This window comes from Scaptodrosophila lebanonensis, unplaced genomic scaffold (genome assembly GCF_003285725.1).
Source record: "Scaptodrosophila lebanonensis strain 11010-0011.00,11010-0021.00 unplaced genomic scaffold, SlebRS2 tig00000053-arrow-pilon, whole genome shotgun sequence".
In the NCBI taxonomy this organism is placed as follows: Eukaryota; Metazoa; Arthropoda; class Insecta; order Diptera; family Drosophilidae; genus Scaptodrosophila; species Scaptodrosophila lebanonensis.
This window is the reverse complement of record NW_022060548.1, coordinates 11,879,728-12,009,801: the sequence shown is the minus strand read 5'-3', so window position 1 is coordinate 12,009,801 and position 130,074 is coordinate 11,879,728. Positions and strand designations below refer to the sequence as shown.

Here is a 130,074-nt window from a genome sequence, read left to right as displayed (position 1 = left end):
AAACAAGCCAGAAATAGCTATAGAACAGAAGTTTTCATTGCCTTCGCTCAGAACTCTCCCGTTTCATTGTAATTAGAGTACATTTCTCATATTTACGTTGTTTTATTTTTAGCTCATAAGGCGCATTTTTTAATCTTTGTCATAATTTAATAATTTATTAGATTGTTGCATGAGAACTGTGTTTCGATCAGTTTCAGTAGTTCTTGAACGACTTCTCAATTATTGACAGAGATTGATTTTACGATCACAAAAGTATTTATTGTTTTATAACATGAAATTCCTTTTCCAAATATGAAAAACAAACCAAGAAATCAAATGAAACTAATACAGCGATGTCAGATGTCCGTAGTTCTTGAAGGACTTCTCAATTATTGACGGAGATTTATTTTACAATCCCAAACATTACAAAGTATTTATTTCCAAATCCAAGAAATCAAATGACATAATCATAATCATAGGATTAGTAAAAACTATAGATATGAATGCAGCGATGTTAGATTTTCGTTAAGACATTAATATTTGTAATAATATAGTATGTTAAAAAAGTCATATTTTTTTTGGAAGGAAAATCGTAAAAATTTAAAGTACAATTAAAATTTTAAAAAAGTTAATTTTTACATTAAATGGATTAAATGGAAATTTTTTGTAATATTCGAATATATGTAAGTATAAAAAAAAAAATACATAAATATTTACTATTCAATTAATGCTAATCAGGCGTCGTTTTTTAAAAACTATAAATAATTGGCCACTGAAATGGCTTTAATTTCAAAAAAATAGCCGACGATCTAGTCGTTTCACACCTTGCTAACTGTAGAATCAAGCTTTATTCCATAGTTCAAAACTCTCTCAAAATGACCATAAACACACTTTAACAGTTTTGCAACACTAGCGAACTAGAGTGAAAATGGCTAAATAGTCAACACTGATAGCGACAGCGTAAGCTCCGCTCATTGCTCGTCATTGTCGTTGTGGTCGTCGCTGTTGTCCTCGCTATTGTCGTCGCTGTCGGTGTCCTGGTCGGCTGCTGACTGCTGCCTGCGCCTGTCGTCTCGCTATCTGGGTTATTAGCACAACCTGCCTCAACGTGGCGGCGGTGGCAGCAGCAGCAACGGTGTTGAGTCAAAAAAAAAAAAGAAGAAACGTGAACAGAGTGTAAGGGAATATAGAGAGAGAGGCCGCATAATATCGCTCAATAGTCACGTACAAATGAATATTCGCAATACTTACGTATTACTCGTATTGCTCGCATTTCTCGTCGTCGTCGTCGCCGCCGCACACACAATGCCTCGGCGTTCGCATATTAATATAGTCTACATTTTGGGGCAACATGAATGATTTACGTTTGCCGCTGGCACACCGACCGATATGGATGTGTGTGTAATTTTTACCGCAATATGCATGAGACCATAGGTAGAGGGAATATGTATATGACAGCAACACACACACACACTCACACTCTCACACAAACACTCACATATTTACGCGCATAAAAACAATTGAACAGACAGTTATAGGCTAATTTGACTTTATGTGCGCCGCGCTGTGTTTTTCGTTCTTTTTTGCTAATGTGCCTGAATAAGATTTGTGGGATTTGCCGGGAAAGCACAACAACAAGTGACAGCAGCAACCCACACAAACACACACCCACCTATTGATGTACACTTATATACACAAATGTGTGTATTTGTACAGTAAAATCGTTTTACTTTTGACACATTTGATTGGACACCTCGGGGTACAGTTAATACAAAATACAAATTAGTTTACTACACCCGTGCTGTTCTGTTGTGAATTTTATAAATTAATAAATCATTTATGGAAACAATTGAAAATACTTATATACCACGCACTTCTCATACCTTGATTGTTATTTGAATAATTAATGCGCTTTTCAAACAGAAATTGTAACAAAGTTAGATTTAAACACTCTAGTGTTTGCCACAGAATCGTGGCAACAGGGAGAGAGATGTTCAGCATTTTAACTGCAATGGCGAGAGTTTAGGAAAAACTTAAAAGGGCAACCAAACTGCTCACAAAATAGAGTGTCATGGGCTTAGTGCCAAGGCACTTGAATATATTGCTCTCATCGACGCACAGTTTGCATTGCCAAGTTATTGGAAAAACTAGCGATGCGAATATTTTAGTATTTTTTTTTCAATTGCTGGGTCAAAAGAGTATTACAATATTGGCAAATTTATTATTAAATTCACGAAAATATAATATGAATTACAATTTTACTTACTTGGTATCTTTGTTATCTTTTGTTTCATTTATTAAATCTTTTGATTCCAATAAGTGTTTTCTTATTTATAAATTATATTCACATATGTTGTATTTATCTGCAAAGCTACAGTATTTGTTTTAAAACCATTTTACAAATCTGCTCGTACTTTACTTGTCACTCAAACAGTCTAACAGTCTAATTGTGAAATGTTTGATGCGGGTTGGATGTACAGCAGGCATTTACATTTGGAAAACTTGTATGCTTTACATGCATATAGAAAAGCATATTGGACATCTTTGTTGACAGCGAACACATTTGTGTGCTTTCATGGAAATCCACACCTGGCGATGGCAGGAAGGCGGGCGACTTTCAAAGTCTAAGCCGAAGCCAAAATTGGTTGTTATTATGCTATTATGCACCTTCTACAAAGCTAAGCCATTTAACGTCACGACGCTGCTAACTGCAACATAAATGCAAAGTGTTTTGGTTACAATGGCCCCCATATTGGGGCCAACATGTCGTGCGTCTTTTGATGAGTGTTTCCAACATATTGATGTTCGGATTTTGCACTTAGTTGGTGGCTAAGTTAGAGAATTTTGGGATCGCTTTTCGTTTGAGTCTGTTAAGCTGCTTTGACTTTGTAACAGACTTTTCTCTAAGGGTCGTTGACTTTGAAATTGAAATATTTAACCAAATGCTTAGGGTGAATAAAAAATACGATTTTTGACTGGCAGTAGACAAAATACTTAAAAAAGGCAATAAATACAGCTGAAAAACAATTAAGATTTTAATGTATTATCTTCATTATCGCACTGGCAATCCAAATTAATCACAGCTGGCAAACAATCAAGAATTTAATGCATTATCTTCATTACAGCAATGGCAATCTTATTGAAAAATGCATTTATATTCCTTTAATATTCATTATTTTTGTAACAAAAAGAGACCCACCCAAAAATAATTTTTAGTTTCTTAAGATATTCATTACAGTTGCTGATATTTATATTTGTATGCAAAACAAACAATTTTGAAGCTAGTATTATCCCAATGATTATATCACACATACATACACACATACATACAGAAAATAAGAAAGTCTGAATATGAAGATAAAATCGATATGTGACTGTCAATTCGTATGCTTAGCAAATATAATTTCTACCCTCTTCCTGCCGCCCAAGAAGAGGACTGTTCACACAGTATGATTGACGTTTTATCAAGACAAACTAACAATTTGGTTGCATTATACCTTTGCCCAATGAACAGCAGATTAATTATTTAAAGCGAAAATAAGTAGGCATTTCATTTCTGGAGCAGGAGGAGCAGGAAGAGGCGGAGGAAAGTGTGTGGAATGTAGAGAATTTTTACTGTAGTATTAAGAATATATGCGCAAGGCAAATGTTAGGGGGTCGTGTCAAATGTTGCGTGTTATGGCAGGGCCAAAAAACGTAGCCTATTTATAAGCGCCAGTGTGCCGCAAAACAACAATTGCAAAGCACATTTCAACACCCGACACACAAGCTCATAAATAAAATATATATCAACGCTTTGGTGCCGCTGTCGCTGCCGCTGTGGCTAGTCGCTCTGGTCGTTCCGGATGTCTTGGTCGTCGTTACCTTTGCCATTACCTTTCGTCTTTCTTCTATTTTCATTTTTTTTTCTCTTGGCTGTTCGCGAGCTCAGCCATTGAAGAAATCAAATTAGTGTTGAAATCTATAGCATGCTTTTGTGCGCGCACCACACTCCACCAGGGAGGGAGGGGATTGAGTGGAAGAGAGAGAGAGAGACAGCTTTAGCTAAAGCGATGCTATCTCGGGCACCTTTTTACAACGCAAATTTATTGTTGCCAATTAATTTGTTAAAATTAGTCGAGGGCGCCTTGCGGTAGTTTCCAATTGAGCCGAGCGTCTAGCAATCAAGCGAGCCGCTTATCGATGCCCCCGCCACATGCCAAGCTGTCTGTGTGTGTGTGTGTGCGTCTGTGAGTGTAAGTGTGGGTGTGTCTAGGTCTAAATGTATGCCACGTACACGTATTTATCCATTGCTTAGCCTAGCACAGCACTGCCATATATCGCCAGAGACGGCCCACTCCCTCGACTCTGTACTCTGTACTGTACGAATGCGTCGCACGCTGCCTTGAATGAATGCTAAATTAATTTCAAATGAATACAAATGGCTTTTCGCTTTTAAGACCAAAGCAGGCAGCGAGCCAACCAAAGTCAAGTCAAGTCAGCCAAGTCGGGCAAGTCAGGCCAGCCAGTTAGCCACATCGGTCTTTGCCGCCTACGCCTCTATCCTGTTTTACATTTGTTTTGTGCTGCTGCTGCTGCTGTTGGTGTTGCTGTTGGTGCTGCTGTCATTGTTGTTGTTGTTGTTGTTTCTTTTTTCACAGTTTCAAATAACTCTTCAGCTCTCGGTGTGTGTCTCTGTCTCTGTCTGTGTCTGTGTCTGACTGCTCACAGTTCAGCCTTTTACGGCCCGCATGTCGGCACGGCCACGTTTATCAGATGCACCATAGCGATTTACAGCGTTGCCCGTTAATTCAATTCAGTGTTACGCTTTCGGACGCTTTCCTACACGCGCCCCACACTCACAGAAAATCAACGCCGCTAAATTAGAAAAATGGGCTTCAAAATGGCCTGAAAAATAGACTCATTTGCTTTCGGTTGAGGGCACACTAAATCGAATTTCAAACAATTATTGCGAACTTTTTTTTTAAGCGAAAGTAATTAATTTTGTAAATAAATGATGCTCTCGATTCTATGTTGAAGATAATATCAATGCTCAACAATCGCACTCAATCATATTAAAGCTCTTCCAGCTAGCTTTCAACGAATCCTTTTTACCCTTCTGCAACTGTGACTACAAACTTGGCCTTTTAGAACATGCTTAGTGCTGACAAAATTCTGCAGCTCTGCATCGCTTTAAAATAAATATGTACTTCACAAAATGGGAAAAGAGCGGAAGTGGAAAGTGTAGCCCGAAGCATTCAAGAAAAACGACATTTGCAAAAAACAAACTCATCAGCTTTCTTTATGTGCCTTTATGTGTCCTTATGCGTTCCGTCCTATTTATTGGCTATATTTAATGTGTTTGCATTAGTTTAAAATTTCCTAAAAGTGTACTCAACTCTGCAAACATTCGGTACCTTTTTGTGCTTATTTTTAACAATTCTATGAAACTCTGTTGTTGTTAAGTGACTCCCATTAGATATTTTCCAATTGTAAAAAGTAACTTTGTTTATACCATTTGAAAATTCTGAAATATCTCCAAATTGATTTCAAATAAAGCTATAGATGGCAAAATAAATATAATATTTGCAAAACTTACAAATTATTAAATAACTATTTAATAGAACCACATTTTTCAAAGTACCTTTTACAAATAATTTAAAGGAGATACATATTGAAGAAACAATATTAAATGGATATTGGAAGACATTATTACCAGCGGTTGTTTAAAACCACAATTGTCACAATGTGAACTCCGTAAAATATTTGAATTTGTTCGTTTAATTAAAGGTGCAGGAGTGGAAGACTTGAATATTGATGATGTGCAAGAGTTGTTTGAAGAGAAAGGCATGGATAACAAATTTTTATTTGAAATTAAACTGCATGAAGAGAGCCATTCAAAATCAAATGGCAACAACTCTGAAGAAACTGAACCTATAATTCGTTTAACCATAGAAAAAATTCACAGAGGATTCCCATATGCTAGCAGCTTGGAAGGACCATGCCATATTTTTACTTTCTAATGTGTGCTGCAAATATCCGTTAAAAATCAATAAACATTCGCAAAACCCTTTCCTTTGCAAGCAAGAGGACCACCAAATGGTTCCTAATTTCTATGTTTTCCTTTTTAATAAGAATAATCTGGTTAATGTTAAATATTCAGCATGAGGAGTAACTTTTTGTTCATTTTGAAAATGTTTGGACCTTTGAAACAGAGGAACTTAAAACAGCAAAACTTGTTGGCTTGTCGAAATCTAGGAAGCACACCCATATTTTGTATAGCGTCCATATCTCATTTAAAAGTGACTGTATTCTAGAAAACCAACAAATGAAACTACAATTTGCTTCGTTTGAATCCCATATAACTAATGCTGTGCTCAGATCTTATATTCCATAAACTGTTTAAAAAAAATGTACTTAAGTACATGTTTGTTTAATTTCTAAATCAAAAATATTATACAACAAAAATTTTTATTAACATTCGTTAGATATTAAGCTTGTAGCTTGCATATATAATCATTTTATTCTGCCAGTGTAGACGCTGCTGCTAACGGCTTTCGTTTTAGCTTGTGCCGCTGCTGCTGCTGCTGCCTCCGCTGCTTCTGTCCCCGTAGTTGTAGTTAGTGGCTATTACCCAATAACTGAAACGCGGCTAATCGCGTGAATAGTTTGGCCAGCGTAATTGATGTTTACGGCTAAGCAGCGCCCAGTCACGCCGCCACCATGCCCGCCCTCTGCCACCGCCTGCAGCCATTCGCAAGTCGTCCTGGGCGTCGCCTCAAATTTTACGAATTTCCATTTCATGTTGCCTACTTTTTGGGGCTGTACCTGCTGATTGTGTAATTCTGTGTAATTGTATGTCTGTGACGCTTTGTGTGTGTGTGCGTGTGTGTGTGTGTACTTGAGTGTGTATATACACATCAAGCTTTCAACGATACTTTGATTTAATGAATTTCATTGAGCGTCAAACGATAGCCAAGTGCGAACGTGGCTTTCCTCGCCTTTTCAATGCTAGCTCATTTAAATGGCATTTGTTTGTGAAATGTTCAGATGAAGATAGACATACAAATACAAATATGTATGTGTGTGCTTGTCAGCACACTGAATGCGCAGTGAGGCATAAGGGCAGGAGAATGGGGGAAGAATTTGAGCAGAAACAATTCAATTTCAATTCATAATTAATATGTCGCTAGAAAAGCGTGTAATTTGGAAAATGTTTTGATGGAATTACAGCCAAGCATCCATAATTTTAATAATATTATGTCTATGCTCCATTGGCACATGAATTTAATCATGTATTTCGTAATATATTATACGCAATATTTCATGCCTCACTCAAACACGCCATGCAGCCTTATTGGAATATTAAGCATACGCCACACGGGCATTCGCACTGTAAAGCGTGCGCTAAGAGATTTAAATGTTGTCGCCATGGCCAGCCGGAAAGTTATGCGATGTTTTACAACCTTTTGGGTCACAAAACTAATCTGTTATGACTTCTGGTACGTCGCGAGGGCACACACATGCTATAAACTATGACTTAGAGATTTAAATGCCGCCAACAGGGCCAAATGGAACGTAACAGCTAATGCGTTTTTTTTATAACCTACTCAGCTATACGACGCTTAAGTGTGAGGATACAAAATTTGGGATGTCTATTGGTACAGCCGACAATTCCCAAAACACTCCGTCACAGACATCGTCCACAAACACAACAAGATTAATAACTAATTAAAATTTAATTCAACTGAAAAAAACATATCGTGCTAGAAAGGATTTTTGGTCCGATCGTTCAAGTAAAAACGAGGGGTTGTTAGAAACCTTTAAATACCAAATTTAGTTACGAAAGCTTAGGAAACATTGGCACCACATCTGGTTTGTTTAAAACTCCATCTGCACAGAGATAGGACAAAACTACATACAAAGTCTGACAACCTTAGCCTAAATGTTTCTAAACTAATCGAGGTTCATACAGACAGACAGGCGGACAGACAGACATACAAACGAACAAGCACACGGACATGTTTACATCAATTAGCCTTGCATGCTAATCATTTATGTATTTGTAACATGAAATTTGTCACGCCCTTCTCTACCCGTTTAATACATTTCGTTTACATTTTTAAGTCCAGCCTTTTTGCCTGCCGACAATGGTTAATTATAAAATAAAGCCGCTTAGAGAGAGACATTGCCTGACTGTCAGCTGCTACCATCGAGCACTTGATACGCATGGCATAAAGACAGACATGCATATTATAGGAGGTGCCAGGACTGAGCACCTCTGCTGTTAAAGCCAAGCTCAAAGGCGCAAACTTCCTTTCAAAAGCATGCTGAATGCGTTAAATTAAGAGGTTAGTCAGACTTTTAAGCTACCTAATAAGCTGCTTACAAAGTCAGCTAGTTCGACACATTTAAAACTGTAAAAGCAAAAGACAACTTCAACTAGTCTAGCTAGTCCCAAATGGAATCAGCCTAAAAGGAGTAGCTGCCCATTCCATGTTGTTTTATTTTTAATTAATAGGAATATTTCTGTTCATGTATTAGAAGTTTAGCAACTGCTTTGCTTCTGTCTCACTAGAACGAAGTTCTAGGAGCTGCCGTCTTCCAAGCTGGATCCGGAATCGGTTTCATCTTCTGTGGAACTAGTATTCGAGTCAGTTGAGTCTATATCGCTGCCATCCAAGAACAATTCTGTATCTAGGCTCCGTATTATGTGGCTGGACTCAGACTCGGTCTCGGACTCCAATTCGTCTTCACTTGAGCTGTTATCGGAGTCGTCGCTAGAGTCCGACTCTTCGTCGCTGGAGGACGGCAATAGTTCGTTTCTACCCGATGTTTGGGAGTCCTCGCCTTCACCAGGAGTCGCAATGTCCCGTTCAGCTCCGTCACCCACAACCACGGAAGCGTTCACCGCCTGCTGAAGTGGTTCTTGCTTAGGTTCCTTAGGAAAGGAGTCCCCGTTCACTGGAGCGTTCTCTTCCTGCTCAAGGGGTTCTTCCTTAGGTTCCATTGGCTCCTCCCTAACGTCCATCACTTCTTCCTCCAAACGTAATCGCTTGGGTAAGACACCCGCTGTCGGGGAGCTGGCATCAAAGCTCCTCTTGCGGTTTTCAAGCACCTTTTCCAACTCCCCATTGGACATCGTTTTGTTATTCGAAATGGACTGGAAGTTGTACCAATTCTTAATCGGAAAGGCATCTATATATCCATCCTTTTTCTCCATGAACAGGTACAAGTTTTGGGGCTCAGTTTCGCGAGTACCTTTCAACATCCGACCATCGTTGCCGCCTTCAGTCACTATCCACGGCTGATCGCCGTCGTTCTCATCACCCAACATTTCTGCATTACTTGTATTCTCGGGCTGCAAAGTCACATTTTCCCACTCGTCGAGGTTCAAACCGGCTACGAAGCAAATGTCTGCTTCAGACAAGCGAACTTTGTACTTCTTAGCCGATCCAGCACGTGAGGTCGTTGGCGATGAAGGTGGTGTTGAGGGTGTCTCCGCAGCTGCTGCTCCTTCTTCTGACATTCTTGGTTAAATTGTTGTCGACTTTTCAGGAACTGACTAGGCAAAATCACGCTGACAAGGTCTAAATGACAGATATGACAGACATTCAAACAAAAAAAGTTTATTAAAGATGGCCCTCAAACTAAAATACCGATATACTGCATGGCCGATTAATCGTCAATGCAAAGCTGGACCAAACAATCAACGAATAAGCTTATCAAATAAGTTGAAAACAAAGGAATAGTTTTGAATAATATTCGATTATTCAGTGAATGATTGACTCAAAAAATATCAGCAGTCGAATAAATGAGCAATTCTTTAATCAACAGGGCTTGCTTTAAGAAGCCTATTTAATGACCAATGCTTTGCAGAATATTTTTAAAATCACTTCTTTAAATTATCAGGTTTTTTGCACACCTGTTTACGCAGCATAGCTGACCAGACTGGCTATTAAATCTTCCGTTAATGGGTCGGAGATTAAGTAAATTAATCTTAATTTTTTCTTCCTTCCATTTATGCACTTTACCGTTTCCTTCGCAGGCATAATAACGCAAACTTGGCAGAGAATAAATAAAAAAAAAACACACTGAAACTAATTGGCAAAAGAATAAAGAAAAAACAAATAGGATTATTATTCCATTATTGTTCAACTAAAAAAAATTATTTCACAATGAAATAACGAAACATTGCAGAAGGAAAAAGTTTACTTTTGACAACTAATTTTTGTATTTGTTGATCTTAGCTCCACCTTTTCTTTATGAATACATTTTGTCCATAATTGGCTCTGAGTCGAATTTTGTTGAGCTTGTTCGCTTCAAGCTTGGCTTTTAAGGCTAGCATAAAACTAACTTTCAACGTAGGTAAGTCGACATAATAGCTGAAAATAATGACTAAACTGTTAAAGACGGCAAATATTTTGCTGAAGTAAGATGGAAGGGAAAAGTCTGAAGTCCAACTTGCAAACTCAATGAAGCTGCCAAAGCTTATATTGCAATACGAGTACATAAGCGTTCATTTACGTTTACGCCAATATCATATCCAAAAATAGCCCCTAGCACCACTTGAATGAATAAACTGGCCAATAGTTTTCTTGTTGTTGTTGAGGACGCCTTCTTACTTCCTGCTACTTTTCCTTTCCCTTTTCATGCGAAAAAGTAACACAATAAAGCGCCTATCCTTGCACGCAGCTCGTGTAATTGACTTACAAGCGCTTTCATATCGAAACAAAAATGCAACAAAGCAGCAATCCAAAGAGCATACACTATACAATGCTGGTAACCCACCCAGCAACCCAGCAACCGAACAAACCCCCCTCACCCCGCCACCATTGGCCAATGAATGACCAACGGCGAGTGGCGCTTTTATTTGACATAGCCCCTGAGACAATTTACATGCGACTTTGTCTTCATTGCTTTGTTTGTCTGTTTTTGTTTCGCTTCCAGCACATACACAAATACTTTATGTATGAGTCTGTGTTTGTGTGTTTGTGCCACAACGCAATGACAAGCATCGACTAAAGCATCTGATATGCATCAAATATAACTCAATTGCTTTGGGGGCTCTGGCTTTTAACAGCAAAAATAACCAGGAAATACTTTGACTCATGTTCAACTTTGCTTTCTTTATGCTCCGGCCACGCTTCAGCGCTACGGCAACAACACGGCAACGACTCCGGCTACAGCTATGGCTATGGACTGTGAGCAATGTGGACTATGGCCATGGTTATGTGGCTGCTGCCTGCTGCCTTTTTTCCTTTCATTTTCGCATGTGGCTTAGCCAAGACTTTTTATAAACCAACTGACTGTCCCACCGTCTGTCCGCTGGTCCATTTGTCTGTCTGCGTGCACAAACAACACCACATATATATATTTGTTTATTTACATATATGTATGCTGTGCGTACGATCTGAACCCTATATAATGAATATTCAGTTTTTCTTCACTGCATTCCGCCTATTAAATTGCAATGCAATTGTTTTTATGGAAATGTGCGAGTATTTATTTAAATAGCACTGTCGATGTACGAAGTATGGAAGAAAACAATTTTAAATGCTCTATATAATGTATGGCCACGAACAGTATTTTCACGAATGAAAGACAAATAAAGGCTTTAAACACATAAGAGAAACAAACGTAATTGAAAAGCTGTTTACATTACGAGTAGCTCTCATTTTCATTGCATACTTTCAGGCTGAAGAAAATATCGAAGAGCGACAAATTTTTAAATTAAATGAAATAATGGCAGTTTATGGTCACGCGTTTATTTCTAACATACTTCCTAACAAATATCAAATCGAAAACAATTGACCAAGTTAAAGTATGAATACTTTCCTAGATTACTGGAAGAATAGAGTACTAACTATCCAAAACGCTGGGTATGTAGTTGGACTATTAAGACATCTGAAAGATGTGAACAATTTAACGAATTTAAAAAAAAACTTTTTAAGATTACTTACTTATCAAAAACAAATAATCTATTAATTTTTTCATAACACTAGAAATGTGTAAAGCGTTCGGGAATCGGAAGAATAGAGTTCGAGTCATGTAAAGTGCTAAGAATATAATCCAGACTAAAGCATAAAAAAACTGCATTATCCGAAAAACTCCTTATAAATAATGTATTAAGATGGTAGAATGAATTTTCATAAATAAAAGGTTCTTATTGCTTGCAATACACGCATTTGTTTTACAGCAGAAGAAAAATATATAATATCATCAAAATTAAATCTTAAAGGGCCTGTGCTATTTCGTGAACTTTTAAGAAGCATGAAAACAAAAATCGTATTGCTGATTATAAGCATAATGCGTTCTTATTGCTGGCAATACATACACTTAGCTCTGAAGTGTTATCAAGGCTAAGAAAATCGCACTTGCCAGCCCTGGTATAGGCATATTATTATGGATACCCCGGGAATTCTCTTTCAAGAAGTTTCATGGTATTTCTACATACGACTATATGGCTGCCATATAAATATGCACAAGGCGCGTTGTGTATCGCTATATTTGTATTTCGGCATGTGTGTGCGTGTGTGTGTTTGTATGCCGGTGGTTGCTGTTATTTGTTATTGTTGCTTCTGCTTCTGTTGTTGTTGTTGTTGTGGCGGTCTGTCTCTTCAAGATATTTAGCTAAAGGCTTTTAGGGTCTGCCTCTTGCCTTTAGACGCTTTGCTTGCGTCGTTTGCGCTTCAAGCGAACATAAAAATGCCCTTAAATGTTATGCCAACAACAACAAAAGTATTACACACACGCACAACAACAACAACAAAGACGACGATGCCAAAAAAAAATTGTAGAAAAACACAAAACAGCAATATACAAAACTTATACCGAAAAGGGATTGACGGATATAAATGGTGATATGACCTTAGGTCATTTGTATAAAATTAAGTTTAACATCATAAAAATCCTAGGACCACATGAAGCTGAAAAAACATAGATATATAATGACTATAAGCCCAAATGGCCCGCAAGTTTTAAAACTAATGCGCAACAGCAATAACGAAACGGGAATGGCAACAAAAAAAATACGAGTGCCAATAAAAAGCCAAACTTTCAAATCAATACTTAAGCTCCGTGTAAGAACATACTATACTATATATCCGTAACCCTAACCACTACACATAGGAGTGTATATACATATGTAACTACCGCTAATGGGGGGTGGGGTAGAGGGGGGAGCCGGAGCTGAAAAGAGAAAGTCCAAAGCGCTTTTCATTTGGCGCCGCCACGCTTTTCATCTTTAATAAATTTTTATGCCTACTGCCGAATATGCTAATAAAGATTTTGCTGTCGTGCCTCGGGCCATTTGCCCAAAACGTCGACGCAGACGCCGCGCAGCTGAGGAGCTCAGAAACGACGCTCGAGACGCTGAGGATGATGACGACGCCAACAACCACGACGACGACGACGACTACGACGTCAACGAGCTCTCTCTTTTTATATTTTTAATATCCAGCCACGTATGTCATGGTAAAAAACCATTAAACACAAAAAAGGAAACAGCGCACAGTGGCCAGCCAGACTTGACGATATGTGTATATACTATATACCACAATGGATTTGTTACTGATTTTTGTTTTTTTCTCCATGCTTACAGTACTCATTTTTTAAAGATTTTAAAAGTACAGCTTAAAAGTTTGTTTTAGCTTGACATTTAAAGCTAAGGATGGAGAAATCTTTTCATAAATTTTAGATCAAAAGAGAAGATCTAATAAGCCATTTATTTGATTATACTTCCCATTTCTATAGTTTTATGCCTTTAAGCTACCTTTATTTCGATGAGAGATAATCTTTCATAATCTCGACAATCAATCCATTCTTGCAGCCTAACTATTTCTACCATTTTTGTAGGTTAATTGGAAAATCTGAATATTAGCCCTATACCTGTTTCTGATTTCGCTAACGTGTGGCGTTATGATAAAGCCAAAATGAACAAGAAAATTTCCTTTCTAATGTCAAATCATAATTAATAAATTCACAAACATTGCTCTTTTCAAAGATCAGCTTAAGTCAATCAGTGAATTTTTACATTAAAGGATTAAAAGGAGCGCTCGAAAGGCTTTTAATTATCAAAATAATACCTCCTTCTATTGAAGAAGCACAGGCTGAAAAATATTCTTATTACAACACATAGATTTTTAAACTAATGCATGCAATTAAAAAACTACAATTCCTCTATATAATTATTAGATATTTTGGTCATCTTTATAGGCTTTTTGATTTCTTTAGTTTCATTTAGTTTAAGTTCTCCATTGAATTGATTTTTTTTATGTACATATTTTACATCGACTGCATTGTTTGTCGATGAAATAAATAAATAAATAATATTTATTACATTTAGATTAAAAACCAATGCATTTTAGATATATAATATTCAAACAACTGTTCTACAAGAGAAAGAAAGTCAAGTTTATATTAACTTAAATTTAAAAAAAAAAAGTCTCAAATATTTTTTTTGAATTTTATTTACAAACCAAATTTTGTGCTTCTTGCTGAAGTTATTAATTAATCCGCACCGTATTGTTTCCTTCTACCACTGTGCAGCGTCGCAGCAAATAAAGGAGCTCCGAGGGGTGGGGAGGGAAAGAAAAGCAGCAAGTAAGCGAGCCAAAAAAAAAAAAAAAAATTATGCCCCAGACGCCGCTGAATTTTAAATGAGCCTTTATGGGCTTCATTTCAGCGTGTAAATTATCTCATTTGTCAGCAATTGCGTTGGTGTGTGTGCTTGTGTGTGTGTGTGTGTATGACACTGGCTTAAGTGCTTGCCATGACCGTCTAGCAAGCGCTGCTCTATTCATTCACACACACAGGCACACGCACCCATACACATATGCGTCAAGTACTCAAGCATTTTGTAAAATGATTCAATGGCGGCTTTGCATTTAATGAGATAAGCGCACGCTTTTGGCTCAGATAACACGGACAGAGAGCGCGACAAAGCTCTGGAATGCCAAGCAATGCGATAAATGTGTTGCACAGGACATGCAGGCACACACACACACACACACACACACACACACACACACACACACACACACACACATACACACGAAACATAAATATGTACATTCTACATGCCAACTAAAGAAAACATGAGCGTACATTAGCTCCAGAGTTTCTGCTAATTTCGTTACATTTCCTTTTTCGATTACAAAGTCATTTCCTCTTAGTACCGTCTCTTATTAAATATTTTTTAGGGAATAAATATTGCAAATTATTCAACAAATGCGCCCTTGTGATAGCTTTATGATAAAGCAATATGATTCGGGAAGCACAAACATCAGACCAAACAATATATATATTTGTTGGAAATGAACAATTCCACAGTTCCAATTTCTTAGTACCTATTAATTTATTAACGAAAACACATAAATTTTGCCTTAAATCTTAGGCAAGAAAAGCTTTGTTTTGTGCCACAAAATTAATGCCTTGGCACTAATCCAAGAACTTAAGCGGTTGGAGTTAGGCAGTTGGAGTTGTACGAATATTGTGAAATATTGTGGGATGTTATTAACCTCAACTTAGAGTTCCTGCCAACTGAATGCTTTACAATTTCCAATTTCCCGTTATAGTTCTCAAATATTGCGACACAAAATACAGCAAGACTTTCGTAACTATATAGCTGTCTGATAGTTTCTTCCAAATTAAATTTTATTAATATTAAAGCCTAATATTAAAGTCTATCATAACAGTTAAAGCACACATGCTACTTTACTCCTATATGCTTTTATAAGTCCTTCGTAATTTTTACCCATTTTCGTGCACGTGACATTTAAATTGGTTTACTGAATATATTTTGTTAACATGACACAATTTTTTCTCACGCTCACTGCTCTAATTAGGAGCAGAGAATATGTTCGCAACCCTATCAATCAATTCCAAGAACTTTCTGACATGTTTTTTGGATGCCTATGCATGCCAAAAAGAAGCCAACTCTTGGCCCAATTGTGTAATCCATATGACCGTTACATAAATATTATAAATGCAGAAACACATAACAGAAATTTTTTATTAATGCTGAAAAATATTTGAAATTTGTTACGTTTCTGGTATCTACGACAACATTCTTCCTATTATGTATTATAAATTGTAAGGACATACTTATGTATATGGGTTTATAAAGTGTTGCCCCCAATCCGCTTACCTGCTGGGGATTAAATTTCGTGCGCATTAAATTGCCAAAACAGTAGCTTCAAAAATTCAGCTGATAAGTGGGGGTAATTTTTTATTTCGGACTAAAGAAAGCAAGCCAACGGCCCTGACTATTCTATATTATTATTATTGCGAGGAAAGGAGTAACTAAGTAACTAGTTACTGGTAGTAGCGAGCCTTTTATGTATTGGTAAGGTGTAATGAAATAAATGATATACATGAAATAAAATGGAAAATGTCATGTAAAATAAATAGGAAAACCAATTTAAATACACCACAATTTTGAAGAAATGCAGTCAATTTCAAAAACATGCTTCCTCATTTTCTAAAGCAGTACGAATTGTTAAATGAACACTGCGAACAAAAAAAACATTGCCATTGCGCTTCAATTACTTGTAGCGTACATAAATATTAAAAGCATATCAAAAATAATTAATTAACATCAAAAAATCGTAACACAAGTTCTCTGAGTATTGTTACTAACAGAATAAAATAGGTTAATAATTGTGAGCGCAAGAAAATAATGAAAGAAGTATCAAGGTATATACTATATGTATATTATCTACATTTTAGACTCCCAAATGAACTGCGTCGAGATAGTCCACGAGTACAATGTTTTTGGAAGAAACTCAGTGTTGCTTTAAACAAAAAGTTTGTTATCGTTCAAAGAACTTTCCTGCTGCCGCAGCTTTTGTCACTCCTTTATATTGGTTTTGGGTATGGAATTCTTGGCTTTTTTCTATGGGTGTATCTTCTTCTTTTCATTTGCTATTTACATGCACGAGTATATATATTCACGTTCATGTGTATATATGTATAACAATTTATAAGTATTTGTATACGAGCGTATGGAAACAAAAAAGCGAGCCACCTTTTGACAAGGGCATAATTAAAGCATAACAGCGAGAATAACAACAAACATTTGCCCTCCACTCTACGACACCCCACCCCACCCCCCCCCCCTCCCACTACCCATCTCTCAGCGCAGCGCGGAGTCGAACAGTCGAGCAGTCGAGGAGCCTTCGTTATAGTCGGGGCCGCCTCGGAATTGTCGGAGTCCTCAAATCGAGTCGACTCGAGTCGAGTCGAGGCGCCCATAAAAACGCAAGCCACTACATGGGGTGAAAACAGGTTGTTACTTTGCTCGCAAACAAGGTTCCGTTACCGTTATGTATATGTGTGCGTGCGCGTGTGTGTGTGTGTGTGTGTGTGTGTGTGTATGTATGTTTGTATATAAACAGTGCTGGTTCGTTAAAAGTTTACTACATTTATATGAAGCCTAAAAATCGTAAACTTCAAGAGATAAACTCACGCAACAAAAAAAGGAAGGGAAAAACAAATGCCTTTCATAAGAATAAGCAATGCAGTCAAACATTAATACATACGCGTATAGATATATGTATGTGTGTGTGTTTGTGTAACGCACAGAATGGGAATTGCCAATTAAATGGCCAGATATAATGTGTTTAATGATTAAATATAAACGATGCTCGGGAAACAATTTGCGTACCACAGAGATGTTTATGTTGGCAATCGTCCGTGATTTTTAAATAAATATATTCACGAAGATACTTATATACTGCCTGCAATGCCGTCTACTTATCATTATTTTTCTTAAGTCGTCATTAATCATAAAGTTGACAGGTTAGGTGAGGTAATTAATGAGCTTTCTGGCAAATTTCAAGTCCTAGCACCTAGTTCTTTCTATTGCACAATTTTAATTAACAATTGATGAACAAAAAATTAGGTAGCAATTCTGTTTAAATGAAGCAAGCAACATATTATGAACACATCAAACGCGATTTTAATAATAAATATTTGATTCGATATTTTAGAAATATTTTCTTATCAGTTTTTTATATCATCTTTTTAAGATAATATTTTTTCAAACTACATTAGGGGAAATGAGATAATTACTAGTTCAGTAAAAATGTTGTTTCAATCATTTTTACTGATTCACTTTATTTATTTATTTAATGCTTAGCACACTGTTGCATTTCTTTCCATTAAGTGGGTGTAACACAAAAACTAAATAATATTATATCAAGATTTTTAAAATTGCAAAATGAGGTTAGACAATTTTTTGAATTTCCAAACAGATTCCTAAAAAATGTTATCTAGTATTATTCATTAGTCCTTTTCTAAATGTATGTCACCGTGATTTTTGATTGAGTCGTCCTTAGTACTGTTCCTTAGTGCTTCTGGATATTTAAAAGATCAGTTTGTGGAACGCTTTATTGTTTTTTTTTTTTTTTTTTTTGCCACCTCCTTCTGTGAAGCAAGTGCTATTTGTTGTGAGTGGTGGACAGTGGTGCAGGAGCTGTTGCAGCCTTTGAATTGCCTGCACCTGTCGCCTGGGAGTAAGCGGATTGCGAGACTGCATTGGGTGAGTTTTCTGTCTCTTCCCTTGCTCTTGGTTAGGGCTCAGCAGCCTTCGTTGAGACATTTTGCTCCCAACTACAGAGCTGTAAAGAGTTCTTAAGTTTTTTTGTTTTCAGAGCACACGCCATTGGCTAGGAATCCAAATATATGCATCGTTTTCTCAAAGATCCGTATCTATGTAGCTGTCTTTTGTAGTTGGAAGCCTTAGAGCTTTTTCCGCTGTACTCCTAAGGGCGAAGGAACTGCAAAATTCGGGCAACTTTTATCAAAGCTTGAGCTCAGCAGCCACGCAGTATTCTGCTTTACTTTCTTTTTTTTTTTGAGGGGTTTCCATAAAACCTTGTTTTTGCAGCAAAACTAAAGTACACTAATTAGATTTTTAATAAACCGTATTTAACTTAGTTTTGTTTAAACTTTTAATTTATTTCTTTTATTAATTTCCATAGCTTTCTTTGCACTTTAAATTAATAATTAATTAACTCGAGAACATTACTCAATAGCCCTCACAGCATGCCAACTTCTTTAAATAAATGGAGAGGTATGCATTTGCAACGTTGCGTATGCTTAATATTTTTATATATTTCCAAGCTCTTTATGGAACTTAGGACAAATAAAGAAGAGAATGTCCAAAGAATTGATTGTTTTTATGGGAAAACAACAAAAGCTCTTAAATAATTGCAAAAATAGTTCTTTACTAAATACTAGAAAAGGCAATAAATATATTGAGGTTGAGGGGAAAAAACCATTTTTTCACCATATTTTCAAATTTGATTTGTCTGAATTAGATGTCTCCGGTTTAGTTCAAAGACTTTTTGCCATCTAGTCTATAGCTTCTTAATTTCTATATCATAAAAGCACTGATCATTTCCTCACTAAATCCCTTTTGCCTTTCTACCCAGAAAATTTGGAAGGCAATATTCACTTGATGCCAGATCCAGACGTATAGTCCGTGAATGCATCCTCCCAACGAAGCTAAGCTGAGTTCCCAGATAGGTGGTAAGAATGTGTATACTATAGTATTGAAAAAACACCTTTACTATGGACCAATTCCGAACGCTTTATAATTGACGTTTATGAGTCAATTTCAAATGGTCTTATAGTTGAGAGTAGGGGTCCGAATTCAATGTTTGGCCAAATGAGGCATTCAACACATAATTCATTCAATTCAAAATTTCTTTCAATTAAATTGTTTTCATTTTGTGTTTATTTTTGTTGTTGAAATTATTTTTAAAGAAATATCAACCAGCCAAGCGACAAATCCGCGTTGAAAAGCTCATTAAAATAATGTAGTTTTATTCCTACCTCTGATAAAAAAAACAATTTAAATTTTGTTCGTAAACAACATTAATAATTGATATTTTATTTTAATTCATTAAAGAAAATTACAGCAAATGAATAAAGAGACTTTGTATAAAATACACACTCCATGTACCACAAATATTATTTTATTATTTCGTCATTTATCATGAATTTCGTTTCATTTTATCAATGTGGTCGACAAAGTCAATAAGGACATCAATAAAGTACGTTAAAGCCAAAAGGCGCTGGCAGTAATGCGGCTTAAGTTCGAGCTCACAAAAAAAAAGAAAAAAAAAGAAAAATAAAAAGAAAAATAACTGAAAAAATGAAAACAAATGAAAACTCGTGATTGCCAATGGAGGCGTCAGCAAATGCTGCCTGCTTGCAAATAATGTTTTTTATTTATTTCTACATTTTCACAATTTTAGACAAAACCAAATCCAATCAATACTGAAAATGTGGAATAAAGTAATTTGCTTTAAATTTACAAAATTTTGCCAAATTAAATGCCCATTGAAGCATGTCCATTTTATGTAAAGCCAATAAATGAATACAAATACTTATTTTTTGCTCATTTTTTATCATATATTTTAGCGAGCAATTGGGAAATGAAATTCATTTATTTATATATTTCTATGTTATTGTAAGTAATATTATCGAGGGACGAAAATAAAATTAAATTTTTCCCATTCATAAATTTTATAATATTTTTTAGGGTTGAATTCTAAAAATTCTCCTTAAAAAATGTTTATTTTAATTTTTATTTGTTGCTTCATTTAAAGGACTTCCTAATGCTAATTATATTAAATTTTTTATACAAACTATTTTTCTAATTTAAATGACTTCCAAGTAGTACAATAAACTAAGTAGATAAAAAGTCAATTAAATTAGAGTTCAAATATTGTCAAACTATTTAAAAAACGAATATATCTTTTTCTATTTTATAGGAGAGTTGCTTTCTGAACGAGGATTCTTTCTGTTGTACCAAAATGTTCTTAAAAATAATAATAGCTTCGTTAAATTCAGACTTAGATTGATAATTGTGATAATTGTGATTTTGTTTTTATATCCAAACAGCGATTATTTTAAGATGTCTAATTTGTTATAAAATCAAATGTGTACTTAAAATTCTTCTTTCATAATTAAGTGGAGAAGGGTTTTTTAGAAAGAAGATCCCACAAATATGTACAAACTTTTCTTGACTTGGAGAAATTCAGATATAGATACTATATTCATTTATCGAAGGCCATACCTTAAATCAAAATAATAATATGTTTTTTATTTGCAAAAAATTATAAAAATTTTATAAGACTTGGTATTTTTAATGAACAGAGAGGATCTTTTTGTAAAGATTCTTTTGCAAAAACTCTTATCCACTGCCCAAAAATCAGATTTTTATAATAACTGAAATATAGCTACTAATTGAAAACTTTTAATAAAACTTAGTACGCTATGGGCTATAGCTGAAGTTAAGCCGATTCGCTCTGTTTTGCCACAATTTCTCTTTGCGTGTCGACTGACTGAAGGATGACCCTTAGGGATGAGTGAAAAAAGGTATAGATTTTTACTTTCCCCGTATTCTACATTGAAACAACTATTTATCTATTTATCTAGAAGAACTGTCAATAAAGCACCAGGAATATTATATTATAGGAATATTATTCTCCTCTCTAACCTAAAGACACTAAGTAGAAGAGCGCTATACCAAATTTATCGGTAACCATAATTATAGTAGGCTTTTTTAATTTTCAAAAATTTTAGAAATTGTTCTTTACAGAAGCAATTTTTTTGTTTTCTAAAGTAGATTGTTTTTTGACTTTTTGGACTTGGTGACATCGTGAAGGCTGATCTTGTCACGATGTCTGCGAATTCTATTCACGCACGCCTTGCCGCACAGCTCTGATCTGAAGCGTAAGCTATTTACTGTGAATTTTCACTTTAGAGAATGTGTGTGAAAGCATTTCATTATTCTCAACGTGCACTGTATTTCCGTGTTTATACGTTTGTAGGTATGTGTGTAGGTATGTGAGTGAGTGAGTGTGTGTGTGTGTGTCTGCCTTATAAAAGAAAAGCACGTTATTGCCAATTTAACTTACATTGTGCATCGTGTCTTTAAACAAAGATTTATGTGCCCACTTGCATATACGCCTTCGTATTTGCGTTTATGTGGAGATGGGGGAGTGTGTGAGAGAGGTTATGGGTGTGTGGGTGGGGGTGGGGATGTGGTTGAGTGTGAGCTGAATATATTTATGCCGTTATGCCTGGGTCAGGTGTGTGGGTAATAACTTGCCACAGACACACACACACACAATGGTCTGCAATTGTGTTCCTTTTCATTGCTGTTGTTGTTGTTGCTGTTGTGTTCTCGCATACACTTAAATCAGCATAATGATATGCACTTATTTTTCGTCGAGCAAATTGCTAACGGAAATGCTGTGAAAAACCACACAACACGAAGCTACAACAACAGGAAGAGCAACCACAACAACAAGCCGCTGTCAATTTCTTCATTTGCCTAATACGACGACGGGCGCCATCATTAATATAAAATATAGCACGACATATGCACGCACGCAAAAGGGAAAGCAGAAAACAGAAGCAGAAACAGCAACAGAAACAGCAACAGAAACAGAAGCAGTTGGATAGGTAAGGAAAGGAAACAACATGAAAGGATGCGGAGGGGGGCGACGAGACGCGGGAAGGCAAGGCATGGCAAGGCTTGGCGTAGCGAAGCGAAGCAACATGCCTGTAATTATGCTCAGACAAAGCCACATAGCGAACCACACACACACACAGACACACATATGTGTGTGTGCGTGTGAACGACACTTGCCTGCCATTTACGCAAAGCCTTGTTAATCGTGACAAAAGCTTATTGCGGGTTATTTGGACTACTTGTTTCGCATTTGCCGGCAAACGAAAATCAGCACATCCGTGAGCATCGCATGACTACACACACACACACACACACACACACACACACACACACACTCGCAAACACACACATACGGTTTATATGGTATGTCAGGCCATCTGCAATTTATACACTCGCTGCTATTAGTATTTACATATGTATAGGCCAGAGTGTCATCATTTGAACGCCATACATATGTATATCTTATAAACTGCGTCATTATATTACCTCTTTAATAGGCCTCGTTAAAGAGCCCATCAAAGAAACTTCCTTAAACATATTAATTATAGTGCTGTCGCAGAGTATTGGGGGGAGTGTCTCAGCGAGAAAGTTTGGCAAGCATGTGAGTATTTACCATACCCGAGCAATTTCCGCGACAAATCAATAAAATTAAATTAAATTTGATCAACAAAATTAAAGGCGTGTTGAAGCTTCAAATTAAAGTATAAAAAGACATAAGAGTTCAGCTCATGTCTGAAATGCCAAAAATTTAATGTCAAACTATAATTGAAATTTTATTTATAATTTTCATGCAAACTCTTTTAGCTTAATGAACAAGTTTAAAAACGTCGCCACAAACCAACAAGTTGTGATTAAAATCATATATCAATGCAAATATAGCATCGCATTCCATCATGTCTAATTAGCAGCTACATTATTACATCCGGAAATATTTCTACACATACGACAACAAAATCAGTTTAGTTACCTGAGAGCGAAGAGGCATCATCAAGTTTATTTTGTGTGGCAGGTATTTCGTATGAGCAATTAAGATGGTTTATTTTTTGAATTTAAACATTTTGTGATTGATTAGCAAAAGTTTTCATTATAAAATAGTAGTAGAATTTTCAAGAATTTAAATTAATTTATTATCATTTTTATCTTTTGTTAGTGCTGCCTGTAGATTATATTTATATCTTTTAAGTCAACATGAAACAAATGCTCTGCGCACTTATTTTAAATATTAAAAGCAGCATTTCAAGCTAGAAAAGTCATTTTACATTTAATTATAGTGCACGATTTGTGGGCGTTTCTCAGCGGAAAAACAAATGCGTGGCTTAAAAGGGAAATTAAGTATAGTGCATGTGAACAATATGAGTTGCCCTACTTCTGATAAATCAATTAAATTCAATTACTAAACAAAATGAGCTGGAAATGGTTCAAGAAACTGTATTAGTAAAATGTTTACAAATAAATTTAAATGTCAAAAAGTATTTTCTTTTATTTTTGGGATCCAATGGGGTGTATATTCTTTGATAGAAGTAGCTAAGAAGTTAATTTCCCAAATAATTTAAAATCATATGTATTAGGAAAATGCTTTGTAGAGTTAAAAAAAAGTTATGGAAAAGAAAAACAACACGCTTCGAGTACTTCTTTGCATTTTTCGAAATGACTTCCATCTTTGCACAAAAAATAAATTGTTGTACTTAATTCTCAGTGTTATTATGAGCTTAAAATGATTAATAATATAATGGTGGTACAAAAAATAATAGATAGATGGAATTTATAATAAAATTTAAATTGAAAATAATGAAAAATTTGAAAGTATTGAAAGTAGAAAAATGCAACAACTTGTGAGTTAGCTGGCGAATCGATCGCAATTAACATACTTATCACATCTAATGTGCATTAGATTACGTATACGAGTACACATGTGTGTGCGTGCGTGTGTGTGTGTGTGTGTATGAGCAGAGCTCTTAGTTAGGGAGGGCTCTGTCATCTAAGCGCGCCCGTCACTTGCACACATAATAAACATTTTAAACATTATTCTCGTGTTTAGCAACTCCTTTCGTTCGTTTGTTTATACGCATGTTGTTGTTGTTGTTGTTGTTGTTCTTGTTCCTATTGCTCTTGCTGCTGTTGTTGTTTGTGTTGTTGTTATTGCTTGTGATGCTACTGCTACTGCTGCTGTGCGTCGTTCGTTTTCAGAAAATTTACGGGTTTTAACGAATAATGGCGCATGTGGGAAATGAACGTTTTGTGTTTCGCTTTTGCTTGTCATCGCATCACGCCGAACACTCGCATTCGTGGCCAGAAGCATTGCCAATGCCAGTGCCAGTGCCAGAGCCAGAGCCAGAATTAGAGCCAAAGAGCTTGCCGGCATTCCAAAACATTCGCCACTTTATCAGCATTTTACTTTAGCTGTTATTACCGCACTCACCCGCACTCGCACTTACACTCCCCCTCTGGCTATCTCTCTCACGCAAATACATTAACGCGCACACACACGCACACTCCCCTGTAGTACTTTAAGGATCAGTTGGCATTAGAACCGGCATTGCCGTCGGTCCCTACGGCTCAACCCATCGTCGACGCAAAGCAGTAGGGACATTGCCTGCGATCGATGAGACGCAAGCCGAAAAGCTTAGCAAAGCTGCTGAATTGGAAAATAAATAAAGCAAAAATTGTTCCTTGAATATATAAAATTCTATTAAATTTGTGATCAGGGACTTAGAATTTTAAGTTCTAATTCAATTAAAGCAGCCATAAACTTGGAATCGCTTTCAAAGCTAATTTTGAATCGTTTTCATTCCGATTCAATAAAAGCTGTTTTAAGTATTACGTTTTATTAAATTTGTATTCAAAGATCTATAGTTGTATGTTCTAATGAAGTTCGTGTAGTAAGGCAACTACCGAGTTTTCGGAAATACTGTTTTGAACCCGATCGTGTTTTGCTTTCGTTGGTTGTACAACCAAGAAGTTATAAACAAACAAACATTAAATTATACATAGATTGAAATATAACGAATTTCTGGAAAAAAGTCCCTGTTATGATGATCAAATTACGAACCACTTTATATTCCACTGATGCAAAATCAAAGCTTGTACAACGAAATAGTTATATATTAGCTAACCATTTTGTTTCGGAGTAAAAGAGTATAATACGAATATTCGGATTCGCCATCAGAAAAGAAAAATCAATTCCTTAGATTTGAACATTTTTAGGAAACATTTTTTGAAATAGTTACATAAAAAAATCACAAAAATAACGCCTCCTTCCACCAGCAACTGGTGGAGCCTTATCCAGTGACATGCCCATTAAAATACATTCGTTTGGGTTAACTACTGGGTCAACTACTGGCGAGGGGGGCTGACACCCGTTACTGCAGGGGTTGTTGACAACGTTTAAGTGTGGGTGCGTGAGTGCAGATGTGCGTTGCGCCTCCATTTCGGCTCTCCAAGGAAATTAAAAAACAACTAAAACAAATTAACAATGTAATGGTAAAATCTTATGTGCTTGCGCAGCTGAAAAGCACACGAAACACACAACCACACACACATACCTAACGGGTGGAGAACAACACAAGAGTAACAAACAAATGAGAGGCTGCGCCTCTACCTTCAGCATTAAATCCAAGCATTTATGGCTCACATGGCCAGAACGTGTTGGCCAGAACGTTTAGACCAACACTCACACATAAATAAGACCGCAGGCTTCATGTTAAGCTCATACACACACACACACAAACACACGACAATTTGCACTTGCAAACGTCTCTCTAATGTAAATGCTGATGATGATGATAGATTTTGGTAAACACTGAAATTTTCCCATTCAAATTTTATTGCTGCCAATCACAGTGCCTTCCTGTCCTTCTCTCAGTCTCTCAGTTTGCGTGTCGCCCTCATCGCCCTAGTATAAATACGTACATTGCTCAAATTGCATTAATATATCAAGGACGCGCCGCCTACTTGCTGTTGAGCCAAATTTGAATTGAAATCGATTGTTATTTGTATTGGGCATATACGGCTGCCGCACTTAAGCCATTTAAGTTGTGCGTGCCTTCATTTAATGCAAGCGCAGCTGAATATCGTTTGTTATCAAATTAAATCAATTCAAAAATTGGCCATTACCGCCCAACCACCCACTGCCAGATGCCACATGCCGCCCACACAAAATGGCCATTCAAAGCTTTCCATTTGGCGCCCCTGAATTTCAAAAACAGTGCTACCATACAGCAGCTTTAATACTACATTGGTTCTTTTTGCAGCATTTAAGCTGTGCTATGAAATTATTTGAATTTTTATGTAATTTAATAAAATTTATTTAGTAATTTCAAGAGATTTTTTTTACAAATATAATCTGGCCAAGCGGAGCTTTCAATTTAGCGCGCCACTTCATTTTAAAAACAGTGCTGCCATATCACCACTTTAATACCACATTTGATATTTTCTTGGGCCGCACTCAGCTGGCATTTAAGCTTTCTCCGTGCTACGGTCTCTCTACAAATAAAGAGCTGGCGAACCACACACAACAAACGCTTTTGACAACAACAACGAAATTTTGGACCAATTTCTTGAATTAGAACATAAACAGTGTGTGGTTACAATTATAATTGCCAAAATAAATAAAACTAAGCTATAAAACTACAATGTTTATAAGCGCAGCAAAGTTTGGCCAACAATAACAAAAAACTGCACTTTCTCTTGGCAAAAAAACAACACGAAACTAAAATAAATTATAACAACAAAAAGTTGTAGTGCGGCTTTTTTGACATCTATTCGAATCAATAGAAAGACTCTGAGTGCGTGTGTGTAAGTGTGTTGTTAGCCGACTGCCGACCAGGCATGCTACGAATTGTATGAGGTATGCCATTAGACTGAATCTTTTCGACTCTCACTGCGAAGATACGCACATACGTCACAATAAGCTTAGACGCGTAACCAGAATTTAAATATGATGTCGTTTGTATTTTGTCGATCAGTTGAGTTCAAAAATGTCACATTTTAATCTTGTTTAGAAGCAAGAAAAGCAATCAACTAGTCTTTTCGACACATTCACCAGGTAATTTCAGCTAGTGATTGGTAATGTCAACCGAAATAAAAGTGTGATCACTTCGTTTGTTATTGCTGTTTTGTCTGTCAGTTGTGAAATAAAGTTAACTTAATATCAAAGACAGTAGTTTCTTTGTCGAAATCACCAATCATTCATCGAAATTTCTGACATTAGAGCTCATGAGAGCAAACAAATTACATGCCAGTCAGAGGGAGAGAGACAGAGTGTGCCTAGCGAGTGCTGATTGTGACGTCATGCTCAAGAGAACAACGAATAACGAACCTGGGCAATGGCATACCTCATATGTTTGTATCGCGCTGAACACCTGTGTGTAAACAGCAACAACAAAAAGTTGATTGCCTGCATTGTTGTTGTCACCGTTGCTGCTGTTGTTGTTGTTGTTATTGTTATTGCTGTCTTATTGGCGCGACAGCTTACAATGGAAAAGCAGTCACATCTCAGCCACTCTTGCGCTCGGGTTTCCGTTTTCGCTAGCAACAAAACAAAAACAAATCGCTGACAACAACAACAAAAACGGCAAGGTGTAAAAAAAAAAACGATAACGCATAAAGAATTTGTAATTTGCATTTTCTTTAAACACACACACACAGACAAATATTAATCGACAATTATATTTATTTTGAAGTTAAATTGGCAACTCTTGGGCTCGCCAGCAAAATAAATAACCAAACAAATTTTTAAATCGCTAACGCTTAGGGAATTTGTAATTTGCATAAAGTAAATACACACACACACACACACCTACAAATATACATATGTATATAAAGCCCATGTATGTGTGTGCATAGCCGTCGAGCATGTTTATCACCAATTTAAGTTATTTGAACGCCATTTCACATACCAGACACAACGGAGGCGGACTTTTGTCTTAGAGCTGTAAGTGTAATTGGCATAGTTTTTGATTTGATTTATTTTTTTCATACAACTGTGTACGCACAATTCTGCTTTCACATTATTAGAGTGCGGTTGGCAATAAATGGGAGCAAGCTAATTATATGTATCGTCGCTGCATTTGGAAAACTGAAACATCATGTCTTCGATTGAGGAGAAAGTACGACGCATACTGAATAGTCAAGATCTGGGCGATATAACTACAGAACTGTGCGACTTTACGCTCAAAGAGCAAAACGCCACAGCCGAGGCGCAGGGAGTGCAGCCATCAGCTACATCTGATTTCTTACCCATATTGGGACAAAGTGTTACGTACATTGTGGCCTGTGTGCTCATCAATCAAGAGCATGAGGTTCTAATGATCGAGGAGGCCAAACAAAGCTGTGCAGGTAAGTACAATCCCATACATCTACACTGATGATCACATCAATAGGTGCGGCAGTATTTTATTTCATAATAAGAACACGCTAAAGATCTTCAATTCTAATGAGTTGAAGTATTTTGAAATTCTAAAACGGTCCACATGTTCATCACAAAACGAGTTCTTTAATGCAAATAAAACCTTAATCTGTTCATAAATAAAAAAAACCTCTAAAAAGTTAGTAGGGCTAGAGTTCCTATGGATGGGTAGGTCGTGTACCTATTGAAGTGATCGTCATTGTATGATTCATATGTGTACACACATAGTACATATGTTATTCTTCTGACAAATCTTGGCCACAACTTGTTCTCTTGGTTTACAGGCAAGTGGTATTTACCCGCTGGTCGGATGGAGCGGGGCGAGACGATATGCGAGGCCGCTGCACGCGAAGTGTTCGAAGAAACGGGTCTGAATGCCGAGATGACAACATTGCTGGCCGTCGAGACGGCTGGCGGCTCATGGTTTCGTTTCGTGCTCACCGGTCGCATAACGGGCGGGAGACTGAAGACGCCCGCCGATGCCGATGCCGAGTCCATACAGGCCCGTTGGGTGCGTAATCTGAACGAAGTGCCGTTGCGTGCCAACGACATACTGAACATCATCGATATCGGACGCGCCTACTACCAGAATGCGCTGGCCAGCGGCGAGGAGGCGGCCAAAAGACAGTTGTTGTGCCACGGGAATGTGCTGCCCACACGCTACCCACACAAACGCAACTATTTGCGGGTGCTGGCCGTGGTCCGGAAACGTGCCACCAACTCGATGAACATTTTAATAAGCGAGAAGAACGCCCACCACTTTCCCACAGTGGAGCTGCATCCGAATCGGAGTCTACACTCGACGCTGCGCAAGTTCATGATTGAGATTTTCGGTGCCGAGCTCCCACAGCACCGCCCACATGGAGTTCTTAGTCTGGAGCACAACACAACTGAACACGAGAGCACCGATGGTATTTGTCTCAATGTCCTCGTCGCCTTTCGACCGCCCCTCGAGGAGGTCTCCATAATTGGTAAATGTATTTGGCATGAGCTGTCGGCGCCACTCGAGGAGACGCTCGGACGCATATTGAGCAGCAAAAATGCCACAATACCCTTGAATGTGGTGCGTTAGTTCCCCCCGTCCCCCTTCCCTCTTAGGTTTAGTTCAATCTCACAATGGTGCAAGCATTATACAAATTTGTAGTTACAATTGGATAACGAGTGACCGAGTTAAATAAAATACGGACACCTTAAAATATACTACATCGTTGTTGTCGAATCGTTCGTTGATCATTATTTATCAATGTGAAGGGTAAGTTAAGCAATCATCAACAAGTTTCAAACCATTTCTAATATTTAAAAATTGATCGCATCTTTGATATTCTTTTGATCTCATTGAAATGTGTTCCACTACCATTTAAACTCATAGAAAAGAAAGAAAACCTTAAAGATTGAGCGCTGATTGAACTTCAGCGATCTTCGATATTCTTCGAGTATATTGATTATTCGAGTTTTCCAGACACTTTCTATTAAGAACTAGTAGTAGAGTAGATAATCCCAAAAAGAATAAAAACCTTATAGGCCACTTTTTTGTGCGTTCTTTTATATTAGACTACTATTTGTAAATATAATTAGCCAGATCAGCAGTTTAAATTCTATTTATAAAAATTAAATAAAACCCCAAGCACTGTTCCTTCAGTGATCTTTAAAGCTTTTCTATTTGTCTTCTGAATGCAGTGGATCTTTAATTATAATCCAAATATTACTGATCTTCATGTATAAATATATACTGTAACTTAGCTTTACTTACTAATTTCTTTTAATTATTTTTACTTACTAAAAAATATTCACAATTTCCCACTTTTTGTTTGAGATAATAGTAGTAGTTGTAGCATTGAATATTGCTAACATCGACATTCGATTCGAATAACTTAACAATGATAAATCAAATGGAAAAGAAACCTTAGACTAGAAAATCTGAACTCACTGATCAATGATAGAAGATTCTCATATCCAAGGTCATTTAATTGTTAAAAAATTACCAAGTTTTCTCAAGTAATTATGAAAATATATAAAAGTTTTTAAATTGCAGACAAAATTACTTACCTGATTTTCACTCGAAGTACTGAATTGTATTTATCGAATTCAATTTTGAAAGCAATTGATTTAATTCTCTGAATGATCGCCGAAAAATAATGAAACAAATAATGGCAAGGAGAGATCTCGTTTTCAAATGATAATGTATGTTGATGGAATCCTAAAAATTGTGGAAAATAGAATTACTATTTAATTTAAATTATGGACAGACACCAATAAGGTATGAGTGAAGCTTCAGAGAAGCTTGATGGTCTAATGAATAGGAGCTGATATTAATCATAATTATATTTGGATACCAACATTTCTTTTGATTTTCAAGTAGGCAACCAAATACAATATTGGTGTTTTTGAAAATGTTTGATTTCAGCTTAAAACGGAAATTAAACCTTTTCTAGTTTAAGAATAAATTCCAGGAAAATTACAGAAATTCAATTTTCGTAGAAACACATTTAAATTCGTTCATTAGTTGTACAATTATGAAAAACTATTAAGAATAAAAAGAAAATCGGATATGCGAATGGATTATATAAAAAAGTAATGAAATGTTTAAATCAATGGGCATATTTCGGAATCAAATGTGCCCATCGATTACGACAAATACAATCCACAATCCACCAATAGAACTTACGTTTGTGGATTTCAATTCATATATCTATGGAGATGCAAGACTCATTTGTAAATTCGTAAAATGTTTACAAGTTTTATTTATGGGATTTATCGAAATCTCGAATCCGTTATTTACAATTCGGTCTGTCCAAGCAATTACTCGTAAATGCAACCAAATGCTCTATAAGTTTACGTTCGTACTCAATTAACGTAACTAACAAAATGCTAAGTGGAATATTATGGTAGTACCGCGATCATCGATCTTAACACGTGACTAGGTCAGCTAAAGAATTAACATGCATGTAGTTAGGATTACATACTAGATTGCTAGATCTGTGGTCTCTCACAGCCTCTCCTAGTCCTTCCACAACTTGTTAAAGAGATCCATGAACGAGTCGTAGATCATGAAGGTGATCGCCACATCGAGACAAACGCGTCCCAGACGCGGCACAGTGCCCTTGTAGAAGGCACCGAGTCCTTCGTTGCGCAATATTTGGAGCGCACAGTCGGCAGTATTCTTATATTTGGCAGCCTCGAGACCCTGCATGCGGGTCTTCACCACATCCAATGGGGTGTTGCCGAAGACTGAGGCCGCACCGGCAATGGCACCAAAGGCACCCACCACCAGCTTGGGCACCTGCTTGTTGCGATCATCGCCCTTGTAGAGATCCTTCAAGGACTCCATGACGAAGAAGCGTATGGCCTGATTAGAGCCCTGCTTCAATATGGTCGGCGTCAGACCCTTATAGATGCCACCAATACCCTCGGCCTTGATAATTTGGCCGACACCGTGAGCGAAACCCTTGAATTTTGGATTCGCACTGCGCTGATCGTTGATGAACTTCACCTTAATCGTCTCCATGGGAGTGACGGCCAAAATAGCCTCACAGACGCCTGCGCCTAGACCGCACAACAGCTTGCCGGCATTGCTCAGCTGGCCCCTCTCGTCCACGGCGTGCACGCGCAGATATTCAAAGGCGCCGAATCTGTCAAAAAAAATGGCATTAGATCAGCTTAGTTTATGGGCTATGCTTGGTGGGGACTTACCTGGCAGCCGACTTGGGTATGCTGCCATAAAGCAAGACGCTCAAGCCTCTATATAGTCCGAAGAAGCCACGTTGCTGCACCGTCTTCTTTACACAATCGGCAATGCCGTTATAGCGCTTATTGGCACCCTTCTCATCCAGCTGGAGCTGTGTCTTCACATACTCGGTGGGATATGTAATGCAGATTTCTATGCCGCCCGTTATGCCGCCCGCAATAATACCCTTCACACCCTTGCCACCCCCGCTAGGTGCAGCCGCACCGCTGCTTGTCATCCAGGGGCGGCATTTGTAGGGACTCACGAATGTGGCTAAGCTCTGACGATCCATGCTCGGCATAAGCTAAACTATATACTTGTATGAAAACTGAAAGAACGAAATGAAGAAATCATTAAAGAACAGGGCATTATACTATATGTTTATAGTATTAATTATAAGTAGCTTCTTATTTTCAGATTCTGAACAAATATATTCCTAACAATAACACAAGAAATTTGAATAATACAAAAAGATTGACTAAATCTGCGCCCAGACAGCCAAATCATTTGCTCACTTATAGAGACTTATAGAGTCTCGCAAGTAGCAGGTCATGAATAAAATGTTACTTCATTAAAAACCATTAAGGTTTCTATACTTGCATATGTATTGTTTTGTGCAACAATAAACTTCTTCGAAGCTTACATATCAAAGCCTACTAAAAAGATAATTCAAATTTGCATGAAAACTATTTGCAAGTCTGACCGCAAGGCAAGTACCTCGACAGATGAAAATATTAAAGATAATGAGTGACTAAAACAGACTGATTTAGGTGATAAAAACTGGAACTGTCAAAAAAATGATTGAAATTTGTATTTCATTAACCTTAAAAAGCGCTTATCCCATTTGAATTGTGTAAGATCTAATTGCAATATAATATTAGTATAATAGTGATCTCAAGCAGTTGCTTCGATATTTAAATATTATAGACAATTAATGACTCAAACAAACAGTTGTTATTCAATAGTTGATCGTTTATAAAACATGTGAAGATCCAATTGTTAATCACAAAATGTCATTTCATGATCAAAAGTCGTGCAAAGACACTTGATACTGAACGATAGCATTCGAAGTTGCTTCGATAGATTTTCATTTAAAAGCTCAATGGTGATGGATTAGAGATAAACTCAAGTGAAATGCTGTGAAAATATTCAAAATCTCATTCAATGAATGAACTAAACTGAAATGTCCATTCTAGCTATAGATGTTTGTTGCTACCGATACGAACATTTCACCTTGAATCCAAAGTTCACGGCATATTGTCTGGCCAACAACATGTATGTACATAAGTACAAATGTACATATGTGTGTCTATATATTTAGTGAGTGCTTTTAAACTAACGAAAGATCGCATGATAATGAGCATTTAAGTTTTGTCACGCTGCCTTGTCTGGCAAGCATTTGTGAAAAACTGTCATTATCAGTGACATATTATGCATTATCTGTAGAAACTGAACTATTCTTCATAATTTCACAAGGTGTTCAGATAAAGGTACCTGAGGTTATGCATATTTGAGTCCAAAACCTCATTAGAGTCTAATACAAGAGCTGCATATTATCAGTATTTGCTCTTTGCACTTGAAAAGAATTGCGATTTGAAACGATTATATAACATTTATTTTTTCATGGTCTACAATTTATTTATATTTATTGTAAAGTTTTGACAAAATTCGTGATATCGAATATGATTTGGATAAACACAACATAAACAAAACTACGATAAATTGGCGCTGGAAGTGTGCAAATACATACAAACATAGATATGTATGTATGTAGTATATGTAAAATACTATAAACATATATATTCTACAAGTATATACCACTTTTTAGCACCCGTACGCTTTCTATAATCGGTCTACCTTCTTTTCAACAATATTTACTGTTGAAATTAATGTAAATATTTAACTGGAGCAATGTTACTCACGTTATAAACGCAAAAATAAATGTTTAAAGTGCCGTATCTCTTGAAATGAATTAATTGGAATGCGACAACAGCGAACGCGCGACGGTCGGTTTGGGGACGGGCGATCGTGGCCAAGGCAGCGGCTCAACTAGTGGATCGGTCGCAGCACCATAAAAAATTCCAATTTCCAATCAAGCAACAACAAACAAGCTGCAAAAATATGAGCAAACTTGTAAACAACTCACTGCCCGCTCCGTTCTCTCTAGACAAATGGTTAGAAAAGCTAACCAATGCGCGTCATAAATGAGTGTCAAAAAAATTTGCCGGCAAAAGCCACAGAGAGTCTCTCCCCTCCCAACCGTCCAACTTGCTCTATTGTAGGAATTTATGCCGCAATACTGGAATTACTGCTAAGGCAGCAACAAATACTGGCAAATGATCGGACCAGCCAGCCGGCCCTGCGGTCGTTGCTCTCCGCTCTCTCACAAGCCAAACCAGTTTGACATTGGAAAGCTTTGGCTGGAAAAAGCTTAACCAAACTTACAAATTCAAAAATTTGAAGCTTTGCGTAAAATACGTTACTGCTGAGCCTAAAATTAGACTAGCATTTCGAAAAAAAAAGACAAATCGAAGGCATAGAATTATTATTGTTATGCTTTTTTTTTAGACAATACAAAGAACAACTTTTGAACATACATATCGAAAAAATATATATGACATAATACATATCTGTAAACACTACCTGTTGCTTGTAGGCTTACAAATGTATCGTTCTGGGTTCTTAAATGGAGTTTAAGAAATCGGTTTTTCAGTTTCGGGACATTTCTTTCTTCTTTTTCTATTAAAAAACCCCCCATAATTATGCGATTCTTCAATATTGGATCATTAATTAAGGTTGAAAATCACCCCCCTAGCAACATTCCCCCTCCTAACGCTTCTCTTTTAAGACCCAAAATCTCATCTAAAAGGTCAAATGAACTGTCAAGGTCTTAAAGCAATCTTACGAATAGGAATACGACGAAAAGCTATAAATAATAATCCTAATTAAACTTCCTTGAGCGACGGAATAATTTCAGGCAGACGAGCTCATAGTTTATGACTCATTTACAGTGTGGAAATATACTTCCTAGATATCAGAAAACAATTGTACGTCATTTTAAATCTCTGTTGAGAAGAGAATTCGTGAAATACGCCTCAAAAGAGTTTTTGGGTACAATTTGCAATATATAGTCCCGAACAAATCTAAAATTTAACAGCTAAGTAAATATTTAGAAGGAATGTATGAGGATCTGCTCGTTGGACTGCCAACTTGTTTTAATTAACAAACATGCGTTACATAACACTATCGTTCTTTTGATGAAAAGTGAATGTTATACCTTTAAGGTTTGGCCTTCCACATTTCAATGCCCATCACTGTACTATTATATGAGAATGTGTTTTTATATAAATGCTATATTTGTGTGCGTGTAGCAAAAATCAGACTATTTTTCTGGCCCACTACACCACTTAACACTCAGCACTCAACCGAATCGATATTGTCAACATTTATAATACAGCAGCATGCCGAAGAAATTAACAATTTACTAACTTTTCAATCAGCAGTTATGGGAATTTTAACACTCGGACCGGCAAAGCACGAATGCCAACTAACCAGCCAAATGCCCTTCACTGAGCAAATGCTGCCTTCCCACCTTGTTTGTGGAAAAGGGAGGTAAGGAAGGTGTCCTCTGTTGTCAGCTGAGTTTCAAGTGCGCATGCCCCGGCCTTACCACCCACTATACACCCACACGAATGGTTTATTGAGTCACCTATTTATGTGCAGACATGTGTCAAGAATCGTAGCTACACTCAGAAAAATAGAATATAAATAAAAGATACAAAAATACAAAGTAAAGCATATATAGCGTGAATATAGTACCAATGTTTATAGCACGAAATTATAAAAAAAAAAAATATGCTTAAAATCTACAATTTTCAATTGAAAAGAAAAGTGAACCCAAGATTTTAACATCTCAAGACCTTTTTACTTGTACCCCAAAACCTTTTTGAGATACTTGCATCTCAAGACCTTTTTGTGTAACAACAAATTACTTGTACCCCAAAACCTTTTTGCAATAACAGAACCCAACTATTTAACGGCGAAGGTACTTGATTTAGGTCTAAGTGTACGCATAAATACGTATTATCGAGAAGTAAGTAATTGAAACATGCTGGCTGGTTGGTAGTTCTAAATTTTAGTTTTATTCAAAGGCATTTTGAAAAAGTTTCATTGTTAAATTAACATTAAGAGTTAAAGTGCGTTTTTGTTTGTTTGTTAATCAATAACAATAATAGTTGTAGAACAACTTAGTTTGTTTGTTTGTTTAATGCAAAGTTAATATATTGAACTAAATTCATGTTCAGTCGTGTGTGTGGATGTGCGATTGGAGTGGAGTGGAGTCTCGCGTTGGCCCTAAACCGATTTGTAGACGCGCACGGACTTCACGTTGCCAATGGTAAGGGTCTGCGGAGAGAAGGGGGACGTGTAGAGCGTTAATTATATCACACATATTCGTACTGATTGTGGCAATCAGAAACCACTTACAGTTATCAGCTCGCTGTCGTTGAACTCGCGTACAATGGTCGACGGCTTATCGCCCTTCTGCTCCTGCGTCAGTTTGTTGCCATCGAGCGTAATGATGCTCTTCACCTTGCGACCATCCAGGGTCTCCTCGTCGAACTCCTCGCCCAGCTTGAACGAAATGGCGGACGTCTTGAAGGTTGAGGTTGTGGTGAAGGTATAAGTATCACCATCCTGGGTCAGCTCCACAGTGGGACTGACACTGTTACCCATTTTGCGCAGCACCATGCCAACGCCTGTAAATCAATGTGACAAATAATACGTACACTTGAGGTCAGAAAGTTCAAATATTAGTCTGAATTGAGGCTTGCTTGCTGGAATCGTACTGCAGATAGGCACCATAATGAGAGCATTCATGAATATGAGAGGAACTTTTAACACAAAGTCTTTCCTATTAAACTCGATTTATCAATTGATTATTTTCTTTGGAAAGATTGAATATATGTAATGGTAATCGCGATTTTCCCTCACTAGCGGATCGAATTTCTCGCACAACGTACAACTTTTAGACGCATTTCATTTTCCTAGTGCGTTGATTACCAATCAGCCAGTCAGTCAGTCAGTTAGTCGGTCAGTTAAGTCAAAGGTTAGGTAGTTATAGTCCTTCTTTCTCTTTAAATCAGGATTGCCACAGATTTGTATTGTCTCGATTCGCTGCAACAATAAACTCAATTAGTTTTGCTGGTTGGCTAAAGTTGAAGACCTCCTCCGTCACAATGCAAATCATATTGTATTTAATTAAAAATAATAAAGCTAAATTATGAAGTTCCCGACAAGTCGCATTCTCACCATGCAGGCCGTGGCCCCTCAGCTTCAGCTTCGGCTCAAGGTTAAATGATCATCACACACACTCGCACAATAGGGGCCCAATCGCGTGCGTTTTGTGCAGGCGGGCAAGCAGACGGGCGAACCGACATCCGAGCTATCAATTGGTCAGCCTAAATATAGCGACCCCAGTGTTATCTGACCGTCTTTATTCATTTATAGCCCCCCCATATGGGGTGAGTGCAATCATACAGACAAACCTACATATGTATACAGCTGTGGGAACACGCCACGATCGAACGGACAAATCAATTATGATAATGCCCAATTATGAAAAGAAAAACGTTACTTTTGAGTGCCAACTATAAATCGATAACGGTTTTATACTCCCTCCTCTATACCTCTTTACTTAGAGAACAGTACTCGTAAGTCATAAGTCCGCATTAGTTTACGTAAATTGTTCATGATGATTCATTAGCTTATATTTTGTTTGAACAAAAGTAAAAGGAGATAAAGCAGTTTTTTATAATATAATTGAAATGCTTTAATGACATAATTTGGCAATTAAAATAAAGATTATGAGTTCCTAAGTATTACGTATTTAAATTTTATATATTTGTTATAGGTTGATTAAATGATTTCCGAAATAAAGCAAGGCTAAGTCTAAATTAGAGTACAAGAACCAGTATCAAGTTTTAAAGATATTTCCTACAAGCTGTGGAGCTTCTTTTGCCTTTTTTGGAGTTCAAATTTTCCAAAATCGTTTAGGTATATTATGTAAATTGAATAAAAATGTTATCTTGGTTATCCAAATATTGTATTTATTCATTAATAGCCTTTATTTTATTACTTTAAATATTGTTTTGTTCTTATCACCACATCTATATATTTGAATACTATTAAGATTATCTTGGAGTAAGCAAAGCATACCCTCTGCGCCTTACTTCCCAAAAGCTAGATGTTATAAAATATATAATCATCAAAGGACGCCGAACCCTTCCCAAAATAGACCAATAAAAATATGGCTTGGTGGGTTACACACCTGCATACATTGTTTATAACTTCGCACAAAAAACATTATTTTCAAGGGCGCTACGCTATATTGGGCGAAATATGTATATATATATATGAATATTTCTGATTGACATCATAATTCTATGAACTTGTCATGCGTTTTTTATGACAATTGATAAGGAAGCGAAATTTGCAGAAGTTTGATTCTCGCCAGCAACGAAATATCAAAATTCAATCGCTATGAAAATTTATCATATTTGCAATCAGAATCCAAAAAATCACCTAGGCCTGATAACAAATGACGAGCTTGCCGGTACCGAAAAAAACACAACCGCTAGAGTAAATAGTTGAATTGTTTATAGAAATCGCCATTGCGTCGCCTAATCAGCAGAACGGCGCCGCCAACACACACTTCGAATGGGGTCCGAGTACTTTGGAGTCGAAAGTGCAGGCTTGTAAAAACATTTGTAGTATATATTTACATGATTATTCATATACATACGTATGTGTGTGCTATATACCAATGGCAAAGCTTGTGTTTAGTTTGAAAACTGATACGCACACACATGTCGAGACGCAATCGCTATTCGCGATTCTGGGCAGTGGTTGCATCTGAACCGAAAACCACAATAAGAGGCAATAAATAAAACCCTGCCATATCCCACACACCTAACTGCTCGAATTACCCACAGGCCGGGCGCGCCGCCCTGCTAACGGCCGCCTGTGTGGGGTCTGTGGGGTCTAGACTTTGCGCCGTGCCCGACGCAAGGGCAAAAGTTTGACTAGTAGATCAGATTTTGTAACAGACGCTAAACAAAGTTCATAACTTTCTAAAACTTTCATAATCAAGACTGGCTGGTCCGCCCCATTGCCCATTGGTGTCTCTTCTAACTAGAAGAAATATTTAAAGCAATTACGGTCATGCATATTGCCTGATAAAATTATACACTTTCCAAATTTGTTGTCAATTAACAACTTTGTTCCAAAGTACACGTCTCATTTTAATTAGTTTTTTAAGTTTATTGCCTCAGTCCCCCAAAACTGTGATAAGCTTTCGTTTTATATTTATGTGTGCATGTATATTGTTACCTGTACTTTTTTTCGTACCCTATACCGGAGGGGCGGGAGGTTTAAGCGATATACTAGAAAGTTGAAACACAAAATGTAACACGTATTATAGGTGATCAGCCTTTATCCCTCGGTTCTACTCTATAACCCTTGAAAACTTATGAATCATAACAGCGAGGACACGTAGTTAGAATATACCCCCATTACTTTTTAGAGCAACCAAATGAGCAATCGATTGAAAAATCACATTTAGTGGAATAATTTTCTTATTTATTAAGATTGTTCAGCCAATTTTGTTCTCTAGAATTATCTAAGTTTCGTCAAAAACTGTACACTATATGATGCAGCTACTATAGTATATGAACGACCGCTGCAAAAATCAACTATACAACCAAACACATTATTATAAAAGATTTCTGCCTAATTTTGTAAAGAAAATTAAATTGCCCTACTATTTTCTGAAGTTTCATCGAAATCGGGTCACTTTATAGCAGCGATAGAAGCGATTGAGCAAGAACAATTATTGGTTGAAGGACTGCGCTAAAAGAGAGGGGCGAAGCGAGCGAAATATACTGGAGTCATGGCTTAAGCGTTCCACAAAATTTGGCAAACACGTTTTTCGTCGCTTTCTTCTCTTCTTAAGTTTATTGATTTCGCATCTCTCACACGCACACGCACACACACATACATACACACTATTGCAGTTATTTGCCGGCCGGCCTCTTTTTTAGGTGGCGTGTTTTCCTTCTCTACTTCTTACTCCATTGCAGACGTAAGCTACCACGTGTGCCACCAAAATCGAAAAGTCGGGTGCAAGCAACAACAAAATTAACACCCTGATAACCAACTTACCAAGTTCCTTCATGTATTCATCAAAACCCTCGGATTTGTCCAGTTTGTACTTCTTGCCAACGAACGCGGACATTTTGATTTGCTACTTGAATTTATCGAATCTGACGGGAAGGAGAAACAAACGACGACTAGCACCGGGCAACGCTCTTAGACCAACTCAATGAAAGCTTTTCGAGCGTTGCACTTTTATACGTTTGCAAGGCGTTGCCAGTCGTTAAAAAAATGTACAAAAGTTCACAAACTCTGCAGATTTGCCGCTTGGTACAAAGAAGCTAGAGGCCATGACATTGCGCGGGTCCATTAATCGCTGCTCCCTCTGGATGACGTCGCATGCTGTGTAGAATTAAACATGAAATGTTTCTTATTTTTATTTACAATAAATGTATTTCAAAAATAATTACCCAAGTTGTTCATTGACACTTTTTTTAGCACAAAGTTTGTAATATTTTCCGATAATATAGAATTGTTTGAATTTTAGTCCACAGTGGGCGGGATATAACACGTCGATTTCGTACGCACTCACTCATTCGTATGATGCGAAGTTCCAGCATGTTATGACGTATGTTTGTATCGGCGCAGTGAGCGTAAAAGGGTTGCAGCCATCAATGCCATAACTTTTTCTTTTTGCCATGAGATTTGCATCAGTGGCTGGCGCTTCTGGTGTGTTTACATTGCATTTTGAAATATAACCACTGATAAGGATATGGCCGCATTATAGTAGACAACAACAATTTCTGTCCATTACTGCAATAGTCTGTGTGAGTCCAAATTTCAAATGTGTTTTTGCGTGTTCTATTTATGTATCGTGTATCTTATATAAAGAGCTTTCTCGCGCTCTCCAGCATGCCATGTAGCTGCCGAAAAAGCTTCGCAAATTTAACATATGTACATATGTATGTACTTATACACATACATATGTATGTATGTAGGTGTGTGTTGTTTATCACCATTTTATGACGCGTCTGCTTCAATGATGCTGTCTGCTGACATTCTCCCTCCTCTCTCTCTCTCTCTCTCTCTCTCTCTCTCTCACTTACAATCACTAACAATCAACGCACGATCAATTGCTTGCACTTTAATTGATTCAAAGGGGGCCGGCCGAACGGTTTTTCACTTTTTATTCAACTTTTTTTATGGGCACGTCAACGGATCATGCAACAGAGGTGGATGCTGTGAGAACTCTCAACCAGGGCTGGTAGCTGCATTTTCGCTCTGTTTGTTGATGGCCTTGAGTGTGTTGATGTGCATTTGCCAGCCCTGAAGTGAAGCACACCCGAAAATAAAACTGAATTTATCCAAAAGACTTGCCCAGACTGCTTCTGCATATCTTTTGATTGCCATTACCGACAATGTGTATTGTAATCTAATCGAGCGTTTCCTTCGACCCCAAAACTGCTCGTATCGCACTATAAAGTGCACCGTTTCACAACTTTTTATGACACTGTCCGGTTGCCAGACGCACCTACCATTCTTCTTGTTATCTTGTTAATTCAATTAACGCCTTCGCAATCGCCATCGCCCATGCAGTAGTCGTCATATCTTAAATGATTAAAAAGCAGAACTACCACTCCCAACACATATGTATGTATAGTATGTATTATTGAACTTTGAATTAAACAATGCTCTGCTCAGCCAGGCACGTGTATAGTGGGAGGAGTCATTCTTTCTTCAACCCTATAAGCAATTCTATATGGTAGATTCACTAATAATAACGCTGATTTCACTCCGAAATTTTTACAGTTAAACCCCTATTTTTATAGCTGAAACGTGTTATTGTTCGTACATACATATACCTTCATTTGTTGATAGATTGATAGATACAAAACATATCAATCAAAAAGTAACCCAAAAATATAACAAGCTTCTACAATAGTGAAAAGCCCAGTTTTCTTATTAAAACGTCCTAAAGGCGGCTTTTTGTATTGGTTTTAAAGTTCGAAGCATGTTGGAAGCAAAAAATGTTTTAATATATTCTTTAAAAACTTCAAATTTGTTATCATAACGTATTATAAATATTTTTCGCCAAATTGTAGCACAACCAAACATTTTAATCGAAACAATTCTGATAATTCAAATAAAATAAACAAATCGTTAGCTATTTGCAACACAGATTTTCTGCTCCATCCAATACTTTCTCAAATAAGACATTTTTATTCGCATCGCTCGCTTTGTCTTTGTCAAAATCAACCTTGAAAATATATACATATATGCGAATAAATATTCTACATAAATAAGATGTGCGAGAAAATCTTAATGTTAGTGTTTGGCAAACAGAAGCCATGACTTTTCATTTCACATTTTGTGGGAATTTTGCAGCTGATTCTATTTCATGGCAAAATCTCAACAAAAAAACTCGCCCCAAAATCCGCTATTCCCATCCTGGAAATGAGGATTAGTCTACCCTTTTCAATTTTTGTTTTGCACTTCAAATAATAACGTTTTTGACAGCTTCAGCCAAAGCTTGCTAAAAAGCTTTTCTAGAAGCTCCATTAAGCCAAGACAGCAACCATTTCAAATTGGAAACATTATCAGTAATACGTTAAAACTACATCAAGCCCTTAAATTATTGTCACAAAAAGATATTGTATTTATTAAAAAAAGGGAAACTATTTAGAATTATTTTCACAATATATTAAATGTGGGAATTACTTCAGCGGCATATCTTTATAAACAATTCCATATACATCATTTATATATAGTATTGTATCCCATATTTTCATCTTCAACATGATGTACTAAGGTTTACGACTGATTATATAGACTTGATTGCCAACTGTCTATCAAGGAAAACCGCAACGCTGCCAGCTGACTGATATAAAGCCTGTAAATATTAAGGCCAAAGTCAACAATACAACAATGCTGATAAAGCTAATTTAGTCACAAAATAAATACAAAGAAGTGGCTAGAGAAAAATGCATGAGTGAGAGCGCAAATGCTGCACAATTAATTGCCAGAGCATCTGATCATAGCTCCAAGCAACGGGAAAAAGTTCTCATTATTAAAGTAGGAGAAGATGCACCGACTAGCTCTATCGTATCGTGTGATGTCATAGTTTGCGAGAGCGTGTGAACTAAAAGACATTTATTTTCGTAATGTGTGAGGCTATGGAAACAAATGTTTCAAATTTGAAAGAAGAATTTATAAATGGCGAAATATGTTTAATTACTTTGAAAACATAAAAAGTAAAGAAATAATAATAAATAAATAAAACTCGCCTTGTCAATACGAGTAGTTTCTGAAAGAAAGAGGCAAAAATTGCATCCGCGATCGCGTCACCTACTTATACTTAATATGAGAATGAGATGTGAGCGCTCTCCGAGCACGACCGGCGGCTAAGAGAGCGAAAGGCTTTTGTTACAAACACTATCTGTTGTCTATAACAGTCACAGCTGACAAAGTGGGAGCAATAGAACGAGTTCGGCGGTCGTGGCGCAAACAACGAGAATCGGGGGCGCGATATCAACAATAAGAAACAAAATAGTGGACATAGTATACATAGTATATATGTGTGTGTTTGTGCACATTAATATAATTTTTGCGGCAAACTAAAAACAAAAACACAAATAATAATAAGTCATGCATGTGAATCCACGCACGTTCTGTTTCTCTTTTTAATTGTGTGATGAAATTTGACAGTGGCAGTGATATTGCTGGGACTAGCGCCACATGTGACGTTTGCCCTTCCAGCTCCAGTTATATGCAGAGCCGATTCAGTGTGAATCTAATACACATTTGTGCACAATAAAGATATGGCTAAGACACAGACTCTTAAATAATAATGACCGGCAGTGCGCTTATCTAATACCCAGAGAATAAACGAAAAAACGAGTCAGCCTGAGTGGAAAGTTTGCAGAGTGACGAGCAAAAAAATGTTGAGGCTCTTGTTTCTTACATATTAGGTAGTAGTATCTATCGACCCAAATGATAATGCCAAACCAATGACACAAATGATAAAAAGTTGTGTGTCAATACGGACGTGCAAAGTGCTAAATACGAGTATACACCTAGAAGGGCTCCCATGTTCATGGTGCTAATGAAAACAAAAATCTCACAATTACCACGAAAACAAATAACGAAACAAAAACAAATAGGAAGAAAAACCTAAACTACTTATAATTAACTATAAAAAATTAGAAGAAATTAGAAATGCAATCCGTGAAGGCCGATGAGTTGCCGGAGAATCCGCGCGAGCGCGCCAATCCCCTGTCAGCTCTAATGTTCTGGTGAGTGCCCGACTTATTCCGCGAATATATATGGACATACATACATGTATGTTTGTTTTCATTCATGTGTCTAGTATTTACATATGTATGTAGAGTTGGGAGCGTCATGACAAGTGTGACGAGTTGATTATTTCATTCAATGGGTCGTTTAATTTACAGCTACAGCCATAAACATATAAATAGCGCCAATAAACTAAATCACACACTTTCCATTTCAAGCTGAAAACCTATTTATAGCCAGATAAGGACCAAAAGAATAATTTTATAATATCTATGTATATTAAATATGTATTTTATTTAAATAACTGATATTTTATTGCTGATATCTGAAATGCTTGAAATATTCGTATTTTTCTTTTTATTTATTTGTATTTCTTTTAAAACTACAATTAAACAACTAATTTTGATTTTATTTTCAATTTTTAAGCAGTTGTGAAAATTATATTTTTTTTAATGAAGAAATACTATTTTTTATAAAGCTGTGCTTATATCCAGGACTTTTAATTAAAGTCCTACATTTGCAATTTAACGGCATCGAAGATATAGCCGAGCATCTTGTAATCTTATAGATAGTTTAAAAAGGTAACAAAAATGTGTGTGTTCGAAATTATGGAAGATCTTTCTTGCTGAAGTCAAGAATTGAAAAGTATTTTTCGGATGCTAGTTTAAAGTTTAAGAAATTTTGTTCAATATAAGGATCCTTTTTCATTGTGAGGTCGGTCTTGAAGTTTTGCTTGAAATCTGTTTTCAAAACTGTGCCTTGGACTTAATGATAGGTATAATTTAATAATTCATGAAAATCAATAATAATGGAGCTCTATCAAGAAAACAACTCTCTTATTATACTGTTAAAACCATACAACTTTATAGAAATAGCATCAATATGATGAGTTTTTAAATGAAATTTAACAGATGATATTTATTTAAACTAAAAAAAAAACGATTATATTGTTTATGCCAATTTGTGGAATATAGACTTGCATTATCTCTATGAAAATTGAGTTTATAAAATATCATATTTCGTCTCAATAATTCATATAGCCCTATTTGTGTATCCACGACTGTATCGTCTAGAAGCGTGAAACGTTTTGCATTTAGTGTCTTGATTGGACAAATGGATATTTGTATCTCCATGTGGAGGGATAACTGAACTATTTGTGCTCGGTATTTCACATAATTCAATTGGCTGTCAATTAAAGACGACGTGCATTGTGCAGTTCATTGCCCGCACTGTGTTAAAATATTTGAATAACATAAATAATAATGTGCAATAAGGAAAGGAAACTAATGGTATGTGACTAGACGCCAGAAAAGACCCTCAAGCAATTCAGAGAATCACACGTGAACCCATGACTCAAGTTTTAAAGGTCTAACCAAATCTCAAACATACTATAAACCTATACATACATGCATACTATTCGTACACAGATAGGCGCACTTTGATAAGGCCTTAATTTATGAGAATTTAATTAGTAATGGCTTCAAATAAAACATGACATTTATCTTTCCACAACCTAAAACAGCTTCGCACTCCCCGTATTGTTTAAAGGGCGAAAGAAGACGTTGGAACAGTCAGATCTATTTAAGGCACTCAATGAACACAAATCAGGTAAGTGGAAGACAATATCATTTTATGATCAGTGTTGTTATGTAAATTAATAGCAATATCGTGATTATTGTGGTTATTACTGCTATGATTAATATTAATATAGAAATTTCATAAAACAAGAAAAGTATACAATGGTATACTAATTAAGAGCGAATGTTTATAACAAGACGAATCGATATAGCCATGTGCGGCTGTCCGAGCGTCTGTCTGTATGAACGCAAAAATCTCCGAAATTTTAAGAGCTAGAATAGGAAAACTTGGTATAAATATTCACCTAAGCCTTAGGCAAGTCAAGCTCGTGTTTTTGTTTTGATGCACCACCACTGCTTCACCATTTAGTGATTAAACCAAAACTCTCGTAATTGCAATTGCATCCGGTTAGTGATTAAGAGTTCTCATGTCAAGTTCTCGGCGCCCACATTACTTTTTTAATAGGTGTTTGCTTAATGTATTTAATATCCTATATCAACACTTTCTACTCATACAAAAAGAGCAACAAATAACAGCAATTAATATAATTTCAAAAATTGTTTGCACTTATTTCATTAATTTGTATTTGGATGATCCAGATCCTTGGTCGAATTGTGTTGTAAATAAAATGTTGCTATTTATGCCAGGATAGTTCATCGCAAATTAACTGACTCGATCAAAAAATTAGGCACTCCTTATTGGTTTAACTCCAGTAACTTTATATTTCAATTGAGTTCACATCTAATCCGTATATCTGTATATATACTTGTAGTATGCTTGTCGGCCTTGCCTTATTTTTGTCAAATACTTTCATGTGGCTTCGCACCTTTTTTTTCGATCACGCGATAAAGCCGCTGAACCAGTATTTTGATAGAAAGCATAGCAGTCGATTTGATAACTCAATTAAAGCGACAAACACATGTTTATTTAATCAATAGAGGCAAATAATAGTTCTATATAGACAAGAAGTTCTTTATCCACTCACCCATGCTTTATAATCTCGAAGAAAAATAGTACTTTGAAGATAAACCAACATATTTTCCTGTATGATTATTTATAAAGAGCGCTTATGGCCCTGTTTCGATCTACATGTAGACCATTCGGTTTGCAGGAGTAAATTCGTATCTGAAAATGGAAAATTGGCCTTTTATCTTACAAGTTTATTTTCAAATTTCAAGATTATTATTAATGATAATATTCATTTAATTTATTTTATTAATAAATGTTGGAGCGTCGCGGGAATTTAATGTAAATTTAATTCATATTTTAGGAGTTAGTTTGTATCTGTAATAGGGCCTTAAATGTTATATTCATATTTTCTCATTTTAAGATGAAAATAAAAAGGAAATGAAATGAAGTTTTTCTAATCTGAAAGAAAAGCATGGTCAGGCTGATATGGTAAGGGATTCTATTTTAGTGATCTTTAATATTTGAATTAGACGTTTAAAGCTATTAACTATCTGAATAAGTTAAGCTATATAGTATAACTTAATCACTTCTTATTCTATCAGATACGCTTGGAGAACGCCTATGCAAAGCCTGGGATGAGGAGGTTAGGGTGAAATCCGCTCAGAATCTACAACCGAGCTTACTGCGCGCCCTAAAGCAGGTCTTCGGCTGGGAATTGGCAATAAAGGGGCTGTTGCTGGCAGCCCTAGAAATCATTACCAGGTGAGCCAGCAAATAACTTTATTTCTTAGTCCCACAAGCTAATGCCCTTACATTTTAGAGTATCACAGCCCATCTGCTTGTTCGGGTTCATGGCTTACTTTGGCGGCGATGAACCCAGTCTGACGAAAGCCGAGTTATACGCCGCTGGCCTCATTGCGTCCACAGTCGCCAACACGATGCTAACCCATCCTCATATGCTGGGTGTCCTGCACTTGGGCATGAAGATGCGCATTGCTCTGTGCAGTTTGGTTTATCGCAAGGCCCTGCGTCTGAGTCGTACAGCACTGGGCGACACCACAGTTGGACAGATCGTGAATTTACTTTCCAATGACGTGGGTAGATTTGATACGGTGCTCATTAATGTGCACTACTTATGGATAGCGCCATTGGAGCTGATTATCGTCACGTGGGTTATGTACCAGCAGGTGAGTACTGAGGGAAAGAATTTGTATGTAGCAGCTGAGTCGACAAGTGTCCGTCTGTATGAACGCTTAGATTTCGCAAAGTATTGGACCTAGAGCCACCAAACTTGGTAGGCACATTCTGTCGGTTATTTCCTTTCAGTAATTTAGGGGAAGGATGAAGAAAGAACGTTCAAAACAAATTTCAAGTATATATGAAGTATATTTGAAGACTGTTTAAATGCCAAACTGCCTCAAAAAAGCGTTAATCAGATAAATTAGAATTAGCGCAGATCTACAACTATTGATTAAAAAACATTAGTAGACCTAGGGCCTTCACAAATTATAGTCAAGATCTGCTTATCAGGAGAAACCATCTCTCCTAGTAACTAACGAAGAAACAAAGATATTTTAAGATGTCACTTAAAGTTCGGCTGATATTTTATTTCAACTCAGGAAATAGTGCTAATTGTTAATTTATGTATATATGTATAACAAAAAATGTTATTTTAGATCATATGTTTGGTCTGAGAAAAGTTAGCACCATTAGTTGAGTTCATTCAAAATTAGACACAAATATTCTTCACAAAATGTATGCACATGTATGTTGCTGGCTGAACTTTATAATTAATCTCTTCTGTTTATAGATCGGCATATCCTCGATCTTTGGCGTGAGTGCGATGCTTCTGTTTTTACCCCTGCAAACGTATTTGGGAAAAAGGACGAGCGTTTTGCGGCTGCGCACTGCATTGCGCACAGATGAGCGAGTCCGGATGATGAACGAGATTATTTCGGGCATACAGGTGATCAAAATGTATGCTTGGGAGAGGCCTTTCGGGAAGCTGATTGAATTGACGCGACGCAAGGAAATGAACTGCATTAAGAAGGTCAACTATATACGTGGCGTGCTGTTATCCTTTGCCATATTCTTGGCCCGCGTCTCCATCTTCGTCAGTCTGGTGGGATATGTGCTGCTTGGACAGATTCTTACCGCAGAGAAGGCGTTCTTTATAACAGCGTATTACAACATCTTGCGACGATCTCTTACAATGTTCTTTCCACAAGGCATCGCCCAGTTTGCCGAGATGCTGGTGTCCATAAAGCGTCTCGAGACATTTATGCTGTCCGCGGAAACGGAGGTCAAGGATAAGTCTCTGACTACTGACGACACCGCCTCCGAAAAAGCAAAGGATCTGGGCACACCCCTGATCGTTAGAAATGGTGCTAAAGCTAATGGCAATACTGTGCGTACCGAAGAACACCCCGTGGAACTTACCAACTTCAGTGCCATGTGGGTGGAGAAGTCTCCGGACTACACGTTGCAGGACATTAACTTGCGACTACGACGCACCCAGCTGGTCGCTGTCATTGGACCCGTGGGTGCGGGCAAGTCCAGTCTCATACAAGCAATCCTTGGTGAGCTGCCAGCCGAGTCCGGCAGCCTCAAGCTAAACGGCAGCTACTCCTATGCCTCACAGGAACCCTGGCTGTTTACGGGCAGCGTGCGTCAGAACATACTTTTTGGCCTGCCTATGGATAAGGACCGCTATCGTAGTGTGGTCAAGAAATGCGCACTGGAACGCGACTTCGAGCTGCTGCCGCATGGTGACAAGACGATTGTAGGTGAGCGCGGTGCCTCCTTGTCCGGTGGCCAGAAGGCAAGAATTAGCTTGGCGCGTGCTGTCTACCGCAGAGCGGACGTTTATCTGCTGGACGATCCACTCAGTGCCGTGGATACCCATGTGGGTCGCCATCTATTCGATCAATGCATACGCGGCCTGCTGCGTCGACATCTCGTCGTGCTTGTTACCCATCAACTGCAGTTCCTAGAGCGCGCCGATCTCGTTGTGATCATGGAAAAGGGCAAAATCAGTGCCATGGGCACCTACACAACAATGAAACGCAGTGGCTTGGACTTTGCGGAACTGCTAACCGATCCGAACAAGGTCGACGAGGATGAAGACAAGGAAGCCCAGGGAGACATTTGGGATCGGTTGAGCTTGCCGCGAAGTCGCCGCGGCAGTCGCAGTCGTAGCCCCCGGGGCAGTCGTTTCAGTTCCCGCAGCAGCAGCATTACCTCATTGAACTCCATGGCCGAATCATTGATGTACGATGCACCCATGCAGGTGCAGGAGACGAGACTGCAAGGACAGATTGGACTAGGACTGTACAGAGAATACTTTGCAGCGGGCAGTGGCTGCTTCATGATTATACTCATGATTTTTCTCTGTCTGGGCACACAATTACTTGGCTCTGGTGCAGATGTTTTTCTGTCGTATTGGTGAGCTTTTCAAATACTATATATCTTTGGAGACTTATTGATTTGTGTATTGTTTCTAGGGTGGATAAGAACAACAATGCTGCCGACTTTTCCTCGGATCCAGTAGACATCTATTATTTTACGGCCCTCAACTTGGGCGTTATCGTCTTCACCCTAACCCGAACGCAGCTGTTCTACAAGCTAGCCATGCGCTCATCCACCAAGTTGCACAACGCTATGTTCCTTGGCATCACGCGGGCTGCCATGTACTTCTTCAACACGAATCCGTCCGGACGTATATTGAATCGCTTTTCTAAGGACTTGGGCCAGGTCGACGAAATCTTGCCCAGCGTTATGCTTGATGTGGCTCAAGTCTTTCTTAGTCTAAGCGGCATCATTGTGGTTATATGCATAACAAACCCCTGGTTTTTAACGCTAACCCTTGTCTTGGGTATCATATTTTACTACATACGTGAGTTTTATCTGAAAACTTCACGCAATGTTAAGCGTTTGGAGGCGGTCGCGCGTTCCCCCATTTACTCGCATCTGAGCGCCACTCTTAATGGGTTGCCCACCATTCGTGCGTTGGGAGCGCAAAAGGCCCTTATCGCCGAGTTCGACAACATTCAGGATCTACACAGTTCCGGTTACTACACATTCCTGACAACCAATCGGGCCTTTGGCTACTACCTAGATCTCTTTTGCATGCTCTACGTTGTGGTCATAGTTTTGAACTACTTCATAAATCCACCCGTGAACGCAGGCGAAGTGGGTCTGGCCATCACCCAAGCCTTGGGCCTAACAGGCATGGTGCAATGGGGCATGCGTCAGTCGGCGGAACTCGAGAACACTATGACTGCCGTAGAGCGCATCATTGAGTATGAAGATCTTGAGCCGGAGGGCGAATTTGAATCTCAGCCAGCACAGAAGCCACCAGAAACTTGGCCAGAAATGGGAAAAATTGTCGCTGATGATCTAAGCTTACGCTACTTCCCGGATCCCCAAGCCGAGTACGTCCTGAAGTCGCTCAACTTTGAGATTCAGCCAACGGAGAAAGTTGGAATTGTAGGTCGGACTGGTGCTGGCAAATCATCCCTCATCAATGCACTGTTTCGGCTGTCCTACATCGATGGCTCGATTCAAATCGACGAACGCGATACCAGTTCGCTGGGTCTGCATGATCTGCGCAGCAAAATATCAATTATACCGCAGGAACCTGTTCTGTTCTCGGGAACCATGCGCTACAACCTCGATCCCTTCGACGAATACAATGATGCCAAGCTCTGGTCCGCTCTGGAAGAAGTCAAAATGAAGGCAGCCATTGCCGAGCTTCCCAATGGACTACAGAGCAAAATCTCCGAGGGTGGCACCAACTTCAGCGTCGGACAGCGTCAATTGGTGTGTCTAGCGCGCGCTATTTTGCGCGAGAATCGCATTCTGGTGATGGACGAGGCTACGGCCAATGTAGATCCGCAAACAGACGCACTCATCCAGGTCACCATTAGGGATAAGTTCAGGGATTGTACAGTGCTTACCATTGCACATCGCTTGCACACCATCATGGACTCAGACAAGTTAATTGTCATGGATGCCGGCCAGTTGGTCGAATTTGGTTCACCCTATGAATTGCTGACCCAATGCGAGTCCCGAATCTTCCACGACATGCTCATGCAAACGGGCCAGAGCACATTCGATAGCTTGCTTAAGGTAGCGGAAAAGGTACGTGAAACATCAACTAATACCAACAATGAGTATTACGAATACTTTCTTTACTTGCAGACACATTTGGCCAAACAACAGACAAAAGCAGCCTAACCGTACACCTACTATAATGTCCAACATTCTAAGGGTTCTGCTTCAAATTGGCCAGTATTTGTATCGAACCAACACATCCAGAGTATTTTTGCTAACTCGTTTAGGAAATTGTAATTATGTATTTGAAGGAATATTAGAATCGTCAGATTTTTTCATCAGATTCTTGTCATGCTGTAAGAACACAAAATTAGCCTAATGACCCACCTATATTACTTATTATTGATTGGATTGATTGATACTTTTGATATCTCATTAACAACTCGAAATTCGTAGGGTTTAGCAAATGTTTTAAACTGATAATTACTTGCCAGTTTGCATTTAAAATTTATTCTGTTACTTAAAGTATCATCGATACGAACACTAGTGTATATATGTATGTGTATGCAACAATAAATTTAATTTCCTTATGCCTGAGTAGTACCAATATTATCTGGGATCGCCGCCTCCCACTTGATTAATGAGCTTAGGGGTTTGACGCTCAACAGCCACTTGGCCACATAGAACATCATAATCAACAACAGCGGATTGGAGTGTAATATTTTCAGGTTATTGACAGATCGAAGTATCGTAAGCAACGGTCCCTGATTCTCCACCGTGAAGAACATATATATGATTATCACATCACTGATCAGTAACATGGAAATGAGAACCAATTTAGAATATTGACGAGCATAAGCGCTGAATGCTTGAATGCAGGCCAACAATATGATGATGGGTATGAAGAGCTTAAGGATGATCAGAAAAATACTGGAGTGCAACGTAAAATCCCTGAGAAACATTCGTGCTGATTTCGGCTCAAAAGAGCTCATCGAGAACAAATTTCCGGTGCCGTAAAATGAGAAGAACACGTAGATAAGTACTGTTGAGGCATGGCGATAGGCGATCCGTATATGATCTTTAGCCGTCAGTTTCGCCAGCTTGTTCCCTTCTCTCTCCTCTTCCAACTCGTCATCCACGACTTGCTTGCCCTCCTTACTATCGGCGTGCAGACTAAGACCCACCAAATACTCCGTGACGAGCAGTTGCAGAAATATCAGTTCGCTGGAAAGGCAGAGAAGCGAGTAAAGCGTGCTTAAGCTGAAGAAAATCAAATCAACACGAGATCCGGGTCCACTTGAGTTGGAATATGGAATGCACAGGAAGACAAAGCATAGATAGGTCCAGGCAATGACATGCATGCCATAGTAAATGGTCTCATTATGGGAGTGCAGGTACACTCCATAAGCCCCCATGAGCAGCACGGCGGTGTTTATGAGCCAAACGTACCAATCATGACGCTGACCCAGGACCAGTGGACGCAGCAGGACCAACAGCATGCCAAAATACAGCAGACGATCATCAGCAGTGCCCAACGAAGAGATCAGAACCGGAAACATGGACAAGATGCCAACCAGGAGCAGCCAGGTTAATAGCTTAATCGACGGGCGTCGAAAACTTTTCATATTCGGAACACACACAACCAACACATACCACAATGAGATGAGCCGACTTTCGTAGATGGTGGATACTATCATGGCAGCAGAGCCCCCAATCCACAGCATCTGCAGGAAGGGAGCCACACAGACTCCAGTATGAGAGCCCCGTTCTCGCAATGCCAGTATCCAAACGATGAACGGCAACAGCAAATATAAGGCAGTCAAGTAGGGTATACGTGCCAGAAATATGAAACCCGCAACTATCAGAGAACCGATACTAAGCAATAGAATGGGCAAGGACTTGAACCCTCGCTTCTTAATGCCAACGCAGACGCGCGCCTGCATCGCCAGCAGATGGTAGAACCAGCCCAGGTAGCTACAAACAATGGCCACAATGAGAGGGCGTCGGTAGAAATTGTAGTAGTATTTCAAACAATCGACGGCTACGCGTGCCATCGTCTGACTTTTGGCCATGGTTTCGACATAGCAACCAGTTTTGAGCGATTGCTCGCTCAGCTCCCGATAGCGCTTAATTCGTTTGGCATCCAGATGCGGGAAAGTACTCAATAGATCGTTGAAAATGCCCCCATGATGATTATCCATTATGCGCTCAACTTGCGACAAAAGCTGCAACGCATTTAAATAGGCTGCATACGCCTCGTATTTCAGACTGACGTTCATATATCCCAGGGGCAGCACTGCCTGATTATTCATCGGTGGAGGCAGACCGATCAGTGCCGACATCAACGGGGCCAGCTCTCTCTGATCCAAAAAATGCAGTGGTAGCTCTAAGCCATCGCTGTTGGCCACAAACTTTTGGCCAACGTTGTGGGCCTCACGTTTAATGCCAGAGCCCCAGAAAAAAAATGGCACTTGTGCCTCATCTGGACTGGAGTCCTCATGCGAACCTTCAAAAGCGTCAAAAATGACAATAGTCTGATCTCATCCAGTTATTCGCTTTGTCGTACTAACCCCAATCCGTCATGCCATGATCCGAGGTCATCAGATAGCTGGTGCGACCATCAGGAAACATTCTCTCAAATATTTCATAAATGTCACTGATACCCGTATCCGTCATGCCTAGGACCTCTAAAAAGGATTCATTATGGTGATGACCAGCCATATCGGTATCCCCAAAGTATGCATAGAATACCACCGATTTCTCATTCTGCAACTGCTTCACTTTTTCGATATTATTAAAGAATGATCGCACCTTAGTAACCGTCCAGTTAGTCCGTCCGCCTAACTGAAATTCCCAGAAATTATGGGATTCAAAGTTCAACGGCGATCCGCCATTTAGCGAATTCGATAAGAAATTAGTAACGAAATCACAAGACCAGCCGTAGGCTGAGTGGCTACGATTGAAAACAGTGTCAAAACTGCCAGGAGCTTCTTTGAATTTGATCAAAACCTGTGAATGGTCTTCGTAGAAACCGCCAAACAATGCCAGATGACCTGGACGTGTTCGAGGTGGCAAAGCGACGTGCGCTACTCCCACTAAGCCCTGCTCCACAAATAGCTTCTGCAAGTGGGGGAAATAGGTGCAGTTCTTGGCAAAAAAGGATTTAGCCCGTAATCCATCGACGAGAAAAACAACTATCCGATCCGCAGGCGGCTCTAACCCCTGCTCTCTCAATGTCAACTGTGGGTGTAAGCCGGACACCAGAGTAGAATTGAAGTATACCTTTAGGATGGAGCCAAACAACAGTAGGTGTAAACAAAAGGTGTAAATTTTCCACATTTTTGAAACAAATATGTTTTATAGTGTAATAATTTAAAACTTATGGCATACTTGTAATATGTTTTTTAAATAAAAATTCAAATGTTCAATAATTTCAAAAAATGAATTCTTTAAAACTAGTTTACCCAAAAAATATAATTTAAATATTCTAATATTGACAGAGATACCTTCAGATAACAAAGAATGGTAGTAGATGCCACCATATTTAAATTTTAACGTTTGACAATATGAAACAAAAAATCCATCTCTGGCAAGCTCTTTTTGTGCTGCCAAAAGTCTAAAAAGCTTAAGTTGCGGAGTTTTCATTACGCAGCCACAAAAATTATGTGGCAGCACTGCATTTGTTTTGATGTCCTACGGGTGTTTTACAGCACTGTTCAACCGCAGTGGCTGCTAAAAATTGTTTCAAGTTTGTTTTTGCACACAGGCACATATTTTCAGTTTATTCGCACCATAAACGCACAATTTATTTATTTTTGTTCCGGGCGCGTACTGCATTTAATCCATTTTGTTTTTTTTTTTTTTGGAACGAGAGACTAGTGGAAAGAATAACAGTGTGAAGTATTTTTCAAATTGCTGAGAAAGTCTCCTCTGCTCAGCATGCATGTTCATATCTGTTTGTGTGTAGAAAGATGCACGTAAATAATGTGGCGCAATAGAATGTTGTGGTAAGCAGAAATGTGTTGGCGTTTGTTTATAGATTTATTTTGAAGTGTTTAAGTGATGGTTTGTTTGGCCCAAGCGCGCCTTCGTCGTACGCGCATGAAAATTCAATAAAAATTGAAAAGCAGCAGCTGAAGCTTTCAGAAGTGGCTGTTGTCGCAGCTGCTTTTGATAAGAGCGTGTGTTATGGGTGAAGAGAGTGTGGAGAGAGGCGACACTCTCCGTTCATGCGAGTTGCTGCAGGAGCCGTCTCGCTGAGTCGCCCGGTTTGTTTAAGCTAGAGACAGATATGGGTCCTGCTTGTCCACACGCGTGTTCGTGTTCGGTCGTGTTAAATCAAAACTGCAGGAAAAACACAAAAATAAACCTAATCTCTAACAATTATTCGATAAAGCATTCTAATCTCTAACAATTATTCGATAAAGCATTCTCGACAGATGTCTCTTTTCGAAAAATTTACGTTCTGGTTGGAACTCAGATGATATGTAAATTTACATTTATTAATAATTGGAAACAAATTATTTCCATAAAATGTTATTAATTATGTGGCTTGAAAACTTATTTATTGGAACTAGTGAATACTAGTGGAATCACTAATCTAATATTAGCTTTTTTGCATATCGGAACATTTCCCAATTTGGAATCCGCATATTTTTGTCTAAATCGGAAACGGGAACAGCCATGATAAACTTTCCATAACTTACCTTAATGATGCAATTAAAAAAAAAACTTATTAACAATATAAACAAAAATGTATTGCACTGTGTTACGAAAAAATACGAGTCGTGCGTGCGCTTCCACGTTCTTAAAGCTCCATGCCGACCCATGCTGCCCTCTCTAGTCGCAGCGCGTCCGAGAGAGAGAGAGACTTGTTGCTTCTTGTTTTTATCACGCTCTTTACACGTTTGATCGCGCAACAGTCTGATAAGAGCAAGCACAGAATTCCACTCTGCTGCCTATAAATGGAGCACTACATCGGCCAAGAGCTAAGTTGTTGCCCATTGGTTAAACGCGGCAGACGGCAGCATTGTTTTCGCGGATAGTTCGTATTGGTGCACGTTTTTTTGTCCGTTTTTGGGGCTTTTCCCTGACAAGTGAAATTATTGGTAAAGTTGACGGCAATATCTATCGAGTGCCTTCCCAGTGAGTGGAAATTAAATACAATTTATGGAACCAATTGAAATGTTTTCGAGCTATAAAAATATTTGCTCAAATCGTACAAAATTACGAATATAACGTGCTTCTGAATTTAAGGCTAAAAAATACTTTGCAACGAATAACAAAAATCCTATTACACTTTAAACAATTTTTAGAATCAAATGCTGCTATCCTTTTAGGCAATTTAATGTTCATCAAACTAATAACTATTCAATAACATTTGTGAAATCGTTAACTTCTATCAAGAAAAAAAATCTTAATTAATTCATAGTAAATTCATAATTCATAATTAAGGACCCAGAAAGTGCTTTAAAATTAGTTATAATCATATCTTGTATTCAAATATTAATCAATTATGAACATAAAGTGCGTTCAAGTCCTTTCAAGAAAAAAAAAAAGAATGAGTTATAAATTATAAAAATTGGTTATGGAAATAATGTGGTTTTTATAATCAAACATTACAATTTCTTCAACAACAAAAAATAAATACTTAAATATGTTTTCGATGAGTGTTTGGAAATTCGTAAAAATTATGAAAAAAAAATCATGAATTACAATTGTTTTGAATTATAAAAAACAATTGTGAAAATAAAGTCTTGTGTATTTATTTTTTGAAAAGTATGTAGAACTAAATTTTTAATTTAAAAATTCTCAAAAGAAAATTAAAAATATATTTCAAAAGTCAATTTAAAGAAAATCGAAAACCACACGGTTGCTAAGGTATTTATATTGATGGCGAAATTGTCTTACGCTTTCGCATAAAACTGCTAATCACCATGAGTACAATTCTGGCCTAATCTCGCAAGTACTTGACTATTTAGGGTCTATCATTTAATGATAGCGATATGCTGTGGAAAATCGAGCTTACTTTAATATAATTGTGGGGCCTTCAGCAAATGTCAAATATAAACAATCCTAATTGTGTTATAAAAGCGCTTATCACTGGATGAGTTGTGTGTTTGTTTGAAATTATGGAATGGGGAAAATGCAGATAAAAGTAGATGTGAGGTTGAAGAGTTGACCCCCAAGAGAACTAAAAACGCTACTCAAGTTCTGATAACACGTAGCTAATCAGTTTGTTTATCTGTCTCTCTAACCCAATTCCAGAGGCTGCCGTTAAACTAAATGTGATCGCACCATAGTATATAAACAAATCGAAACCAGAAACCTTAATTGCAACTGAAACGAGCTCCATAAATAGAATTCACCAAAATGCAGTCAATGAAAGCCGATGAGTTGCCGCAAAATCCGCGCGAGCGCTCAAATCCGTTGTCAACGTTGATGTTCTGGTACGTATACCCCATAAGCTCTAATCTTTCAGCAAAACAGCTTATCTGATGAGTAACTACCGTTTTAGCTTTGCCATGCCCACATTTTTTAAAGGCCGCAAGAAAACTCTCAATGAAAATGATCTCTACCGTGCATTGGATGAACATAAATCGGGTGAGTTCATATATTTCTATTCCAGATTAGTATACCCTGATACGATGTTATGCACTCCATTTATAATTCTGTCTCTACATAGTATGCTTTTAGAACCTGATTTTCAAAATTTAGAGCTTTATAGAGTCTAGTCGAACTTATAATTCAAATGTTAGGAATTTAAAAAAATTATTTTTCGAAAAAAATATAATAATATTTTATATAATATAATTATTGTTATCAGTTCTAAATAAAGTTCTAAGTTAGTGAAACTTTTTTTAGTGAACAAATTTCGACTGCTTTTATTTCTTTAACAAATAAAACAAATTACAAATGTGACCTTCAAATTATACAAAACAAACATTAATGTTCTAATGTTCCAATAGCTAATGGTTCGAAATCGTTTTATTTGATTTTTATTTCCCCATTATATGAGAGACCTGGTTTGAATATCTCAACACATTTTGTTAAAAAAAAAAAAACATTGCATTTTTTAATGTAGGACCCTCCATTTGATGCTCTAAAGTTTGAATCGTCTTTTGTTATAAAATCATTTCCAGTTCTCGAATTTTTAGCAAATAATTCCAATGTTAAAACAAACTGTTAACTGTAATTATATATTTGTCAAATATAGTTTGAATTTTTGTTTATCAAACCGCTGTTTCGGTTAGCTTGCGTGTTTTTTTATATTTATCTTCCATTTGAGAATGCCTTTTGTTTTCAAAACTTTTCGCTGATGCTCGGATATATCTAAAGCTGTACGAAAACAGTGCTATGTCAGCATTGTAAAATATAATTGGCATATCCATATAACCATAAAGTCAGGCGAACGTGCCCAACTCCAAATAGTTGATGTTGTTGTTATTGTTGCTTAGAAAACATATACATATATTGTAAACATATCTTTGGCGGCTGCTTATTTTTTTTTTGCGACGTCAGCCCAAAATGCTGATTAATTACATTTTCCCCGAATGTGGCACAAAACGACGCCAGAGTCATGACCAGAAACGATGCGCACTGCGTTCTGCATACGAAATGAGCGCAATTTCTTGGATAATTGAATGGGACGGCCTCCCAACCCTAGAGATACTTTATGGGCGAGCAGCGGCTGCTTATAAGGCCCATCATACTCGTAATTCACCTGTACGCGCGTTTATTGTTAATAAATTTTGATTAAATTATTAAATTAACATTGTTGATAAGCATTACGTCGTCCGCCCCCTTTCTCCTCCTCCCTGGGCTTATCAGCGATAGCTGAGTACGTGACGTCATGCATGCTTAGCTGCTTAATGAGTAATAATAAAAGAAAAGTGTCTAACTGGCACTCGAGTGTTAAGTAAAACCCAATAAGTTGTTCGTTTAACACACACCCCAACCGAGCTTATTATAAGCAATTAACACCATTACACTGCACTTCTGCACCCAGACTTGTGCCCATTCTCTCTCTCATATTTCATTATAGTACTCGTACACTATAGCCAGGTATATGCAAAGTTTGGAATGTCTGTTGCAGGCAGCAGAAGACTTGGCAGATAGCTCGAAGCGGTAGAATTACATACAAGTACACCCGTCTGTCTGTATGAACATCGTGTGTCTTCAAACTATTATAACTAGGGACACCAAACATGGCATATAGACTGCTCTCATATATATGCACATTAAGTTTTTTGCAAATCATATATAGCTTCATTATTTGCAGCTCGAGGACTGCTGGGTCGATTCGAAGATAATACAATAGTCTACTAGTTTTTAACCCACTCATCGATAGTCTGTCTTTTTTATTGTGCACTTTGTACCAGATACTTGGGCATTACCAGGCTCGTGTTTGGAGAGGCAATACTCGTGCGCAACTAATCCCGATAGGGCCCCGAACACTTCCTTAACTTAAACAGCAGACAGGCACGTAACACATACATATCTGTACATCTGTACGAGTATATTGTCATATTCAGCAAATTACAAACACACTTCAGACCTGCTGTGTGTGTGAACTGAAGTGCTTGGCATTGAAAAATGTAACTCTTCTCGACAAATTTGTACCTACACGTATCCCCGATTAGATAAAGCAGAACGCTAAACTGTGGTGGGTATGAATGAAGAATGAATTTCACTAGGAAATTGGCAATAATTTATGGGAACAGGTGTAGAAAAATATCGGATCGCCTAATCTCTACAAATTTCGTAGAAGATACGAGTCTTTTACGAAAGTTGCTTGCCAACGCAAAGGTGCAAAGGCCTTTAAGGAGTTGCAGTTTCACAAATCAAGTCAGTTTTAGAAAGCGATTGATGTTATCACTTAATGGATCTAGGTTTTCAGTACTTCTTCGATTAACTAGATTAGCTTATGTTTAATTGCAATCTATGTTTATTTGCAAGTAATTAGAATAAGCTTGCTTAGTCTTTTCATTGGCTGTATATTTTAAAAACGGATATTTCCAGGACAGATATACAGAAGAGGCATACTAATTTTTCTAAATCTAATATTAATGATCACTTTTTTTTTAATTTTATGAAATGAAGCCATAAAGTTTGAAAATAAATGCTGACCTGCTTCCGGAATCCATTTATTATCCAGCTCTATGGCTGTGTTATCATTGTAAAAGGCTTTTTTCAGATAGATTAGAGCTTAAATTTACAATGAGCCATTAAATAATATATACGAGTATATATACATATTATACTCGTAGATTATCAACTTTTGTTAGCCTTCTGTTGCAAACCCTGTGGTTAAAAAAATCAACTTTTGATTTCTTCGTGCGAGTCTCAAGTGGCTGACAAAAATATGAGGTATTACGAATTATGACAAGCCAATGATACCAACATTTTGATTTGTGTCATTCAAGCTGATAATTCTGACAACGTCATAAGGTTTGACTTTTAAATATTACCTCCCCGAAACAGCTATATCATATGTATGTAGATACCCACTCGCATATCATTCGCATAATTGCCATAAAACAGATCCTATAACGAGTTCACAGCTCTTCCCCTGTTTTTGCAATTCACGTAATTTTTGTTGTTGTGGTCATTTTTTGTTTGTTTGAACAATAGTGTGGAATACTCGTATCTTATCGGCTTTTGAACAAATATTTATATAAGTAAACAATAAGTAATATTTAAGTATTGATTTAGAAGGCACTTAAGTTAGCGGCGAAGCTAATGTCACATTCGTAGAGGAAGTTCTTTGGACATGTGAAAAGCTTTGGGGATTAAAATAACAGCTGGTGGCTTGGTTAGCTGATAGATAAGTACGAATAGTCGCCGCTTAAGATATTGGGTCTTTTGTTCTATTACGGAGCCATAACTCATGCGAATTAGCGATGTGTGATTTCTACCTTGAACTTTGAATCGAATCATTATCAAGTTAACTGTAATCAGTGGTTAATAACTAGATTGATCCCATGATATATTGACATCCGATCTGTGGTCATTGCTTTCAATTTCGCAAGATATTAAAGGAATTGGAGATTTCTTTTCATGTCGGAATTTATCAAACACCCCATTGATAGCAAAAAATATTTATTTTGAGAACTCAGTATATTATTCCATAACTACTATAAATCAATAGTGCTCCATAATGAAGAACATTTTTATCTAAAGCAGACAGACAAAGGAAAAATTCATTTCCACACAAAATTTAAATGACAAAAACTATAGCACTGTAGACATGTTTTCCTTGAGAATTCGGCCCTAGATATGGGAAGAAAAAACCACATTATAGGAAGATTAAAAATATAGTATACCTGTATTGAACCCAAAATAATGGCATTCTTATTATAATGAATTTCTTGAATATCCAGAATATCTCTCTACTATTTGAAATTGCAGAGCATGTTCAATACACTGTTAAATCTAACGCTTTAATTGTGTTGTTTTTGTACAGATTATCTGGGCAGTCGTCTGAGTGCGGCCTGGGAGAACGAATTGGAGCAGAAGCGGAAAAAGAAGAAGAATCCCAGCCTGTTGCGCGCCTCGATGAGCGTTTTCGGCTGGCGCTTTGCCTGGCTGGGATTTGTGCTTTTTGTAGTGGAAATTGGATTCCGGTAAGGTGGACACGCCCTCTTCGTCGTGCCCATAAATATTCATTTATCAATATTATTTATTTGCAGAGTCACACAACCGCTCTTTCTGGGCGGTCTCGTCTCCTACTATGCGGACTCGAGCAACCAGAACGACGACAATCAGACCAAGGCCTATCTGTACGCCTTGGGCGTAATTTTGTGCAGTGCCCTCAATGTCCTCTTCATGCACCCCTATATGATGGGCATACTCCACACGGGCATGAAGATGCGCATTGCGATGTGCAGCATGATTTATCGGAAGGCGTTGCGTTTGAGTCGCACAGCATTGGGGGATACGACTATCGGACAGGTTGTAAATCTCATATCAAACGATGTTGGACGCTTGGATGTTTCCGTAATTCATATGAATTATTTATGGTTGGGACCACTCGAAATTGGAATTATTACATGGCTGATGTACCGTGAGGTAAGTGAAGCGCATGTTTAGACAAATAAACTAATTTTTCAAATATTGCTTGTCTTTATATAAAATGTGAGTGAAGCTAAAGGGCTGACATTTGTTCTAAAAGAATGTAGAGAAATTTAACCCTAATGTTGGGGAAAATTTAGTTCAATGGTCAAATAGGGGAAATGTTTTTATTCAGTTTTCATGTCTGATCTGATTGGATTCAATAAAAAATAGTTAAGATTTGTGGACAATTTTCATGGCATTTAGTAAAACGTTTTACCCCAAAAAAGGGTGCAACTGTTATGTCTCACTACATAAGAAGTTTTTTTTTTGTTTTCACTACATAAGAAATATTTGGTGGGGGGCGTACTTATACTACAATATAAATGAGTTCGTTGAATTTAAAATAAATGAAATCACTGGCACTTACGTGGGCTTTAATCATTTTTTCTTGTAGTTTGTAGAATTAGTTTCGCTGTCTAGACAGTCCTTAGGATTACCGGTTTGTTTATCTTAAGCTCCCCTTCTCTTTTTCTTATTGGTTCTCGTTTTCGTTTTGTTTTCCATTCTGGCAGATTGGCATTGCGGCGTTCTTTGGAGTCGCTGTCATGTTGCTCTTCATACCACTACAGGCGTTTTTGGGAAAGAAGACATCGGTGCTGCGCCTGCGCACCGCCCTGCGTACAGATGAGCGCGTCCGAATGATGAATGAGATCATTTCTGGTATACAGGTTATAAAGATGTACGCCTGGGAGATACCCTTCAGCAAAATGATTAATTTTACGCGTCGCAAGGAAATGAATGCGATCCGCCATGTCAACTATATACGAGGCACACTTCAGAGTTTCATAATGTTTGTCACACGCATCTCTGTGTTTGTCAGTCTCGTGGGTTTCGTGCTGCTCGGCCAGCTGCTGACAGCGGAGAGAGCTTTTGTGATCACTGCCTACTATAATATATTGCGAAATACGATGACCATCTACTTTCCCATGGGCATCTCACAATTCGCGGAGCTGTTGGTCTCCATTGGCCGCATTCAGAAGTTCATGTTGCATGAGGAGACAAAGGTGCGCGATAAGTCTCTGGATGCTGAGATCAATAATCAGAAACTGGGCAAGGGCGCTGGCTCTCTAGCCTTGGAACAACAGAATCCCGGCAATAATGGCGTTCTGCAGCCCTCCAATCCGAGCAGTCGTCGACAGAGTCAAGCGGATCATGGCATACATATCAGCAAACTGAAGGCCAAATGGGATTCCAAGGCCACGGAATACACTTTAGATAATATTAATTTGAAATTTAAGCCCAGGCAGCTGGTGGCGGTTATCGGACCAGTGGGTTCCGGCAAATCCAGTCTCATTCAAACAATTCTAGGGGAACTGCCCGCCGAGTCCGGCTCGGTGAAAGTCAATGGTACGTTCTCCTACGCCTCCCAGGAACCCTGGCTCTTCACAGGCACTGTGCGTCAAAACATCTTATTCGGGCTGCCCATGGACAAGCATCGTTATCGGACAGTGATCAAGAAGTGTGCCCTGGAACGTGACTTTGAACTCCTTCCCTATGCCGATAAGACTATTGTGGGAGAGCGTGGAGCGTCTTTGTCGGGCGGACAAAAAGCTCGAATTAGTTTGGCACGCGCTGTTTATCGCAAGGCGGACATCTACTTGCTAGACGATCCCTTGAGTGCTGTGGATACCCATGTGGGTCGGCATCTATTCGATCAGTGTATGCGCGACTTTCTGCGTGAGGAAATCGTGCTGCTAGTCACACATCAACTGCAGTTCCTAGAGCAAGCAGATCTCATTGTCATCATGGATAAGGGCAAGGTTAGTGCCATGGGTACGTATGAGTCGATGTCCAAGAGCGGTTTGGACTTCGCCCAACTGCTGACCGATCCCAGCAAGAAGGATGAGGGCGGTGGCGATGCATCCAACAAGAAGAACCTGTCCCGCCAAAATAGCAAATTGCGTGAGCGTCAGAATAGTGTGTCCTCCATGGAATCGGCCGCAGAATCCCTGGCCATGGAATCACCCATGCAGGTGCAGGAGTCACGTGAGGAGGGCAAGATAAGCTTTGGCCTCTATAAGAAGTACTTTGGCGCCCAGGGCATAACGCTCTTCCTGATCTTTGTGTTCTTCCTAATTGGCGCGCAGGTGCTGGCCTCTGGTGGAGATATCTTTCTCTCCTACTGGTAAGTTAGCTAAACTTTAAGGATAAACGCTGAGCTTAGCTTTAAATTGATGCTTGCAGGGTCAACAAATCCGGCGATAGTGCTGCAGAGACGTTAATGTCGCGCTTGCGCCGCGCTTTTAGATCTCAGATGCGAATTAATAGTGACACCGATCCCAAGGATATTTACTACTTCACTGCCATCAATGTGTCTGTGATTATATTTGCTTTGGTGCGTAGCTGGCTGTTCTTCTTTATGGCCGGCCGATCCTCCACAACACTGCATAACTCCATGTTCCATGGTGTGACCCGTGCGGCGATGCATTTCTTCAATGTGAATCCTTCGGGCCGTATATTAAATCGTTTCTCAAAGGATTTGGGTCAGCTGGATGAGATACTGCCCTCGGTCATGATGGATGTAATGCAAATCTTTCTGGCCCTTCTCGGCATTGTTGTCGTTCTCTGCATCGTTAATCCCTGGTATATTCTCTTTACGGCTATACTGGTTGTCATTTTCTACTTCTTGCGCACCTTCTATTTGAAAACGTCGCGTGATGTCAAGCGCCTGGAGGCCATAAGTAAGCTAACCACCATTGATCAACTTCTTGTCCAATAATAATTATATTCCCTGGCTTTTCCCAGCCCGCTCACCCATCTATTCGCATTTGGGCGCCTCCCTCACCGGACTCTCCACCATACGTGCTTTTGGCGCACAGCGAGAACTCATCGCGGAGTTCGACAACTATCAGGACATGCACAGTTCCGGCTATTATATGTTTCTGGCCACCAGTCGCGCCTTCGGCTACTGGTTGGACTGTGTGTGTGTCATCTATATAGCGATGATCACGCTGAGTTTCTTCCTCTTCTCGCCCGAAAACGGAGGCGATGTGGGTCTGGCCATCACCCAAGCCATGGGCATGACTGGCATGGTCCAATGGGGCATGCGCCAATCGGCCGAGCTAGAGAACACCATGACGTCGGTAGAACGTGTCACAGAGTACGAGGATCTGGAGCCCGAGGGCGAGTTTGAGTCGCGACCAGCGAAGAAGCCACCAAAGACCTGGCCCGAGCAAGGCAAGATCGTGTTCGATGATCTCAGTCTGCGCTATTTCCCAGATCCCAAGGCCGACTATGTGCTCAGATCGCTGAATATTGACATCAAGGAACGCGAAAAAGTTGGCATTGTGGGACGTACGGGTGCTGGCAAATCATCGCTCATCAATGCCCTCTTCCGGCTGTCCTACAACGAGGGTTCCGTCATCATTGACAGCCGCAACACCAGCGAACTGGGTCTGCACGATCTGCGCAGCAAAATCTCGATTATACCTCAGGAACCAGTGCTCTTTTCCGGTACCATGCGCTACAACCTCGACCCATTCGACGAGTACTCCGATAATAAGCTCTGGGAGTCTCTGGAAGAGGTCAAGCTGAAGGAGGTGGTCGCCGAGCTGCACGGCGGTCTGCAAGCCAAAATCTCCGAGGGTGGTACCAACTTCAGTGTCGGACAGCGCCAATTGGTGTGCCTGGCACGCGCCATTCTCCGTGAGAATCGCATTCTGGTGATGGACGAGGCTACGGCGAACGTGGATCCACAAACCGATGCGTTAATCCAAACCACAATTCGAAATAAATTCAAGGACTGCACAGTGCTGACCATCGCCCATCGTTTGCACACCGTAATGGACTCCGACAAGGTGTTGGTGATGGACGCGGGTCGGGCGGTGGAATTCGGTTCGCCATTCGAACTGTTAACGGTGAGCGAGAAGAAAGTCTTTCATGGCATGGTTAAGCAAACCGGCGATGCGACTTTCGATGCGCTGCTCAAGGTGGCTCAGAAGGTAAGTTCCAGTCCGGTTGATAGTCAAACTATGCTCAATCCCAAACTCTCTTCACAGGCACATGAGGATAATTTGCGCGCCAAAAAGGATTCTTGACATTTCGCCGTTCCGAAGGCATTCAAAGACTACATACTCAAAATACTGGAACCAATCACAAACCACCCGGCGGCTAATGCACGCATTCAGAAGACCTTTCTCTTTGCCGAGGCATCCAAACAGAAACTGTTGGGATAACATTAACGCATGCGAATGCTGTCCGACAGGCCGCACGCAGACCTCTAATAGAATCAAACAAAAGAATTTTATATATATACATATATAAATGTACAAATCATACAATTAATGTTCAGATTAGAAACTAAACTTAAAGAGATGGACAATAAGAAAGAGAGAGAGAGAGAGATAGAGAGCGCGGTTTAAAGAAAATCAAATCAATGCCAGTGCATGGAATGAAACCTGTTTTTTACCTGAAAAAAAGAATTATAAATAATAATATTGTGCAATAAACTAATTTTAGCTAAGCGCATGTCTGGTCTTCAAAAGACCTAATCGGCGCGGATATGTGTTCCAGTAATGACAATAAAAATATAAAAAAAAAACCTTGAATGGAAGAAAAACTATAAACTGTTACGCCTAGTATTAACGTATGTGTGTTTTTATAGTAATTTATATGATAATGTATACAATAAATGTAACATTTTATTAAATATGCTTTCATTTTTATTTTGTTTAATTTCATTTCCAACGATTTCGATTTCTATTTCGAATTAATGTACAATTAGACTTGCATTTCTTTTACAAAGAAAATTTATGCATTTAAATGTAAACAAATGAAACACAAGTATCTTCCATTAGCGACAAAGTTCACTTTTAAAAGCAAATCAGATATTTTCCATTAGCGCGTGTGTGATGTTCGCCAACAGCTGCTGCCGTGGCATTAAACAAATTAAAAAAAAAAAAAAGATAAGTCTAAAAACTGCTAATATAAATATTTATAATTATATGTATTATTAACACATTAAGGACGCATTAATTTAGCGGCTTGTAAACTAATGCAACTTTTACTTAGCTTAGCTTAAGTTATCTGCATCTTAATGGTTTACCTTTGCATAAATATTACTCTCATGCAGCTGAGAAGTGTAGACCTGTAATTCGAACTAAAAGACCAAGGACATCCAGGCGGCAATCAGGAAGAAGCCACCAATGGTGGCATAATGCTGCAATTTCTTATCACCCGTCAAGGCGCGATAATACATGCAGCCGCTGAAGAGGACCGTGCCCGTGGCCATAAGTACGCCGGTCTACAAAAAGAAACATCAAATCAATAATTAGTATGAGTTATAAATACAATTAGTGGGTAGTACCGTCAATTACTTTAAGCTCTGTGCATTTACTTGAGTGTTAGTGTTAGGACAATAATATTGTGCGCGCAAACAATATATAGTATTTGATGTTAGCTTTAGATGTTGTTGTTTATTTTAGTTTTTCAGGTAAGAAACACAAACAAAAAGAAAAGAAAACGCTCAAAAAATACATTTTACTTATTATATAAGGCTGATGAATACTTAAAAATGAGAACAACAAATTGAAATTCAATGATGGCATTACCATAAATATTTAAGCTGTCTTTTGGTACGTTTTTTGTAAACAAATACAAATATAATTATACTAAATAAATGTGTATAGAGCCCCGATTCCATATCATCTAAGAAACAAATGCCCATATCAGCCGAATATTTCAAACTGAAAAATTACTTTTAAGCTGCAATTAGTGGTTGTTGAACACTTAGCTTTAGCTTTTCAGAAATGCATTATATACATATATATATATATATACACACATATATAGATCGTTTGAAGGGGAATGAGTCAATTTTCAAAAACGCTTAGCAAATCAATGTTCGTACATACATATGTATATGTTTCAAATTTTTTGTAAGTGAAACCAATCAGCACTTAGAGAGATGGTCAATTAAATAGAATCAATGTTGAAAACTAAAGAAAAAACACAGCATGCTATCATAAATAATAACTGAACAATTATGTCAATACAGAAATACAAAAGTAACGCGAGTTGTTGTAAATTCCGTTCAAAGATTTAACTTTACAAATTTAAATGGTTTGTAAACAAATACCGAAAAGCTTTACAAGAAGAGTCAATAAAAAGTAAATAAATGTGCAAAAAATAAACTGAATTGTCTTTTGCTTTCAAATATAACTGCGATGCCCAATTGCGCTTCTTTGTCGAAATTGTCCTTAGAAGATTACAAAATTAATGAAAAATAAAAATTATTTTTGTTTGAAAAAATCATTTCTCTATGCGAAAAATATGTTTAATGTTTGCGATCCTTCAACTTAAACTCAAATATTCATTTAAATTCAATCCTAATTGCATTTTTAAGAAAATAAATATCACCATATAATATTATTATATTTAATGGTTTTTGTTTCAAAAATATTGAATTCGATTTTCAATTGATTTTTTTTACAAAAATAAATTTATAAAAAAAATTTCAACACAAATTAATAAAATATATATGCAATGTTCAATTTTTTTGTTTATAACTAAATAGAAAATAAATATTATTTTTAAATCTACTTTAAAGATGAAAAGCTTCATAGTGGATCAAAGCCCCTTTTTTTACTTTTGCATTTAAATAATTTAGTTGAAGTAAAAAAATTGCATTCTCAAGTGCTAATAATCTACAAAATTGTTGGGATTAAGATCGATCATTGGGAAAAAACCATTATTCCCTGTACCCGATGGTTAATTAAATCTTTATTTTTTTTACCCTGGTGTTTTTATTATTTTAATTTAGTTTAAATAATAATAAGCATATTTTTAATTTTTTAAATTCAAAAGGTTAGATTTTTCTGTACTTGCTGGACTTTTTCTAACATGTTGAAAGTCGAAATGGAATATTCCAAAATGAATGATCCTGTATTCAAGAATTAAGTTATTAAGGACTTAAAGAGAAATACATATATCGGACTACTGAGAATAGAATTCTATACAACAAAGTCAAAAAAAGAATAACATAAACGGTAACACCGTTTTTTATATTTTATACATATATATTTTTATACATATGTATGTATGTATGTAAGAAGGTAAGGTATTTTGATAAATGTAAGAATAAATTGATTTACTTACAAATATGGGGTAATGAGCCAGCGGCATTGCCATTAAGGCAAAGGAATGCAGGAAATGTATGCGATTAGCCACATCGCCGAATGATTGACTCTCCAGCTGCTCCTTTGGGTCGCTAATGTCCTTGAGAAAATATTTGCAATAAGCGCCCATAAAAATGGCCGACGCGCCGCTCAAGCCGGCGAGCCGCACAAAATGGTAGTTGCGACCGGCATAGGTGTACAAAGAGCTCTGAGCCACCACAATTTGTTGATAGGCCTCCTTAATTGGCGGTGCTTCGGGTGGGGGCAGCGTCTTGGGACGCAGACCCTGAAATTGCACAAAATTCCAAGATGTTGACGAAGATTTTTTTGTTTTGCAGTAATCTGATACTTACGAAGCTGCGAAATATTGCGCTTGTAGACGATATGACGGCGCGACTCAACGGGTTTCCCAGTGTTATATAGTCGAGCGTATCACCAAGTGCCATTATTGTGCGGTTTATTTCAGTTTATTTAAATTGGTAATCACAAAACTCACTTGCCGCTGGACCAGCTGTGGCCACCTACGATATAAATTTTTGTGTATGTGTGCTTGTGTGCGTTGACATGGAATGTACGGCGTTGCCACCGTGCCAGCAAGCCACAACTTTTACGTTATTCAGCTATACGGACTGTATATATATAAAAGTTGGCAAAGAAATGCATGTGATGTTGATATATGTATATTCGTTTTTGTGGAGCTATTTTTATGTTTTTCTGTGGCCGAGTAACCGATTTTTGTTTGAAAATGTCACAGCCAAATAGCCTGGCAGCATCATAGATGGCCTGTCAGGCAACGCTGACATTCTGCTTTTAAATACTTAGTTGACAGTGCAGTTTTGCCATTTAGAATTTGCCGGCACAGCGAGCGCTTTTAATTGTGTAAACAGGAGGCAATTTATAAAGTTGTTGTTGGTGATAGCAAGTTGCTGCGCTTATCTGCATATCGGTGAGTAGTTCAGTGATCCAAAGGCGTCTGTGAGTCAATTCCATATGCACATCTCATTAACAGGGGCTGAACAATGAAATATTACGTATGTTTCATCGTCGTTGCGGCGGCAATTTGCGCCGCGAATGCGATTCTAGGTCCACAGCCTCGCCGTCGTTCCTTTATTAATCCCTATCCACGACTCAAGTTGTTCACAGACAACGTTGATCCTGGCGAGCCGCTCTTCCTGACGTCCTTCATCCGTAATGCCTCGTTGCCAAGGCAAGACGTACAACAGATGGCTCAGGTTGTGGGCACACAGTTTCATGGCGTTGAGAGCTATGCGGGCTATCTAACCGTTGATCCCAACTACAACTCAAACATGTTCTTTTGGTATTTCCCCGCTGAGCAGGATCCGGACAATGCGCCCGTAATTTTGTGGCTGCAAGGTGGTCCCGGTGCCTCTTCCCTTTTCGGGTTGTTTACTGAGAACGGCCCACTGGAGGTGGATGCGCATGGCAAGCCGCAAAAGCGCAAATACTCGTGGAGCACAACGCACAATCTAATCTACATCGACAATCCTGTGGGCACCGGCTTCAGTTTTACCGATCAGGATGCAGGTTATGCCCGCAATGAACGCGATGTGGGCCGCAATTTGCACGAAGCCGTCATGCAGCTGTACGAGCTGTTTCAATGGAGCAATTCTACGGGCTTTTGGGTCACAGGTGAATCATATGCCGGCAAATATGTGCCAGCATTGGCATACCACATCCACAAAGTGCAAAGCGCCATTGAGCAGCGTGTCTATATTCCACTGAAGGGAATGGCTATTGGAAATGGGCTTTCGGATCCGTTGCATCAGCTGAAGTATGGCGATTATCTCTATCAGTTGGGACTAATCGATGACAACGCCCTGATTCAGTTCCATGACGCTGAAGCTAAGGGTGCGGCCTGCATCAAGAGACACGACATGGACTGCGCTTTCGAAGTCTTCGATACCCTTATACTGGGTGATCTCACTAATGGCTCGCTCTTTTCCAATCTAACCGGGTATACTTGGTACTATAATTACCTAAAAACTGAAGACGACGGCTCCGGTATAAAGATGGGCGAATTTCTGCAGTCGGGCGTTACACGTCGGGCCATCCATGTGGGCAACAAGACCTTCCACGATCTAGACAAGGAGAACAAAGTCGAGGAGTTCTTGAAACGCGATGTCATGGACACGGTGGCCCCTTGGGTGGCGGAGCTCCTGCAGCATTACACCACCTGCATCTACAATGGCCAATTGGACATAATTGTCGCCTATCCACTGACGCGCAATTATCTGAATCACTTAAAGTTTCCCGGCTCCGATCGCTATAAGGTGGCTCCCCGAGAGATTTGGCGTGTTGATGGCGAAATCGCTGGCTTTGTGAAGCACGCCGGACATCTGGTCGAGATAATGGTCCGTAACGCTGGGCATATGGCGCCCCACGATCAGCCTAAATGGATGTATGAGATGATCAATCATCTCACACACTACAAGCACTAGATTATAAATTGCAATGGGCCCGCGAGCTTTAAACAATATTACACACTTTGTTATCTGATCAAATTTTATAACATGGGTTATGCAATAAAATATAAATGTAATTTTTAAAAGAAATGTTAACTGATCAAAAATTTTGAGCAGATAATTGATTTTAAATAAAAAAATAATATATTTTTTAATCAGTTGTGTAACTATTCTTTCAGTTCTTTTAGAAAGGTGCTGCGAACTTTTCAAAGTAACGCGAATGACTCGAAAATCGTGAATCGGAAAACTACAAGATCAAAAAGAATTAACTAGCTACGTACTGCTTTCTTTTTGTGTACCCTTAAAGCTACGCGCTACTAGGAAGTGTTCGGCTGAATCGCTGCGACTCGCTCTTGGCTTGACGCGCTTCACCTTCTCGTAGAAGCGTAGGATATCCCGCTCTAGCTTGGGCACATCTCCATTATCCCAGACCTTGACCACCAAGTTGGCATGCGGCGCCGACATGGATATGGCAAAGCGCAGCACTACATAGCACAGATTGATGATGTTTTCTTGGTCGAGCATGCGAATCCCCGTGGCATTCGGCGCCATGTCGGACAATACACAATTAACGGGCCGATCGCCCAGCGCCTCCCGTAATCTTTGCTGCGAGGCGGGTTTGGTAAAGTCCATGCCACCGAAAATTGTGGCGCCCTACCAAAGCATTATTAAACGACTTACATGTGTAAATATATTTAAACTGCACTCACCGGCACGGCATGAAAATGCAGCCGATCGATGCTGAAAACAGCGCCGACGGGCGCCTTTTCTATGTTTCCGGTGGCATTGGTGCGTTCGACGGCCACTTGGCTCCAACTGCCTGGTGCTGCTCCACAATCCAGAACCGCATCGCCGGGTTTCAGAATTTTGTATTTGTCGTCGATTTCCAGCAACTTAAAGGCGCTGCGGCAACGAAAATTCAACATTCGCGCCTTCTCCACATACGGATCCGCCAATTGGCGTGTCAGCCAATCCTGGGAGCTCTTGCTCTTCCCCTTCAGATTGTGGGGCTGTTGCTTAGCATATTGTAGGCTGGTGTGTGTCTGCAGCAGTCGTTTAATTAAAAAATTCCTCATAATTGTGCCTCATCGCCTAGAATTCGGTTCCCAAACAATGCCAGCTGTTACACTATGCAACAAAATTTGACTTCCAATTGTAGATTTCATTAACAAAGTCTGCCAGTTACATTCGGTTAGTGGATGTGTTTAGGCTTAGTTTAAAGGCAGTTATATCCATTTTCATTCTTAATTTATTATTTCGCTGCGGCTCCTTCATCAATTACTATGGCGCGTAACTGTGTCCGCTAGATGGCATTTTCTGAGATTTGTTCCCAGCTGTTGACGGGTTTTTCTTACCACGCCGGACGTTGGCGTTGCCACTCCGCCTTTTTTTTTTAAATAAATTAACAACCAATTTGAGTAACTGTTTTGTTTATACACAGTAATCAGCTATAGTCCCAATCCTAAACCACTTATGTACTAATAATTATGCTCATTCTAGTACCCAGTGAAAAAGTGAGTGGTATCAACAAATATTCTCAATTGATTGACTGTCTTATACTATAAATTGGGCCTAAATTATTTTTACGAAATTTTAGATTAAAGCTATAGACAGCCATGCAAACAATAAGCACCTCAATTTATCGAATATTTTATAGTTATTGTGCCATCAAACCCAATCAAATTTCTGAACTAAACAGTTTTTTGTTAGTTTTCTGCTATTTGGCATTTGCTTCTTAGGGTCTACTTGTAAATTTTGTGTGAATTCTTTGCACGCATATTACCCTGATTTATCTTCAATCTAGACAAATAACTTCTTAAGTTCCATACCAAAAGAGGTAATTAAATTAAGAACAGAACTCTACTTATAAAGCATTTGTCACAATCGCATTCTTGTGGCTTATAGATTTTTAAATGCTTCGCTATATCGGACTTAAGCTGTTCCTTCAATAAAAAACCTTATACACTTTTATAAGCTATTTTTATTGATGCGAAAATTATCGCAGAGCCCATGAATGTACATTTATTTATTTCAAAATAAAATTCAATCAAAGTCTTTCACTCTAGTGGTACGGAAATAAATATTTATGTCTGGCTGTGATTCGTGTTTTTGGATTTTAAATGATTAGTTTGCAGAACAAATCGGACACACAAATTCAAGCGAGTATATGCGGCTCAGAATTTCATATACTTGTGACTAAAACTTTGATCCCATTAGTAGTAGTTGTATTAAAGCGCTATAAGACTTTATGAACACGAAAAAACAAATAGTAGGCCGTTATTTTGCAATACAATTTATTACTCTTGCTCAGAAAAAGTTTATAAAATGGCAGCGCCAGACCCGTATAAAATAGTGATCGTCGGCGATGGATATGTAGGCAAGACCTGCTTGCTACTCTCCCATATTACGAATGAGTTTCCCGGCGGATACGCGCCTACAATTTTTGAGAATTATTCATGCCAAATCGAGGTGGACTTCAAAGAATACACTCTATTGTTGTGGGATACGTCTGGGCAGGAGATATATTCTTGCATAAGAACCCTATGCTATCCGAATGTAAGTAAGCTTATCATGTTTCTAAAAGGACTACACTATTTCCTTACCGCAGACGAAATGCTTCATAGTATGCTATGCGATCGATAATCGGCGTTCCTTTGAAAATGTTAGACATAAATGGGTGCCAGAAATACGCGAACTCACACAATCTAATAACGTCTCCATCTTGGTAGTGGCTGCCAAGTCCGATTTGCGCGCAAACAATGCAACCGAGTGTGTTACCACAATGGAAGGCATATCTCTATGCAAGGAAATAAAAGCTGATTGCTTTGTCGAGTGTTCGGCACGGAGCAAAAGGAGTAACAGTGTGTTTGTTCAGGCTATACGCATTATAAAGCGAAAAGAGTGCCGCAAGTCGTCTAGGTGCCAAATACTCTAACAATAATACATCGTTTGCGAGCTGCTATGAAACAAAGGAATGGTTTTACATGTCCGTTTTAAGTTTTTTTTCGAATGGTACCATTAAATTTCGTTATATTTTACAAACATAAAGTTATTTTTTTTTAAATAGCATTTAATATTTTTTTTTAAATAGCATTTAATTAAATTCTATGAATGGCCGTTTTATCTGTTGAAAATAAATGTATTAATCAAAGTGTATTGAACGTTTATTCGTAAATTTTTATAAATGAAAGTTACAGTTGGAGCTAACAAATTAAAACCAGTTGCAGGAATCCCACTAAAAAGGTGCATTACTGGTTTATTATAAACCGTTGGTCATCGTTCGAATAAAACAGATGGGTAGCACTGTATGGCTATCTTTTTACCTTTGCAGCCCTGCACAAATATCGAAAAGGGGCAGCTTTTCACATCACTAGTGTCGGACGAAAGAAGTAAACCGCTAGTTGACAAGTTATTAAAAATGAGCGGGGAAAAGGCTGAAAAAGCCAAAATATCTACACAAATTAAACATGTGCCAAAGGATGCACAAGTTATAATGTCCATATTGAAGGAAATGAACATACAGGAGTACGAACCAAGGGTAGTAAATCAGCTGCTGGAATTCACATTTCGTAAGTTACCATAAAAACATAACAAACCACAATTATCATGACACTCTCGTATGCCCTGCAGGTTATGTGACCTGCATATTGGACGATGCCAAAGTCTATGCGAACCATGCGCGCAAAAAGACCATTGATCTGGAGGATGTAAAACTAGCCACAGAAATGGCGCTGGACAAGAGCTTCACAGGTCCACCATCGCGACATGTTCTGGCAAAGGTGGCCGAGCAGCGCAATTCGATGCCCTTGCCACCGATCAAGCCGCATTGTGGCTTACGTTTGCCACCAGACCGTTACTGCCTAACCGGCGTCAACTACAAGCTGCGCGCCACAAATCAACCGAAGAAAATGACCAAATCGGCGCTGGAGGGGCGCACTATAAAGACTGTGGTTAAGCCCGTCTCTAGCGCCAATGGACCCAAACGCGCACATCCGATAGTGGGCAAACAGCAAGTCGTTACCATTCCCAAGCCAGTCATTAAGTTTACAACAACAACCAAAACCGTCTCCGCCGTAGAGGTGAAAAATGAACCGGCTGGAGGGGACATGAAAATGGAGGTGGACACAGACGCCGCAGCTGTGGGCAGCATTGCTAGTAGCAGCGTGGCCGTAAAACGGGAGCGTGATGAGGACGATTTCGAGTTTGTAGGCAATTAGATGAACATTCGCATACAAATATATATATTCGAATAAATTCAATGTGCTTACGAACTAAACAAATACAGGAATGTGAATGTGTTATTCATTTGAGTGCCAACATTATTTGACAGCCGAGATCCATGATTTGCAGATACTCGGAGCCGCCATCCTGCAACCTGAAAGCGCACTCCTGCAAAAAAAAACTTTATTAGAGAGGGAATTGTTTCAAACGGCTATCGGCCACTTACACCCAACTTGTCACATATGATGGCCTTTTCCTTGTCGGTGAGCGTTTCAGCGCGCACTATGAACTCCACAAGCTGCTCCATCATTTGACCCACGCTATATGCCGAGTACCCGATTTCAGCCACAAATTCCTCCAATTTCTCATATTTGCCCGAACGGCAAACTTCCAAATAGTCGTGAAGATAACTCTCCGGTATAATACCCGACATCTCGAGAAGATCGGCTGAACTTACGCAATGCTCAGCACCCTTTAGGCGATAGCAGGACTGCAATGTGGTTATGGCGCGCCGCATATCGCCGCCAGATATCTGCACAATGGACTTGTAGGCGTCCGGCTCGATCTTGACGCCCTCCAGCTCACAAATGTGCTGCAATCGTGCAATGATTTTCTCCTCCCCGAGTGGCTTGAAGCGAAACTTGGTGCAACGTGAAGTTATGGGCACAATAATTCGCGATACATAATTACAGACCAGACAGAAGCGTGTGCTGCGACTCTCCTTTTCCATGGTGCGACGTAAAGCCGCTTGTGCCGCATGCGTCATGGAATCGGCCTCATCCAACACAATTATCTTGAAGGGCGGACATGGACGACCATCGGGACGCACACCGCTCGCTGTTAGTTGCGCGAAATTCTTGATTTTGGTGCGCACCACATTAATGCCACGCTCATCGGAGGCATTCAGCTCCAGTATACGATCGCAGTACATATCGCCAAAAATTTGACGAGCTGCGGCCAGAATGGTGCTCGTCTTTCCCGTACCTGGAGGACCGTAGAGAAGCATATTGGGCAAATCGGCTCCTTCGACACATTTACGCAGCACAGCCACAACTTCTGCCTGCTCGACCACATCTTCCACGCTCCGGGGCCGGCTATTAGGAAGCAAAACAATTATAACCACAACAACAAAAAGCTTAAATGCTCTTACTATTTCTCCACCCAGGGTGCCGGGGGCTTGCGACGTTCCGTAACGGTTGGTTTCTCCTTCTCTGAAGCGCTGGCAGTGGCTACAGCGGTTTTACTGTTTTTTAGAAATGCCTGCATTTTGTATAAAATATTTGCACTTGCATCAAAATTTTGGCGCGAGCTGCAACAGCTGTTTCTAGCCCTGTTGTTTTGCGTCGCCAGATGGGTAGCACTGTATCGCAGGCTAGTGCTGGTTAAGGCCTGTTGTTGCTGACACTACGATGATGTGGAACTAATAGCGAACAAATTCAAGTTTAAGAAAGGGAATAATGGAGGAACAGGCATAAAAGATAGGACTTTATAATGGATATAACGCAACAGTTCAAGGCCAGCGTCATGACGGTGCGTCTGCATCGCAAATCCGAAATGACATCAAATAAAACGCAAGACAAGCAACAGCAGCAACAACAAAAACGAATCAAGTCTGGAGGATCTGGAGCGTCAGGTCTACGCGATGACTTTGCCAAACAGGCCAAAGATGTGTGCAACAAAATAAGCACACTGCGCAACGTGCTCATTGAGAATCGTACCGCCTATATGCGTATAGGGCAGCATTTGAAGAGCGCAGCACATATGACCGACAGTCAGCGAGATTTGATTGATCGGGAATCGGAGAAATTCGTCACGTACTACACACAGCACCTGGCAAAGATGCGCAGCGACTGGAAGAGTGCTAAGCGAAAGCCACAGGAGCGTCAGCACATCGAGGCGGTGCTAGACCTGCTGGTCAGCTATTTGCACAGCGTCGAACAGATCTATCTGGATCAGAAGAAGTATCGGGTGCAGCACGAGCTGGAGACCTATAGGCTGCTGAAGCTGGCCGCCGACAAAAAGAAAATACCAGTGCGTCCAGCAGGCGCCAAAAGTGGAAAGTTGAAGAAGCGTCAGCTAAGCAATGCCAGTGCCACAGCTAGCGACGAGGAGCAGCCTGATGCGACGCAACAGGTGGAAGCGGAGGATCATGGCGAGGACAACGACTGGAACAATGACAGTTGGGCCGAGTGGGATGACAACGACAATGAAAACGACGAGAAGTTGGTCAACGGAAGTCCACTAAAGGGTGGCCATAAGCCACGCCTGCGCAAACGTAGTCAGGCCAGCAAGCAGATCGATTCCTCGGCGAAGGTGGCTCTCGATGAGGAGCTGCAAAAGTCTGCACAACAGCAGGCCGACGATGAGGATGTCTTGAGTGCAGAGGATATGCAACTGTTTGAGGCGGAGAATGTGCATATCTATAATATGCTGCAGGGAGTCTCCGAGGAAGTCGAGCAGATTGAAAAGAACGTGGTGGACATAGCACAGCTGCAGGATATATTCACTGAAAAGGTGCGCACACACACAAGCAATGTCCGAGCTGAAAACCCACTAATGTCTAATAATTTCAGGTGGCGATACAGCAACACAATATCGAGCGTATTGCCAGTGCCGTTGTGGGCACCACGGAGAATGTGAAGGATGCGAATGAACAGATACGCCAGGCTACCCAGAGAAATGCTGGCTTGCGTGTTTGGTCCTTGTTCTTCTTGCTGGTCATGTCGTTCTCCTTGTTGTTCCTGGACTGGTACTACGATTAGATGCTCTTGCGAAACTTCTTTTGTATACACACCCCGAAAATCATTTGATTAAAATAAAACTAATTTCCTATAGCGTATCGCTTTTCTATATAATGGATATAATGGTTCCACAGTTTGCCATTTCTTCAACGTTGGTTTTATTTATAATTCTTAGCCTATACATATATAGTAATTGTTTTGATATGATAATATGATACATTTTAATGTTTAAAAAGTGATCCCGTGGTCGCATCGTTCCAAAGTTGTCAACCAAATCGAAAGCCTTTATTATGTAATAAGAAAACAAATCTCCAGAGCTGCCGATTTATGTAAAACATAAAATTTAGAATATCAATATATATCCTAGCGGTTCTTTCTTATGATTTTCTTATGTCAAGTGCCAAGTTCTGTAATTTTATTTTCAAGCCCAATAGTCAACTGTTTATAAAACAAAATATAATTGTTTCTGAAACCTTTTAATTTCATGTACCTTTTACTAAATGGAAATTCGAAAACAATTTGTTTTTCAATGGGAAAGTTATTTGTTTTAAAAAAATCGCTAAAATCACATTTGCGCTTTAAGCAAACCACTTATTTTGTATAACAATTCGAAACAATCTTGTTTTTATTTACTTGAAATATTAAAAACTGAACCACAAGGCAAACTTCGAACTTTTCAACAATTTTTCCTCCATCTTTAACGAAACATCACTTTAATATTTAATCCCCAAAATCGGAAAAAGTGCTCGAAGGAAAAGAAATCTACATTTGACTGCCAAGAGCTTCTTCTTACTATTAATTATTATCATAAGTTTTTGAAAAAGTGATTAAACCAACAAAAAAAATCCAATTGATATTATCGCTGTTAGTTGTGAAAATAAAATGTGGAATAAATGAAAGACTATTTTTTGGAAGTCTCTAATTTGAAATAATAACTGTAAACTGCAGTGTTTTATTCTATAAATACATTTTCAGTATATTCTAGATACTTTTATTGTTTTACAAGTATTGTATTTATATTGCTACTTAAACATGTGTTGAAACAATTCTATATCATTGCAGTAGCATTACAAAATGTGTAAATTAAGCTAACACTAATTTTGTTTAGAGTGCTCTATTCAATGATCAAACTAAAACGAACTTATAGCGTCCAGATCGTATGATTTGGAAGCGTATAATAATACAAATTTCGTATTACTATATTTTTGTGTTTGCGAATCTCAAGTAACGTTCATTCATTTAATGAATACATAATTATGTAATATAGGTATGTGTTTTATTTATATATAGAAACTAGCTTACACATTAAGTTATACATATAGTTAGGGTTACTATAGTTCTGGTTCATATACGTGTATATAACCATTATTGTTATTGTTATATCATATCAAACGCAAGGTCGTGCCACACCTCTGTTGCATTCAAGGCAGTCTATTTGATTTTCGTATACCCTGTCCCGAAGCGCAAAACGAGTGCGAGAGAACGACGAGAGAACTCGATCTGTCGATCTAGTTTGCTTGGAGAGTACAGGGTATTTCCGTGTCGAGCTGGCTCTATTGTAGCATTCATTCTATCAATACTTTTATCTCTAGTTGCAATCATTCTGACAATGGAAGCGCAGTGTACATAAACTCGCTCCTTGGGAAAACATTTCGTCGCACTTGCACTTAAAAATAACAATAGTAGTACGAAGAAGGCCCATTGGCGTTCGAATACTGACGGCTGCCTGGTCCAGTTGTTTGTTGATTGTAGACAATATAATTATTATAAACTAAATAATAATGAGGCCCCATTGGTTATGGAGGCAGAACGTCCGCTTCTACTGTAATACTTGGAGGGCCAGTCGGCGACATGATGTTGCTCACATGACCATCATCGCTGCTCAGCGGCGTCAGGACGGTCTGCTCCACAGCATCGGCTACGACTATGGTGCCGGGTGATCCAACTCTATCTGATCCTACTGCTCCTGACTTGGCGGCTGGCAGCATGGACTGATCGTCGTTCAGAAACACGCCCAGCGGCAAATGCGAGTTCATGTGCGCTGCACAAAAATTAAAAAACACAATATTAATTATCGTATTAATATTAATGAAATATTTAAGGATAAATTACTGTGAGAAAAGGTTTTTCTAGCGCCAATTGGTGAAGAGCAGGCGGGGCAGGGGAGCGAGCTTTAGTCTAACTTTGTTACTACTTTCTAGTTAATATTATTCATAAGCATTTTGTACACAGAAAATCGAAAATTTACCACGAAAGCTCGTATAATGTAAAAAGGAGCGAGGACAGCGATCGCATTTGTAAAATAGCTCGCTGTTGTGTGTGCGTCGATGTTTTCGTAAATCTTTTACATACGTAAATGTGCAATCGCATTGATCGCACGGATAACCCAATTCTGGAATAAACAATGTATGGCTTTGTAGCTCGTCGTTCAGTTCTCAATCATAAAAGTACATTCTACACATTTTCCAGGGGGGTTTTCGGGCAACACGTACATACATACGATTTAACATTGAATAACATATTCGACTCTAACAGTCGGTATATCTGTGTGTCTAAGGTGCCCTTAACAGCAAGTTAACAGTGATTGTGTGTGTTTACATGATTCTGGTATTAACAGACACACATGTGAAGGGGAACGGATTGGAATGGAATGTAAAGGTTGTACGCATTTGTATTGAAATTGTGTTGGCAACGCTGTTTAGAAATAACAGCTTCACATTTTAGGTTAATAATGTTTTATTTACTTGCAAAGTACTATTAATAGCGAACAGATTCGGTTAGTGGAAATTCCATTTACTTTACGGGATAATAAATGAAGTTATGGTTTTCATTGGATTTTGAAACAAAAAGGCGTTAGAGGCTCTTCTGTTAGACCATTTGCGAATGCTTTCCCTAATGTGTTGCATTTCATTACAAATCTAATAAGTCTTGGTAAGCATGTCGATTTGAAGCTTAATTCTCTGCCTGATATTTTATAAAGCGAAATAGCAAGAGCGATTCAGCGTATTCACTTATCTCCTGACTGTTATTCGTTTTGGTAATCATCCAAATCATCCAGCCTTGAAGCCTTGATAAGATAATTAAGCAGCAAATTGACTTTAATTTAAAAACAGCTGTACATGCAATGGTAAATAGGAAGCTGGCGAAATATAATTCCACCATCGTGGGGGCGTTAATATACATGATTCTACATTTATTTTTGAGGCTTTCTCATCTTTCAAGTGCAAATTACAATTATATCTGTATCGACAGCCCATATTTGTTGATGCAATAGTAATAAAATGTAATATTTGAAATGAATATTTGTTGTCTAACGATTGAACTTTTGCAATATCGATAACAATTGGTTAGCTATCGAGAATTAAAAAGTGTAATCGCGGAATGAATTCGTTGGGAATCAACTACATGTAACGCTTATCAAGTGCCATCGATAGTGTTATTATTTTATAAAACTTTATTTGCTGAATGACTAATTTATTTCCTTCCTGATTGTTTAGAAAATCTAGGGTAGACAACACTTTTTTCTGCTTTATAAAAAGTGTTATATGTAGTACGCCTAAGTAATTATTAAATTGTTTAAAAACAAATAAAGTTCATGCAGTGCGCATTTATCGGGAGTGTTGCAAAGCTATATCTCTCGAGATTTCCAACTTAGCTTGTTAGTGATTAGTTTTTTAAAACTAGCGTTTATTTGTTGTGCACAAAAGCTGAGTTAGTTCTAGGCTAAGCATAATTTGTTTCCACTGTGCTCTTTCTTTCTAATTGTCATGGCAATGATTAGGGAGTTAGGCTTATTACCTCTGCTAGGGCGGATAATCACGGTCGAAAAAACTGTTATAGTGTAGAAATTACAACAACAATAATAACAATGGTTTGAGTTAGTAAAGGAAATACATTGCAAGCGAGTACATAGAGAAATATGTATTTCTCTATATTTCGTTTATGTATTAGACTGGACACTATAGTATTTTTAGAGCACTTGTGGGTAGGACTACCATTGGAAGCTACTACACCGATCTCCTCCGATACCACCACATGCGTGTGCGCATCCCAAACTTACCACCGTGAAACTTAATGTGCGTCTTCAAGGCGCTCTCCGTACCAAATTGTTTGCCGCACTCGTCGCATGTGTGCGGCTTCGAGAGCAGATGGACGGTGATCTTGTGGAGCGTGAGTTGTGACGGTCTCGGGAAGCGCACCCTACACAGATTGCACTCGTAGGGTCTGCCCTCGGCATCGTGAGATTCCATATGCCGTTGCAGGGCGGTGCGCATCCGGTAACCTCGCTTGCAAATGGAGCACACAAACGGCATAGTGGTCTGAGCACCGTGGGCCAACTGGTGATGCTTCCTCAGTGCAATATCGTTGGTGAAGCGCTCCTCGCAATAGATGCACTGATGGCCGGCACGCAGCTCGCTCTGCTGCAGTGTTGCGCCGCCATCGGTGGTTGACGACGATGGCGAGGAGGAGGGCGAGGGTGCCGGCGTGGTCTGTATGAGGGGCATTGGAGTGCCGGGTGCCGAAATCGACGTCGCCGGTGAAGGGACGCAAGGCGAGCTGCGACGCTTCCGAAACTGACGCAATGTGGTCGTGGAATCTGGCTCCGATTGCTCCGGACTGGGGAGCGTTATGTGTGGCGATGGTGTGGGTGATGGCAACGAGGCAATTGTTGTGGGTGGTGTTAAGACTGTGGGCGGTGCGGCCAGCTCATCATAGTGATGTTGATGGCCCTGACCATCGGCCGAGGTGCCTGACAGAGAAAGAGATTTTATAGATATATATATAGTATATAATTGGGTTTACAAATTGGTTCACAATCAACTACTTAATAAGTGATCTATTGTGAACTCGGGCTTCCCATTTCCAAACCCAAGCAACGTAACAAACATTGCAATTATCTAGAACTTTGGACTCTTTTTGACTCTTCTTACAAAAATAAGCTTAAAAGAAATCATGATATTTTAAATGGATGGATGCTCGCAAACACACATTTCGCACAGGAGGCTCTAAAATAAGACCTTTCCGAACATTATAGTATTTTAATTTGTATCGTTTCTAATAATAACAAAGAAATGTTGAATTTAGTTTCAAATATTCTGCATGCTTATAAAAATTCCGTTTCCTCTAATGCGGAATTGAATTTATGTATTTTCATCAATACGAGTACACTTTAACAAATTATTGAAATTATTGAAAATCACTAATGGCAGAGAAATGGGGGAAAAATATAATGAAAGGTCAAAGTTGTACTTTCTCGGACATAGGAGAATCTGCATACCAGGTTTGGTTATTCAAGATCTTATACTTTCTGAGATGCTTGCTTTCATACAGACGGACGGACGAACAGACGGACACCACTATATCACAAAACTTTTCATTATAAGGCTTTACATTCTTAAGAATTCGTCAACATTTTTGAGTTTTGCAAAGGAAAGACGCCATAACACGGCATGAAGTCGAAAGGTATGCAATTAATCAGAGCTAAGTATGTATGAAACATTTTCTTAAAAAGTAGACTTTATTTAAATTTACACTTGAAACCGATTGGTTTGCTGTATTTTTCTTGATTCCACTAACTTAAAGGCAAAGCTTTAAAAATGAAAATAAAATGGAAAAATTGGAAATGGGAACAGTGCGAATAATTTTACATTTTGTTACTTACAATCCTCGCAGTCGGGACAGCAAAGTATGCGCGACTTGCGTGGCAATCCGCTGCTTCCTAAGCCGCAAGCGACCATTCCTCCTCCTCCTCCGGCAGCTCCTCCACTGCTGCTGCTGCTGCTGCTGGTTCTCTCACAATGCATCGGTGTTAGCTCCACAGCTGAGAATACAATTGGAATTATGCACATGTTAAGGGTTAAGTGTGAATTTAAAAATAAGGCGAGTCGAGTCGAGGCGAGTCAAGTCGAGCCGCCAGCCACACACTCACTTGGTTCGGCCAATTGTAGTTGCACCTCCTCCACCCGCACAGCACCGTTGCCATGCGACGCTGACTGTGGTTGCGACTGCGACTGTGCCTGTGCCTGTGTCTGCGTCTGTGCCTGCCCCTGGGATGTGGTGGCAGCCTCTGGCAGTGCATGATAACGTTGCAAATGCAAGTCGAGAGCACGCTGGGCCGGAAACTCTTGTGCGCACTGACCACACTGGAAACGCTGGATAAAATGATGGGTGAGAATGTGCTGCGAGCGTTTGTTGCGTCCCGCAAACGACAGCGGACAGTGCGGACAATTGAATGGCGCTACGGCCGGATGCAGCTCGATAATGTGTTTGCTATACTCCAGGCTGCTGGTGAAACGTGGTCCATTATGGCAGAAGCGACACTTTAGCGAGATCATCCGATCCCGGCCGTTGGCCAACATTTCCAATTGCTGTTGTCGATACTGCTGTAGCTGTTGTATGCTTAATACTGTTTGATTTTGTACTTGAAGTTGTGATTGCTGTTGATGTTGCTGGTGCTGCTGTTGATGTTGCTGCTGCTGTTGTTGTTGTTGTTGTTGGTGGTGTTGTTGTTGTTGGTGTTGATGATGCAGCTCATTGCTAAAGGGCGGGCCATAGATTTGCAAAGGCGCCTGCTGCGGATTACTGGCCGATGCGACTGGCTGTTGCAGCTCTGGCTGCTGTATGAGTATCATAATTGGTTGATTTCCATGCTCCATATAACTTTCATTGGCTTCTAGCTGTTGCTGCTGCTGTTGTTGCTGCTGCAGTTGTTGTTGTAGATGTTGCGGCTGGAGCGTTGCATAGCTGGGCAATGTTTGATGCGTTTCTATTTGCTGAGTAATTGACTGTTGTTGCTGCTGCTGCTGCTGTTGGTGTTGCTGGTGATGGTGGGAAGCATAGAGATCGCTGGCGCTTATATAGTAAGTGGTTGTAGTTGTTGTTGCTGCGTTATTGTTGCCACTGTGCGTCAAAATATTGTCGACTTGTGTTGAGGTATTTATGGCCTCCAAACCGCCCACTGTAGACCATTGTAGTTGTGTTTGCTGCGGCACAAGTTGCTGCTGCTGCTGATGCTGCTGATGTTGGTGCTGATGTTGTTGCGTATAGAGATTTATTTGGGGCTCAGCGGGCACATTAATAAGCTGCAATTTGGCATTAGCCGTGTGAGTGGGCGTTGCTTGGTAAAGCGTTGTTGTTGCTGTTGCTGATGCTGCTGCTGCTGCGGCGGCTTCTACTGCTGTTGTGGCATAATTTACGTTCGCTGATTGCTCATAGGATGCAGTAGCAGTAGCAACGTGTTGCTGTGGCTCGTATAAATGCGAGGATTGTTGTTGTTGTTGCTCTGATGCTGCTGTTGTTGTTGCTGCTGTTGTTGTTGGTGGTGGTGGTGCTGCTGCTGCCGCCGTTGTCGTCGTCGTTGTGGGCTGCAGTTCATTGAGCAACTGCGTCAGCTCCATTTGCAAACTGCTCTGTGCCGCAGACTCAGTTCTTGCATTGCTATTGTTGCTAACCTGAATTGTCTCAAAACATGGTATGTCGTTCTGGAAACCAATTAATTCGGACTGGGCGCTACTGCCGCCATTGTGGACGGGCGTAAAGACTTCATAGCCAGCGAATGAGGTCTCAAAGGGATCACTAGAGGTATTATTGGTCTTCTCATTGCCAGCCGGCTGTGCGTAATGGCTCTGATTCATGTCGATGATTGTGGAGAGCTCTTCGTTGGATCCATTTGTGGTCGTTGTCTTATTGTCAGTGCTGGCCGCAGTTCCAGACGAGTCCTGCTCTGTGAGTGGCGCATAGTCTGCAGGCGTCAGAAACTCATCCACATGCGGACAAACGGGCGTATAAATGTGCTGGTCCTGCATCTCATTCAATATGCCATTTAGCGTTGTCTCCACATCGTTCATTTCCACCTCCAGTTGCCGCTTCGCTTCGCTGAGCGGTGGCGGAGTGGTGTTAAGCGTTTTATTGCAATGCTCCTGAAATTGAGCAAAAAAGTCGGAGTCGGCGGCCCCATCCGCATTGGGCGCACAGCGCGGTGCCTGAATCTCCATTTCGAAGTCGGTGTCGGACAGAGTTTCTTCTGCCGCCTGGGCGTCTTCTTGTGGCTGTGCCGATGGCGGCGGTGTCTCTGCCACTTGTAATGGGATTGCGGCCAGTTCTTTGTCGTTGTTTGCTTCAATTTGTGCATTTCTGAGTGCTGCAGCAGAATTGAAGCTATCTGCTGTAGCACTCTGGCAAAAATTTTCAGCGTTCTCGTTATTATTAACATCGTCGACATCGACGCCAACATTATCCTTCGGCACGTTGTTAACTCCTTCGGTTGGATGCGCACACAAAGCCCGTTGCTGCTGCTGAGTGAGCGCCTCCAGCGGAATACTGACCATCATCTGATAAGGCTCTTTAAGGCTCTGATCTGGGGCCGACGCCGGCTCTGGCAGTTGTTCCTGTACCTCTGAGACGTTCTCAGCCAACTGCTGTGCTTGCTCGGAGGTGTGAACCTGTGGTTGCTCCTCTGCCTGCTTAGGTTGCTCCTTTAACGTTTCAGGATCATCTAAGGGTTGATTTTGTCCCTGGGGTTGCTCTGAATCCGGGGCAGATTCCTGCAGCTCTGTGACTACCTTTTGTTCTGTTTTTTCATTCGTTGAGGTAACATCCTGCTGCGGCGCCTGAGACTCCTCGGATTGCTGTGGCTCTTGAGGTTGCTTTGTTGGCTGTTGTTGCTCTGTCTGCTCATGCGTGGAGGACACATCCGGTTCCTCCACCGGCACACATGATTGCGCAGAGCTTTGCACATCAACCTCCACCTTAGCCTCCTGCTGGCTGCTTGGTTCTGTCGAAGAGGTGAGCTCCTCGAATTGCAGCTTCGGCTCTAGCCCGGCAGTAGTATCTGTCTGCACTTTAGACTCCTGCAGCGCCTTTCTTTTTAGTAGCATAGCGCGACGGGCATGTTTCGCCGGCATCAATACAGAAGTAGAGCGTCGACGACGGCCGCGCCCCTGCAGTGTTTTGTTAACCAATGCTTTCGGCTTGCTCTTGGGAAATTTGAGGCTGTCCGTTTCGGATGTCGTTGATTTCGAATTGGGCGAGTTGGCATCGCTATCGAAACCTTCGCACTGCTCCACAGACAAGTCGCTTAGGTGCTCGGACGAATTGTTCTCGATCTGGGATCCAACAACTGGCGATGATGAGGTGGACGATGAGCAGGAATCAAAGATCTCCTTGCGAGCCGCTTTTGTCTTCCACGGCACTTTTGAAAATTCACTTTCCATGGGCTCCTCGGACTGCTGTTGTTTCTGCTGCAACCTTGTCGTCGCTTCAGTCTTTGCGGCATTGAGTCGAGTCGGCATTGTGCGCACTTTTCGCAGCTGCAGCTTCATTTTGCGCAATTTGGCCGGCTTCGGCGATGCTGCTGCATCAACATTATCGGCCGAATCTTCAGTCTTGGCATCAGCAACATGGACATCAGCAGGCTCTTGTTGTTGTTGTTGTTGTTGTGCCTGCTTCGCTTCTTCTTCCTGTTGCATGCGACGCTTGCGCTCCATAAGAGTCTCCGGTAAATGCATATAGTCCACACAGTTGTCGAGGGTCAGAGTCGAGTCTTTCTTAGCTGGCGTTAGTTTTGGATTCTTTTGCGTGGGCGGTGTGGCCATTAATTTTTCGGGCAGCTCGGCTGTCACTTCCATATCTTCCTTATAATTTAGCACAATTTTTTGGGTAGCTGGTGGCGGGAATATAAGCCTCATTTCTTTGGCCTCATCGGAAGCTACTGTTGTTGCTTCTGGCGTTTCCATTTTCAATTTCTTGTGCTGCAACTGCTGCTCCTCCTCATCCACAACCTTCGCATCTGCCTGCTCTGGAGTTGACTTCTTGGCTGACATCTTTTGTCGTGCCTTGCGCTCCAAGATATCCTTGGCATAGTCCTTTAGACGCTGCTGCATGCGCACGCAACGCCTTCGAAATTTGGCAACCATCAGGAATTGAGCTTTGCACTGACGACAAATTTCCTGCGGCAATCCGTCGTCACGTTGGATCTGCCCAAAAAAAAAAAAGGAGAAAATATTTCAATAAGAGATGATGAACTCGGAAGACTGTTCTTAAGTATATTTTGTTATCGAAAACATCACTTTTGAAGCGGAAGAAGTGGACTTCCATTCCTTATCAATGGAAAGCAATTCCAAAAGTGAAAGGTAGAGAGAAGAGTAGATCGTTCTCTAAAAGAAGGCGCTTTAGAAACAAAACTTGGCCAAATATGTATATTAATGAAAATATTATAACAATTTAATTGTCTGTATTACTATCTGGATTATGGCTACATTTTGAATATTTCGTCCCAAATCTAGCTCCCAGAATTGTCTTCATATTCAAAGTTTTTGTGTCTATTGTTGTTGCTACTTAAATCGCTCGTTTGGAAAACTACAACTAAATCACATTGTTCGAATCGTTTATATAGCTCTTACCACCTGAATGCGGTGGCGCTCATTGGCCGCATAATTGGCCGTTTGCTTTGCATTTGCATTAATTAAGCGCGGCATTTTGTTAACCGACCATAAAATACATATGCATATACTTATGTACATACAAACCCATGGCACATACATAAATAAATAAGGTGTTTTCTAGACTTGTGCGAATGTACAAATTTTATTCACTTTCGAAATTTGCAACGCCTCTAAGCGTTTTCAATGTCAATTTATATGTGTACATACTTGTATGTATCTAAATACTCGTATGTACATAGATACTTAGGTACGTATGTACGTATGTTATCGAATGAGGAGCTCGTTTTGCGTGTAAAAGTAAAGAAAATCAGTAGTGGGTGACTGGCATGTAAAGCGAACTGCAAATATTTGCAGAGCAATGTTAACTAACAGCAAACGATGTGTGGGCGCTGTTAAGTGCACAGCAGACAGAAGTGTTTGTTTGTATGGGAGGAAGTGTACTTTTGGATCGCATATCAAGGCATGTGGGAAATGAATAAAGAGTAGTACCTGTACCCACGCTCCTCTCTGCAAACAAATATAATGTTTATAAAGTAAAAAGAAACTTCATAAACAATCATTTTACAATTTGATTTCGTTATCTGATATAAAGAGTTAGTTATCTGTGTAACGATGGTTCCTAAAGATATGAATTGTAGTTTATGCATTTATTTGTTTGAAATGAGCTGTCAGTATAGGTATAGGTTGTCATATTAATTGATATACGAAAAAGACAAATTACATTATTATTATCAAAAGATAGCTACGATATGTTGGAGCCAAATTAAAGTTTAAGAAACTACTTAAACAATCAGTAAATAATATGCGAACTTTAATGCATTAATTCCTTATTAAATGTTTAAAGAAAAACGGAAAAAACTCCGACCGGTGGAGAGAGATTTATTACCCAGTGCGAATAACTCTAACGAACAGTCATGTGTGGAGAAAAGTTTTTTTGAGCTGAAAGTTTATTATATTCGGAGCACAAAAATAACAAAAATATTGAGACAAGTTACTATTAAAGGATATCAAGGCTCTTCCATATGGAATTATAAAAAGTTGTTTGGATTTTAAAGAAGTATGTAGAAACAAAATGTATGTCTATTGCAAATAAAGAAACAGACAAACCTTGGTATGTTGGAAAATCTATGAAAGCCCCAAACACTATTGCGTTCCATAATTGTTCAATGAAAAGTCCTTCAACCAAAACTTGTCTGCCGTTTAGGTTGCTGTTTAAATTTAATTTTGTTTATTTCTGAGATTTGAAAAGCTAGAGTTTTGTTTGTTTCTAATTCAAATATTTTACAAGTTGCAAAAAGTTTTCGCAACAATTTGCTGTGTTCTGCTATCTAATCTCACTTTTTTACACAAGTCCACAAGTTAGTCGAAGCTGGCAGAAAATTAAACAGAAGAGCGCAACAGATTTACTTTGAGAAATTGTGTAAATTCAATTATTATTTACACTTTTCTCAGAAAATAAAATGTGTTGTAGAATGCAAATTGTTGAGACTTGAACTTGTAAGAAAGAGAGAGAGAAAAACCCCCAAAATTCCAATGTCACTTGGCAGCCGTTTAATATATGATGCCAAGTGATGACGACGGCAACAACAACAACAACAGTAACAAGAGCAGCAACAAAAATCAGTGCCAACAATCGCAACAACAATGAAACATACAAACAAACTGACGTTGGCGTTACACCAATATACGCGGCAGCTCATTTTGTTGTGTCTAGGTTGTGCAACATTTTTCAAAAACATAATGTGGCTAATTAGTGTTTTTTCTTGAATTTTTTCTTGTGGCGCACGGCCAATTGGCCATTAAGACTACAACAAAATAAAAAAGAAGCGCCAAAGTGTAAATGATAGAAGAAGTGTAGCAGAAGTGCTGTGTGTGCTGCTAAACGCACAGCAGCCAGGTATACTCGTATGGCATTATAAGTTAATTGAGATTAATGCCATAGGCTGGCAGTCAAGCGGCCCAGCAGCCAAGCAGCTCAGCCAATGCCAAATGAAATTTAAAGAATTCATTCATTCTTACTTCCCTGCCCACCGTCTTCAACATTTAAAAAGTTGAATGCAAACTTACCTTTTAGTTGTTGGCAAACAAAAGTCAAAAACACTTTAGTGCAGCAACAAGCTCGTTTCGGCCCACTTCCACAGCCAAGCCAATAAACCGCCGAAAACCAAAACAAATATCAGCCACATAAAAAAAGCAGCACATTTTTTCACACCTTTTGTTGCGCTCGTAAAAGAGACATTCAAGAGTGCTTGTAAGCCTCATGATGGAGTGACAAAAACGAATCCAAGTCAAAGCAAATGCTCACGCAGCTCGAGGGTTAATCAAGTAAGCAAACAAAACAGAGAGCAGCAGCAGCAGCAGCGGCAGCGGCAATTACAACAACATCAGCAACCAGCAACACCAGTTACAATAACAATAACAACAACAGTTCGCAGCTACTGCTGCCTATAACTACCCCAAAAGAGGCTAACAGTCAGCAACACTTAACGCCTTTTGATTGTTTAATTTCTCAAATTGTTTTATGGATTTATCTTGCCGGCAGCTGCCAGACACACATACACGCACATGCACACGCACTCACACACACACGCACACCAATGAAAAATTAATGCGGCCAAACAAGCTGAGCAGAAGAACGTCGAGCTGTGGGGTGCAGGGGAGGACGAGACCGTGTTGCTGCATGGCCAGACCGAGTCCCAGTCCCAGTCGCAGTACCAGACCCAGCTCACACCCACAACAATATCCCGACTACACACCCCACCACACACACACACCACAACACAACAGAACATCAAAAGTGTGTGCTTCATTTTTCACCGCTTTTGACATTTTGGAGCAGGAAAAGTAGTAGCAGCAGCAGCAGCAGCAGAGCAGCAGCCAAAAACAATCAGCCAACCAAAGCACAGTAGACAACTGACAGACAGGCGGGACGGAGCGGCAGGACAGACCGTGGGACTGCAGAACTGCCATCCGGACAGACAGCAAATGCACTGAAAATCCTGCCCAGTTTTCGTGAGTTTAAATTTTTTGGCGAGTCGAAACTTTTGTCAAAAAACGAACCGAAGCCGTCGCGTCGTTTCGAAGCCATTTCCGACAAATGTTGCTCCCATTTCACAATGTAAGCAACAATTGGAACGTTGCTATAGAAATTAACCATTGAGTGGCAGTTATTGACGGCACAATCAAAACATATTTGAGAATGAAAATGTTATAGTTATGGACATGGACATGGGAACAACGCTTTCAATTTCAATTCACACACACACACACACTGTAAAAGCTTTTTATTAGAACTTTTTTGATGAAAAAAAAGTTCCCAAATAGATTAGATTATTAAGTAAATAAAAAAAAAACAAACCATGTGTAACAATAAAGGATTTTTTCGATTTGTTGAAAACATTACAATATAGTAATTGAAGAACTGATATCATATTTTGCTTAAAAGATTCCCTGGTTCAATGAATAATTCAGAAAATAACGCTTTTTTTTAATAAGACTGGTTTTTTACCTATTTTGAGAATAACTTTCCAGTTTTAATTCTAAAATGGATTCTTTAAACAAAAATTGTATACTTCTTTAACAAGACTGGTTTTAAACACAATCTCAAGAATAACTTTCCAGCTTAAGTTCCAAAATGAATTATTCATAAAAAAAGTGTTTATGCAACCCAGAGAGTGTTTGTTTTCATAAACAACATCGTTTTGTTTATAATATTGTTTACTTATATTATCAGGTACTTTTAATTATCTTTTTTTATTATCTAAATAGAGAGTCACAAAACGTCTGATTAAAAAATTATATGACACGAACATTTTTGCTTTCAAAATACTTGAAAAACATAATAATTTTAAATAAAGTCTACTAATATTATGCTCTGATAGGAAATACATGTCAATTCTATAATAAAGCTAGGGTTATGTGATGAAAAAGTTATCTATATAATCTACATCTCATTATTTTTAATTATTTTCTAAGGATTTCAGATTTTAGAAAAAAAAAAGTTAATCAGTTTTTACGTCACTTTTTTAACTGCACAATTGGCTTTTAATTTAGAATGCCCCAGAGTCAGTCTAATGTGTTTTTTTTTTAAGTGTACAGTGTTATGGGCGCTGGCTGGTTACCCCCTGGGCGAGGGCGTGTATAACTTTTGGGCTTTGTCGACTGTGACGCGTGCTAATCCCCCACTGACACTACGGCGCTGTGCGCATATTCCAATCAAATTAAGTAGAAAGGTTCTGCAGGACACTGATGGTTGGTTCGGCTGGTTAGGCTTCAAAATGTGCGCTACACGCGCCAAAAGAGACGAGGGAGAAATAACCTTGAAGTTTTGAGTGTGTGATTTGTGAATAAATTTGATTGGAAAAAGGCCTGGCCCCATGCCTTGAACCGAAATGTTAGCTTTGTTGTGAAATAGATAAGACTTATCACGAGATGAATTCAATAGTGGCGGATGATCGTGAAAAGTCACCTGTTGCCAAGAGGCTCTGTTCTCAGTGTTTATGTAATGATGTGGAAAATTAAAAACAACTTAAAAAACGATTTGCTTGCATCATCGCCAGATTGAGTTCTGGACTAGCTAGAGAGGAAGTAACGCAATCGCTGCGGTATTTATTAGATAAGATTAACGTGACAATAATAAACACATCTTACCGGAGATAGTAAAGTTCATGACAGATTAGATGCAATTGCCATTTTGAAAAGAAATTCTACAATTTTTGAGAGATACTTAAGTACATATATTTAGAACTAAGAAATAAAGTAGAGTTATTGAAATACATTTTGATTAGTTTTTCGATATTCAAAAACTAAAAATATGAATGCGAAAAGTATCCCCATGGAAATTTTCGACAAGCAGAAATGTGTTGGCAAAGGTCGAAACAATTACGAATTACCTACAATAAGGCGCTTGAATTCAATTCAAGAAACTTGGCTCATTTGCGAAAATAGAAATTTTCGCCGAATTCGATCGTAGTCGGAAATGGGAACAAGGTTGCGTACATTGGTGGGGATACAAAAATATGCTCAATGGCCCGAGTATTTAATGTACCCATTAATGTTGAATGAAGGGCGCATAGCCAACAAAATGTCGCTGCTGTTTTCAGCTGCTGGTGTCCTGTTTTGTGTCATGTTAACGCTGCTACCCCGGTTTGTAGCTGTGGCTTTTATCGCTCCGCCTATTAGCAGCACGCACAGTCGGAAGGATGACAAAGCGACGAAAGGAGGGAGAGGGAGAGAAGCACACATACTCGTACATAGGATGCACACATAGTGTATATGTATTCAGATTGTGCAGCATCCTTTTTTTTTTTTGGCTCTGTCCTCTGCAATTAAGGCCAAATTGTCAAAGTTAACAAACATGTTCCACAAGTGGATTGTTTCGTTGTTGTACTTATTTTTATATTGTTTGTTGCCCCTCATCGGATTAAGTGTGAAAAGTGACACACGCCCCCCATAATGGCTGATCTATTTACTGGTTCTGACGTGGGCGGTTGGATTGTTTGGTCGAAAATGAAAACAAGATGCGACACCATAATGTATGTTGTGTCAAAGATGAAAAATACTCTTGCGAAAATTTTTGGGACTATGTGCCAATTCAGGGTCATACATACATCTATGAAATGGTTGGCACCGACCGACTTATTTTGGTTATATTTTTATAACAAATTAATGCTGATTTCGTTGCAGATCTTTTTAAAATAGCACAAAAATGTTTATTTGTTGGTTTGACCTTGAAATATTGATTGTCAGAGTATTCAAAATAAATGCCTTGATATATTTGTTGTTAATGATTGCTCGGAAAGATAATAAGAATAATTCTTATGTTCCATTTCTAGTTAAATTTTTTGAAACAGTGGAACCGAAAGCGAATGCTAAAAATAATCCGACAATTTTTCAATTCGAGTTCATATAAATGTTGATATTAGAATATACAATGCTCAAGAAACAACAAGTTTTCTTTCATTGGATTTTAATTATTATTTCTAGACCAATGTCAGGCATAAGATATTACAATAGAAACGTTCTGATATCATTTGAAACAATGTAAAAGAAAGCACGAGGTTGCCTTGAAATATTTTGTCTTAATGAATGCTTGCTTTCCAAGCAAATAATAGGCAAGATATTATGAATAATTCATTTTAAATATGTTCCCTTTTTACTCAACAATTTCAATTGAAGATTGAAACGTTCTGAATTCAATTGGAACACTGGAACTGACAGCACTTTTAGAGGAATGATACAAACAGTACGACTAATTTTCTATTCAAGTTTACATAAATGTTGATATTAAATTATAAAATGCTGAAGAGACAGCAAGTTTTCTTTGCTGGAATTTTAATTATTATTTCTAGACCAATGCCAGACATGAAACATTACAATAGAAACGTTCCGAATGCTGCAAACAATCCGAATTTAGGTTAAGGTTGACATTGGATTAAAAAAAAACTAAAAAAAAAAACAAGTTTTTTGAGGGACTTTTAATTATTATTTGTAGACCATGAGGCATTGCAATAGAAACGTTCTGAGATTATTTGAAACAATGTAAACGAGAGCATTTCTTAGAGGAATATGATATGAAAATGGCAACAGTCTGACTAATATTATTTTCGAGTTCAGATGTATGTTAATAAAGATTATGAATGATCAAGAAAATAACATTTTCCCTCTTAAATTTCAAACGCAACTGGACTATAATGTAAATGAGAGGAATGCTTCGAAAATGAAAACATTATGAATAATTTTCTTTTCGAGTTCAGATTTAAGTTGATATTAGATTACAAATGCTCAAGAAAAGAACATTTTCCCGCTTAAATTTCAAACGGAACTGAACTATTTGGGCTTGGCTGAGTCAACAAAATTGCTGGCTTTGCATGCCACTGGCGTGAAATCTGTGTTGCGTTACTCGCTGTGTCTCAAAAGCCCGCCTAAAATCATAACTGCCTTTCCGAGGGTATAGAAGCACAAGTGAAATGTGATCTGCTTCTTGAAGTGCTGATGATGTTAATATTTTTGTTGCGATTGTTTTGTCAGCTGCTCTCTATTATTTATTGGTTCTGCTGCTCACCCTCCTAACCTAACCTATTCCTGGCAATTTCTGGTTCTGGCCTGTCGTCTGCGGTTTTTTTTTTACAGCTACATTAAAGTCAGAAGTTGTTGGATTTTGTGAAATGAAATGCCACAGACAACCCTCGTTCAGCAATCCCCTCGTCATCTACCATCTCTGAATTACCACCCTTGACTGTGTTAATTAGTTAAACATTGACATTGCTGAGCCCTCCTCCCCACAGCAAACAAATAAAATAAAGTTTACTTTTTGTTTCGCCTTTAAGTGCAACTTCTTCTCCTCTTTCTCGCTTTTTATTGTTGTTGACTTTGTTTCCATTTTAATTTGCACAATGGCTAAGTGATGGTGGTATGGGACGGATCAGGTCCGCTGTCTGATCTGCCTGCCTGACTGGCTGTTTGTTGAGGAGGGCTGCCGCAGTCGAAATTAAATGTTGTAAACGCCCAGATGTTGGTCCACCAATTGCTCCACACGGCAAGAATTATCATCAAAAATGTAAATTTATGTTTGAAAATAAGCGATTTATTATATGCGCATGTCCCGGCCAAGTTCCTCGGTCCGTTCGTCCGTTTGTCCGTTTGTCTGCTGCCTTTTTATTTATCGCTATTACTTTCATGTACATTGTATTGTACATAACTGTTATTAATTTTTGCTCACTGGCGCATTGTTATGATTGTTGTTGGCTTCATGCTGGCGCCGCGCCGCGCCGCGCCCTCTTGCTGGCCACCAACATAATAATTCATAAAATGCTTGTTGTTGTTGCTGTTGTTAATGCTGTTGCTGTTGCCATTGTTGTCGGTGTGAGTTTTTTGCACTACATTAGCAAAATTGTTGTTGCTGTTGGTTATGGCGCTACAATTGCCGCAAATGTATATTTGTACATACGAGTATGTATGTATGTATGTTTATTATTTCTATTCCACCCTGCAGCTTGATGGCGCGTGTAAAGCTCTCGAAGACAACTCGAAGCCAATTGCGCAAAAACCTTCAACAGCCGTGAGCCGAGCTCAAGGGGCTAAACGGTCCCTGACAGGCGCCAAACGCAAACTGATTGATTAAAGCGCCTATTGAATAAATTCGTGGGCATCTGAGGTATGCGCCTGCGGTTTCTTCATCACACTATTATTATATAATGTTTATTTAAAGTTCAAAACTAGAAAGGTAACAAGGCGGCCACACATTGTACTATATAGTCTTAAATTTCGATTTTTTTAAATCGATTTCCTATGTTACTAAAGTTCGACTTGAATGAAGGAATAGGAAGTTGGTTAAATAATTGTATGGGCAGCACGGGAGAATATATAATGTCTTTTGTTATGGGAGTCTGCATTGTCGGATCGGTGGAGTACTTATTTGTAAGGTTTGTGTGTCCAAGAAATTTGGAACCTGTAAGTTCTATTTAGTCATATTTTTTTTCTTTTTTTATACATACAAGTATTGTATGGATATGAACTTTTTAAATTGCAATTTTCTAACTGCTGCTACTGTAGTTCTTGGATATTTTCTCTGCAGATGAAGGTTTACGACATAATGACTATAGATTCAGTATAATCTCAATGGGTTTACCGTAATTTCTGACTGACAGTTTTCAAAGTTAGGCTTCAAATACCCTCAATGCAGTGCTGTCCACTCCACTCTCCCACATCTGCACCTGGCAACACTGCAAACCAACCTGTGTCTATGTGTTGGGCTGCCAACTTAATCCAAGCTGCTCAAAAATATATAGAAATGAAGATCAGTCTGGCTACAGGCAATTATAATTTTATAAAGCACGCGATCAAAGTTATTTTCTACCCTGATACTAATTGCCGCTTGCTAGGCAATAGCAGCAATTATTATTATTTTTATTCTTATTATTCTTCTTGTGGACTGGCTTATAAACTTGTTCCCACTCGGTAAGAGTTTTTTGTTTTTTCGTTTCGTTAATAAGTTTTTTATTTTCACTTAAGCCGTTAAGTAGTAGCACAGATATTGTAATTGCCGTTGCTGCCTTGAAGGCGTATATATGTGAAGTCATAAATGCTTAAGTCAGTGGGAATTAGTTAATTGCTCCTTATCGATAGCACTTTGCCAAGAAATAAGTAATGTTGTAACCACATACGGTCTCTTTGAAACTAAAGCGCCGAACGAGTGTCTTCCAAATGCTTAGAGTTAAACAATAAAGAACCATGGATTATACAATTAATAGGCAGACATACCTATTAGAAATTATTATAGCCTGCAGTTAGGCTATAATTTTAGATTTGTTGCCCTTTATTTTGCGTTTCTTTACATTTTGTTTTTTTTTTTTACTTTATTCGAAGTTTATTGTTATTTACTTCTAAGGAAATTAATCATTTTTTGAATAATTAGACAAATTTCAGCAGCAAAGGGGTGAAAAGGGCTCCAAACTTGGTTTGTGAAACTTTAATTGGGGGCTGATTTATTAGGGGTTTTGTGTGGCACGTGGGAAAACACGAAAAGGCAAGTGGCAATCCACGCAAAGCTCAAACGGCAAGAGCTACCAAGGGCACAAGTTTCCTTTTATGGCGTAAGTGTGCACCAAGAAGCGGTAATTGAAATTTATACCCCAAAGGGGGGAAATGAGCTGCAAAGGCTATATGAAATCTGTAATCTACCACAAATTATTAGGTACGAATAATTATTAGTAGTATTGGATAAATCTAAACAGGATATGACTATACGAGTGGGAAAGTAAGAAAGTAACAGAACATAAGTAATATTTTTTGTGTTGTAGCCTGCTAGGTTTAGTTTGTAATTAGGGCCCATCAGATATGCTGGCTATTTTCACTGATTGAAATGTTAATTGGATTTATTTTAATTCAAAATCCCCTAAGCTTATAAAAATGATTTATCGCTGTTGAAATATTCAAATAGAAAGTGATTTTTTTCACATTTTGTCAACTAATTAAAGAGCGAAACGCAAAATTTGAGAGACTCTCTAAAGATTTGATGAAGCCGCATAAAGTTGATTAAACAATTTAAGATTTGTCTGTCTGTCGATAATGAACTTAAACCTCTGCTCTTGTTACGGACATTTGCAGACCACCAGCGTTTTGGGGTCATATATTCATGTACTATATATAGGTACATTCTTTATCCTGTTTTTCTGTTTATCCGCTTTCAATGGCAAGCTTATTGTAATTAATTAAGCACTCATTTAGGAAACAACTTAAAGATGTTCAATACAATAAAGAAATTCCAGTATTTATAATAACGAGCCAGCCAGAGTTACGTGCACTTGAGGTGAACAGCTTTATTTGTATGCCATTGTTGTTGTATCTTTTCAGTCATTGACAAATGTGAGCAATCAACAACAAGTGCAGGGGATGGATCCCGCAAACCCCCGCCACTCTCCTAACCCAAAACAATGATGATGATGTTATTTTGCCAATTAAAACGTTTTTTGGTGGCCAGTCTATTACATACGTACATGCACACATATCTGCATATATACAGATTTGTTGTACCTTCATTTAATTGCAAACCCGTGTGTGTATTATTACGCATTAGTGGCTTTCTTTCAGTTAAGTTGTGATCTGTGGGACAGGGCGGGTTATCTCACTGCTCGCACGCTTGCAGCTCAATTGTTATTTTTGTTAGACGACGGCTGCCTTGTTGTATTTTACTTATTTATTTATTTAATTCATTGTAGGTTATTCTTCGTCTCTACTTATAGTATGCTTGCCGTCTATTTTTGTATGCAAGGGTCCGCTACTTGTTGCTCGCGTTACTCAATTCTCATTGTCACCTACACTATGCTCTCCTCGGCTCTGGCCCTGCTCGAGTCGACTCGGCCGCCTTTTGGCTCTTTTGGCCCCATCGCCCCCCTTTCTGTATCTTCTTGCATCTCTCTTTCGTGCTGTTGCCTCATTAGCTATGCATCGCCTGCAATTTATGCGTTAAATCTTTTGTCTTTTTTTATTTTACAACCTGCGCATACATTAAACTTTCTTACACACAGTTTTCGGTTTGTGTGTGTTTTTCCTTCTGTTTTTTTTTTCTCTCTTTTTGTGTCATTGCGTTGGTATTTTTGTTGCTGCTTTTATTACCATATACATAGATGCGAGGCAGAGTCAAATCACGTATGTAGACAGCCGTTGCTGATTTGCGTTTGCTTTTTGCATTTATGCTAATGCATGAGCAATCATTGTTGTTACGCTTCCATTCGTAAGTGCTTATTTCAACTTGAACTTTATCAGCATGCGTCGGATCGGATCGGGCCGCATTATGGGCTATGCCTAAAATTATGGCATGCCAAATGCCAAATCTTTCACAAACAAAAAACTACTCGTACGCCCGCCAGCTGTCAATTTTAGGCTAGTCGTTGACTTACTTACAGACTGACTGACTGCATGAATGACAAGTGCTAATCGATCAATGGCAAATAGGTTTCGGACTCGATGCTTGACATGTGTAGGCCACGGATAGTTAAGCACGTACCTCGAACCCGTACTGCTTCAGACAATGAGTAATTGCGTTGGTTTATTGAGCCATGCAATCACATTTGGCTGCTTTCACTGCGTCTATGTTAGTTAGCAGTAGCTAGTAATTCACTTGCTGTAAGCCTTACAATCGCAATCGACTTTCTTCGATGTTTCCCCGCCACAACTCTGTTAATTCGGTCTGTTAACAGCTGTCGCTTGCTGTTAGCCTTACAATCGCAATCGACTTACTTCACTGTTAATAGGCCGCGAATATATTAATTAACAGCACACCTTACAATTATTTAGGTCATTAACAGCAGTTAGTAATTCGCTTGCTGTAAGCCTTACAATCGCATGTTTTCCCGCAACTCTGTTAATTAACAGCACACCTTAAAATTAATTAGGTCTGTTCCTTAATTTTAAACCATAATTGAAGTGTTTTTCGTTTTAAAAAGTAATTCATATTTGAGACCGAAGAAATCCAATGTTTTCCTAAGATACAGAGCGTTTTTCGAAAAAAATATAACTAAATTATGACATCATATTAAATATGTATTATTATACCAAAATGCGATTTCTCTTTTAACCTAATTTCTTGACGAATAGTCTCTGTGTAACATGAACTTGAACTTGTTCGCATTTCGGGGCTTTAGCTTTTATAAATAGCTATCGGCCACACCCATATATAATATGTAATACCATTTCTAACATTACGTATGGTCTAATTGTACAGTAACATTATTATTAGTCTGTACGTGTCGCGAAATGTGCCCATTCGGCCCCACAAAGAACTCAACACAGTATTTTTGTTGTAGCCAAAACGATCTTAATTGATTTATGGAATATGTTCGGACTTTTTTTCACACTCCAAACCTCTGACTAACACTTACCACAACAGATGCCGATAAATTTAGACGCAAAGTGATAACAACAACAACAATTAAAGACGGCATGGATTGACCTTAGGAATAAACTCGTATATAATATACGTACAGACGCATAAAAACAACAAACTCGGCAGATTCTTTAGTGTGTTATGGCGAGCTGATTTAGAAGTTCACTTAAAACAAGTTTCGACAAGCATGACAACCCCTTGGCCTACATTCTAGAATCGGCAATAAAAAAAACAAATTGTTTTCACTAGCCAGAATATTCGAAATGTTTGCATCAATACCAAAAATTTGGCCAAAATAAATAAACAAAATGAAATATCTGTTCACACCCGCCGCCCCCACACGGCAATGACGTTTGTCCGGACATGTTTGTATGTAGGTGGAAAATAAATGTCTGATTCTGATCAGCTATATTTAGCACATCGCCAAATTTAGCTTGTTAGTAATTGAAGGAATGCAAGGAAAAACAAACGTAAACGTTGCTGATTAATAATTTCCACCTTCCACATTTCTTTTTCTCTCGCTTTTCTCTCTCTCTCAAGTGAAAGTATACAAAAGATAAGTAGGAAGAGATTTATACAACCGTTTCTGCTGAAAGGCAAATAGCAGACGAACGCAGGGCCAAGGCAAATAAAAACAGATCCGACATATTTACAAGTAGTATACTTGTATGTATATTCATATTCATGCACACTTCTTTCAATATTTGCCAGACAAAGTAAGTCAGTCAGTCAACAATAATAAAACGATTCTGTAGATCTTCAAAAAAATACCAAGAAAACGGAAAACGAGTGCTCGCTGGCACACACCTGTTATTTACCACCACCACTACTTGTAGACCACCACCAAATAGAAAATATTAGAAATTTTAGTTGCCATTGACCTTCCTTCCTCGGCAGCGAAGAGCCGCGACGGCGGCTACGGCGACGGCGAAGAAGATGGATGAAAGCCATACAAAAACAAAATGTGACGCATTGTTGGCGCAGGCAGGCAATGCCGCCGTCGTCATTTGCATAATGGAAATGAACCAACGTCCATAATAAAATGGCATGTTTCTAATGGTTTTTGGAACTCTTCCAAGTAGAGCCAAACACGCCGGCCAGTTCTCTACCATTTGAATTTGATTCACAAGTTTCGCCGTTAGATTTCACAGCCAACATTTTCATTTGGGTGCGCATGTGTTTCTAGACTTGCTTTGGTCGCACAGTGGTCATAGGCCATAACAAAACAAAAACAAAAGATTGAAGGCTATACATTACATTAAGTCACCAAGCAAGAATTAATTAATATAGTCAGTAATTACTTAAGTCAGTTTTTGATTTTTTTAGATTCATTTTGAAACTTTCATTATGTACGTTATTTTTTCTTATAATATCTTAGGTAAATATGATGTATTATGTATTTATGATGTATGTATTACCTATTACAATTTTACAAAGGTATCCATACATGACCGACTACTGGTGTTTATATGGGAGTTATATGATATATAAGTGCCATTTGGATTTTGGTGAATTTTGTCGGCTGACGTAAAGCCTCCGCAAATGGATACAAAACAAATTTGGATAATTCCGAATAAAAAATCCAAAAATTCTATGATATAGTCGTCCGATCCTGATGATTTTAATATTATCATCTTACTAGAGATAGAAGCTTATGACAAAAGTTTCAGTACGATTGCTCCACTATAAGTATTTTTGGCCGCAGATTTCATTTAAGACCGACCACTGTGCATCGGTTGGGCTGGCTGCTTGGGTTCATTAAACGACAAATTAGTTAAAATTAGCATAGCTATGCTAAATCAAACATCAAGCCCACAAATAACAATAACAACAAAAGAAATATGTGTCAGTTAGCAACTGGAATTGGAACTTTTAGTTTCATAGCCAAGTAGTTCGTGCTTTAGATTCAACAACAACAATAACCAACTACTTGTATTTCTTCTTGCTAACAAATGTTGTAATTTGTATACCCTTGGACCCTATTAAGTGTATAACTTAAGGCATGGTCAGACATGTAAATTAGTTGCCGAATTGAATATTATTAGTACTAGTATAAAGCAGTTGTCTCCTATTTGGGATTTACTTAAATTAAATTTGTGCTCAAATTATTTGCATGCTTGACCGCAGCTTTGTTCGTTAGAAGATCCGCCTGATTTTGTTTATTGTCCAATTAAAAAAGCATTTAATTTAGACAGAAAGTAATATCAAGAAGCTTATATCAGTTTGACTTTTCTTGGCCTACTTGAATAAGTTGGCCAATTTCCGGTTAAATTATTTGTCGAGCTGTATGACATACAAATGCAAAAAAACACTATTAAAGAAAGTTTACAGTGTTAGTTAAACAAGAAACTTTAAAAACCATAAACCTTGAGGAAACTTTATTACTATGAGCACAAGTTTACGAATGGCATAAAATGTTCAAAGAGGGTCGAGGAAATGTGGAAGACATTCCAATTCCACATCCAAGACGACAAATAGCATCAACTGTTGAACAACATGTTAAGCAACTCAAAGAATTTGTGCTCCATAATAGTCGATGATTGACAATTAGAGACATCGCTGATGCTGTTGGCCTTTCTAATGGATCAGTCAAAAGTATTTTAAGTCAACTTTTGTGTCCAAAAGCACTGCACCACTGTACTGGGGTTCCGTGACCATTTCGCCAAAAACCAGATGCATATCGTTCCGCTTCACAACTATCGTATTTAACTAATTTAGCTTCGTGTGATTTCTGGCTATTTAATAAATTTAAAATACCTTTTCGCGGACGCTGTTTGAAAAAGATTGAGGAAATTCAAGCCGAATCGTAGAACGTACTGGTTCTTCTTTTTAAAGAAATGGGGTTTTGAAAAAGTTATGTGCATTGCACCGGGAGGAGATTAGTTTGTGGGCCATGAAATAGATTTTAATAAATAATATACATTTTGAAAGTTATAATAAATTAGATGCACTTTTAAAAGTCTAATGAGAGCTAAATAAAAATAAAATGCAAATTCATATTTTGGCAGCTATCTTGAAGAATATGTGAATATATGCAAAGATATATCTTAATATACACTTAGAAAATCTGTCAGTTAGTTGTTAAGCAAGCGAAATTGAACATTAAGCCTGCCATGTTGGGAAACCATTTCGGACAGTGTATTTGAACTTTGGCGCATTGTTTGTGCGATTTCGGGTGCTTTTGGCACCACGTGAAAGCTATAAAAAAGAAACAGACTGATTTTTATCAAGTCCATCAGCTGTTGATGAGCTTGCAAATTTATTCGGACTTCAATATCTACGACTGACTATCGGCAGTCACAGCTGTTGTTGCCTCCATGAATCTTGCATGAAAGCCAGGAAGTGTCTGTAACTTACCGTGACGTGGCTGGCTTGTGTAAAATCGGAGCACTAATAGGGCACTAAAAATGTTGTATTTGCATGTAAAAAGTATAAAAAGCAGACAAGCTTAGCAACGGTTCTTTTTATTTTTATTGATAAACGTAGCAGGAAAGCAAGCGTGTCTGGCTTCGCATGATACTAACAAGAAAGTGGGTGTATAGGTCGTCTAAATAAGTAAATGAGCACCTGAACCAAAAACTTTTAAATTACGTTTAGCCGAGAAAAATGTATTCTATGCTTCATTAATTTCGTATTTTGCACGAATATTGTGGTGGGGATGGAGGTGGGGGTGGGGTGGCATGGGAAATGCCAATAAAAAAAGTAAAACTTATTTAACTTTGGACTCAGTAAACAAACATCGTCGTACAAGTATATGCATAGTACTTTCAATTCATTCTAATTTTGCGTAATCCTGTCTATAAATTTGTATTTTTCGTCTTTATCTCTCTGCCTTTTAAATGATATTGACACGTTAAAACAGCGAGCTAAAAAGTTATTAAGGGCATTTACAGTACTCTTACGTTCTACATAATCATTTGTTAAATATTTAAACAATAAGTAGATAAATCTTGAAGCTCACTTGGCTTTATTATAATGAGAAGAACAAATTTTAAAGTGCTTCGGCAATTGAAGAAATGCCCGTGGCCAATTTTCAAGCACTCACAAGTCTATCGCAGAGGCGAAGAACCCTTCACAATTGTTTTTCCATTGTATTTATTGCTTATGAAGCGATGAAGCAGCGCAATCGTTTTCTTAGATTGGTGGCACCCCAAACCATAACGTTTCCGCTCAATTGAAATTCATTGTGAGGGAAGATGACGATAACAGCCAGCAGTAGCACAACACAGACACAATATGGATTAAATTAACCAACACAGACTTAAATCAGATTAACATACCCAAACAGCAAACTCAATTTGACTGGACTATATAAGACACCCACACACCTCCTTCTCCACCTCCACCCATATACACGTTCTTGACGAACTCGCCTATCTTGCCAAACTGAATGAGAATAGCTCTACACGTAAATTGTTTAAATTAAATGGCAGTTGCCCAATTAAATGGTTGAACTAGCTCCCTTTTCCTTAGTTCATTTGCCTAAATCTAATCTTGAAGCGTTTGCTGATAATTGAGGCTTATCATAGTAAACATTTATTTCAGATAAATGTATAGCAAATATTTATAATATATATAAATAGTTTAAATAAATGCCAATTAAATTATTGAACTAGCTCCTTTTTCTTAGTTCATTTGCTTAAATCTGACCTTGAAGCGTTTGCTGATAATTGAGGCTCTTTGTAATAAACATTTATTTCGTATAAATATATAGCCTACACGTAAATAGTTTAAATAAATGACAATTAAATTATTGAACTAGTTCATTTGCCTAAATCTTATCTTGAAGCGTTTGCTGATAATCGAGGCTCTTTATAGTTACCATTTATTTCAGATAAATATATAGCAAATATTTATAATATATATAAATAGTTTAAATAAATGCCAATTAAATTATTGAACTAGCTCCTTTTTCTTAGTTCATTTGCTTAAATCTGACCTTGAAGCGTTTGCTGATAATTGAGGCTCTTTGTAATAAACATTTATTTCGTATAAAAGTTTGCCCCAAATTGTTGTCTATGAGGTGCCAGCTGCGTTATCGTTGTTTCGAGTGCATGACGACTTGGTTATCTGGCTAAGTAATATTTATTGGCGTAATGAGTAACCTTTGCACACACACTTTAAATAGTTATAGAATAAGAACAAACAATTTAATTCACTGCTGTTTTTCTTCTTCTTTTGTTGTTGTTGTTTTTTTTTTCTTTTTCTTAATTTATTGAGCAGTTACATTAAATGCACAAAGCAGTCGCCGCAAGCTGCGTTCACTTTGATAAAAGACCGCATTCAGTTGAGAACGATAATTGAACGAACAATTTGGTCTACTTTTTCCGTTTCTTTAATGTCGGTTTAGTATTTAAATACGAAAATATGATCATTAATCACAGCATATTCAACATTTTTTGAAACTCAAGGTTCGAGCGAAAATGCATTTAATTTTTCGTTTTCAAGGTGACAACGATGGGTCGAAAATTGTTGTTTGCTTTCTTTGAGTAAAATACTTGTACAATAAATATTCATTGATTTATTTTTCTTATTTACATGCAATAAATAATAAAACCTAATTTTTTTCACCCACAAATGAACGTGTTAATTATATTATATGGCATTGATGACTAGGATCAACTGATCGACTTCACACCAAATAGGCATGCAACTCTGTGCGTGCTAATTTTGATCAGCTGTTCGATCAATTAGAGTTTGCGGGAATACCCATTACCAATATTTAACTGCAGTTAATACAAGAATATTGCGGTGTTTACAATTTTTTTGCTGTCCAGTTATTGTGCGATTTTCTGGGAGAGTTCTGCCAATTTAAAGGTAATTTTATTTTATTTATTGTTAATTACTTCCTAGCGCAACAAGTAGAGTTACTTATATGTTATAGCACTAGTCACATAAAGAGTTTTACATATGTACTAAACTAGTTAGTTTATAATGTCACACATATTTTCAGCGGCTGCTCTAGAGTTTTTGCCGTTTCATTCGATATTTATTTATTTATTTTTTTTATAGCAATTTCAGTGTTAATTGAGTTCAGTCAACCGCAAGCCATGACTATGAATTATAAGCTCTAACGCTGACACACAAATACATTGATCACCAATTAAATATGGAATCCCAAATAAATTGTGTTACGAAGCCACCAAGACAATGCTTCGTTCTGTATGAAATTATGTGCTTATTGATTTAATATTGAGAATAAACTAATAAAATAATCGAATATGATAGTGTTATTGACCCTGAAAGTACGTATGAAAATATTTGCCTTTAGACTTAATTGTTGAAGAGAAAATAATAAAAATAAATCCCTATATGATGGGGTTATTAACCCTTAAAGTAAATCTTGATGCAAGCGGTTTTTAGTAGAGTCCAACAATTAAAAGTAAAAAGAATATTTTTCTCTCGGAAACGGATTTGCGCTCATTTCCAGATGGAAAAGCAAACGGAAGTGCAAATGAACTGAAAAGCACAACTCTGTGAAGAACTGTTTGTTTTATAGGAGCGGTAAACAGACAGACAGACAGACAGACCGGCCGACCGACAGACAGACAGACAGGCAAGCACACAATTATAGCACGGACAACGTCATCAGTCATAAATGTGGCTTAAATTGTGGGGGCGGTGTTTGGCAACATTAACAGAGCTTAGAGCAGCCTTTCTGCTTGCTTTCTGGTTGGTGGGTGGTGGATGGGTGGATTGGTGGATTGGTGGACTGGTGTCTATGACAAAAACTTAGCACAGACAGCGACAGAGACACAAGCATATAATTTTTAACACAATTTGTATTTTAATTATAATAAAGTTAGATAATTGTGAACTCGAGCAGCTGCTGCTGGTGCTGCTTGCGGTGGCATGAAACATAAGGCTGCATAGGACCGTGCCGTTGGCCAAATTAGTCAAGTGTGAGATGGCGACAAATGAATTTATCTGGCCCATTTAATTGTGGTTCATGCAAATTGTTTTGCCTAAAGTAATTTAGCTGGGGTAGGCATAAAAATAATTAAGATTTCCTGCTGGTGATAAAAGTGTGTCGCGCTTTTTTATGACCGAAATGGAGAGATGTGGAGCGCCCGATTGAAGGTTGCGCCAAAGTGTCTAAACATTAAGTGCGGATCAGTTAAGCCGGCAAATGGGTTGTGACGTCTCTTAAAACCATATCTACAGTTCAACTTAGACAACAATGAACCTAATTTGTGGCCTACGGACATCTACTCGTGTTGTCATAAATCGATGGGACAACATTTAATAACCATTTATAATAATGCCCAGGGGGAGCTTCGCGGCAATAATTAAAGCATTTGCCATACCACATGTCAACAACAGCATAAGACCGCCAAATTAACTTTTACTTTCTTCCGGGTCGACCTACTGCCGCATTTTGCTGTTATACTTGTACTATGCTCGCAGATATGTTGTCGGATAAGAAAACTAATAATAACGGAAGGCAAGCGGCAAGCGGCAAGCTCGCCCAACATTTGAAAAGTAAAAGTCAAATGGTGCGCGGCAACAACACATGCAAAAAGCCGGCCAATAATTGAGTGCCCGGTAGGTAGTAACTATATACTATTCGTATAATATACAAGTATATACCGTATATGTAGAGGCAAAAAAAAAAGTAAATAGAGTCGGACAAACCGGCTGGTTGAGAAGCATAACAAAAGGCAAACAAACACACACACACACACACACACAGAGACAGCATAAAACAGCCAGCACATGGCATAAGAAATTGAAGCAAACAACCAGCCAGCCAGCCAGCCAGCCAGCCAGATAACTAGCCAACAACTATTGGGCCAAAACAAAGCCGACAGTCGAAAATAGGCAAAAGCCGCATAAGTTTTGGCCATTCGTAACGAACCTTCAATACACTGCCAAAAATTTGTCGTATTCTTACGCTTCTTTCTTCATTATTTGTTTTTTCATTATTTTTTCCCTTTTGTCATTGTCTTTAGTTTTGCGGTTCAGTGAATATGTTTATTCAAGCATTAAATATGCATTTCGGTCGAAATTCTTTTTTTCATTTTCAAACCTGTTTAATAATAGCAGGCGTTTTTATTTTGTTAACCATCAAATTAGTCGATCGCTAGGCACGTTTGACCGTTTAAAATTTCCAAAAAAAATATCAAATTTGCATTGTTTTGAACACCTGCTTTAAATGTCAAAAACATATTTAAACTATTTAATGACTTGATAAGAAAAGCATAATAAAAATTCGAGATTTCAGCATTATTGTTTTAATAATTATGGAAACAAAAGAGCAGCTAGATATCAGAGGGGCCTGGCATAGCTCAGCGCGATAACAGGAATCCCACAATGTGAGTTCGTTCCTGAGTATATTAACGATTTGCAGGAAAATAAAATTTTGAAAAATATGTATGTATGCGATACCGATTTGACAATTTATAAGTTCATTATGAATCGGAAATATTTATTCACTGATTATTTATTTATAAGAGAAATTAGAGCATGGCTCCTGAGCTATCTTTATTTTTGAAACGCTTTTATATTCTTTCATTTCATTATAGTATGTATAATAAATATTTTCATTAATTTGTTATAAAACTGAGTTTTTAAGGAATATTATGATTATTTCTAAATTGTTTTTTTTTGTTGAGAGCATTTTTGTAGGGGGGATTTTTTCTACATGAAGAAGAAATAAAATTGCTTCCTTGTTTCAAAGCTCAAACACAATTGATCTCTAAATAAATAATCTGCTGGAAGGTCCCGAGTTAGAAATAGTTTAGAACAAATAACTCAACTTCTTTTTGATGCTCCCTAGTCGGCCATTAGAGTTGGTAGAGATTAGTATTTCTAAATGTTAGTTGCAATCAAAATAGCTCTTTAATTGGGAAGAATAGGAAGAGAAATAAGAATGCAACTGCGTACTGCTTAGGGCAAGAAATATAGTCCACTAAGATATACTTTCTTATATATTTAAGTATATATCATATAATGTGAGCCTGATGCGAAAGCTTAGCTAGAAATCGCATGTACTTAGTATACAGATTTGTGTTAGTGTATTAGCGAATAAGTAGCTGTGGGTGGAGTACCCTAGTTGCGGTCTTGCCACAACCCATTAACGTATAAGATGTTACTGACTGACTGACTTTTGCTTATAAGGAGCTCTCTGAAGCTTTCGAGTTGCACGTTTGAAGCGAGATACCCACACCCCATAGTCATAAAACGCCAACAAGTTGAGCGGCAGACCAAGCCCAGACACTAGAGACCGACTGCGTGCTACACGTGAGAAACGGTTTCATTTGTTGCAAGTTGGCAACCGCCAGTCGCCGTTTTAGTTGCTTAGGCCAGCAATTACAAAACCCTCAAATATCGTCTCTTTGACTACCAAGAGCCTGAGCCTAAGCCCAAGTCAGCAGCTGGCTGCGATTCGTTGTTAGTTCGCCAGTTGGTTGTTCAGCTGGTTGCCAACAACAACAGCAACAACAACAGCGTGGAAAATGGGTTAAAAATTGTTCAATGGCAAGAAGTAAATTGGGTAGAAAATGACAAAATAATATTCTGCGACGGCCTTCCGCACACAATAAGCACAACAATACTATAACTGTGCAAATACGCTTTTCAACTGAGCTAAAGCCGGGGATCAGAGCCCAGCAATAAACAACGACAAATACCATTGCCTTAAGTGCTAAGCCGTGAAAAATTGCGCCAACTATTTGCTCAGAAGTTGGCCAACGCGTCTATGCGTTTCTTGTTGTTACAGCCAAGGCGAATCATTTTGTTATCAATAGTAAACAGAGATACGCCAACAGCACAGCTGGATTCGCATCTCGATGCGCCGGGCAAAATAGAATTGAAATTGAAATTTCTTTATAGCAATTGGCCATTGAATTCAAACAATAAATAAAGCGAGCTAGCGAGCGAGCGGGCGAGCAAGCGTGTGTGTTTATTTATTTTCCTCGCCCTAAAGGAGGGCTAATCCGTCGAATAATTCTCTAGGGGGGGTGGAAGGCAGCAAGGGGTCGTCGCACAGTGGGAAACATTTCAAATACTGCTAAACGTCACACACTGATGAATCATAACAAAAGGACAAAGTTAATTAAGGTGTGGGATAGTACTTAAATTCCACAAAAAAATTCGTTTCAGCTAAAAGTGGAAATAATTAGGAACATTCAGGGGTGACACAGAGACCTATTTCTCTAAAATGTTGTCCGAAAAGCATTGTTTTTCCTTTTTTTTGTAAGTTGTCAAATCTCTTAGCTTTTGTCTAGAAATTTGGCTGCAAACGCTAACAAGTACAATTTTTCACATTAAAACAGTCCTAGATATTTAAAACGTATAGCTTTTCTCAACAATCGGCATCAAAAATGGTCGTCTTTCGTCTTTGAATATTTTTAAATCAACTAAATTTCAAATCTCTTGTTTAAACACTATTACTACTCACACACAGCAGCAGAACAATTCAACACTAAATAATTCGAACATTTTATTTTGCTTCGTTGAATCTAATTTTGTGAATAAAATGAATGTGAAAAATATAACGTATTTTTAACGTAATTATTATTCCAAATAATTATCAATAAACGGTGTCTTTAGTTCAGTTTATTTAAACAGTCCTTCAATACTGTGTTAAGCTTTGTAGTTGACTAAAAACAAACAAGAAAATAAAAATAAATATGAAAATTTGGTAACCCTAGCATTAGTTTCGTTAGCTGGAAACCCTGTTGAGCCTGGCCGACAGCTTCTTTGTAGGGGAAGTTGGCAAAAAAATGAAAACTCTCCATGGACACAATCCAGCTTAAAATCTCTAGAATTTTCTGGGGCACCCCTAATTACAATACATTCTGGCTATTTGATTGCTGATGTGCAGCTTTTAAATGCCATTCTTTTAATTACTTCCACTGTGGCTTGTTGGCTTGTTAATGTGTCATTGTTTATATATAGAAAATACTTGAAACTTCTGTAGTGCGAGTGAGTTTGTTTTGTCAAATAGTTGTGTTCCGGTGGTTGCCTATTAACCCCCGAAAACATTTCACCTTTCCAAATATGGGCTTACTTAAGGCAATGTTGGTGCACCACCACCACAATTGTATTGTGTGTCTCGTCCTAATTAAACACATATAAAGTTTTGTTTAGATATTGCAAAGGCGGCTCAAATAACAACTAACCGCTTGTTCACAAATACAAAAGGCCCAAAACGAAATGCTTGCAAGGGTTGTTTGTTTTACAGAGTAGCAGCAATTAACAACTTTTAAGTGTATTGGACACATGCCTGAGTCACAAAACATTTTTGAACAACACCTCTAAGAACGGCAATAACAATACAAAATAGAAATGTCATCCTGTGAGGAAATGGAATACCTTGAACTAAATTGAAATATCAGCAGTTTATTGTTGAAACACATGCGTCGCATCGACGAATGGCAATGAACCTAATTGTTAGCACCATGATGTTGTCGTTTTCGAACTTTTTAGATAGCTAATCAAGAATCTTGTGTACAGAGTACCCGCCGAAACAGTTTTAATGAACTTTCCGTTGGTAGTTATACTCGTATTGTTCTCGATTTGAAGGCATTCAAATGATGTAAATGAGTGTCTTAAATTGTTTTCTGATGACAAGGAATGTGTACGACAATAAGAACTATATTCATAAACTCTATCGCGCTTTGAAATTGAACGCAAATATGTACATTATCAGAACAAAGCACTTGAGATAGAAGAATGTATCCCAGTTCTTAATCCGAAAAGAATAAACTTACAACCTTTTTAACCTAATGTGAAAAGTAAAGCAAGAAATGTAGAGCTGTCTTCGCAATTGTTAGACCTGCACCTTTAAATTCTTATAATAATGTGAATACGCAAAAGATCTTTAGTGGAATTACGCAAATAGCAAACCTTATCTCCCCCACTCTCTTCTCTTTATAAATACTCATACATATGTGCGTATTATTCAAATGTTCTGAAGGTTAAGCTCGCCGCAAATACGATTTTATAATAGTCGCATTAACTAAGCTGGACGGACTTATTTATAACATCTTACCTATATTTGTAGTTTTTATCTTTTGAATAGTCTGAGAAACGAATCATAGGGTTAAGTGGGAAATCTGATATATGAGCCCCGTACATTATTAATTTTTCTTGATTGCACATGTGTTCTCTATTTGGCGGAATCGCACCCGTTCCGGTTTGAATGTCGAACAAATAGTGCTTCAAATACAAATATTGACAATCTGTGCATTGTGTCTGTTTTTTTCCCCTTTTTTTCTTAGCAACAATCGTGTTTTTATGAAAGAGCCCAAAACTACACAATCAGGTGGCAGGGCAGGCAGCACATGACGCAACAAATTGTGATCGTTTTTTATTATACAGATACAGGGACATATGTATGTATATGTATATTATTTGGTATTTCACTTTTGTCTGTGCATCAACAACAGCTACTTGAGCCAATTAGCAATGTTGAAAAATGTCAGTGTGTTTAATTTATGCGTCAAATACAAATACATATACGTTATCTAGCCCAAATAAATATGTTATTATCAAAATGCTGTCGATTTAATATTAACATTTTGATTAGCATCTTATTAGATGCGAAACTTTTTCACAAATATGATCGCCTCGATGTTTACACATATTATTTATATATACAAGTATAGTATATACATTTGCATAGGCTTTATAAACACATTAACGAAATCGTTTCGTTTCGAAAAGTTGCTGTTTGGAATGGGATCACACAATGTCGACAGAAATCGTGATAACCCTTGGGAGCACCACTAACATTTTAATATGTCTGCTTATCTGGCGTCACGACGCTCTTATCATATAAACATAAATAATTTTGTTACCTACAAAGCGTTGCAAGCGTTGAATTGTTTGCCACAGACACTGGATTAAACAAACGCATATAATCTATTATACTTGTATGTATATAAATATATACATATGTAGACATGTACAAGTATATGAAATGTGATACGACTAAGTCTATACGTGAAAATTATAACACAACCTTAAAGCCTAGTGAAGCAAATCAAATTTCACAATGACCCAACATTTAATACGCTTGAACTTTAGCAACAACAACAAAATATAGCGCCGCAGTTAGAACTGCGTACTGAGCGTTTAGACTTGATAGCGGGATCGTTTTAGTGATGTCCATTAGTGTCGAAACTAATCTATTTACGAGGCCACAGAATGGCTCTAAAGTTGCACTTGTAATCAGGTATCTAAGTAGCTTTATTGCTATCATAGAGTTCGGAAACTGAACAAAGTTTCCTATAACATATAAAAGTGTTTCTTCTGATTTTGAATAGTCACTATGTTTTCTAGTTTTTCAATGTTGTGCAATGTTTTTCTAAAATCGAAACGTTACATGAAAATTGATTAGATTTGATTAGAAAAATTGTCATTGTGGTTATAATTAATATATAATTATTTTACTTCACATTTTTGTAAGTCAAAAGTCAGATTTTTGATTACATTTGATTGGAAAATTGTCATAGTGGTTATAATTCCTATATAATAATTTTACTTCACATTTTTGTAAGACAAAAGTCAAGTCTAGACCGACTAGCTTCTCTAGAAAATATTAATATGCGATTCGATGTAACATCGTTAATGAACATCGACTTGTTCACATCTCTAGTTCTTTTTCTTTTAACTAGACTTGATAAGAAGAGAGCAATCGAACAACAGCCAGACTAGACTGTAGCGATTAAATTGATTTGCGTTCGCGCCAGCTATAAAATACCGCTGATATTTAAAGATTTTTATATTTAGGTTAAAAGTTTTGTAGTTAAAGATAAACAATGAACTAAATTCTTAAAAGCGGATTCAAATGCATTTCCTGCTCGATAGCGACAACTGAAAATTGGGTTTTCTTTCATGCAATAGGGGAACTGAAAATTGTGCATCTACTTTCCGCATTTCTATTTCTGTGGGTATTTGCTGAGGCAAGTGTCGCATTAAATCAAATCAAATCATTTCATTTATGTGACAGCCACAACAATTTCAAAGGAATCAATCATTTGTCGGCATATACTTCCGTAAGTACGTATTAATAATGAATAGCCATGGAACACAGACTGATTTGCAGACAAGCGTTACTCTCTTATCTTGCCCTAATAATAATACTATGATATTGTTGGCCTTCACAAAAGCTTTCTTTCTTTTATTGACTGTACTGTGGTGTCTGTGGGAAACATTTTGTATTTGCCATAATTACTACTTTGCAATCGCTTTGTGTTATTTTTTATTAATGGGCAGAAAACTGATGTCTAAAAATTAATGACGTTTCACCAAACATTAGACAATTAGATGTAGGTTTAATATTGTTTGTCTGTTTGTTCATCAGCGCTAAATGCGCCGATTCCTGCTGTTTTCACACTCAAACGAGCCGGCAACAATGGTCGGAGCTGTTCCCTACTGTTCCCGATTTTATTTGAAAATTCCGAGAACCATTATTAATAATGCGCTGAAGTTCAAACAAGGTCCGACAAGCCTATAATTTGTTTGTGTGTTTTGGGAGAATCATTAAACGATCCGCCTCTGTCTCGCACCTCGGCGGTAATTTGGTGAAGAATGCCAAATATTAATGGATACCCGCTGGCTGCCTCTCTTCTTTAAGCCTGAACTAATTTCGTCTCTGTTTTCAGATCGTGAGCACTTAAACCAACTAATAATAAATAATAAAATAATTACAAGTCAAATTGTATAATGGAAAGAAAACAAAAACGAAAAAAAAAAACGCAAAGGCAAAACGCCGACTTAAGGTCAAACAATTTTTCATGCAACACCTTGAGAGGCAGCAACTAGCAACCAGCATGCATGCACACACACACACACATACACTAACACACACTGGCAGTTAACAAATCTGAATCCATCAGCGACCCCATGGCGGCTATGGTGGCAACTTAGCCTCTTGGCAGCGGCTTATGGGAGAAACCAGTTTTCGTGTGAGTTGTCGTCGAGCCGACCAACGCGTCGCGTTGCGGCGGAGCGGAGCGGACCTGCCGACCGATGCCGGACATTATTGGTAATAAGTATGAATAATTGTGAATATACGAGGTTCTCGGCAGGTAGGCAGGCTGCTGCTGACTGCCACAGTGAAAACTTTTAAAGCTGACATTCCAATTAAGGACATCCTCATCCTCATTCTACTCTACCTCTAAGCAAATTTCTTATTGCAAAGAAATTTTATTTTTCCGGCAAAGCAAATCTGACTTTATCCGAGTTCCGCCTTTATTTCAATTACCAGCTTAAATAAACCTGAATGAAGGGGGCTTTGAGCAAAGCTAATCAAGCTAAAGAGAGATAGGTGGTTTATGATTAGGATTTTCAAATGTGACCCTGAAATCGAGTACGACAGCATTCCATTTTCTTTATTGCTTACATATGTGGACTTCCGTTTAGCGAACAACTGAAAGGTTCTGTTTCCCGTGTTTTCAAATGTCCAAATAAATAAAGTACTATTTGGAAAATATTCATAATTCAAATGGGAACAATGTATATTCAATTTTCAATCAGAAAATTGATAATGGGACTATACTTCATGTATTCGATTGGATACTTTAAGAAACGATGTTTTTAAAATAGATTGAAATGGATTGTGCTTTCCAGAAATGGGAATATTGGAGGTACAGAATTGGCAGCTGTTTCTGGTTATAATACAAGAAGGTGCTTGGGGGTTTTGAGAAATCGTGTCTGATTAGTTTAAGATCTGGCTGGAACTTACCTTACTCATATGTAGATGATAGTAGTAGGTAGGTGGTAGGAGGAATTTTTTTTTTTCTTGAAAATAAGATTAGGAATGGATATAGGATTTTATGGATTTAATAATGCCAGGAAAAGTGCTAAATATTCTGAACAATTGGAGGCTATTTATCCAACGCTTTTCGGATTTTTCATTACCTTTTATATTGGCAAGTGCAATAGGGGGTAATACGAATGTTATGTTTCAATTTCTGGACATTAAAAAGTTTGTTTTGCTTAATTTATAGTCAAGATTTCGTTTGGTGAAGACAAAAGCTATTGTTCAGAAGGTGAAAATATTAGCCAATTGTACCTGTAAGTGCCTATCGAAGTGTGTGTTTACTGTAGCTAAAAAGGTGTGTATATTTATGCCCGCAGGTCCAATGACGCGAACAGTCTTTGGCACGCCTGTTGATGTCTGAGGAGAGGTTCCTCTGGCTTGGTTCTTGCCTGCTTCGTATAATTGGCCGGAAAGTAAAACTGACGTTGGCGGGCGGTTGCAAATTAAAGGTGGCTGGTTGGGCTTACTTTTTTAAGGGTGTTTGTTGTTGGCCGGCCGGCCGGCCAACTGGGCAACTGGCAAGCAAACAGAAGCATAAATTGCGCTGCGTGTTTATGGTCAAAACAAATTTAAAGGGAGTTAATGATAAAGGGGAAAGGGAGGCCAGCAGCAGTTTGTATGCCTTCACACACACACACACACACACACACACACACCTGTAAACACACACACACACATGTGCGTATGCGTTTGAGTGTTCATTTCTAGCACGCAATCTTTTGCGCCTGGCAGTTTAGCGAGCGTGAAAAGTTAAGAATAGCAACGACCAACAAAATCAACAACTACAAATACAACAAATACACGCCAAGACAATTTAATTTATTTGCTTACATTAAGACAAATAAAATATGAAAGAAGCAGTACAGACGCAGCAACAACAACGACAAACAAACGACGTATGTTGGCAGCCAACCAAGCAAGAAAAATAACCAACAACAATCAGTCCGTCAGCGTCAGTACGTCAGTCTGTTAGCCAGACAGCCAGCCAGGCAGCGAGCCAGTCAGTCAAAAGTAGCGCAAAGAACGTGAGGTATGTACGGCAACAACAAATAAATCACATTAAAAATTAAACAGACCAAGCGAAGCAGCCACCCGGCAGCAACAACAGCAATTACTGCACGTATTAAAGTAACGGCACAATCCTATATGCCACCTAACGCCTTAAATGCCCAAGAAAATTGTCGATCACTGCACACTGCACTAGGCCAAGGGGACGGCCCATTTAAGGGAGTCTAGTAGTATCACACGATCCCACAACATTTTAGCTTTAAAGTTCTCTACCATAAAGTACAATATAGTTCCAGATTCTGTATCTGAACAATTATGCTAGAAGATGGAAACGTGATCAGGAGGACGAAATGAATCGATAGTGGTGCATGTCTCTCCGTCCGTCCACCTGTTCGACTGTATGAACACCGAGAACTTATGAACCATTACAGCTAGGGCCACCGAACTTGGTATGTACACTTGTCTTATCCATGTGCAGAGCAAGTTTCCTAAAAACCGGACATATATTTATATTAGCATCATAACTTTATTGTTTATGAAGATATACTAAGAATATTTGCTACTTACATACCCTTTATAATCAATCAACTATGTCATATAGCTGCCATGGAAATAATTGGTAGAACAATGTTTATTTTAGTTAAATGGCTTTAACAGGGAAAAGGATAGGCACAGTTTTTCTTGTTAAATTCTTAAATATCATTATTAGTTTTTATTAGGTCTTTGGATGTCTTTAACAACATTTCAACCATGGTGTGGAAAGCTTTATTATATACATATGTATATCTTGTTTGTTTAGACAAGGGTTTCATTCTCACTGCGGACTCTATAATCCGTAAACCATTCTTTTATTGTCACCTCAAAAATGCAGACACTTTGTTTATTTTCAGAGACATTCTGTTTATTGTGTTAAATATTAAAAAATATTCCTGTCTGAATCTATATCTGCTTGGGTGCCGAGCAAATTTTGAACGCAAAAATAAAAATGTAACGAAACTTTGACAAATGGAGATGAATATTTTGCATAGCTTTTTCGATTTTGTTTTGAAGAGAACATTTTTAAAAACGAGTAAATGGCTTAATGCTTTCAATATCTGCGAGCATTTCTTCTTGGCTCCTAAATGATTTTTATTTAATTGCCTTTAATAAAACTAATTTAATTGTCCAGATTGTGGTTTGTTTTAGGTTTTCATAGCTTTTAAAACGAATGAATAAATAACAAGAAAGAATTCCCTATATGACCAGGAGTTTCCAAAATCCAGGCGTTCGTCTGAATATATGTTAATCTCGAAATGCTTCATACTGCCTGTTATATTTTTCGCACAAACCTGATATACCCTTTTCAACCTTCAGATGCAGGGTATAAAAAGAAAACCTTAGAAAACATATCATTTAGTCTAGACAATTCTCCCAAGTACGAATACAGTTTTCATGGGCAGACCTTTTGGTTTGTGATCGTTCCGAATCATCGGCAGAATAAAAATGCAGCTGCATTAATAAGAAATTATTAATTTTCTGTAAAAACAAAATATCTGCATTCAAAGTCGTAAATATTGCAACATATTGAGAATATTTAAAAACCTAAATGTGACACTTTCGATATCTAGTAGGTATGTTATATAAATATCTTGTTTTATGAAAGGCAGACACATACGCGTAGAATAGAGAAAGCAGATTTGAACTAAACTCTAGAAAATCGCTTTGTCCAAGTTTCCTGCAATGCAAACATCTGAGGAATTCCTTAGAGCTGACAGATCTTTTTCCTTTTACTATAAATTTAAATATACAGCCGTGCAAGGCGCAAGTATTTTGGGAATTCAGTGGAGAGCTCAACGCTAAAATCGCCAAATTCTTGAGATTGACGGAAAGGGAAACGCAACTGATAGTGGCAGCTACATATATGTATGTATGTGTAGATATCCCAAATACTTTTTGTACATTATTTTTTGATCACGCGAGCAAGGGTCCCAGAGTTTCTGAGTGACGTGTGCATGTTTATAAACGGAATTCGATTGGAGCGTGTTCGGCCCTCATTACTAAGAGATTAAGTTTAATTTTTAAGATTGCGTCTGCCAAATTGTGGCCTTTAGATCTTTTGATTTTAATTTTATAAAATTGCAATTCGATTTCCACAATTTAAAATGTCAAGTTTCAAGTTATGTCAATTAGATTTGTTGAGAATTTTAACAATTTTAAGAATGACACAATAAAAAGCCATAAGAAACTGAAAGTTGTTATTAATATAAGTTGAAATGAAGAATATATAAAAATACTCCTATTCGCCTTAGCGCTTAAAAAGAAATATTTACCGCTTGGCAACAAGTTAAGTTGTGTTTCCGATTTTCATTGTGCTGTCAAAAATATGAGATTTATGTTCTATTGTTAAAAGACAATTTATGACGACAAATTGAAAAAGATGGTCAGGACAGATTGACTAATACGGTAATTGTCACAGCTTTGGCAGGAAAAACAGACCCTATTGTTAGAAATCGGATGTGCACGAACTCTGATTTAAAATTTCCGACAAACAACAATTATTAGATCTAATTAGCTAGCACTTCTAAATTTTGTAATTAGTTTTTATAATGTAACAACTAATGTAAATAAATAAACATACTTATGTAATTAAACTAACTGTGAATTGCATGCAGTTGTTTTTACATAATGATACAATGATACACTTTAATATATTACTAGTTCACCCAAAAAAACAAAACAAAATGTTAAAGCCTCAATCCCCCAGGCTCCAGAAAAAGTTTACAAAAAAAAAACAAGAATGCAGTTTATTTTGAATTTTTTTGTGAGCAAACAACCAGGTTTGAAGTCGATTGCAAAATTGGTTGGAAAATGTTCAGATTTTTCAAACAAATTTTATATCCCGTTTCCCCCCTTTACCATGCGAATTTTCCGAAATGGCTTTTTAGTGCTCATCTACAAGTATATCATAAAAGACAGCTTGAGTGGAAATTTCAACATCCTAGCGTTTACACTTTTTGACATTCCAGAAAATCGTCATACACCGAAACAAATGAATAGCTGATCGCAGAAATTATTTATTATATACAATACGCTGCTATAACTAATAGTTGACTATAGAAAATCTTTAAATTCTTTTTCTTTTCTTTTTTTGTTTTTGCAAAGTTAGCAACTCCTTAACTGTAAATAAATAAATAATAATCTAGGCGTTGAAAATGTTGGACATATTCAAGTTTTGCGAGCAAAATCAGGCCCTATTGCTAGAAACCAGCAGAGGTACGGACACATAGAGCTGGAAATATATGCATCCCATTGCAATTGCAGTGTGTGAGTGCGAAAGGCACGAATGAAATATATAGAGTGAATGAATTTGTTTACTTACGTCGAGCATCCAAATGAGCATTTCTTCATGGACAATTTCCATGCCGCAACGTGCGCCACTCAACGCATAATCAACGGGATTCTCAGAGTTGCGCTGCTGCTGCTGTTGTTGTTGTTGTTGTGTCGTTGTTATTGCTGCTGTGCGACGACGACGCATTGATGGCGTCAGCAAGGTGTTAATTCGTTCCCCCTCCCACTCCTGCTGCTCGGGCTTTTTAGGCTCGGCAATGTTCTCCTCGAATAATTTCAGCAATTCCATTTCATTTTTACAGCAACAGCGGCACATGCGAGGCAGCTCCGCGACGTCGTCGTCGTCGTCTTCATAATCAACAACGGCTGTTGTTTTCGATACTGGTGGTGGTGGTGTTGTTGTTGTTGTGGCTTCTGCTGCTGCTGTTGTGGTTTCTGTTTTTGCTGGCGGCGAAAGCGGCTGCTCTGGCTCCGGCTCTGGTTTTGACATTGTTGTTGTTGTTGTTGCTGCTGCGCCCGCTGCAGTTGCATTTTCTTGGCTTGTTTCCACATTATCCGTTTGCAATTGTTGTTGCTGCTGTTGTAGTATTCGCTGTAATTGCAAGCGACGGCTACTTTTGCTGCTTGTTGTGTTGTTGTTATTGTTGCTGTTGCTGCTATTGCGGCGTCGCTTGTTGGCACTCATTTTTATTGTTGCAATTTTTTTTTTTCACTGAATGCACTTTAATTTTATGAATACATGCACTTAAGACACTTATACACACCCAGATGCAGATACAGAAACGCGTGCGTTGTTCACTTTTATAAGTTGTTGATTCTTTCACTTTTCCCTATTCTCTCGCGTTTTTTTTTCCCTCAACTCTTTCACTTTGCACGACGGCCACACAACAACAAACTTGCACATTCGACAATTTGTATTCAGCTTGCGTTGTAGTTGTTGTTATTATTGCTGTTGCTGAGGCGCGATCACCTTTGTTTCTGCTTTTCACGCTGCCGTTGTTTTTATTTGTATTTCGATTTTATTTCATTTGTTGTTGTTGTTGCTGCTGTTGTGGTTGTTGGTTGGTTGGTTGCTGCGATTACGTCGCGCTTTCGTTGCGACGACACCGACGGCCGAGCGAGCGACTAAATTAACCGACGAAATCGCCTGACTGCCTGTGTGTGTGTGTATCAACCTAAAAAGTAGAATGAGGAAGAACGTCAGAGAAGAAAGAAATTGTACTTGTATTGTAACTAAAGCAACAACAAAAAAAGGGAAAACTGTGATTTGCGTGTGTGCGCGTGTTAGCATGACAAATTTTTTTTCAATTTATTTTTATACCAAGTACCCCAAACGTGAAAGGGTATACGAGTTCAGTAGAAACATACAAACACACATACATATGTGTGTGTGTCCTTGATCAACACATGACGAGATGTACCGAGATAAGTCGAAAACGCCAGGATCTTCTAAAATGTATTCTACCAACTCAAAGCAAGGACAATTTTATTTTCTCACTAGTGATGTCAGCTATAAAAAAAATGTTATGGCCATAAATGTCATCTCTGTCAGCAGCTCTTGTTCTTGTTGTAGCTGCTGCTGCACACATTAGCGTAGACACAAACCCGATGCGAATCTTAGCAATTAAAATAGGCGTTACACATTTTTGCTTTTATTTGTTTCACATTTTTATTACGAGTATTATTTTTGTTCAGTTAGTAACAGCAGGATTTCTAAGAGTCGGATGCGCTCGTTTCTAGCACTTCATTCTTGTTTTGTTTGCCTTCTTTGTAGGGCAATCGCGCGATTTGAAGATTTAGGCAGACAGACTGAGTGACAGACAGTGAGACGACGACGACAGACAGACACGAGTGCGCAACTTGTGCTTATTTTAGGCTCATTATTTAAACGAAATTCTGCATGCAATGCAAAACATACGTACGAACACACTTATAAATATGCATGTTTATTATTTATTTTGAGGTCAGGCCACTTGTAGTGACTATTGTGTGCATAATAAATCCCCAACACAAAGGCGCCAAAGCCGCTCTATTTGTTTGAGGTTCTTAATTTTGCACTAAATGGTCCGTCGCCCCTCTTCTTTTACGAATGCATCGCGTGCGTGGAGCCAATAGCGGGAGACCCCGATAGAAAATCGAATGTTATACAAACAATTTGTTAAATATTATTGCTTACGCCAAGTAAAAGCAACCAATGCAGCAACTAATTTATTGAGGTTAGTTTTTTTTTCTGTTTGCAAACCATCACTTAAAATTACTTTGGCCTTTAGTTGCAATTGCAGCAACAAGAAATGTCGCGTCAAGCGTCTACTTCTTGAAAGAGTAGCGGGAAAGAAAACAGAAACCAGAGCAAATCGCTTAGCGGCCGACCGTCGGCGACCGCTAATTTTTTAAATCAAACATACACATGCACACACACTCATACGTAATATATACGCTGAGACGCATACAAATTAATGGAAAATAAATTCACTACGCATTTGAGGCAATAACAACAACTTACACACACATACACAAATAACTACAAAAATTTGCTGAGCACTTCAAACGGCAACTAATTTTTTTTCTTGCTCAAATGTTGACTTTTTCTTTTTTACGTTGACCGAGAAAGCGAGCGAACGAGCGAACCGATTCGACCGAACTGCACGCGGCGTGTTGTGCTTTTAAACTGAAAATAAACCGCTGCTTGCTTTGGTCCCGCATGGTCTGCTAGTGTGCGTGTGTGTTTTACTAGTGATGGACGCGTGAGTGCCTGCCGAAAATACTCGAAATTTGACAAGATGTCGTTATACGAGGTTGCTGCCACAAAAACTACACATCTCTAGTGAGCGCCCAATCACCCATACTCCTAGTAAGGGGAGTCCTCATTGTATTTTCCAATAACATTTGGAAAAGATTTCATTAGAATTTTAATATCTGATTTTGTTTGTGAGATTATGTCCCTGTATTTGATAGTTCTGTTGTAGAGTTGAGCTGCCAAATCAAATTTTTAAACACAATCCGGAATGCTCTTGTGTGGTTTTTATTGACGATATGTAACGGTTGTCCAATAAGAATTAGCTCACGTTTATATTTGAGTGTGTGTGAGAATAGAGCGCAAGCGCTGGTTGAATTATAAGCGCATGGAGGGGGAAGTATGAATATTAAAAAAAAACACCATTCAGTGCGATGCAGACAAATATGTTAATTTTAAAGCATGGAGAAACCCGTTACATTGCAAAATAAATGCTTTTCAAGCGTAATATGAAATAAGCAAACAAACAAAAAATGAGTGCGCCGCCGCCGTCAAATTTGCCGGTACAATAGCTCAGCAAAATTTTGTTTGCGCGCTCATATTTCTCGCGCTTACCGTGCTCTGTTTTTGTTGCTTTTCGCTTTGCTCTGCAAATTCGTAATCTGTACGTTGCTAGCTACAACAACAATGCGGGGCGTCGTTTCCAAGTAAAAGGAAATAAGACGGCGTCGGGACGGGCAGACACAACGACAGAAAGAACAAGAACCATGTCTACGCCTAGCTATGTATATTATTTCAATTGTCCCCGATTATACACAAATTTATGGGGTCTTGTTTTTGAATGCCGTTGTTTTTTACTCACTTTCGATTTTTTGGGCCGCCGCCGCCACCAGAGTTCCGATGGAGGAACTGCGCTGGATGGCGGCACAATTTTAAAATTTTGCACTTCTTTCTCACTTTTATATCGTAACAAAAAATAGCAACAATAATAAATATATATATATTGAAATGTTTGTATTTTATTCGCACAAAAAAGAGCAGGATATTCTCTATACAAAAAATGCACAAAAGCAAAAGATGAGTAGATTGACAAGAATATATCGGTACGCCAATTAAAGTGTTACGATGTTATCGATGGCATTGACTCAGCCCAGCTGATATCTGCTAGTGTTGCAGTACTCGTGAAAACATTTCAGTGCATGTGGCAACGCTTTTTGGGAAATGCAAAACGTTTGCGTAAATTGACAATTTTATATTTGTTTTTTAAATCATGTCCATGCAGAATACAAAAATAATTGACCAGAAGAAATATTTGAAAAAATATCTGTCTGGCGATAAGGAGAAGAAGAAGAAAAAGAAGGAAAAAAAGGAAAAGAAAGCGCTAAAGAAGGTAAAAATAATTGACGACGACGCCTACGACGACATCAAGGAGGAAGTTGATGAGGATCTGCTGTTGGGTGGCGAAGATGCACCACAAATCGTTGGCGAATACATTGAGCACGATCTTAACATCAGAAGCAAGTGGCGCAACATAGCCGTAAAAGATGAGCCACAGGAAGATGAGCTGCGCGTTAAGTCGGAGGCGAAAGATGACGCCGATTTGTGGGGTAAGGCTGATCGCACCAAAATTAAAGACGAATTCTCGCCCAGCAGTAATCGACGGTTACGCACATCAAATAATTCACCACCCAGAACAACCAGGAGTGATTCCAGCCTTCCCGTAATAAAAATTAAGGAGGAGAAACGAAGCACTTCTCGCGAGGCAAGTCCTGAGCGTGATCTGTCACCGCCCCGTCGAAGAAGAGGTTCGGACTTAAGTCCACCAAGGCGCAAGCAGGAACCCGATTCCGACCTGTCCCCGCCTCGCAAACGCCGCGATTCAGATTTAAGTCCACCAAGACGACGACGTGAGCGAAATGCAGATCAATCTCCGCCTCGCAGAAGCCCCGCACGTAAACACCGGAAAGAAACGTCCCCCAGACGACACAAATTTCGCAGCCGAAGCCCAAGAGAACGGGATCAGAGTCCACGACGCAAACCACGACGTAGCGACTCCGCCAATCGATCTCCGCCACATCGCAGACGCAGTCGCGATCGCAGACAGGACCACTCTCCCGCACGACGCATAAAAAAAGAGGAACCATCACAAGCACGCAGGAGCCGCTGGGCCAGTAGAAGCCTTTCTCCACCGCCCACCCATAAGCCAAAGATTGAGCGCACGCTGGACGGCAAGAAGGCCGGACTGCAGAATGCCCAATCCCTTAAAGCCGAAACGGATGAGCGTCGCCGTCAGGAGCATCGTTTGTTTGAGCAAATGTCCAGCGAGGTGTCTGGTCGCGATGCCGAGGTGCAAATGCGCAGCACTGGGCGACGCGGCAAGCGCGCACGCGATGCAGCTGCTGAAGATCCTGCCGAGCGTCGTCGCAAGGAGGAGCACGAGCAAAAGAAGAAAGAACTATACGACCGCTGGGGCAAGGGAGTGAAGCAGGTGGAGGATCAGAAAGCACGCAATGCCGAGTTTCTGCACGAAGCGTCGAAGCCGGTAGCCCGCTATGCCAATGACGAGGACTTGGAGCAACATCTGCGCGCACGGGAGCATGCGGATGATCCCATGCTGGAATATATGCGTGAGAAGCGCAAAAAGCAGGAGAAGCAATCAAACAAACCCACAATGCCGGTATATGAAGGCAGTTATCCGGAAAATCGCTTCGGCATACGGCCTGGCTATCGTTGGGATGGTGTGGATCGCTCCAATGGATACGAGCAGCGCTGGTTTGACAAGCAGAATGCCAAACGGGCGGCACAGGATGAGGCCTACAAGTACAGCGTGGAGGATATGTAGGGGATTAGCTACAAATTTTACACTACTGTTTTCTACAAATGTTTTTAAGAAATAATTCTCAGCGCTAATTGTAATTTACTGCCTTATGCTGTAAGTCCTACAAACTAAATGATGTAAAGAAAAATTTTTTGTTTCTTGGTTTCAATAAAATTAAACAATGTATATATATGTTATACATTTTATTGTACACAGAGGTGAAAGCATAATATAATTCTAAATAGCTGTTCGAAATTTGTCCCCAATTGCGATTTTCAGTGGCTGTAATAATCACATTTCGTTGGAGTTGGTTGGTTTTCTGTTCGGCAAATAATTATTTGTCGATTAAACCTTACATTTAATATATTTAGAATTACAAAAACAGTGTCATTCGAATCAAAAATTCTAAATTGCCTTTTAATTTATTAAAATTTGTATTTATTTTGAAGGTACAAATAATGATTCCCTTTTATTTAGTATACGAGTTGTCTTTTAATTAAATGCTTTATTTTTCAGTTGCTTGCCTTATTTTATATATTTTCTTTACTTCATTTGTTGACGCTGTTCTATTTGTCTATTTTTCGTACCTTTTTTAAGGAAGTTTTTTAAAATATAAATAGGTTCTTTAAATGAATACGTTTAGCATGCAGACATTTTAATAGTTTCGTTTTAATTTAAGAATTCAAATAAGCATTGCTATTTGCTAGTAATGTTCCATTTTTTTCGTTCCAATGAGTATATCTGGAATGAGTATTTTATAGCGCAGACAAAATCTCGCTGCTATGTCACTTAACGTATATATTTAAACGTGTATATGTACATACTTGTAAGAAAAAGAGCAAACAAGTTCGCAATTTGTTGCCTTGATACATAATTTGACCTAATTCGATAACGGAAATATACCTGATGTGAAAATGTAGTGAAACAAATTCACAAAACTAATTGCTAATCAATTTCTTACAGATTTTGCTTTCTACGAAAATTAAAATGAATATGCATGTTTCTAATATACCTTTCTGCTATATGTTGACTTCTGAACTCAAAAAAATGCCAAGCACATGTACCTATTCTGTGAAAATAAAAAATTGAACCGAACCAATCAAATTCAAATACCGGAACATGAGCGCCTTATGGCGATATTTCTCAGCAGCGCACATCTAAAATCGATGGCTGTTGTGTTATCGATGGGCAACAACATGCTAGTCTGTGTGTAGAATAGCAGCGCAAAACGAAATGATGAAAACAGTGTTGAGATAACTGTGAATACTGTTCAATACACCTGCGAGTGCTCCGTGGTTACTTTTAAATAGTTTTAAATACTTCTAAAAACGAAATTGTATT

At 38.5% G+C, this 130,074-nt stretch overlaps 16 protein-coding genes across 21 annotated transcripts; 8 read left to right on the top strand and 8 right to left on the bottom strand.

The window, feature by feature from the left end:
• Window positions 1-8,545: 8,545 nt before the first annotated feature.
• Window positions 8,546-9,487, bottom strand: LOC115623970 (general transcription factor IIF subunit 1-like). The gene has a single exon (XM_030518539.1). The coding sequence runs from the start codon at window positions 9,485-9,487 to the stop codon at window positions 8,546-8,548; it is 942 nt and encodes a 313-aa protein (XP_030374399.1).
• A 17,508-nt stretch (window positions 9,488-26,995) lies between these two features.
• LOC115623883 (8-oxo-dGDP phosphatase NUDT18) lies at window positions 26,996-30,059 on the top strand. Of its 2 annotated transcripts, none has more exons than XM_030518434.1 (4): window positions 26,996-27,247; window positions 28,135-28,385; window positions 28,469-28,789; window positions 29,144-30,059. In XM_030518434.1, exons 3-4 carry the CDS (start codon window positions 28,540-28,542, stop codon window positions 29,929-29,931), a joined length of 1,038 nt encoding a protein of 345 aa, XP_030374294.1. In that variant the 5' UTR covers window positions 26,996-27,247; window positions 28,135-28,385; window positions 28,469-28,539; the 3' UTR covers window positions 29,932-30,059. The 2 variants fall into 2 exon arrangements, with proteins under 2 accessions (XP_030374294.1, XP_030374295.1); XM_030518435.1 differs by having other exon boundaries at window positions 28,135-28,391.
• Window positions 30,060-31,572: 1,513 nt separating this feature from the next.
• LOC115623709 (putative tricarboxylate transport protein, mitochondrial) lies at window positions 31,573-35,953 on the bottom strand. 2 transcript variants are annotated; one of them, XM_030518189.1, is made up of 3 exons: window positions 35,861-35,953; window positions 32,550-32,911; window positions 31,573-32,488 (listed from the first exon to the last, which is right to left on the bottom strand). In XM_030518189.1, the coding sequence occupies exons 2-3, from the start codon at window positions 32,882-32,884 to the stop codon at window positions 31,858-31,860; spliced, it is 966 nt and encodes a 321-aa protein (XP_030374049.1). In that variant the 5' UTR covers window positions 32,885-32,911; window positions 35,861-35,953; the 3' UTR covers window positions 31,573-31,857. The 2 variants fall into 2 exon arrangements, with proteins under 2 accessions (XP_030374049.1, XP_030374048.1); XM_030518188.1 differs by lacking the exon at window positions 35,861-35,953 and adding an exon at window positions 34,506-34,620.
• Window positions 35,954-36,748: 795 nt separating this feature from the next.
• LOC115623401 (probable fatty acid-binding protein) lies at window positions 36,749-40,961 on the bottom strand. Its single transcript, XM_030517710.1, has 3 exons — window positions 40,804-40,961; window positions 37,069-37,340; window positions 36,749-36,987 (listed from the first exon to the last, which is right to left on the bottom strand). Exons 1-3 carry the CDS (start codon window positions 40,874-40,876, stop codon window positions 36,937-36,939), a joined length of 396 nt encoding a protein of 131 aa, XP_030373570.1. The 5' UTR covers window positions 40,877-40,961; the 3' UTR covers window positions 36,749-36,936.
• Window positions 40,962-44,273: 3,312 nt separating this feature from the next.
• LOC115623561 (probable multidrug resistance-associated protein lethal(2)03659) lies at window positions 44,274-53,159 on the top strand. Its single transcript, XM_030517957.1, has 7 exons — window positions 44,274-45,026; window positions 46,550-46,635; window positions 48,117-48,276; window positions 48,335-48,701; window positions 49,325-50,958; window positions 51,018-52,656; window positions 52,717-53,159. Exons 1-7 carry the CDS (start codon window positions 44,950-44,952, stop codon window positions 52,750-52,752), a joined length of 3,999 nt encoding a protein of 1,332 aa, XP_030373817.1. The 5' UTR covers window positions 44,274-44,949; the 3' UTR covers window positions 52,753-53,159.
• On the bottom strand, window positions 53,023-55,966 carry LOC115623562 (GPI ethanolamine phosphate transferase 1-like). The gene is made up of 2 exons (XM_030517958.1): window positions 55,140-55,966; window positions 53,023-55,075 (listed from the first exon to the last, which is right to left on the bottom strand). Exons 1-2 carry the CDS (start codon window positions 55,906-55,908, stop codon window positions 53,157-53,159), a joined length of 2,688 nt encoding a protein of 895 aa, XP_030373818.1. The 5' UTR covers window positions 55,909-55,966; the 3' UTR covers window positions 53,023-53,156.
• Window positions 55,967-57,582: 1,616 nt separating this feature from the next.
• On the top strand, window positions 57,583-68,332 carry LOC115623558 (probable multidrug resistance-associated protein lethal(2)03659). The gene is made up of 9 exons (XM_030517956.1): window positions 57,583-57,714; window positions 58,837-59,018; window positions 59,087-59,172; window positions 63,035-63,194; window positions 63,261-63,639; window positions 64,197-65,809; window positions 65,869-66,365; window positions 66,430-67,625; window positions 67,683-68,332. The coding sequence occupies exons 2-9, from the start codon at window positions 58,942-58,944 to the stop codon at window positions 67,719-67,721; spliced, it is 4,047 nt and encodes a 1,348-aa protein (XP_030373816.1). The 5' UTR covers window positions 57,583-57,714; window positions 58,837-58,941; the 3' UTR covers window positions 67,722-68,332.
• Window positions 68,333-68,351: 19 nt separating this feature from the next.
• On the bottom strand, window positions 68,352-71,469 carry LOC115623565 (transmembrane protein 256). 3 transcript variants are annotated; one of them, XR_003995419.1, is made up of 4 exons: window positions 71,153-71,469; window positions 70,780-71,085; window positions 68,729-68,926; window positions 68,352-68,551 (listed from the first exon to the last, which is right to left on the bottom strand). XR_003995419.1 is itself a non-coding variant. In XM_030517962.1 (3 exons), exons 1-3 carry the CDS (start codon window positions 71,243-71,245, stop codon window positions 68,783-68,785), a joined length of 543 nt encoding a protein of 180 aa, XP_030373822.1. In that variant the 5' UTR covers window positions 71,246-71,469; the 3' UTR covers window positions 68,611-68,782. The 3 variants fall into 3 exon arrangements, 1 of the variants encoding a protein (XP_030373822.1); XR_003995420.1 differs by having other exon boundaries at window positions 68,352-68,548; XM_030517962.1 differs by lacking the exon at window positions 68,352-68,551 and having other exon boundaries at window positions 68,611-68,926.
• Window positions 71,470-71,610: 141 nt separating this feature from the next.
• Window positions 71,611-73,372, top strand: LOC115623563 (venom serine carboxypeptidase). Its single transcript, XM_030517959.1, has 2 exons — window positions 71,611-71,745; window positions 71,809-73,372. Exon 2 carries the CDS (start codon window positions 71,819-71,821, stop codon window positions 73,256-73,258), a length of 1,440 nt encoding a protein of 479 aa, XP_030373819.1. The 5' UTR covers window positions 71,611-71,745; window positions 71,809-71,818; the 3' UTR covers window positions 73,259-73,372.
• A 31-nt stretch (window positions 73,373-73,403) lies between these two features.
• Window positions 73,404-74,390, bottom strand: LOC115623564 (rRNA methyltransferase 2, mitochondrial). The gene is made up of 2 exons (XM_030517961.1): window positions 73,993-74,390; window positions 73,404-73,936 (listed from the first exon to the last, which is right to left on the bottom strand). Exons 1-2 carry the CDS (start codon window positions 74,356-74,358, stop codon window positions 73,556-73,558), a joined length of 747 nt encoding a protein of 248 aa, XP_030373821.1. The 5' UTR covers window positions 74,359-74,390; the 3' UTR covers window positions 73,404-73,555.
• Window positions 74,391-75,607: 1,217 nt separating this feature from the next.
• LOC115623968 (ras-like GTP-binding protein RhoL) lies at window positions 75,608-76,324 on the top strand. The gene is made up of 2 exons (XM_030518536.1): window positions 75,608-75,838; window positions 75,891-76,324. The coding sequence occupies exons 1-2, from the start codon at window positions 75,608-75,610 to the stop codon at window positions 76,215-76,217; spliced, it is 558 nt and encodes a 185-aa protein (XP_030374396.1). The 3' UTR covers window positions 76,218-76,324.
• A 342-nt stretch (window positions 76,325-76,666) lies between these two features.
• On the top strand, window positions 76,667-77,570 carry LOC115623685 (transcription initiation factor TFIID subunit 9). The gene is made up of 2 exons (XM_030518155.1): window positions 76,667-76,851; window positions 76,913-77,570. Exons 1-2 carry the CDS (start codon window positions 76,701-76,703, stop codon window positions 77,497-77,499), a joined length of 738 nt encoding a protein of 245 aa, XP_030374015.1. The 5' UTR covers window positions 76,667-76,700; the 3' UTR covers window positions 77,500-77,570.
• On the bottom strand, window positions 77,503-78,810 carry LOC115623684 (replication factor C subunit 4). Its single transcript, XM_030518154.1, has 3 exons — window positions 78,654-78,810; window positions 77,730-78,597; window positions 77,503-77,671 (listed from the first exon to the last, which is right to left on the bottom strand). The coding sequence occupies exons 1-3, from the start codon at window positions 78,767-78,769 to the stop codon at window positions 77,585-77,587; spliced, it is 1,071 nt and encodes a 356-aa protein (XP_030374014.1). The 5' UTR covers window positions 78,770-78,810; the 3' UTR covers window positions 77,503-77,584.
• A 114-nt stretch (window positions 78,811-78,924) lies between these two features.
• LOC115623792 (syntaxin-18) lies at window positions 78,925-80,342 on the top strand. Its single transcript, XM_030518334.1, has 2 exons — window positions 78,925-80,017; window positions 80,077-80,342. Exons 1-2 carry the CDS (start codon window positions 78,995-78,997, stop codon window positions 80,263-80,265), a joined length of 1,212 nt encoding a protein of 403 aa, XP_030374194.1. The 5' UTR covers window positions 78,925-78,994; the 3' UTR covers window positions 80,266-80,342.
• Window positions 80,343-81,503: 1,161 nt separating this feature from the next.
• On the bottom strand, window positions 81,504-126,902 carry LOC115623349 (protein split ends). 2 transcript variants are annotated; one of them, XM_030517633.1, is made up of 6 exons: window positions 126,778-126,902; window positions 123,213-124,356; window positions 86,174-90,218; window positions 85,907-86,065; window positions 84,305-84,994; window positions 81,504-82,285 (listed from the first exon to the last, which is right to left on the bottom strand). In XM_030517633.1, exons 2-6 carry the CDS (start codon window positions 123,864-123,866, stop codon window positions 82,041-82,043), a joined length of 5,793 nt encoding a protein of 1,930 aa, XP_030373493.1. In that variant the 5' UTR covers window positions 123,867-124,356; window positions 126,778-126,902; the 3' UTR covers window positions 81,504-82,040. The 2 variants fall into 2 exon arrangements, with proteins under 2 accessions (XP_030373493.1, XP_030373492.1); XM_030517632.1 differs by lacking the exon at window positions 126,778-126,902 and adding an exon at window positions 125,685-125,814.
• Window positions 126,903-127,185: 283 nt separating this feature from the next.
• Window positions 127,186-128,921, top strand: LOC115624041 (BUD13 homolog). The gene has a single exon (XM_030518618.1). It carries the CDS (start codon window positions 127,186-127,188, stop codon window positions 128,755-128,757), a length of 1,572 nt encoding a protein of 523 aa, XP_030374478.1. The 3' UTR covers window positions 128,758-128,921.
• The last annotated feature ends 1,153 nt before the right edge of the window (window positions 128,922-130,074 follow it).

Bases quoted from the DNA above. Each gene is read 5' to 3' on its own strand.
- LOC115623562 (XM_030517958.1), bottom strand. From the start codon at position 55,908: ATGTGGAAAATTTACACCTTTTGTTTACACCTACTGTTGTTTGGCTCC. The intron at 55,076-55,139 runs GTTAGTACGACA...ACGCTTTTGAAG, and splicing joins TCATGGCATGACGGATTGGG to GTTCGCATGAGGACTCCAGT.
- LOC115623685 (XM_030518155.1), top strand. From the start codon at position 76,701: ATGAGCGGGGAAAAGGCTGAAAAAGCCAAAATATCTACACAAATTAAA. The intron at 76,852-76,912 runs GTAAGTTACCAT...TATGCCCTGCAG, and splicing joins GCTGCTGGAATTCACATTTC to GTTATGTGACCTGCATATTG.
- LOC115623970 (XM_030518539.1), bottom strand. From the start codon at position 9,487: ATGTCAGAAGAAGGAGCAGCAGCTGCGGAGACACCCTCAACACCACCT.
- LOC115623561 (XM_030517957.1), top strand. From the start codon at position 44,950: ATGCAATCCGTGAAGGCCGATGAGTTGCCGGAGAATCCGCGCGAGCGC. The intron at 46,636-48,116 runs GTAAGTGGAAGA...TTATTCTATCAG, and splicing joins ACTCAATGAACACAAATCAG to ATACGCTTGGAGAACGCCTA. The intron at 48,277-48,334 runs GTGAGCCAGCAA...CTTACATTTTAG, and splicing joins GCCCTAGAAATCATTACCAG to AGTATCACAGCCCATCTGCT.
- LOC115623709 (XM_030518189.1), bottom strand. From the start codon at position 32,884: ATGCCGAGCATGGATCGTCAGAGCTTAGCCACATTCGTGAGTCCCTAC. The intron at 32,489-32,549 runs GTAAGTCCCCAC...TTTTTTTGACAG, and splicing joins ATACCCAAGTCGGCTGCCAG to ATTCGGCGCCTTTGAATATC.
- LOC115624041 (XM_030518618.1), top strand. From the start codon at position 127,186: ATGTCCATGCAGAATACAAAAATAATTGACCAGAAGAAATATTTGAAA.
- LOC115623792 (XM_030518334.1), top strand. From the start codon at position 78,995: ATGGATATAACGCAACAGTTCAAGGCCAGCGTCATGACGGTGCGTCTG. The intron at 80,018-80,076 runs GTGCGCACACAC...TAATAATTTCAG, and splicing joins AGGATATATTCACTGAAAAG to GTGGCGATACAGCAACACAA.
- LOC115623883 (XM_030518434.1), top strand. From the start codon at position 28,540: ATGTCTTCGATTGAGGAGAAAGTACGACGCATACTGAATAGTCAAGAT. The intron at 28,790-29,143 runs GTAAGTACAATC...CTTGGTTTACAG, and splicing joins GGCCAAACAAAGCTGTGCAG to GCAAGTGGTATTTACCCGCT.
- LOC115623563 (XM_030517959.1), top strand. From the start codon at position 71,819: ATGAAATATTACGTATGTTTCATCGTCGTTGCGGCGGCAATTTGCGCC.
- LOC115623565 (XM_030517962.1), bottom strand. From the start codon at position 71,245: ATGGCACTTGGTGATACGCTCGACTATATAACACTGGGAAACCCGTTG. The intron at 71,086-71,152 runs GTAAGTATCAGA...GTGCAATTTCAG, and splicing joins GCGCAATATTTCGCAGCTTC to GGTCTGCGTCCCAAGACGCT. The intron at 68,927-70,779 runs GTAAGTAAATCA...TTCTTTTTGTAG, and splicing joins TGGCTCATTACCCCATATTT to ACCGGCGTACTTATGGCCAC.
- LOC115623401 (XM_030517710.1), bottom strand. From the start codon at position 40,876: ATGTCCGCGTTCGTTGGCAAGAAGTACAAACTGGACAAATCCGAGGGT. The intron at 37,341-40,803 runs GTAAGTTGGTTA...ATTGATTTACAG, and splicing joins TGAATACATGAAGGAACTTG to GCGTTGGCATGGTGCTGCGC. The intron at 36,988-37,068 runs GTAAGTGGTTTC...TTCTCTCCGCAG, and splicing joins ACGACAGCGAGCTGATAACT to ACCCTTACCATTGGCAACGT.
- LOC115623564 (XM_030517961.1), bottom strand. From the start codon at position 74,358: ATGAGGAATTTTTTAATTAAACGACTGCTGCAGACACACACCAGCCTA. The intron at 73,937-73,992 runs GTGAGTGCAGTT...ATGCTTTGGTAG, and splicing joins TGCATTTTCATGCCGTGCCG to GGCGCCACAATTTTCGGTGG.
- LOC115623558 (XM_030517956.1), top strand. From the start codon at position 58,942: ATGCAGTCAATGAAAGCCGATGAGTTGCCGCAAAATCCGCGCGAGCGC. The intron at 59,019-59,086 runs GTACGTATACCC...CTACCGTTTTAG, and splicing joins TTGTCAACGTTGATGTTCTG to CTTTGCCATGCCCACATTTT. The intron at 67,626-67,682 runs GTAAGTTCCAGT...CTCTCTTCACAG, and splicing joins TGCTCAAGGTGGCTCAGAAG to GCACATGAGGATAATTTGCG.
- LOC115623684 (XM_030518154.1), bottom strand. From the start codon at position 78,769: ATGCAGGCATTTCTAAAAAACAGTAAAACCGCTGTAGCCACTGCCAGC. The intron at 78,598-78,653 runs GTAAGAGCATTT...GCTTCCTAATAG, and splicing joins GCACCCTGGGTGGAGAAATA to CCGGCCCCGGAGCGTGGAAG. The intron at 77,672-77,729 runs GTAAGTGGCCGA...TTTTTTTTGCAG, and splicing joins TCATATGTGACAAGTTGGGT to GAGTGCGCTTTCAGGTTGCA.
- LOC115623968 (XM_030518536.1), top strand. From the start codon at position 75,608: ATGGCAGCGCCAGACCCGTATAAAATAGTGATCGTCGGCGATGGATAT. The intron at 75,839-75,890 runs GTAAGTAAGCTT...TCCTTACCGCAG, and splicing joins GAACCCTATGCTATCCGAAT to ACGAAATGCTTCATAGTATG.
- LOC115623349 (XM_030517633.1), bottom strand. From the start codon at position 123,866: ATGAGTGCCAACAAGCGACGCCGCAATAGCAGCAACAGCAACAATAAC. The intron at 90,219-123,212 runs GTAAGTAAACAA...TTTTTTGGGCAG, and splicing joins TGCTCATTTGGATGCTCGAC to ATCCAACGTGACGACGGATT. The intron at 82,286-84,304 runs GTAAGTTTGGGA...ATTTTTGTGCAG, and splicing joins GCACATTAAGTTTCACGGTG to CGCACATGAACTCGCATTTG.